The 121,159-nt window shown below is 46.5% G+C and overlaps 1 protein-coding gene across 1 annotated transcript; it reads left to right on the forward strand.

Moving 5' to 3' along the window:
* Positions 1 to 15,060: 15,060 nt before the first annotated feature.
* On the forward strand, positions 15,061 to 113,642 carry LOC137434747 (uncharacterized). The gene is made up of 8 exons (XM_068127868.2): positions 15,061 to 15,136; positions 17,184 to 17,356; positions 37,529 to 37,802; positions 57,160 to 57,288; positions 62,072 to 62,206; positions 75,863 to 75,994; positions 103,098 to 103,190; positions 110,381 to 113,642. The coding sequence occupies exons 2-8, from the start codon at positions 17,198 to 17,200 to the stop codon at positions 110,911 to 110,913; spliced, it is 1,455 nt and encodes a 484-aa protein (XP_067983969.1). The 5' UTR covers positions 15,061 to 15,136; positions 17,184 to 17,197; the 3' UTR covers positions 110,914 to 113,642.
* Positions 113,643 to 121,159: the final 7,517 nt, after the last annotated feature.

Here is a 121,159-nt window from a genome sequence, read left to right on the forward strand (position 1 = left end):
TTCTTCATTGGATGGTGCCCTTTCTCTGGAGACGTTTTCCTTCAGATAGCCTCAAATATAGAAATCTGGTGAGTGTGGGGCCCATGCAACAGCAAGTCTTCCACCGGTGGCTCAGTCAGCAAAATATGTTTTGAGTTAGTTCAGTGAATCATTTGAAGTGTGGGGAGGGAGCACTGATCTCTATACTAACTGGATAGGAAGGGAAGCTCATTTTTTGAAGCCATTTGTCCGCCATCTTTGTTCCCCCACGATTTCCAAAAACGAATGTCATTTACCGATGTAATGTGATTCCTCTTCTTCATTCTAATCGACCGCTGCGGTTTTTATTGTGGCGGGCACAAGGGGCAATAATTCCACGCACCAGTGGGTGGCGCGAGCGCCCAGGCGGGGACCGATGGCACATGCCCCGCCCTTCGACCGATCGGCCACGCCCGGGGACTAGGCATGGCCTTGGCACATATATGCGGGCTCTAAACTCGAGCCCGCCCAGTGCTGCAGTTCGAGCTTTCGAAATAAAGACTCTTTTGGTTTTAACAAACGCGTTGTGGCCTACCTCTTTGGCAAGCAAGTTGTGTGCGCAGCACCACACTTCACTGGTGACCCCGATTGGTTCAGCCATTCCTGACCACCGAATGCGCCATGGCCAACAACACCGTCGCAGTAAAACTCCCAGAGTTTTGGGAAGCACAGGCCGACGTGTGGTTCGTGCAGGCCGAAGCGCAATTTCAGCTTCGAGGCATAACGGCGGACGAGACCCGTTACTACCACGTGGTCGCCGCCCTCGGGCCCGGCACTGCCGCCCGAGTCGTGTCCATCCTGCGGCACCCGCCGGCCGACCACAAGTACAGGGCGCTCAAACATCTCCTCATCGCCATGTTCGTCCTCACGGAGATCGAACGGGCCGACCGCCTCCTGGACCTTCCCGAACTCGGCGACACACGACCATCCGTGCGGATGGATTATATGCTGTCGCTGCTGGGTGACCAAGCCCCGGATTTCTTATTACGGGTGCTTTTACTCTGCCAGCTACCTCTACAGGTACGCCTCGTGCTGGCCGGTTCCGAAATAAGGGAACCCCGCGCCCTGGCCGTAGAGGCCGACAAGTTCTTCGCGGCTTGCGACACGCGGTCGAGTTACGGTGCTGCCGTCGTGGATCCCGGGGCAGAGGCTACAGCGTCCCTTGTGGCCGCTGCCGCGCCCCGCCCACCACCACCGCCGCCGAGAACACCGCGGCCGCCGCCGCCCCCGCCGCTGCAAGCCTGGTGCTATTTCCACGCCAGGTTCGGCCACAAGGCTAAGACGTGTTGACCGTCGTGCTCGTTTGACAAGTCGGGAAACGACCGGGCCGGCGCTCGTTAGCGGCCCTGAGCGTCGGCCATTCCGGCAGCCTCCTATTCATCACGGACACCTTGTCCGGGCGCCGTTTCCTCTGCGATACAGGAGTGCAGGTAAGCGTCATCCCCGCCGCCACGTCCAACAAGCGAACCGCGGGCCGGGGCCCCGCGTTGCTTGCCGCCAACAGTACACCCATCCGCACGTTCGGGAAGCGCTGCCTCTCCGTGCGGTTCGGAGGGCAGCGCTTTCAATGGTCGTTCGTGACCACCAGCGTGCCAATGGCATTGCTTGGTGCGGACTTCCGATGTGCGAATGGGTTGTTGGTCGACGTGAAGCGCAGACGACTCGTCCAGGCCGAAACCTTTAGCTCGCTCGCTTGTTCACTGAGCAGCTCGTTGAGCGGCTCACTGTGCGGCTCACCGAGCGGCTTGCCAAGCGGCTTGCTGGAAGGTTCCGTCCCGGCGAGTTTAGTTTGCACGCTTCCGGCAGCGGACGACTTTACCCGCCTCCTCGCCAGTTTCCCGGCCCTCACGTGGCCCACCTTCTCAGCGGTGGCCGTTAAACACGGGGTGGAGCACCACATCCCCATGGTCGGGCCGCCGGTCTATGCCCGGGCACGCCGGCTCGAGCCCACGAACCTCGCTGTGGCGAAAGCGGAGTTCGCCATGCTGGAGCGGCTGGGGATCGTACGGCGCTCCAACAGCGCTTGGGCTTCTTCGCTGCACGTTGTGCCGAAGCCCGGTGGGGGATGGCGGTCGTGCGGGGACTACCGCCGGCTCAATGATGCCACCACCCCCGACCGCTACCCGGTCCCACACATTCAGGACTTTTCCACCCGGTTGGCCAACACGACCGTGTTTTCTAAGGTGGACCTCATCCGGGGCTACCATCAGGTCCCCGTCCAACCAGACGACATCCCGAAGATGGCCGTCATCACCCCTTTTGGCCTCTTCAAATTCCTAAGGATGCCCTTCGGGTTGAAGAATGCGGCCCAGGCGTTCCAGCGGCTTATGGATAGCGTCTTGTGCGACTTACCTTTCCTGTTTGTCTACCTGGACGACATCCTAGTCGCGAGCGCGTCCCGGGAGGAGCACCTGCTCCACCTCCGCACACTTTTCGAACGCCTGGGCCAGCATGGCCTAATCATCAACCCTGCCAAGTGCCGTTTCGGCGTCGCCAACATCGACTTCTTGGGGCACCGCATCACCGAGCACGGGGCCGTCCCTTTACCGGCCAAGGTGGAGGCGGTCAGGGATTTCCCGCGGCCCCGCACGATCAAGGGGCTCCAGGAGTTCCTGGGCATGGTAAACTTTTACCACCGCTTCATGCCCCACGTTGCCAGGCTCCTCCGCCCCTTGCACGAGGCCCTTCGGGGCAAGCCGGGCAAAGGTGACATGGCATGGTCAGAGCCGATGGCCGCGGCGTTCGCGGGCGCAAAGCTGGCTCTGGCTAACGCCACCACGTTGGCGCACCCGGCGCCCGATGCACCGATCGCCCTCACCACCGACGCGTCGGACTACGCGGTGGGCGCGGTGCACGAGCAATGGGTGCGTGGTGCTTGGCAACCGCTGGCGTTTTTTAGCTGGCAGATTCGCCCGCACGAACGCAGGTACAGCACCTTCGACCGCGAGCTGCTCGGGCTCCACCTGGCGGTCCGACACTTCCGCCACCTGCTGGAGGGCCGCCCGTTCACGGCCTTCGTTGACCACAAGCCCCTTGTGTTCGCGATGGCCAAGGTCGCCGAGCCATGGTCGGCACGGTAGCAGCGCCACCTCTCTGCCGTGTCCGAGTACACGACGGACATCCGTCACGTGGCGGGTAAGGACAACCCGGTGGCGGATTGCCTTTCCCGGTCCGTCGTGCACGCGGTCCACCTCGGCGTCGACTATGCCCGGATGGCGGAGGCCCAGACCGCCGATCCCGGCGTCCAGGCCTTGCGGACCGCCGTCACGGCCTCCGCGTCACCGAGGTGCCGTTCGACGCCGCGGGCACGGCCCTCCTACGCGACGTCTCCCTCGGCCGGCCTCGCCCCATCGTGCCCGCTGGCTGGCAGCGCCCAGTGTTCGACGCCATCCACGGCCTGTCCCACCCTGGCGCGAAGGCATCCCAGAAACTTGTCGGGGCGAAGTTAGTCTGGCATGGCCTCAGGAAGGACGTCCGCGACTGGGCCAGGACGTGCCTCGCGTGTCAGCGTGCAAAGGTCCACCGCCACACCCAGGCATCGTTGGCCCCCGTTTACGGTGCCCGAGCGGCGGTTCGACCACGTGCACGTCGACTTGGTGGGACCTCTGCCCCCCTCGCGAGGGTTCGCCCACCTCCTCACCATGGTCGACCGCACCACGCGGTGGCCGGAGGCCATCCCATTGGCGGCGACGTCTGCGGCTGAGGTGGCGCAAGCCTTTATCGCCACTTGGGTTGCCCGGTTCTGTGCCCCCTCGGACATCTCGTCCGACCGCGGCCCCCAGTTCACCTCGGAGCTCTGGGCCGCGATGGCGCAAGGGCTCAGGGTGAAACTACACCACACCACGGCCTACCACCCCCAGGCCAATGGCCTGTGCGAGCGCTTTCATCGCTCCGTGAAGGCCGCGCTCTGGGCCAGCCTCTGCGACGGCAGCTGGGTCGACAGGCTCCCCTGGGTCCTGCTGGGCCTCAGGACGGCGCCCAAGGATGACCTGCGCGCGTCCTTGGCGGAGCTGATCTTCGGGCAACCACTGCGGGTACCGGGTGAATTTATCCCCGACTCCACGGCTCCTTGGTCCGCGGCGCAACAGCGCTCCGCCCTTCAGGAGACCGCCCCGAGGTTTGCCCCGGTGCCAACGGCACACCACGGTTGCCCGCCTTCCCACGTCGCCCCGGAGCTTCGCACGGCAAAGTACGTGTTCATCCGGCACGACGCCCACCGGGCACCGCAACGGCCCCCGTACGATGGGCCCTTCCGCGTGCTGGAGACCGGTGACAAGTTTTTCATGGTCGACATCGGCGGTGCCCCGGATCGCATTTCCGTGGACCGCCTCAAGCCGACCCACCTCGATCCGGACCACCCCCCGCCGGCAGCGCTGCCTCCGTGTCGAGGCCGCCCCCCGGCGGTCGGACCCCCGGCACCCCCGCCAGCAGCTCTGCCTCCGCGTCGAGGCCGCCCCCCGGCGGTCGGACCCCCGGCACCCCTCAGCCCCACCGGCCCGCTGCCCCCCAGCACTGCACCCATCGCCAGGGGGCGTTTCGGCCGGGTCATCTGGCTTCCCCGCAAACTCACCCTTCAGGTGCGTGGGAATTCTGGGGGGGGCGCGTGTGGCGGGCACAAGGGGCAATAATTCCGCGCACCAGTGGGTGGCGTGAGCGCCCAGGCGGGGACCGATGGCACATGCCCCGCCCTTTGACCGATCGGCCACGCCCGGGGATTAGGCGTGGCCTCGGCATATATACACAAAGAATTAAGTTAAGCACCCCTACACAACGAATTAAGGTAAGCACCCCCTAATATATATTCTTTGTGTATATGTATACATTGGCATATATTCTAAGGTATGTGAGATCAAATAATGATAGGTATGACATTAGCAATTATCCATTGATGAAATTGAGTGATCAAAGTGAAAAAAAGTGATTGGTTGAGTCAGTGATCCGATCACGTGGGTCCTACACACGTTATTGACGCAAAGATCGCTAGAGGTCTTCTCAGAACAATGACTGTACGTTAGAAAACATAAACGTCATCCACACCGTCCGTGATGGACCTATAGCTCCATACTTAAATTGAGGTGAAAATATGCCTAAAATTCCCAAAAAATTTCACCTTAAATTATTCAGAATAAAATATTGAAAACGGCATGATTGTTATGTTTTTATGTGACCATAATATCACTTCTCCAGAAAATATAGCAATATCATGGGTATATTACACTGTTTTGACGACAACAAACTTGTAATGTGCAAGGTTGTAAAAAAACGGGGGGGGTGCTTAACTTAATTCTTTGTGTATATATGCGGGCTCTAAGCTCGAGCCCGCCCAGTGCTGCAGTTCGAGCTTTCGAAATAAAGACTCTTTTGGTTTTAACAAACGCGTTGTGGCCTACCTCTTTGGCAAGCAAGTTGTGTGCGCAGCACCACACTTCATTATAACCATAAGCAGCATTTCATCAATCCTGTAATAATGCTTTTTCAACCCTGGAACGGATTAAAATCAATTCGGAATGGAATAAAATAAAGTGGGAAGGTGGAATTTTCATAGGAAATATGCTGATAATTAAATATTAAATTCTTTAAATTCCCTCTAATTAAATATTAAATAAATTAAATATTCTAATAATAAATTATAATAATAAATATTAAATAATTAATTAATTAAATATAATTAAATTAATTAAGTTAAATATTAAATAATATTAATATTCGTCGCCCCGGAGCGGTGACGCGGAGGCAAGGGCTCGGGGTGAAACTCCATCATTGGCAGTAATTAAATATTCTTTAAAAATTTAAAGAATAGGAAAATAAGACTGCGTTTACTTTTTCATGGCTGATAATATAACATGGATCTGCAAAATAAATTGGTATGTGAATACTTGTATACCATATTTGTGGTCAAGTGTTGGTTTTGTTTTGTTTTTTCATTCCACATGGCACAATATTCTTACTGAAGTGAGTACCATTGAAAATAAATTGCATCCATTTATCAAAGAATCAGAATAGTATAATGAAAACAAACTTCTGAATTATACTTCTGGGCAGAGAAACATGATGGTCATAGTAAATATTTTTGTTATTCTCCTCCAAGACATGTCAGGATATTGCCAAATTATGATAAATTATAATTACAGAATATAAAATAGCAACATGTGTACAGGACGGCATCTTTCCTCACAGCAACTTGCTGTCTAAAGTCAATTTGAATCCAATGTTTTGTTGAAATTTCGATTAAATTATTTTACAAAATATAGCAGCCATTGTCTTTTGATAAAGACAATGAACGGACGCAGATTTTCTGGGGGAACCAATATGGTGACAAATCTACTTCCGGTGACTTCACAGCGAATGGACCGATTAGCGTTGATTTGGCATCGAGCCTCCAATCCAGTTAGTATAGAGATCAGTGGGAGGGAGTGGCTCCATCATGTTGAAACCATTGTTCCTCCCTCAACCCCCACTCCCTCCCCCCCTCCTCACCCCCACTGCATAACATTCTCCGAAACTTCAGAAGAACTTGGATGTAACATTTTGTATTGACAGTCAATGCCTTGCCTATGTTGTCCTCAAATCAGAAAGGGCTGAAGATTCCACGTTTACTGATTGCGACCCAGGCAATGCATTTTTCTGAGTGGAGAGCTTGCTTGAACACTAGATTGGGGGGAGGGGAGGTGTCGTCGTCTATCCCAAATATACACAGTTCCTGGAGTTGACATGCCCATAAATAAGGAAATGGGCCCCATCAGAAAAGTCAGACATTGTTGAGGAAGTTAGGCTTTTCTTCAATCTTTCTGCACACCACTGGCATAATGTCACTCTTTTCTGCATATGGGCTGCAGTCAGGTTTTTTTCTGGTTTTTTTGTATACAAGATCGAGGCTCGTGTAAGAGTTAACATTAATGACAAAAAAAAAATGGACACATAAGACATAATAAAGGGAGCGGGAGACAAGATTGGGAGAGAAGGGGAAGCACACAAGTACAACATTTGAGAGCAGGGACATCGGGAGATCTGTGGGAGGGAGAGGGCTTGGGGGGAGGAGGCGTGGGAAGGGGGTGGGGGTGGGAGAGGTAAAAACCACATGAACACAGCTAGGACTTCTAGGAAAGAAGTCGGTATTTCAGAAAAGTGGTTCGGGGTGAATTAACGGGGGTAGAAAAGATCAAGGTTTCGGCTGGGGGAAGATAAGAGATGGTGGTGAACAGCTGTTTTAAAGACCTGGAGGGAGGAGTGGGATTGAACAGAGTGAGGGAGTTTGTTCCAGAGGCAGGAGAAAAGAGGAATGGAAGAGTGAAGGTGAACAGAGAATCTTGATTTTGGCAGTTTCACCAGAAGAGGGTTTTTTTTTGTTTGTTTGTTTTTTGTATACAAGATCGAGGCTCGTGAAAGAGCGAACATTAATCACAAAAAAAGACAAACCGACACATAAAACATATAACATCGGGAGCGGTAGACAAGATGGGAAGAGAGGGGGAAGGACACAAACACAACATTTGAGAGCAGGGACCGAGAGACATGGAGACATCGAGAGATCTGAGAGAGGGCGAGGGCTTTGGGGGGGGGGGGGCATGGGAAGGGGGCGGTGGGAGAGGTATAAAACATATGGACACTGCCAGGACTTCCAGGAAAGAAGTTGGAATTTCAAACAAGGTGGATCTGGGGTGAATTAGCGGGGGTAGAAAAGATCAAGGTTTTGGATGGGGGAAGATAAGAGATGGTGGTGAACAGCTGTTTTAAAGACCTGGAGGGAGAAGTGGGATTGAAGGGAGTGAGGGAGTTTGTTCCAGAGGCGGGAGAAAAGAGGTATGAAAGAGTGAAGGTGAGCAGAGAGCCGAGATTTCGGCAGTTTAACCATCAGAGGGTTGCTGGCAGATCTTGTGCGACCTGCAGGAATATTTGGGGGACAGAGCACAGAGAGAGCTGGGGGTGCAAGGCCGGAGAGGAGTCGGTAGAAGACAAAAAGACCACCTACCTGCCTGCGGTGAGTGAGCGAAAGGCCCTCAGAGATAGCTTCATCGCGGGAGATTCCAATAATTCTGAAAGCTTTGGTTTCAACAGCGTGAAGCCGAGCTAGGTGTGAGGCAGGAGCACCGGCCCATAGGGGAGAACAGTATTCCATTGAGCTGCGGATTTAAGCCTTGTATGTGGTGAGGAGCTCAGGTGTGCCGAGGAAGGACTTCGCACGATGGAGGATGCCCAGTCGGCGACTGGCTTTGGAGGCCAGCTTGGAAATGTGGTTTTCCCAAGAAAGATCATGGCAGATAGTGAGACCCAAAAGCTTGAGCGACAGAACTTCTTGGAGAGGATTGTTGAGAAAGTAGATGGGAGGGTTGTCCAGTCGATCTTTTCGGAGAGACATAGTAAGAGTGTGAGATTTGTCAGGATTGAAAGACATGTTCCACTTGTTTGACCAGTCTGTGATTTTGTCCAAGTCTTCAGAGAGTGAGGAGGCTGCAGACTGCCGATCTGAGGGAAGAGGAATGGAGCGGCAGAGAGTGGAGTCATCAGCAAAGAGATAGAGAGGATTTTCAAGAGAGTCAGAGAGATCATTGATGAAGACCAGAAAAAGCACGGGGCCCAGATCACTGCCTTGGGGAACTCCAGCCTGAACAGGAAGAGGAGATGAGAGAAACCCATTCAGGGCCACACGTTGACGACGACTAGAGAGGAAGTCCGCCAGTCATGCCTGGAGATTTCCATGGATACCAAAGGGGGAGAGTTTGGTGAGCACAGCGGGGTGCCAGACCGTGTCGAAGGCACATGATATGTCGAGGGAGACAGCTCTAATTTCCTGTTTGGCATTGAGGACCTCCATCCATTGTTGAGACAGCAGAAGCAGCATGTCCAGAGTAGAGTGACCTGGTCTGAAACCAAATTGATGATCAGAGATCAAGCCATTGGAGAAGAGGAAAGATTTCATATCCGAAGCAATGATGGATTCCATGACTTTGCTGATAATTGGGAGAAGGCTGATTGGTCTGTAGTTGCTAGGATCTGTTTTTGCACCTTTTTGTGCATAGCGGTGATGTTGGCTGATTTCCAAGCAGATGGCAGTTGACCTTGAGCAAATGAGAGGGTGAAGAGAACAGAGAGAGGGTGAGATAGAGCGGCAGAGCAGGATTTTAGGACCCGTGGGCTGATGCCGTCGGGTCCAGTTGCAGAATCAGAGTCGAGGGTTGACAGAAACTTTTCCACCTTGTCAGGAGGAAAGGACACGGAGTCCAGGAGCAGCAGGGTACGACTGGGTATGGTGGGTACAGAGAGGGATGGGTTTGGGACACAAGATTTAGAGGCAAACACAGAGTTGAGGCATTCAGCTTATTCACGTGCGGAGTCAGCTGTGTAGCCGTTTGAGGTAAGGGAGGGGATGGAGGGGGAACAAACACCAGAAACAGATTTGACCAGATGCCACCAGGATTTGGAAGAGGGAGACAGATAAGAGAGTTCGGTCTTGAGAACGGAGAGATATTGTTTCCTGGCTCTCCTGAGGGTGGACACACACTTGTTTCGGGCTTTGTGAAAGGAAATGAGATTTCCTTCCGTTGGATTTGCTTTCCAGGAGACGAAGGCAAGTTGTTTCTGGGCAACAGCCTCACCACAAGATTCCGTGTACCATGGACGGGAGGAAGGGTATGACAACTGAAGACGAGATGGGATAAATCTGTGCATGAGAGAGAGCAATTTACTTTGGAAAAATTCCCAGGATGAGTTGATGTCAGAGGTGGTAGAGATGGGAGACCAGTCCAGATGATTGATGGCTGCTTGAAGACCGTGCCAGTTGGCCTGAGTGAAATGCGAGACTCGTCGACGCTGAGCAGGCTCCCTGAGGATGGTCAGAGAGATGTCCACTTTAACAAGGACATGATCAGATGATCCGATTGGAGCAGAAGAAGAGCAGCAGACATTTTCAGGGATGTTAGTCATAACCAAGTCCAGAAGAGAAGATGTTCCGTTGACTGAGATCCGGGTCGGGAAATTGACAGATTGTGTCAGTCCCAGTGAGTCGCAGAAGTCCTTTGCTGAGGAGCCATGGCTGGTGAGAGAGGTACCCACACCCAGCCAACTGGCATGATGACAGTTGAAATCACCACATATGAGGAAGAGAGAGTTGGGATGAGTAGATAGAAGTTGGTCCATATTATCAGACAGCGAGATGTAGATGGAGTCATCACTGTTTGGTGGATGGTACAACACACATATGAACAAGAGGTGGGAGCGAAGGGGAAGCCGTAGCCAGAGGTATTCCTGGGGGTGAGGTGGAGAGAGTGCAGTGCAGGGCGAGTGAGGAAGAGAGTTTTTGATAAAGATAGCAACCCCACCTCCAGGACGAGGCTCAGGTCTATCATACCGGACGGAGGAGGGAGTAGCCCGGGAGAGATACTAAGGAATCAGAGACATCATAAAGGAGGAAAGTTTCTGTTAAGCAGATCACGTCTGGTTTGACAGAAGCAACCTGTATGGAGAGATCAGTTAAGTTTGAACGAAGGGTCCGGATGTTTGAGGTCCATACCGTTAATGAAGAGGAAGGGGGAGCATCAGATACAGAACAGGGGGGAGGAGGGGTAGGGTAAGATGTGGAGGAGGTGGAAGAGGTAGGGAGAGCTGTTGAAGGTGTGTCAGAGATTTCAGAATAGCTCGGAGAAAGGGAAGGATGGGGCAGACAAAAGGTTTGATGGTGATTGGGTGAGGCACAATGAGGTGTTATTTGAGGAGGGGGAAGAGCGAGGCAGAAGGTTGGGGGAGATGGAGGTGAGAGTTGGAAGGGGGAAGAAGCGGGGAGGACGCTTCGAGGAGGGGGAGTGAGAGGGGGGAAATTGAGAAGCAATGAGGGTGGGGAGATTTGAAGGGGAGGGGTGAGGGGGGAGTTTGGGAGGGAAGGGACAAGGGGAGGGATTTGAAAGGGATGGGATATGGGGGAGATTTGGAGGGGAGGGGTGAGGGAGGAGTCTAGGAGGGGAGGGGCGAGGGGGCGTCTTGGCGGGGAGGGGTGAGGGGGTAGTTTAGGAGGGAGGAGGCAAGGGGGGAGATTTGAAAGGGATGGGTGATGGGGAAGATTTGGAGGGGAGGGGTGATGGGGAAGATTTGGAGGGGAGGGGTTATGGGGAAGATTTGGAGGGGAGGGGTGAGATTGGATTTTAGAAAGTGTACGATTTATGGGAAACGAACATTTATTGCAAAATGAGTTTCTTGTGACCTTCGAGTTAAAAATACGTTTAAGGACGCTGGATGGAGGATGGAGTGCAGGAGAGTTTAGGGAATGTAGAAAAAAGGCACTATAGGAGATGGATATTTTTTTTGGGATGAATTGATTTGGTGAGCAAGTCGAAAGCAGCCTTTTAAAGAAGAAGAAGAAAAAGGTGTTATAAAATATGACGGAATACATAACTTGAGGGGAAAGTGTAAACATTGAAGGTTAATAACAGTGAAAACTATCTGGGGAAATGGGGGAGAAACACGTGGTCGAAGAACGAACGAACGAATAAGAATGAATAAACGAATGAGAACAGAGAAGGAAATGTTTGTTTTTTGTTTTTTTTTGAGTTGAGATTTACACAAGGAAGTAGGCGGGTGAAAGACTGGGAATACAGAGAACGAAAGTTATTGGATCACAAACGACGGACCGCTGAGAGAAAAACAAAGCCTCAAGGTTGTACAGTGTACACTGTACAAGGCCTCAAGACACGACCCGAATTAACACGATTTTCAATACAGGTATGAAAGATTTGCACCGAAAAATCTTCGTCGGGACACAATATACGTACAACACCATAAATAAATACAGTTTTAACGAAAATACAAATGGGAACAATCACTTAACTTCGATTTCAAATCGTTCGCGACGCGGCAAAGGCCTTGCTCGCGACACGGCAAACAGACGACGACGATCAATTTATGAAAGATAAACACCGAGAAACAACCAAAGTTGCACACAATAACTTCACACACCGAAAGATAAATACAGTTTCGACAAAATACAATTGTGAACAGACTTAACTTCGAAAAACGTGGAGACCGTGTGGAGCTTAGAAAATCCCTCCCACCGTCTCCGAGATCCCAGGGTTGCTGGCAGATCTTGTGCGACCTGTAGGAGTATTTGGGGGACAGAGCACATACATACAGGGCTGGGAGGCTAGGCCAGAGAGGAGTCAGTAGAAGACAGAAAGACCACCAACCTGCCTGTGGTTAGCTTCATCGCAGGAGATTCCAATGATTCTGAAAGCTTTGGTTTCAACAGCGTGAAGCCGAGCTAGATGTGAGGCAGGAGAACCAGCACCAGAGGGGAGAGCAGTATTCCATTGAGCGGCGGATGAAAGCCTTGTATGTGGTGAGGAGCTCAGGTGTGTCAAGGAAGGACTTCACACGACGGAGGATGCCCAGTCGGTGACTGGCTTTGGAGACCAGCTTGGAAATGTGGTTTTCCCAGGAAAAATCATGGCAGATAGCAAGACCCAAAAGCTTGAGTGACACACCTTCTTGGAGAGGATTGTTGAGAAAGTAGATGGGAAGGTTGTCCAGACGGTCTTTTCGGGTTTCCAGACGGTCTGTCCAGACAGTTTGTGTTTGATATGAATTCTGTATGGATACAGTTTCACATCATGGATTAGAAATACTAGCAACGGTACACGCCCTATGGGCGGGGCTTCAATTGGGAGGCCCAAATGAAAAGGTAAAATATCAGAAATTGAAGGATTTTTTATTTTAAACGATTCATATAAACATCCGTTAAATCATATCACACGCAAATCATCAAAATCTAAACAGCATCTCACTATAATTCACGAAATGTCCCACAGTGATCGATACACTATGATCGTGATGATCGTGATCGTGAATCGTGATCGATAATCGTGTTCACAATCGCTATGTTGTATGTACTCCCGATACGTGTTTACTTCAGTTAAAATGGGTTGGAATTCTCAAGCAGGGATTCAACCCGTGTCCTTATAAAAGGTCTTTGTCCGAGGTCACTGAGTCCGATCGATGCAGCCGTGTGTGCGGCACCCGGGAAAACAACATCGTCACAATGAACGTTATGCGAACGCGAATGTTATGCGGGAGTCCAAACCTGAGAATGCTGGAGACTAAAGCAGAAATTGGGAAAACTAAATAGCCTATTTTACTCCTGGAGATCACAGGATTACCCACCCAAAATATCTTTGCGATCGGTTCAGCAGTTTTTACGGTACCTTCGGACAGACAGACAGACAGACAGACAGACGGACGGACATTTGGTGCATTATAGTAAGATTCTCAAGGATTCACCTGAAATTCCAAGCTCTTGACTCTGACACCCCTGAGATTTCTTAGAATCTCTGCCCACTGAATCACAAACAAGGTCGATGTTCTCAGGAGAACTTACATCTTGAGGACGTCATCAATGTCGGAGTCAATGTGAACCCATAGTTGCCAACTGCATTCTTCTGATCGATGTCCCTGCTCGACCTTGTGAGAACCATCAGCCTACCATTGAGATCTTTGGTCTCTTTTCGGTCAACTGTCTGGTCACAGAACTTGAAAGTTTGTTTTTTGCTGCCAGACATGTATATCATGTTGTTCTGCTTTTTGACTGGTGCCCAGAGACTAACATCTCCATTGATATGTTCAGTGACATAATCTTCATAAAGCTTCTGTCTGATGTCATCAATGTTCAAGATTTGTGGAACATACTCTTGTCGTACATATGCATGTGTAATGATGTGTCAAACTGAGATAGGAAATACGTCTATACGTATGCTGTTGTCACTACCAACAATTTGAGTGTGTATTTTTTCATGAAAATGCAAACATAATTTCACAAACTTCTTCTTTTCTCGGTTTTTGGTGCTCATAATCACTAATTTGACACAAGCCTTGGATTCCCGGGGCATGGAAGCATAGGATTAGCATTTAGAATGAAGTTTATATGTCAATTTAAGGCCGAGATATTCGGAAATTCTTATTTTATGGTGGCCATTTTGAAAATCCAAAATGGCGGCTATGCAGGCATCTGCGCAAATGTAAACATTGATTCTTCAGATTCCTGATGCCATAAGCTTCTCAAAATATACTGGTTTGCTAATTTCCATAAACTTTGAACAAAAATACGTGGTGAACCTGACTATCGGTGGGGTGCATACCTCCGCCAGGCGGAACAGTTTGTTTTGCATCCCACTGATAGGCCGGATTTGGATTTGGATCGAAACCAAATTTGAATTGGCTTGTTCTTGTCGCCGAACCAACTCATCCACCTAGTTTTGTCATAAGTTGTCCACAACTTTTGGAAATATAATGCTATGTATAGTTTTTGGCCCCATCTCTCTCTCACTGGTGAAGAATCACTTATAGTTATAAAATTAAAAAATTATCTGATCCGGATTCGGATCTTCATCAAAATCGAATCAATTTCGCCCTTGTCACACACACAACATGCAGTTCACCAAGTTTCATCCGAGCCCGTACACAACTTATCGATATGTCGTGCTCACTGCTCACAAACAGACCGGCGTGAAAACAGCCAGATGGCGGAGGTAACAATAAGTTGTCATTAGTAGGCCGGAAGATGGGTTCCATTTTTTGGGGTTAACCTGTCTGTTGTGTGGAGGTGTTGCAACGAAATATGAATGTGATTATAAAACCTTGTTTTTTTACAAAACATTCCTGTCAGTATTTAAATGTCTGCCTATAACAATTAGTATTAATTACACTGGAGGAATGAAAATCGTTCACAAACTTTTTTTCCACAAATCTCACTTTGTGTATTAAAAGCGTCGCAAACGTGTCGTTTGTAACAAAGATTTATTCAATCCTCAAACAATAACATTTACTTGTGTTTCGGGTACATCGATTTTTTTTTTGTTAATGTGCTTATTTGAAATGTAAAATGAGTATTCCGGTTAAAATTTATCGTCTTGTTAATTTTTTTTTGATATTAACAGGTTACGTGTCCAATAAACAACAACTTTCTGTAATGTTGTCAGATTCCATTGGTTCGGAGCCACTGTTGTTTGACCAATGAGGAGCGAATTGACCAATGAGGGACGCCTTTCGGAGCTCGCCATTGGCCAATTCAGGGATCTCGTCGGAGCTCCTCCCCCTTGCCGTGTTCTGCACCGGGCCGTGCTCACTGTGCCGGTCTGTCTGCGTAGGTTGGCCTTTTACTTACATCTCCTCATCATCGCAATTACGTACCCGTGCGTTCCTTCCTGCGGCCGTGTAATAGCGGAAGATCACGTGCTTTGTGCTGTGCATGTCGCGACGTACTGTACGTGCCTGTGGCGAGGCTGCTCTACAGGGCCTGCCTTTTGTAAGGCATGTACAGTGTTGTTCGACTGTGTAACAATGCCACATTATTTATTTTGTGTTTGTGTCAAGTTGTGGTTAATTGTGGTTGAGGTCTTGTGCTAGTTTGGAATGGCATTACGCTGAGTGCTTTGCCATTCGGTGCATGAGGTAAGTGTAGTGCATCTAGATTTTCAGAAGCCTTTTTGTCAGGTACCACAAAGGTGGTCGTTACCAAGGTGATGACTTGTGGAGTGGCTGGTCAGGTAGCTACCTGGATTGGAATGCTGTGAGTGGGAGGATGTAAATAGTAGAGTACCTCAGGAATCAGCATTATGACGGTTATTATTATTTATGATTTCCATCTATTGATTTTGACAGTGCGGATACGAGTAGGCTTTCAGAATTTGCAGGTGATACGGAGCTTGGAGGTAAGGTAGATTGGGGGCGGGGTGAGTGTTCAGGTTTGTGTAGAGTCCAGCTCCTTTCATCTATTGGGTGCAAATGCTGCCAGATGCAGTCTCACGTTAGATGTAAAGTGCTGGGTATGGGTGAGAATAATGAAAATAGGGACTTCATGATGCAAGGGGCAGTGTCTTGGAGGGTATAACACAGGAGAAAGGATCGATGGTAGTAGAATCCAGGGGTAAGGAGACAGCACAATGCCAACCAGCTATAGGTAAAACAAACAGGGTTTTAGGTTGTATTCGTAGTGGGGTAAATAATAAATTGAAGGAGGTAGTTTTGGCACTACAGGAAGCTAGTGAGGCCTCATCCAGAACATTGTGTGCAGTTTTGGTCACCATGTCTCAGAAAGGACATGGCTACCAGAGAGAGTATTCAGCGCAGAGCTATTATATTGATTACAGGCCTAGCTAGATTCAGCTATGAGGAGCGGCTGAAGGAGATAAGGCCTTATACATTAGAAAGAAGGTGATTACGAGTTGATATGATCAAGTTGTTAAAGATGAAGGGGACAGATCAAGAAAGGGCAGAAGAGTTCTTCAGCAAAATAGACAGTGATCGGATCAGGTGACATAACCAGAGAGTAAAGAACGTGAATTAAGAGGGTAGTAACTATTAAGCAGGGGTCTTTCACTCGGAGAGTGGTCAATGCATGGTGTGTGGTCTCCCTGGAAAGGTAACAAACAACAGAAACAGTAGATAAGTTTAAATTGGAATTGGATAGGCACCTAGATGCATGGCTGGTTCCATGTCGAGGATTACGGTACTCCTCTTTTCCTTTGATTTCTCAGCAGTAGTCATGGCAGAAATTTGGAAATTGTTTTGGGATGACGGCGATAACTAGCCTAATCTTTGTGAAACGCACCGTGAGATAATTAACGTCGACCAAATAAATCCAAGCAGATGGAAAATCTAGCTTAGTGTCCATCTGAAGTAGTAATTGACTACTTGACCATAGCTTTTTCACACCTTTTCTTTGATTTTAAAGCTCGGTCTGTTTATATGTCTGTCTGCTACCATTAGTTTGTGGACGTAATATATTCCCATGGTATTTTTATTTCATTCATGAAGAGTAGACGAGTTGTCACAACCCCTGAACAAATTTCAAATTTCTGCCATCTTCAGCGAAACGTTATGTCTGGCCAGTCGGTTCGTGAAAGCCTTTGGCCAAAAATGTCTCCCTGCCTACCTCACAAGAAGGTGGGAATAATTTTTGCTGCTGTTGTTGTTGTAGTAGTAGTAGTAGTAGTAGTAGTAGTCGTAGTCGTAGTAGTAGTAGTAGTAGTACTACTACTACTATGACTGTTTTAAAATTGTAATACCACCCTATATATTTCAAAGTGCTTTTTATTGCAAATGTAATAATTTCATTGTACTGCCACCGTTGGTAATGTAATATGGTCAAATTTGAATGTTGGATATATCTCTTTGCGGTTCCCATACAGTCTCAGCCGGAGCCATGAGCTGCGAAGCAGCAGCGCCTGAGCTGGATCCCTACCAAGACTTTTCGGCGTGGTTGAGTGCTCAAGGCATGAAGGCCGGCTTTGCTAGGGCTATGGTGCAGGAACTTGGGATCAGCGGATATGATGAGCTGCTCGCGTGTGCCGATGATGCACAGGTAGGAGCTGGATGGAGCCTGAGGAATTTCACATGTTACTGATAGCTAAGAGTAGAACTGCTATGGATACTAAAGTGAAAATTATAGATAATTATGAGGGTTTGATTTGCATAACCGTTGGCAAGTGAATACGGTAACATTTGCATTTTGTAGTTACCACTTTTTGGGTAAAAAGAATAGCCAGAGTATAGAATAGCCAAAATTTTATTATTTGTATTTATTTCATTGAGGAAAGAGTTTGAGATTAGGAGTAGCAGCCAACTTTGATGGGCCTCAATAAAATGCAAAGGCACTTACACAAACTATCCAGGTATAGTCAATCCTGCAGATTGTAAATGTACATCTATGTTATAATGCAGGAGTGACCGTCCGTCCCCAAACTTCTCCCTCAGTTTTGGGCCTAGCCCGCCAAACCTTCTGTGGAAGCTTTTGGGGTCCCAACAGGTGGCCTAAGGTGGGTGGGAGGTCTTGTAAATTTCTCAATACAACTAGATGGTATTCATAGAATACTTACCCTGCACCGTCAACTTGTTGTGAGCCAACTCTTCTGTTTTTCAACATTTTGTTTCTTTGAACCAATATGGCTGCCAGACCACGTGAGCAATGACATCATAAATTTATATTTTCTAATATAATTGTTGCATAGATCACGCTCAATACATTTCAAACTGATCAGACGAAGCGTTGTCCCTGTCGAATTATGACATCATAATTTTGGCATCAATGACATCATTGTAAACAACACCAATTTCCCATATGGAGTTCTTTACAACGAGCCATGTTTCAATTTTTTCCATGCAGCGGTTTTGGAGATATAGAGGTGCATCATGTTTTGGTTTTTCCACGATGGCGCCTGTACCACATGACCTATGACGTCATGATTATCATTAAAATATTCCACATGAGGAGGTGCTCCTATGGTGAAAACTTAGTGCCCATCAGACCAACAGTTGCTGAGAATTTTTTTTTCACAATGATCGGATAAGTGTTCTACTTGTCGAATTATGACGTCATAACGAAGGCACCAATGACATCCTCATTAACATATCTTATTCCCCAAGGGGAGTACTTGACAATGAACCATGTTTCAATTTTTTCCATGGAGGGGGTTTCGGAGATATAAAGCTGCAACTTTTTTCGATTTTTTTCCCAAGATGGCATCTCTACCACGTGACCTATGACGTTATAATTATCATTAAAGAATTATACAGGAATAGCTGCACATATTCTGAAAATTTTGTGTCCATCGGTCTAACTTTAGAGGTGCACTTGCCTTTCAGACATCTGCTCTGGGGGCTCTGATCCATCAGATGGATGTTAAGCCAGGTGTCCCATCTGCTAGCATTAGCAGGTGATGTTAAAGATCTCACGGTGTCTTTCGCAAAGAGTAGATGAGTTATCCATGGCACCCTGAACAAATGACAAATTCTTGCCCAAATCACCTTCAGCCGAATATCAAGTCTGGCCTGCCATTTCGTGAAGGACTTCAGCAAATCTTAATTGTTTTATGAGCTGCCAACTCCAAAGTAAAATGGGGCATCGCGTAGGATGATGATTGAACTATCCTAACATCAATTGGGTTGGGAGTTGTGGAAACCTACAAACCCAACCCTGGTGTTGGGCTAGCGGCTAGGGTGCCGGCTTAGGATCCTAGGATCCTGGGTTCGAATCCCGGTCAATCGCTGAATTAACGCCAGGGGGGTTGACTCAGCCTGTCATCCTTCCGAGGTCGGCAAATTGAGTACCAGTTCACTGGTAATTCCCTGCTTGTCGTTAAAGGCGGCAAAAAAAGGGTTGGCGTCAGGAAGGGCATCCGGCCGTAAAACATTGCTTCAAAAAGGGGACTGAAAAACAACAACAACCACAGTTCCCGAAAAAGGCCAACCCCCGCTTGCGGGGAAAAATGGCCTCTAAAGGTGGTCTAACAGTTGCAGAGGAATTTTTGTTTTATTCATATTGATCAGATCAAGCATTGTATTTGTCCAATTATGACGTCATCATTAAAGCACCAATGACATCACCATCAATATATCTTATTCCCCATGGTGAGTACTTGACAATGAGCCATGTTTCAATTTTTTCCATTGAGTAGTTTGGGAGATATAGAGGTGTAACGTTTTCCAAGATGGCGTCCGTACCAAGTGACCTATGATGTCATAATTATGAATAAAATAATTCTACAGGCGGAGGCGCTTCTATGGTAAAGTTTCGTGTCAATCGGACCAACGGTTGCCGAGAAAATGAATTTTTAAAATGCAGATGTACGGCACACGGCACACGTACGACACATGGCACACGTATGCAACTGAATACTTCACCCTGCTTTTCGCTTCGTGAGCGCAGGGTAATTATGATTTTGAGTTTCCACAAATAAAAGTGTACGAAGTGTTACGTATCTGCCCTTGCTTGCTGGCAGATTAGTCTGTATTGGTTATCATGTTAGAACTGACAGCCGTGACACTTTCGCGAATTGCCTTCTCGTTTTTAACTCAACTGGACTATGTCCAGTTGAGTTTTTGTCGACACCCAGTGTCCGTCGTCCGTCTGTCGGCTCTGTCTGTCTGTCTGTCTGTCGTCTGTCTGTCGTCTGTAAACAATTTGACGTCTACGCTCTAAAAGTCACAAATATTGATCAAATTTGATGAAACTTGTTATGCAGCATCTTTAAGACATAAGCTAGTTTGGGATTGCATTTGGGCGTTGCACGCCCAAAATGGGCACGGCAGGGCGGCCATATTGAAAAATCCATTTTTGTCAATCTTGTACTTCCTAATGTAGCTAGAAGGCTGAAACTTGGTGTGTAGACAGTATGTAACAAACCTCAACACATATATTACGGGTTTTGACGATGTCCGAAAAATGACCTCGTCGTGACCTATGACATGACTTGACCCATAAACATCAGTTTGGACGACGTCCAAGCTCTAAAAGTCACAAATACTGATCAAATTTGATGAAACTTGTGCCTTTTGCCACTTAAAGATATTTGAAAACACACATATAAACGCACATATAAACATATAAACGCACATATAAACTATATAGTTTGTGGTTCTATTATGCATATTCTAACCATATTGATAAAGATCAGCTGAGTTCAGGTTCCCTGGAACCTCTAGTTTTATGTAACGGACAGTCGACTCGTTCATGCCATAATGCCTGCTCACAGAGGCAGCCATCAGCACCCTCACCTGTGTCCCCTTCATTGCCCTCACCTGCATCCCCTTCAGGGCACAACTCACCTGGGTCCTCTTCAGAGTAGTTCACTCGATTCTAACTCGTCATCATCATCATCATCATCATCACATGAAAAGTTATGTTGTATCTTAAATAAAATTTGGATACAGTACCTGCTGTTTTTTACTATTTGTAAGCACTTTTGATGACACTTTTATCATGTACATCAGTGTTCATAAAATTTTTAACATTTTCCCTTCTGAATCACGAATCACCGGGAACCTATCTCCCTTTTTCCCATTGAAACAATGTCCCGGCATTCACGGATTTGACTTTCGCGGCAATGAACACAAATTTCGGTCTTGCTATCTGCCGCGAATATCGGGCTCTTACTGTATATTTTCCCATATGGGCACATCCGCTGAGCTCTTGAGGTACATACTCAGACCCGTCGCCACTACCAACCCAAAGGCCATCAGGCCACGGATAACTCCGCGGCCCAATGGGTTGTTGAGCAACTGCTGACACCAGCTGGGATATTTGGACAAACAGTGTCCTCTCACCTTTTATGTCATGTTACCTGTTGGTGACTAATGACCTCAACTAAGGCCCGCACGCTCAGCGTTCACCCGTCTTCCAACTACACCACAGCCGAGGGAACCGTAAGGTAAATGCTGTGTTACGGATTCGTCACTTCCGTCTTTGTGGTTGTCATCCACTTGAAGCATTTTTAGTTTCATGTACTATTATTGTTACAGTTTGACTGTGAAATGGAGATAACTGTCTTCAAAGGTAAAAATAATGTCTCAGAAGGAAAACGAGATGGGTGAGGGAGAAACCGGAGGAAGAAGAAGCGGCGGGCGAGTGGATCGAGTGAGATCGGGAAAGGAAGGCCTATCTGCTTCGGGGTGTCGAGCGGACGCTGGTGGACATTGGTCACGAGCGAATATTGGTTTCCCCGGGAAACGGATTCCTGTGACAGTGTCGTTATTGCTGTGGCAAATAAACCTGCGTGACGGGTTTTGCTTTTGGTTCCGAAAGTGAATCATCGCTGGAGAGCAGGTACGCCTCCATTACCGACCCGTCCGCCATTTCACCTCGCACCAGCCTTTCACCTCGCACCAGCCATTCGCCTGGTTCTCGTGTGTGTCGTGGATTTCGCTTGGGAACTCGCGGTTCTTCGCGGTTCTCCGCTTGGGAGCCGCTGATCGTTCATGTCAGCGTCATTGTCTGGTGAAGCGAAGGTGTGAACTCCCAGTCACCTTTTGGGTGAACTTTTACCGGACCGACGTCGGCCCGACACCTCACCAAGCGGCTCGTCTGCAGCGTCGACTATTAGCCGTTCTGGGTTCAGGTCTCAGTAAAACCTTTTCTTGTGATCGCGAGAGCCAAGGGGATCGACTTTGGCCTGGTATCGTGACACAGTGACTTTGGGGGATGTTACCGATTGCTCACGTGGGAATACCGTGAGTTATTGATTCAGGAAATTGGTGGTACCATCATAGAACTTATATGGTGTTGGCTGTGCAAGTGAGGTTTTCTTGTATGTGCGTTACTTGTTGTGTGCAATTGTTGTGCACTTGTTGTGCACAAGCTAGTGCAATTGTGTGGTTTTAATACAATACTTGGTTTTTGTACCAACTGATTGGTGTGGTTTCACTGTTGGTCATTGGCACACATAATAGCACATCTTTCTGCCGTGACTCCTTTCTGGGCTCAGAGGTACACCGTGGCCGGGGTTTGGGGAGGAGCACGTAACAGAAATTGGGGGCTCGTCCGGGATAGAATTCCCGAGCATTCCCAAAATTCCCAAATTTGGAATTTTCTAACATTCCCAAATTTGTATTTCTAAAAATTTGAAATTTTTGTGTGAAGGTTAACAGGTGCTAACTAATAGTCACAATGGTGTTTGAAGTAGAAAAGTTTGTGACGTCCCCTAACGAGGCACAATTCCAGGCGTCAAAAAGATCGGAACTTATGATATTTTGGCCAAATATTATAACTTGGAGGTCCGAGTTAGTATGAAGAAAGCAGAGATTCAGACATTGGTGGTAGAATCTTTAGTGGGACAAGGAACATGGGAAGAGGTAGCCTTGGATTGGTTACCAGAGGAAAAAGGAAATATGGAGCTCTGGAAAATGGAGATGCAACTGCAGAGCCAGGAAAGGTTAAAAGAGTTGGAATGGAAAGCAGAAAAGGAAAGAGCAGAACAGGAGCGAGAACTCGAGGAGAGAAGAGCAGAGGAAAGAGCAGAGGAAAGGAGAGCCGAAAGGGAGTTAAAGGAACGGGACATGGAGTATCAGAGGGAACTTAAACTCAAGGAGCTTGAATTGCTGGGGGAACGGAGAGAAGTAGTATCCATGCCGGCTAGTTCGACAACCAGTCATAACTCTTGGGATGTTGGGAGGCATGTGAGGCTGGTTCCACCCTTTAATGAAAAGGAGGTAGCCAAGTTCTTTCTACATTTTGAGAAGGTGGCTCAAATGTTAAAATGGCCTGTCGGGTCATGGACTATGTTAGTACAAAGTGTTCTGGTGGGTAAAGCTCAAGATATCTATTCGGCTTTACCGATTGACCAATGTGCAGATTATGAGATAGTGAAGAAAGCCATTCTCAAAGCCTATGAATTGGTCCCTGAAGCTTACTGCCAAAAATTTAGGAATGCCAGGAAGAGCGAGAGTGAGACCCATGTGGAGTTTGCCAGAATGAAGGAAACCATGTTTGATCGGTGGTGTGATTCAAAGGAGATTGGGAAAGACTTCAACCGTTTACGACAATTGATCTTGGTGGAGGAATTCAAACAGTGTGTCCACGTTGACATTAAAGTGCATCTGGATGAAAAAAAGGTACCGGAGTTGTATGAGGCAGCAGCAGTGGCAGATGAATATGCCTTGACACACCGGATGGGGTTCCACAAACCTAACTTCCTGCCTAGAGTTAGCCAGGGGAGTTACGGTAAATCAGGTTCGGAGAATAAATTTTCATGGAGGCGGCCTAGAGAGGACTATGGGGAAAAATCTGATACCGCGACTTTTAGGGATCAGAAGACTGCAGTTCCAAGGCATACCTATCTTCCGGGGAGCCCGAGGCAGACCATGGGTTTTTCCTCCAGGCCTACTTGCGCTTTTTGCAAGAAACCTGGGCATTTGATGTCCCAATGTTACGTCATGAAAAGGAAAAATCAGGATCGGAGTCAAGCTAGTGCAACTCCGAATGCGTTGGCCAATGCGAGAAATCGTCTTTGGAGGACAGTGCCTTGTGAAGGCTCCCGTGCCAAAGTTACGGCATCACAGAGCGACCTTGTCCATGAGCGTTACAAGCCTTTTATTTCCGAGGGGTTTGTGTCACTGGATGGGGACTTAACTAGCCAGAGACATGTTAGGGTATTGAGGGACACAGGAGCACATCAATCTTTGATGCTTGAGGGCATTTTACCATTGTCGGAGAAGACGGCAACTGGGGTTGCCAAGATAGAACTCAAGTAGCTTGGATCCTCGATCACAGACAGACAGTGAACCAATTGTTTAACTCCGCTTTTCACTTTGCATACACCGGGGTAAAAATGTAATGTCATGCTGTGCCTTCTATGTTGATCACACCATGAGCTATAATTGTATCCCTCTTCTTAGCAATTTGAAATGCAGCTTATATTGACAAACATGGTGATGGTACCACAATAAAGTAACTCTTGTTAGGTTAGTTAGTGTCGTTTTGCATCTGCAGCTGCATAGAACATTAGAACAATATCAGTTACATTACAATATAATGGGATTTGTTGCACAAACTACACCTCCCAATTAAGATGTCCCAACAAAACAGTTGTTGCCCAACTCAATAAATAACAGGCACATTCCATGAATGTTAACTCCCACAATAAGATATGCCAGCCAATGGTGTTTCATTGGTTTAACATAGTGATATGCATGTCGATGGCACGTCGATTCAGAAAAAGCAGATTACAAGCAGATGCTGCTTCATAGAAAGAAAATGCAAATGTAAGCCTTCGATAAGCCCTGATGCTTCTTCTTTGAGACCTGTTCAGCGGGTTTACTAACTCCAATACGGCACTTTTGAAATGACGTAATCCGTCCTAAATTGCCTGGTGAGCATGCGCAGAAACCCCTAATAACTAAGTCAATCGCGGCAGCGGGACATATTCCAGTACAATTTGGGACGGATTATTTTCAGTTCAGCGGGACATATTCAGCGGGACATATTCAGCACATAGCGGGACATATTCAGGACATATTCAGCGGGATATATTCCATACCTGCCAGATAAGGATTGGAGTATGGAATGACTGAAAACACTTTTAAAGAAGCTGAAAGTACTTGGAAACATACCTGCGAGAAAGTGGTGTGCCTCTGCACCACAAAAAAATTGGAGAACTTCCTGATTAACTTGTCCAAAAAGGTGATATATTGCAGCCCTTACTGCGAAAACTCCCAACAATGTGGGCCTCCCTACAAAACTCCCTACAAATAAGTTGAAATTGACAAAAGTCAAATCCGTGGCCGATGGAGGCCTGCTTTGGATGGATAGCCGGTCGATCTTTACCCCGAGTCGATCAAGCCAAAAATTGGCAGCACTTTTTGGCGCTCGTGGGACAAAAGGCAACAGGGTGCTTACCTGCACGGAGCTCACAGGGCTTATATTTGAAACACAGAAACGCTGCACAACAAATGAAATGTTCAATAACGGATTTAATGAAATTAAATCGTGGAAATAAAATGAATGGTGAGGTAAATATATAATCCTAACTTGAGACATCTCTACTCAGATATGACTGGGGAAAGATTAAATAAAAATAAAACAATGTTCTTTTTATATCGGTCGCCACTCAGCTTGCTCAACGAGACTTTTAGGAGCTTGCTGGTTGCCGAAGCTCAAAGCCCCACAGGCGGGAAGCGCACAAGATGGCCGCTCCTCGGCGCCACGAACGTGAGGTCCTTTTTGAGGGCAGTCCTCCCTAGGGTCCCTCAGCAGTCCAGGAAAGCACAATGTGGACCCACAAACCACCACCAACACCTCCTCATGATCGCATCGGTCCACCCGAGCTCCGAAAGTTCTCCTCACTATCGATCGCACACGAGAAAACATGACCGCCCGCCACGAAGCCAGCACCAGAGAGTGATTTTTCCTCCTCCTGCCTTCGAACCTTCACTCTGATGTCACACCGACGTCATCCCAACCAATCACCGATTTCCACACAATTGCTCCATGGTCGGGCTCGACCAATCATGCCCTTCGGGGCGGGTCCTCACACAAACATTCCCGATTGGACAATTAACCTCACCCACCGATTCTCCGCCTCTACTGAGCAGGGCCTTTTTCCTTGGTCGATTGGTGAATGAATATAATGAATGAATGAATGAATGGTCGTTTTAAGGCCATTTTCCCCACTAGAGCAGGGGTTAGCCTTGCGGGCCACATGACAATCATGGTTCCCTGTTTGAGGCAATGTTTTTATGGCCAGTTGCCCTTCCTGACGCCAACCCTTGGTCACGCTCTTAGGATGCGCAGGGATACGGTGTACCTATTCTAAATCGGGGTACACACCGTGATCATTCATCCCAGCAAGCTGGTACTCAATTTGCCGACCTCGGAAGGATGACAGAGTGAGTCAACCCCCCTGGCTTTAATTCAGCAATCAACCGGGATTCGAACCCAGGATCCTAGGATCCCAAGCCGGCACCCTAACCACTGAGCCAACACCACTGACCCAACACGATTGGTGGGCGGGGTTAATTGTTCGATCGGAAATGTTCGGCCCTGTGGTGGTAGTTGTTGGTTAATGGACAGAACTCGTTACTGTTGTTGTTGTGATTATAAAGATGTGGGTTTTTATGGTCAACTTGTTATAATTGTAAGAACATAGGGGAAATCACAGGAGGCAATCACATACTGGGTGACCTACCCTTAGACCCTACCTAATTAGTATGTCTTCACCCCCTGTGTGAAGAACACATAAGCAACCTTAAGCTCATAGTTTTTCTACTTACATCAAAATTGGCTTTCTACCCACATGTGGTCCTACACAGTTCTATCTCCACTATAGTATTTCATCCCCTACCCTCACAAATGTAACTATTTACTATTAGTCATGCTTGGGAGGGGGAAGGGGGGGGGGGTACGAATTGTACAGTCGTAGCCAAATATATTCTGTTACGTGGTCCTCCCGGTAACTACCTGGTCTTGGTGACCCCCCGGACCGTGGGAGGACCCCGCCAGAAAGATCTCTGATTTATACGCTTTCGCAGCGCAATCAATATGAAAGACACAATAATTCAAGTCAATAAGAAACCCCACACCAAGGATCCGGATTACTCAATAATATATTCCCCAATCAATCAACAACCATCAACAATCAATCACCAATATTACTAAGATGGCCATCTCATATATTTCCCCCCTTTCCCCACTCACGACCCCTCAATGGTCACTGTCCCTCACAATGTCTCTGGGCCCCTCCAGACCAAGGTGAAGGTCGACTTCTCCGCACACGGGCGGTTGAACGAACCCCTGGCTGACGTGCTCCAAACGTGCACGTCGCGTACCGGGAACAGCTGCTGCAGCGCACACCTCCTTGCAAAGCAAAGCGGGCAAAGCAAGGCGCGGCTCGCAAAGCGCGCGAGGCCCAAGGTGTGACCCGTACGCGTCCTTGTAGACGTTGAGGCGAACTGTGCCGGACGCTTGGTTCCGTGCACGAACCCACGGCAACTTGACGCGTAACCGGTAATTACCCCGCGCAGGTAACTCCTCTCGCCAGACGGGCTTTCAAACGCAGCGTTCTCCACGCTGCTCAATATCAACACCGCTCGTGTCGGAGCTGGGCGAGGAAGAAGAAGATCGCCGCTTCTCCCGGACCTCGTGTCTTTTTCTTCTTCCGGTTCACTATCCCGTTTCCGGTCTCATGTTATCCGGAGCCTCTCTAACCCTTTAACCACAACAACCTTTAATAGAATAAACATTAATAAGCAATGACATGAATAGTAACTCCTCTAAATCCGGGATCCGTAACACTCCCCCCCCTTCAAGAAAGAAAGTTTGAACCCCGCGAAAACTTTCTGTGCCGGTCAACTTTGATAAACCAACCCGATACCCCAAATCATCAGTTCCCCCCGGGCACAATTATCGCATCTCAAAAATAAAGCAACAAACTTTCACCAAAACCCCCCAGAGATTCCAAGGTAATTCCCTCTAGACCAAGCGTCAACCACTTCTAGTTGCTCTTGGATGGAGGCCCAGCTGAGTACTCACTACATGGACGCCTTAAGGAATGTGGGGTTCACGGTTAGTCCGGGGAGGAAAGTTCATTACATGGACGCCTTTAAGAACGTGGAGTTCACGGTTAGCCCGTGTAGGAGCCCAGGCTCGGCGGCTCCGTCGTATATAGAGGGCTTCAACTTCTCCGGACTCCTAACAGTTACGGTGGGACCCCTTGTCCCAGCAGTCCCCTGACTGGCGGTCTCCTTCTCGGCCAGTCCTCTGCCAATCATTCTTTCGGGAGATTCCGTAACTCTGGGAGCCTCCATAGTAATATCGGCTGCTGCCAACACCAAAACTACCGCCAAGTGGTCCTCTTCTGTAGACTCCTCGACGCCTACGAAATGCCTTCCCTACTGTTATGGTCCGACCCTCCAAATCCTTACCATTCCAATTCTTCTCTGCCTCCCTGGCGTCTCTTGGGCTTGCAAACATGACAAAGCCGAACCCTCTTGACCGTTGCGTTTCCCTGTCTTTTACCACCCGCACTTCCACCAGCGGCCCATATCTGTTGAAGACAGAGGTCAGAACTTCTTCCTCTGTGTTGAAGTTCAGTCCCCCTACGAATAACTTGGAACTTTTGTCGCCATCCCGAGCTGGGGTGGTGTTATTTCCCCTGCGGTGCTCTTTACCCACCCTCAGGTTACCATAAATTTGCCCCCCGGCCAAATCATTTCCGATAATCACAGATACTCCCTCTAGAGGAAGCGTGGCTTGTAAACCGACGGTGACCGGTCCTGACACCAAATCAGATTCCAAATGGATAACATGAAGTGGGGCACTAACACAGCCACCAATCCCTTGTAACCGAACCCTATCACCAGTTGCGGTACTCTTTGACAATGGCAAAATGCCTTCAAGCATTAAGGATTGATGGGCTCCTGTGTCCCTCAATACCCTAACAGGTCTTGGGTTAGTCAAGTCTCCCTCGAGTGAGACCAACCCCTCATAAATAAATGGTTGGTAACTCTTCTGTGGGCCATTTCTTACGCTTGCCATCGCATTCGGAGTTGTAATAGCCGGACTCCGCTCTGGGTTGTCCCTTTTCATGAGGTAACAACTGGACATCAAGTGTCCAGGTTTTTTGCAAAAGGCGCAAGTAGGCCCGGAGGAAAAACTCGTGGTCTGCCTCGGGCCCCCCGGAAAATAAGTTTGTCTTGGGCCAGTCGCCCTCTGATTTCGAACAGTTCGGGTATCAGCGTTGTCCCCATAATCATCTCGAGGCCACCGCCATGTATTGTCGTTCTCTGCACCTGCTGTTCCACAACTCCCCTGCGGAAATCTAGGCGAGGAGTTAGGTTCGTGGACCCCTATCCGGTGTGTTAAGGCATAATCATCTGCCATGGTGGCTGCGTCCCACAACTTTGGTACTTTCTTTTCCTGCAGATACACTTTGATGTCCTCGTGGACACACTGTTGAAATTCCTCCACCAGGATCAAGTCACGCAATGCTTCGAAGTCGTTCCCGACTCCTTTTGACTCACACCACCGATCAAACATGTTTTCTTTCACTCTGGCAAACTCCACATGGGTCTCACTCTCCCTCTTCCTGGCATTCCTGAATTTTTGCCGGTAAGCTTCAGGAACCAACTCATAGGCTTTGAGGATGTGCTTCTTCAATACCTCATAATCTGCACATTGGTCCATTGGTAGCGCCGAATAAATCTCTTGAGCTTTACCCACCAGCACACTTTGCACTAGTATGGTCCAGGCCTCCTCCGGCCAGTTTAACTGTCGAGCCACTTTCTCAAAGTGTGGAAAAAATTGAGTGACTTCCTTTTCACTGAAGGGTGGAACCAGCCTCACATGTCTGCCCACATTCCAGGTGTTCTGGCTCGGTGTCGACCCCGTCAGCAAGGGTGGTACCTCTCCCCGTTCTCTCATTAAATCCAGCTCCTTGAATTTAATTTCTTGCTGAAGCGCCAGATCACGTTCCTTCAACTCCCTTTCGGCTTTTCTCTCCTCTGCTTCGAGTTCCCTGGCAGCTCTCCTCTCCTCTGCTTTTCTCCCTTCTAACCTTTCCTGGAGTTCTCGTTCCACTCTCCTTTCCTCTGCTTGTTTCTCTTCTCTCCTCTCTTCTGCTTTCCTTTCCTCTTCTGTTCTTTCCTTTTCTGCTTTCCTTTCTTCTTCTTTTAACCTTTCCTGGAGTTCTCGTTCCACTCTCCTTTCCTCTGCTTGTTTCTCTTCTCTCCTCTCTTCTGCTTTCCTTTCCTCTTCTTTGATCCGTTCCTGGCTCCGTAATTGCAACTCCAGTTTCCGGAGCTCAACGTCTTCTGGTTCTTCGGGTAGCCACTGCCAGGCTAACTCGTCCCATGTTCCTAATCCCACCATAGATTGTATCACCGTGGTCTGCAACTCTGCCTTCCTCAAATTAGTTCGGACCTCCAAGTTAAAATGTTTGGCCAATTTCAAGAGGTCCGATTTTAGTAATGCTCGGAACTGTGCCTCACTCGGGGTTACCGCAAAGTTCTGTGCCACAAACGCCATGGTGACTACTGGTAACACCTGTTAACCTTCACCCCAGAAATTTCCAACAAAGAAAAGCAACAGTATTACTATTATTGCTATTGTTTTTTTGTTGTTGTTGTTGTTTTGTCGGCAGAGCAAAACAATTTTGGGAACGTTGGAAAAGTTCCCACTCTTGGGAATTCTTTCCCGGACTAAAATTTAGAAAATTTTATATATCCCGGACGTAGACCCAATTGCAAATCGTAATTTGGACGAGCCCCCAATTCTGTTACGTGGTCCTCCCGGTAACTACCTGGTCTTGGTAACCCCCCGGACCGTGGGAGGACCCCGCCAGAAAGATCTCTGATTTATACGCTTTCGCAGCGCAATCAATATGAAAGACACAATAATTCAAGTCAATAAGAAACCCCACACCAAGGATCCGGATTACTCAATAATATATTCCCCAATCAAACAACAACCATCAACAATCAATCACCAATATTACTAAGATGGCCATCTCATATATTTCCCCCCTTTCCCCACTCACGACCCCTCAATGGTCACTGTCCCTCACAATGTCTCTGGGCCCCTCCAGACCAAGGTGAAGGTCGACTTCTCCGCACACGGGCGGTTGAACGAACCCCTGGCTGACGTGCTCCAAACGTGCACGTCGCGTCCCGGGAACAGCTGCTGCAGCGCACACCTCCTTGCAAAGCAAAGCGGGCAAAGCAAGGCGCGGCTCGCAAAGCGCGCGAGGCCCAAGGTGCGACCCGTACGCGTCCTTGTAGACGTTGAGGCGAACTGTGCCGGACGCTTGGTTCCGTGCACGAACCCACGGCAACTTGACGCGTAACCGGTAATTACCCCGCGCAGGTAACTCCTCTCGCCAGACGGGCTTTCAAACGCAGCGTTCCCCACGCTGCTCAATATCGACACCGCTCGCGTCGGAGCTGGGCGAGGAAGAAGAAGATCGCCGCTTCTCCCGGACCTCGTGTCTTTTTCTTCTTCCGGTTCACTATCCCGTTTCCGGTCTCCTGTTATCCGGAGCCTCTCTAACCCTTTAACCACAACAACCTTTAATAGAATAAACATTAATAAGCAATGACATGAATAGTAACTCCTCTAAATCCGGGATCCGTAACAATTGGGCCCCTTGCACTTTTTTTCAAAAAACTTACAATTTTCTCTAAAGATAAGTTGAAATTGACGAAAGTATTTGGTCTCCACATTTCTTTATTTCACGGTTAATATTACAGAACCTTTATTTTTGATTCAGAACTTAATATATCCTTTTAAATCAGAAAATAAAAAGAAATGGCATTGACAAAATTATTGACACTTGACGTAATATTTGGGAGCACAGCCTTTAGACAAAATAACTGCAGTCAAGCGCTTCCTATAGCCATGAATGAGCTTCCTACACCTCTCTACTGGCAGGTTGGCCCACTCTTGTGCAAACTGCTCCATTTCTCCCAGATTTGAAGGGTTCCTCCTCCCAACTGCTGTTTTCAGATCTCCCCACAGGTGTTCAATGGGATTTAGATCTGGACTCATTGCTGGCCACTTCAGAACAGTCCAGCGTTTTGTCTTGAACCATTCCTGGGTGCTTTTTGAAGTGTGTTTGGGGTCATTGTCCTTCTGCAAGACCCATGACCTTCGACGGAGACTCAGCTTTCTGACACTGGGTTGAATATTGCGCTCCAAAATGCCTTGGTAATTTCCTGATTTCATGATGCCAAGTACACATTCAAGGCACCCAGTGCCAGAGGCAGCACAGCAACTCCAAAACATCACTGAACATCCTCCATATTTGGCTGTAGGGAAGGCGTTCTTTTCTTTGAAGGCTTCATTTTGTTTTCTGTAAACATAGAGATGATGTGCTTTCCCAAAACGCTCTAATTTCATCTCATCTGTCCACAGGACATTCTACCAGAAGGATTTTGGCTTGTTCAGGTGTGTTTTGGCAAACTCTAGTCGGGCTTTCTTATGTCTCTCTCTCAGCAGTGGGGTCCTACCATAGAACCCCCTTTCATTGAGTAGGTGATGGATGATGTGAGTTGAAACTGTCGTACCTTGTGTCTGAAGGTCAGCTTGAATCAGTTTGGCAGTTGATTGAGGTGCTTTCTCCACCATTCGAACAATCCTTCGCTGCAATCTTTGATCAACTTTTCTCTTACAGCCACGTCCAGGGAGGTTGGCAACAGTGCCATGGGCCTTAAACTTCCTGATAACATTGCGTACGGTGGACACAGGAACATCAAGGTCTCTGGAGATGGACTTGTGTCCTTGAGATTGATTGTCCATGCTTGGCTACAATCTTGTCTGACTTCCACAGACAATTTTGTGGTTTTCTTTCTTTTCTCCATGTTCATTGCGGTACACACAGTGACACAAAACAGCAGAATGACTCCTTTTCTCTTTTCAAACTGGTTGAATGAGTGGTTTTTATATTGCAGGCACTTGCAACTCACCACAGGTAAGTTAAATTCCAAAGTAAAGGAGAATCACCTGCTTGAAATCTAGATATTTCTAACTTCTAAAAGGTGCCAATAATATTGTCTGGGCCATTTTAGGATTTCTGTGTGGAATAAGCTCGGATTTAGTCATTTTTTAATCGTTTTTTGTTTTGTTTCACTGCAAACCAAAGAAATGCATTTGTGGATACCAAAATATTTTTTAATTTCAACAATTTTCAGGAAGAAATGGTGCATTGTTTGACAAAAGTGCAAGGGTGTCAATATTTTTGCCCACGACTGTATAATGGCCATAATATATACCTCTGTTTAGTAAAAAAAGAAAAAAAAGAAGGTTAACAGTAGACATTTGTGAATGAAAAAATAAAAGGCAAAAATAATGCCCGTACCTGATTGTGCTTTGCTTTTACGTTTCCGTTTCTAAAATCTCCACTGCCGCCAAACCTTGCCAAATTTTTCAAACAGGGGAGGTAATCAAGTTCTCCTTCCAATGTAAGCATCAAAGCTTAAGCTGCAAGTGCTGTTCCTTCTGCTGTATGTATTACTGATTTTAACTTTTCTCTCAGTTTCAGCATCTTATCTTTGCCTTTACATTGTTTCCCCAAAGCCGCCTTCCATGCCACAAAACCAGAACATGGAAAGGCTAGCTTCTTCTATTTTGGGGGTCAATCAAATCATTATGTAATCGGCTTGTTAGGTGTACACCCAGCTTTGCAATAATGTGCAACCTTAGGAAGTAGAAATGATCGGCTCTACCCACAGCTCCTAATGCTACCCAATGATTACATGAAGGTAATACGTTGCGATGGGAACAAGGTATTGGTGCCCATTTCAAGTCGGTCTGACTCTCATGTGGACTAGTATCACATGTACACAAGACCATGAAAGACAGGCAGGTTGGCCCCTCCTTGAACATCACTAATGATAAAGGTGGGTCTTTACCAAAAAAAATCTTGTCGTAGACATAATTCTGAGACTAATTTGGGGCTGACGAGGGCCGTATAGCTTGAAACAAACGTCGCATGGTCAGGTTGTGGGCGAAAATTAATTAAAAACAAGTCCGGAGACGACGATGGTTCATGAGCGAGCAGTATTCAATGACAAAGGTCAAAACCGACATTGAAAATATATAAATAGGAATGTATTATCTGTTATGAGACTAGTTAGCTACACAATACCGAAAATTCAGTTCGATTCCGACAACTTTGAAAATTTGACCTTTGTGACCTTGAAATGTCAAAACGAAGGTTACTGACCTTGAAATGAGATAGACAATAATGTATAATCAGTTATGAGGTTAGTTAGCTAAACAATACCGAAAATTCGGTTCGATTCCGACAACTTTGAAAATTTGACCTTTGTGACCTTCAAAGGTCAAATGTCGAAGATTCTGAAATTTGTTGGAAAACTTGTATTTCATGATGTATGTGATAATATAAAAACATGTACGACATTTCACCCTATCGGGAAGCGAACAATGTAATAAAACCATCAAAAAAATCGACTTTTCTAAATTTTGTGACCTTGACCTTGGGGCAAAAATGAAAAATCGAGCTCCGTGGGGCTAGAGACTAGACACATGACATTGGCCTAACCAATTACCGAAACCCCTGTCAGATTCCACCAACTCCCTCGGAGAAGATGTTGCTTGAAGATGTAGCTTGAACTCGATTACCCCCTAAAAAGACATCTTTTTGGGCGTGGCTCCGCCCACAATGGGCGCAATACGCCCACTCTACGCAGGACACAACTAGATCATGATATCAACCGCCCACCCAAGTTTCATCAGGATCGGATGATATCATCGGGTAGTTATGTTGCGGACAGACAGACACACACACATGACGAATATAGTGGTCACTTGATAACTCGTGAACCAATACAAAACTAGAATATCTTGGTTGGATAAGTGTCCAAGCCCCTCAGGTAATACTTGGTGGAAGCACCTTTGACAACAATTTCAGCTGTGAGTCTGTTGGGATAGGTCTCTACCAACTTTCAACACCTTGATTGGGCAATATTTGCCCATTCTTCTTTACATTCTTTACCTTTCTTCTGTTCAAGCTCAGTCAAGTTGCTGTTCAGGCTCAACCATAAAGTGGACATTTATCTTTTTGTTCTTTAGCCACTCCAGTATAGATTTGGCTTTGAGCTTCGGGTCGTTGTCATGCTGACAGGTGAACTTCCGTCCCACTTTCAACTTTATTGCAGAGGACAGCAAGTTTTCCTCTGATTTTTCTGTATTTTGCTCCATCAATTTTCCCATCTATGCTTCACAGTAGGGATGGTGTTCTTTGGGTGATGTGCTGTGTTGGGTTTGTGCCAAATGTAATGTTTTGCATTTAGGCCAAAACATTCCATCTTGGTTTTGTCAGACCACAAAACTTTTTGTCACATGGCTTCAGAATCTACGGTGTGTATTTTTGCAAAACGGGACTCAAAGTGGGTTTTTTGAGTAATTGCTTCCTTCTTGCCACCCCACTGTACAGGCTGGACTTGTGGAGTGCTTGGAATATTGTTGTCACCTGCACACTGACCAGTCTTTGCCATAAAGGCCGGTAGCGCTTTCAAAGTCATCATTAGCCTTTTGGTGGCCTCTCTGATAAGTCTCCTCCTTGCTTGCTTATCCAGTTTGGAGGGACGGCCTGATCTAGGCAGGGTCTCAGTGGTACCATACGCCTTCCACTTCTTGATGATTGTCTTGACTGTGCTCTAAGGGATATTTAAGGCCTTTGAAATATTTTTATATCCATCCCCTGATCTGTGCCTTTTCACAACTTTATCCCAGGGATCTTTTGAAAGCTCCTCGGTGCTCATGGTTGAGTCTTTGTTGTGAAATGCACTACTCGGAAGAGGAAACCTACAGGAACAGCTGATTTTATTCCGAAATCATCAGAATCACTGCAATTTAACACAAGTGGAGGCCAATTAACTTGATGTGTGATTTTGAAGGTGATTGGTTACACCTGAGCTAATTTACAATTTATATTATAAGGGGGGTGAACCCTTATTCAACCAAGATATTCTCGTTTTGTATTTTTAATTAATTTTCTGAAATTTATAGAATTTCATTTTCACTTGGAAGTTGTAGGTTACGATGTGTAAATAAAGGTGGGAAAAGTCTGATTTAATGCAATTTAATTCCGGGCTATAAGGCAAAAAAAGATTAAAATGTTGAAAGGGGCGTAGACTTTCTATAGGCACTGTATATATATACATATATATATTTTTATGTATTTTTTTATGTTGAAGGCTCCAGTCATGGACTATATAGTCCTCATCGAGGCCAGGCCTTAAATAAAAGAGAAGCAAAGTGTATGATGTTTGTTTGGAAGAAAGAGAGATTGAAAGACACACACACACACACACACACACACACACACACACACACACACACACACACACACACACACACACACACACATACACATACACACACACACACCACACACACACACACTGCTTATCTGAGACGTTTCAATGTTATAGTCTACAATAATGTCGTGTATTACATTGCATGAAAGGTTTAATTAAAACATTATTATTTAACTAATATTTGAACGAGGTTAACAGTTTCATTATTTTTGTCTCAAATAGACATTGTCCCCTTCATTCCTTTCCAATGACATTTTAAAATGAAAAACACCATTTTTGTGTCTTCATTTCACTTGTAAATTGGAACGCCTGATTTCACAAATTTGAAATGTTTTTGGATGAATGCAATGATTTTTTCAAGAAGAAAGTTTCTTTCTGAATGGCTTTCGTTTAGTATACACAAAGAATTAAGTTAAGCACCCCCTAATCCTGTCCTGAACCTGAACCCCCTCGAGCACGTTTGGGACATGTTGGGACGACAAATTGCGAAGATGGTCCCTCCAATAGCCAATCTGGATGAATTGGAACGTGCATTACATCGGGAATGGAACAACCTGCCACAGCAACGCATACGACGGCTTACAGGGTCTATGAGACGTAGGATTGAGTCAGTGATCCGATCACGTGGGTCCTACACACGTTATTGATGCAAAGATCGCTAGAGGTCTTCTCAGAACAATGACTGTACGTTAGAAAACATAAACGTCATCCACACTGTCCGTGATGGACCTATAGCTCCATACTTAAATTGAGGTGAAAATATGCCTAAAATTCCCAAAAAATTTCACCTTAAATTATTCAGAATAAAATATTGAAAACGGCATGATTGTTATGTTTTTATGTGACCATAATATCACTTCTCCAGAAAATATAGCAATATCATGGGTATATTACACTGTTTTGACGACAACAAACTTGTAATGTGCGAGGTTGTACAAAAACGGGGGGGGGTGCTTAACTTAATTCTTTGTGTATATTTTGAAGTGGAATGACTGCTGAATTCCTCTCATTCACATTTTTTTCCTCCTTCATGGTTTTTCCTTGCCTTGTTTCATTCTTCCATTTCTATTGTAGTCTAGCTGTATGTTGTGGATGATGATGATTCGTTGAATTTTGTTTACTCGTACCATTGAATCTAAAAATATTTTGCACCCGTGTATTTTTTGATCACGGTTGGTTGGGTGCAGCCAATCTATTTATATTATGTATGCATGGGTGTTGGAGATGTGGAGGATAAAGCGAGAGAATAAAATATGGAAAATAGAAGTTAAGAAGGCTTGACAGAGTCATGATTTATTTCAACATTACCTTTTGATTGTATGTAGGATGATTGCATTTTTTTTCTTCTACTTTTTAGATGAAGATTCATCGTGATTGCCAATACATATTATTACCTTCACATTGACTCATTTAGTTTGTGTATTTACAGGTAATGACTGAGCTCCTGAACCTGGTCAAGACACGATTCTCATTTGCCTTCTACGCTGTGCTGCGACGCATCATGCGTGCAATGACGTGGCGGCGAACTGCATCACCCCCTCAGCAGTCCCCTGGCCTCAGCCTCCTGCTTGACGCCATTGTTGCCATGCTGACGAGCCTTAGCCAGGAACTTGTACGTGCAGCCCAGCAACTTGGCTCTCTTGATTCCATACTTTTGTCTGGGACGGAAGCGACGGAGGGTGATCCAGCAAGAGAGCTTGCAGGTGACACACAGTATTGGCCTTTTTTGTATTTATTTATTAACCCATACATGCGAATTGATAATGATGTAATACTCGGTTCTGGTGAGTTCTGGTGATGTAATACATAGCCTGGTGTTGGCTTAGCGGTTAGGGTGCCGGCTTGGGATCCTAGGATCCTGGGTTCGAATCCCGGTCGATCGCTGAATTAACGCCAGGGGGGTTGACTCAGCCTGTCATCCTTCCGAGGTCGGCAAATTGAGTACCAGCTTGCTGGGATGAATGATCACGGTGTGTACCCCGATTTAGAATAGGTACACGGTATCCCTGCGCATTGTAAGAGCGTGACCAAGGGTTGGCGTCAGGAATGGCATCCGGCCATAAAACATTGCCTCAAAAACAGGGAACCATGATTGTCATGGGGCCCGCAAGGCTAACCCCCGCTCTAGCGGGGAAGAATGGCCTTAAAACGATCATTCATTCATTCATTCACTCAGTTCCAGAAAGGGGATAATAAGCTTGTTACATACACGTCAGGTGGGTCGACGACAACCGATGACTACCTGATGGTGCGTAGGCGAGATAGGAGGCACCTCCGGGACACAAAGGTGATCCCGGGGGAGGAGGCTGTTTCACAGCACCACTTGGTTGTCTGCGACATAAGGGTGAAAGGTGCGAGGAGAGCTCGGCGGGTGAAGTACCAACCGAGAATGAAGGTGTGGAGGTTGAAAGAGGTGACAGTAAGGGAGGCATTAAAAGAGAGGCTGAGTAGGGTAGAGGATGATGTGGTTGAGCTTGAACGTGGTTGGATGTCAATGAAAGATAGTCTGTTGGGAGCCGTTGGTGAGGTATGTGGATGGACAAAAGGACCACCGAGGCACTCGGAAACATGGTGGTGGGATGATGAAGTTAGAAAGAGGATTGACGAGAAGAGTAAGAAGTTCAAGGAGTGGCAGAAGGCGAAGGGTACGGGAGCAGAAAAAGCAGAGCATGAAAGTTATAAGGCAGCCAAGAAGGCTGCAAAGAAAGAGGAAGCAAAGGCGCAGGAGGCATGTAGGAAAATGTTCGGAGAACGCTTGGATTCGGAATAGGGTCAGAGAGCGGTATTCAGGATTGCAAAGCAGATAGCGAAAGAGAGGTGTGATGTGATGGGGGTGAGTTGCTTGAAGGATGAAGTGGGACAAATCATTGTGGACCCAGATGGAATTAAAGGAAGATGGAAAAGATATATGGAAATGCTGTTGAATACAGAGAATGAATTGCATGGCAACATAGAGAGTAACCCAGTTTTAGGACCGGCAGAGAAGATAACTGAGAAGGAAGTTGAGGAAGCGATAAAAGCAATGAAGAGCAGAAAAGCGGGAGGGCCGACGGGAGTTGTGGGAGATATGTTGAAGGCAGCAGGAAGTTGGGGTGTGAAGAGAATGACAGAGATCTGTAATCTGGTGGTGAAAGAAGGCCGCATTCCAGTGGATTGGGAACTGAGTACCCTCGTCCCTCTATACAAGGGGAAAGGTGACCCTCTGGAGTGTGGCTCGTACCGAGCGATAAAGTTATTGGAGCATGGAATGAAGGTATTGGAAAGGGTGTTGGAGAGGAGGATAAGGAAGAAGGTGAAGATCGACGAAATGCAGTTTGGATTTATGCCAGGAAGAGGAACAACAGACGCGCTCTTTATTGTGAGGCAGTTGCAGGAGAAGTACATGGAGAAGAGGAAGAAGTTGTTTCTTGGGTTTGTTGATCTTGAGAAAGCATTCGATAGGGTTCCACGCTAAGTATTGACATGGGCATTGAGGAAGTTAGAAGTGTAGGAATGGTTGATCAGAGTAGTGTTGGCAATGTACAAAAGAGCGCGCACAGCTGTAAGGACAAAGGACGGGAACAGTGGTGAGTTTGAGGTGAAGGTGGGAGTGCATCAGGGGTCGGTACTAAGTCCACTACTATTTGTAGCTGTGATGGAGGTGCTGGCTCAGAACGTAAAGGAGGGTTTACCGTGGGAGTTGTTGTATGCAGATGATCTGGTGTTGATTGCGGAAAGTATGAATGGACTGAAGGAAAAGATGAACAAGTGGAAGGAATGTATGGAGACAAAAGGTCAGAAGGTTACTATAGGAAAGACGAAGGTGATGGCAAGTGGTAAAGCATGTGGTGAGGTGGAAAGAACTGGGAAGTGGCCATGTGCTGTGTGCAGGAAGGGTGTCGGAGTGAACTCCATTCAATGTACAATGTGCGCTGAGTGGGTTCATCAAAAATGTCGTGGTCTGAGAGGGTCATTAACCAGTGTGGCAGCTACATTCAAATGTAAGGTGTGCAGAGGGAGCTGCAGATGGAGGAAATGTTGAGTTGGATCTTGGGAGACTGCGTGAAGCTGGAAGGTGTGAAAACATTTTGCTACCTTGGAGACATGCTGAATGGAGAAGGTGAATCAGACTCGGCAACAGTTGCTAGAGTGAGATGTGCATGGAAGAAGTTTCGGGTACTGAGTGGCATGCAGATGATGAGGGGAGTGTCGTTGAAGCTGAAGGGAAAGGTGTGTGCTGCATGTGTGAGAAGTGTAATGATTTATGGGAGTGAGACATGGGTCATGAATGTAGAGCAGCAACGAAGGCTGGAAAGGGTGGAAATGCGAATGGTTCGGTGGATGTGTGGAGTATCATTGAGAGAGAGGAAGACAAATGATGAATTGCGAAAGATGATGGGAATGGAGCCTGTGATTGATGCTGTGAAGAGGAACAGGTTGAGATGGTTTGGTCATGTGTTGAGGAAGGATGAAAGTGACTCGTTGAGAAGAGTGATGGAAATGAATGTAGAAGGAAGTAGAGGACGGGGAAGACCGAGAAAGACTTGGCTAAAGATGGTGGAAGAAGAAATGCGGGCAAGGGGTTAACAAGGAGAGATGCAGAAAATAGGGCAAAATGGAGAAGATTGTCATGGGGACCGCAAGGCTAACCCCCGCTCTAGCAGGGAAAATGGCCTTAAAATGCATGTTGTTGTTGTTGTTGTTGTTGTTGCACGCGAAGTGAAAAGCAGGTTTAAGCAATTGGGACATGCCACTCAATCCATCCGCTTGTCTGTATACATCAGTTTATGATCAATTAACAACTTACTTAAATTGAATGTTAAGTTCTGAACATGAATCAGAACATGGATTGGAAAACAAATCTGCCATTGAACAGTATTTTGTCTCTGAATTTGTCCTGTTCGCACATGCGCAGAAAGGAGTGAGATTTTTTTTTAAGTGGTGAAGCTGCTTCAATATCTGGTTATGTCCTTCCTTCCATCCATCCATCTGTTCTTCAAAATTGAAGAACCTTTCTAACCCACCTTGTTTAATTCTAAAGCAGTGGTTCCCAACCTTTTCTATGCCCCACACCCCTAGGAAATATTTCATCAATGTATGCACCCCCTTCAAAAGTAATATCACATTTGAAGATGAAGAAGTCAAATTTTTGAACCACAAATTGAACCACATGCAATACTGTGGGTGAACAAACTGAACTAAAAAATAAGACTTTAACTCAGTGCATGAAATGCAAATATAAATTGAGCAATTCGATTTTAATTTACACAGAAAAAATTTGAAACAATAAAATCAATCCCAATTGTGAACATAAAATTCAATGACTTCTTTGTTCCTGCTTCTCTTTCATGATTTTGTCAAAACGTGGAACTTTCTTGCTGACTGCGATCCGCAGGTCTGCCTGTGGATTCAGGCGATTCCTAGATTTTGTCTTGATTGACAAAAGAGAACTGAATCCAGATTCACACAAGTATGTTGTTGCAAATGGAATGAGGACACTGAGTGCTTTTCCACCAAGTCTTGGTAACATATCCAGTGCTGTACACCAAAACTCCTCCAAAGTCTTGCTTTGAAATTGCATTTCAAGAGCTTGATTTGTCTGCAAATCAATAAGGTCTTCCTTCAGTTCTTCATCATTTGACATTTTCTCCATATTGTAGGAATATGGATTCATGATCCATTCTTCTGAAATCTTCATGTCTCCAGCAGCAAAATATCCATCAAACGATTCTGACAGCATTTCCAAATGAGCCACAATTTCTTCACGCACAGTAGGAGTTATGGATCCAGCATCATCAACCATCTCTTCAAGTGAAGGAAAATTTGAGAGATTGCCTCTTTCCATGCTTTGACGCCAAAGACGTAACTTTTCTTTGAAGGCATTCAACTTTTCACAAGCCTTCAATATGTTTATCCCTTTTCCTTGAAGAGAAACACCATAAGCCTGGTGTTGGCTTAGCGGTTAGGGTGCCGGCTCTTAGGATCCTAGGATCCTGGGTTTGAATCCCGGTCGATCGCTGAATTAACGCCAGGGGGGTTGACTCAGCCTGTCATCCTTCCGAGGTCGGCAAATTGAGTACCAGCTTGCTGGGATGAATGATCCCGGTGTGTACCCCGGTTTAGAATAGGTACACTCGCACTGTATCCCTGCGCATCGTAAGAGCATGACCAAGGGTTGGCGTCAGGAAGGGCATCCGGCCATAAAAACATTGCCTCAAACAGGGAACCATGATTGTCATGGGGCCCGCAAGGCTAACCCCCGCTCTAGCGGGGAAAATGGCCTTAAAACAATCATTCATTTCATTCTTGAAGAGGAAACACTCAGGTCATTCATACCAGTGAAAATGTCAGCTAAGTAAGCCAGCATTTGGGCGAATTGCTGTGATTCCAATGCCCCAACCAGATCACATTCACGCTCTTCCAGAAAATTTTTGATTTCTTCCCGCAGTTCAAAGAAGCAAATATAAATTGAGCAATTCGATTTTAATTTACACAGAAAAAATTTGAAACAATAAAATCAATCCCAATTGTGAACATAAAATTCAATGACTTCTTTGTTCCTGCTTCTCTTTCATGATTTTGTCAAAACGTGGAACTTTCTTGCTGACTGCGATCCGCAGGTCTGCCTGTGGATTCAGGCGATTCCTAGATTTTGTCTTGGGTTTGAATTGTCCTTGTCCCCTTAAAGCTTGTCCTCGTGACAACCAACGGACTTCTGTGTGGAAAAGCAAAACTGAATGCTCACTTCCCAGATCTTCACAAAATGATTTGCAGATGCGATGGTTCAAAGCTCACCCCCTGATCCAGTTGATGATCTTCACACAAGTATCAAGGACTTTCTTCAAATTTGGAGGCAATGTTTTTGATGCCAAAGCATGAAGAAAACAATGGGTAACTTGCAAGTCTGGAATCTCCTTTTTCATCAATGCAGAAAAGCCAGATTTATTTCCAAGCATTGCAAGTGCCCCATCAGTGCACACAGAACCAATGACTTTGATATCTAAATCATGTTTGGCAAAGAAGTCTTTCACCAGCTGCATCACATCCTTTGCAGTTGTGCTTGTTTTCAAATCTTCACAAAACAGGAAATCTTCCTTCACAGCACCATCATTGACATACCTCACTAATGTGATGAGTTGACAACAACTGGAGACATCAGTTGACTCATCCAACTGAATAGAGATTTTAAGAGGACTAGCTCTGATATCTGAGATGACTTGGTCCAAAATATCTTCAATCAAATCACTGATTCGGTTGTGAATGACATTATTTGATAGGGGCACGTGTTCAAATTTTTTTCTTGCTTCTTTGCCCAGGATAGTTGTTGCCATTTCCAGTGCACATGGCTTGATGAGATCTTCTGCAATTGTTTGGGGCTTCTTGGATTTGGCCACTGCATATGCCACTTGATATGAAGCAAGAAGTAGTGGTTTTTCAACAGAAACGAAACCCAACTTTGGAAGAGTTCCTACAGAATCAAAACGAGCTCTTTTGATTTTCAATGACGCCAACATCATGTCCTTCAACATCAGCTCTGCCATGCTTGTTCTTGAAGTGCTCTTGAAGCTTGGATGGTTCCAGATTTGAGTTGGAAAACACAACGCTACAAAGAGTGCACTGGGTTTTTTGCAAGCCAACATTTCCCGTTATGCAAGTGAAACCAAAGCGCACATAGTCATCATTCCATTTCCTTCTTTTTGACATGATGAAGGGTTAATCTGCAAAACAGAAAGAGAAAAATATGAGCTAATATGAGAAAAATATAAAAATATGTAAAAAGTATACAATGGTGTATACAGGTTACAACAAGTTGCTACACGATAAGACTTTGTGCTGAAAAAAGACAAAAAAAATGAATAAAGTATACGGAGTGGAACATGTTTGACTTGGTTTGAGACGTTGTTTGCAGTGGCGTGCGGTAATTTTTCGTCATGGGGAAGCAATTTAAGCTGCACATAAAAAATTATATAAATACACTAGACGACCCGTGAACCCGTTGGGTTCCCGTTGTGACCGGTTGATGGGAAAAAAAAAAATACACACAATTTTAATATTATTGAGTGGTCAAACTTTAATTTGAAGAAAATTTGAGCATTTACTCATGAGCTCATGAGTCACCGTTCAATGAAACACGCGTTTAATGACAACATTCTTGGTTGATCTCCCATCCTTCTTTTCTTTTTTTCCTTGGAGCATGAGAGAGAGAGAGAGAGAGAGAGAGAGGGAGAGAGAGAGAGAGAGAGAGAGAGAGAGAGAGAAGAGAGAGAAGAGAGAGAAGAGAGAGAAGAGAGAGAAGAGAGAGAAGAGAGAGAAGAGAGAAAAAAAAAAGAAGAAAAAAAAAGAAAGAAAGACTGAAATGTTTTATGTCATGTTCAAAAGGCACACTGGCAGATGGCTGAGTGATGACCCGTGACACACGACGACAAGGACACAAGCCACTCTTTGTCGCACCCCCAGATATTCCATCTCGCACCCCGGGTTGGGAACCCCTATTCTAAAGGGTTATTAAATGTAATTCTATGGGGTTCTAAAGGGTAATTATAATGGGTTCTAAAGGCTCATTCTAATGGCTTCTAAAGGGTAATTCTAAAGGGGTTTAAAGGGTAATTCGAGTGGGTTCTAATGGGTAATTCTAAGCGGTTCGAAATGGTAATTCTACAGGGTAATTCCAAAGGGTTCTAAAGGGTAATTCTAGTGGGTTGTAAAGGGTAATTCTAAGGGGTTCTGAAGGGTAATTCTAAAGGTTTTAGTTCGTTTCTAGGCTTTGCCTATTTCTTATTAAAAATGCGAAACTGAACGGCTTCCTTCCGACACGGGTGCGATTTTTCACTGTTTGTCTGTCTGGCAGTTAAACAAAATTCAAAAACATTCCAAACAGGAAACTTGCTGTTTTTAAGGATGACTTACAGGACACAAACAGACACGAATAACTATTGTAACATGTGATATAGGGTGGTGTAATAGACACTGCAAAACGGCAATAAAAGGGCAGTAAATTTTGGAAATTTTTTTTATAATGACTTTTACCATCTTTATATCATTTAAATTGAATTATATACAGTCAGTCGTACCCCGACATTTGCCGGGTATACATTCCTGAAAAATTCCGCGAATGTCGAATACACTAATGTGGGGACATTATTTGAATGGGAGGAGGGGGGGGGGGGGGGGGGTATATATATATATATATTTTTTTTTTTAACGTAGTCTAGGCGCATGGAAGAGCTATGCCACAAAACAAACCAAGATACAACATAACAAAGGGAACAGCAGGAAAAAAGCGAAACGCCAACAGCAGGGCAGAGTGAGAAAATAATTGGTGAAGGACAAACAAGGCATGCAACTAACGATGAGGGTCATCCACCGTTTGCCCTTCACGTGACTCGTGGTGGTCCCTCTCGGCTCTCCCCCCGTTGGTATTTTTGTGCACATAAGATTGTTCATGGTTCTGTTTAAATATTATTTAAATATGTATAACCTTTCCCCTTCAGTGTTTTACTCAGTGGTATTTTACAACACGCTGTTTTTCTTCCTATTTAAAAGGCTTTTCTCAATTTCCTCTCCAACTCATTCCACCTCAAAAAAAAGAAATTCAATATCTTATACGTCTCCCTCACTACATGGTCTAAATTCACATTCATTCCATCCCTCCTCCATCATTCTGAACCGGATTGCTAACTTGAAAATCACAACAAACCCAATTTGTTTTCAATGTTCGTCTTTCATTAATCATCCACTTTCTAAACTCCCCTCTTGCCCCTCCCATCCAAATCCCTCCCCTTGCACCTACACTCCTAAACTCCCCCCTTGCCCCGCCACTCTTAAACTCCCCCCCTGCCCCTCCACTCCAGAACTCCCCCCTTGCCCTTCCACTCCTGAACTCCCCCCTTGCCCTTCCCCTCCTAAACTCCCCCCTCACTCCTCCCCTTCAAAACTACCCCCCAACCCCTCCCATTCAAATCTCCCCCCATACCATTCCTCTCCAATTCTCCCTCCTCCCCCCTCCTCCTCAAAGCTGCCTCCTCCCCACTTCGTCTCCCTTCTATCTCATACCTCCACCCCCCCCAACCTTCTTCTTTCCTCTGCCCCCCCTCAAACAACCCCTCACTGTGCCTCATCCCTTCACCTTCAAACCTTTCATCCTCCTCATCCTTCCCTTTCTTGGAACTCTTCTGCAATCGCTGACACACTAACAACTGCTCTCCCTACCTCCCCCTCTCATCCTTCATCTTACCCTACTCCTCCCCTCCCCTGTCCTGTACCCGATGCTCCCCCTCTCTCTTCATTAACGGTATGGACCTCAAACATCCGGGGCCTTCGCTCAAACCTGACTGATCTCTCCATACAGGTTGCTTCTGACAATCCAGACTTGATCTGCTTAACAGAGACTTTCCTCCTTCAAGATGTCTCTGATTCCTTAATATCTCTTCCTGGTTACTCCCTCCTCCGGTATGATAGACCTGAGCCTCGGCCTGGTGGTGGGGTGGCTATCTTTATCAAAAACTCTCTTCCTCACTCTCCTTGCATTGCCCTCTCTCATCCTCACCCACAGGAGTACCTCTGGCTACGGCTTCCTCTCCGCTCCCACCTTTTGTTCATATGTGTTCTGTACCGTCCCCCAAACAGTGATGACTCCATCTACATTTCACTGTCTGACAACATGGACCAACTTCTATCCACTCATCCCAACTCTCTCTTCCTCATATGTGGTGATTTCAACTGTCATCATGCCAGTTGGCTGGGTGTGGGTACCTCTCTCACCAGCCATGGCTCCTCAGCAAAGGACTTCTGCGACTCACTGGGACTGACACAATCTGTCAATTTCCCGACCCGGATCTCAGTCAACGGAACATCTTCTCTTCTGGACTTGGTTATGACTAACTTCCCTGAAAATGTCTGCTGCTCTTCTTCTGCTCCAATCGGATCATCTGATCATGTCCTTGTTAAAGTGGACATCTCTCTGACCATCCTCAGGGAGCCTGCTCAGCGTCGACGAGTCTGGCATTTCACTCAGGCCGACTGGCACGGTCTTCAAGCAGCCATCAATCATCTGGACTGGTCTCCCATCTCCACTGCCTCTGACATCAACTCATCCTGGGAATTCTTCCAAAGTAAATTGCTCTCTCTCATGCACAGATTTATCCCATCTCGTCTTCAGTTGTCATACCCTTCCTCCCGTCCATGGTACACTGAATCTTGTGGTGAGGCAGTTGCCCTGAAACAACTTGCCTTTGCCTCTTGGAAGGCTAATCCAACTGAAGGAAATCTCATTTCCTTTCACAAAGCCCGAAACAAGTGTGTGTCCACCCTCAGGAGAGCCAGGAAACAATATCTCTCCATGCTCAAGACCGAACTCTCTTATCTGTCTCCCTCTTCCAAATCCTGGTGGCGTCTGGTCAAATCCGTTTCTGGTGTTTGTTCCCCCTCCATCCCCTCCCTTACCTCAAACGGCTACACAGCTGACTCCGCACGTGAAAAAGCTGAATGCCTCAACTCTGTGTTTGCCTCTAAATCTTGTGTCCCAAACCCATCCCTCTCTGTACCCACCATACCCAGTCGTACCCTGCTGCTCCTGGACTCCGTGTCCTTTCCTCCTGACAAGGTGGAAAAGTTTCTGTCAACCCTCGACTCTGATTCTGCAACTGGACCCGACGGCATCAGCCCACGGGTCCTAAAATCCTGCTCTGCCGCTCTATCTCACCCTCTCTCTGTTCTCTTCACCCTATCTTTTGCTCAAGGTCATCTGCCAGCATCCTGGAAATCAGCAAACATTACCGCTTTACACAAAAAGGGTGCAAAAACAGATCCTTGCAACTACAGACCAATCAGCCTTCTCCCAATTATCAGCAAAGTCATGGAATCCATCATTGCTTCGGATATGAAATCTTTCCTCTTCTCCAATGGCTTGATCTCTGATCATCAATTTGGTTTCAGACCAGGTCACTCTACTCTGGACATGCTGCTTCTGCTGTCTCAACAATGGATGGAGGTCCTCAATGCCAAACAGGAAATTAGAGCTGTCTCCCTTGACATATCACGTGCCTTCGACACGGTCTGGCACCCCGCTCTGCTCACCAAACTCTCCTCCTTTGGTATCCATGGAAATCTCCACGCATGGCTGGTGGACTTCCTCTCTAGTCGTCGTCAACGTGTGGCCCTGAATGGGTTTCTCTCATCTCCTCTTCCTGTTCAGGCTGGAGTTCCCCAAGGCAGTGTTCTGGGCCCCGTGCTTTTTCTGGTCTTCATCAATGATCTCTCTGACTCTCTTGAAAATCCTCTCTATCTCTTTGCTGATGACTCCACTCTCTGCCGCTCCATTCCTCTTCCCTCAGATCGGCAGTCTGCAGCCTCCTCACTCTCTGAAGACCTGGACAAAATCACAGACTGGTCAAACAAGTGGAACATGTCTTTCAATCCTGACAAATCTCACACTCTTACTATGTCTCTCCGAAAAGATCGACTGGACAACCCTCCCATCTACTTTCTCAACAATCCTCTCCAAGAAGTTCTGTCGCTCAAGCTTTTGGGTCTCACTATCTGCCATGATCTTTCTTGGGAAAACCACATTTCCAAGCTGGCCTCCAAAGCCAGTCGCCGACTGGGCATCCTCCGTCGTGCGAAGTCCTTCCTCGGCACACCTGAGCTCCTCACCACATACAAGGCTTTCATCCGCAGCTCAATGGAATACTGTTCTCCCCTATGGGCCGGTGCTCCTGCCTCACACCTAGCTCGGCTTCACGCTGTTGAAACCAAAGCTTTCAGAATTATTGGAATCTCCCGCGATGAAGCTATCTCTGAGGGCCTTTCACTCACTCACCGCAGGCAGGTAGGTGGTCTTTCTGTCTTCTACCGACTCCTCTCCGGCCTTGCACCCCCAGCTCTCTCTGTGCTCTGTCCCCCAAATATTCCTACAGGTCGCACAAGATCTGCCAGCAACCCTCTGATGGTTAAACTGCCGAAATCTCGGCTCTCTGCTCACCTTCACTCTTTCATTCCTCTTTTCTCCCGCCTCTGGAACAAACTCCCTCACTCCCTTCAATCCCACTCCTCCCTCCAGGTCTTTAAAACAGCTGTTCACCACCATCTCTTATCTTCCCCCATCCAAAACCTTGATCTTTTCTACCCCCGCTAATTCACCCCAGATCCACCTTGTTTGAAATTCCAACTTCTTTCCTGGAAGTCCTGGCAGTGTCCATATGTTTTATGCCTCTCCCACCGCCCCCTTCCCATGCCCCCCCCCCCCCCCCCAAAGCCCTCGCCCTCTCTCAGATTTCTCGATGTCTCTATGTCTCTCGGTCCCTGCTCTCAAATGTTGTGTTTGTGTCCTTCCCCCTCTCTCCCCATCTTGTCTACCGCTCCCGATGTTATATGTTTTATGTGTCGGTTTGTCTTTCTGTGTGATTAATGTTCGCTCTTTCACGAGCCTCGATCTTGTATACAAAAAAAAAATAAAAAAAATAAAAAAAATTGAGTGTAGATTAATGAGGGAAAAAAATGAATTTCAACGATTTCAGCATAAGGCTGCAACATAACAAGATGTGAAAAAAGTGAAGGGGTCTGAATACTTTCTGAATGCACTGTACCTGAAGGGGACAAAGTAAGGAGAGGGCAGAGGGTGCAAGTCTTGAAAAGGAACCATCAGGTTTTAGAGGAAGTAGACAAGTTTGAAAGCTCATTCTTGAGAGTGGACAGATGTTGTTTTCTGGCTCTCCAGAGAGTAGACACACTGGTTGCGAGCTTTGTGGAATGATCTGACGTTGTCTTCAGGTGGATTTGCCTTCCAGGAGGAGAATGCAAGTTGTTTTAAAGCAATTGCCTCACCACAGGATTCAGAGTACCAAGAGCAGGAGGATGGGTAGGAGAATTGAAGAGATGGGATAAATCTGTGCATGAGAGAGAGCAAGTTTCTGTGGAAGAATTCCCATACTGAATTGATATCAGCAGCAGTGGATATAGGAGACCAGTCCTGATGTAAAAAAAAAATTTTTAATCACTCTTAGAGCGACACTTGGCAAAAGAGAACAAAGTAGAATGGTACTCAGTAGAGCATCCTTTTGACCTCACAAATAATTGGTGGTTGAATTATGTGACTTGATATGCAAATCGTCTTCAAATTAAGTTAATCGGATGAAAATTGACAATTTTAGAAATTCGGCCTATGTTGATCTTGTGACCTATGTTGGCCTCAAAAATAGTTGCTGGTTGAATCCAGTTAACTGATATGAAAATCCTATTCAGATTTCAAGTCAATCGGACAAAAATTGAGGATTTTAGAAATTTGAAGAAAAGTGGTTGACCATGGCCTATGCTGACCTTTTGACCGAAAAAAAAATATATGGGATTATGTCAGACCACCAACTCGACCATTTGCTGAAGTTTCGTGAAGATCGGTTTAAAATTGTGACCTGTAGGCAAGTATAAGTGAGTGGACAGACAAACACACAAACCGGAGTGATCAACATACTCGTTAAAAATATATTGTTGCGGATCTCGAGCCCGTCGACGTACTGAGGGGGTTCTAAGCCCTGCTCCCCCTCGAGCTTCGAGTCCACGAGGCCGCCCCCACGCTATACTCGTGGTGGACGGATTGCTGGGCAATTCCAGCTGCCGAGCCCGCAGCTAACGCGTGGAAGGGTTAACGGTCACGACCCGAGTACCAGCGACATCCCCATGACACATGCAGCCGTGAGAACAGTCACGCTGGTCTTTAACGCCCAAGCGGTTGTGCGTCGCGTAACTCGTGCCGTTAGCACTATGAACCCGATCGAGCGGTTTTAACTTGTGCAATGCTAGGCCAATGGTGAAAGGACGAAGATGGCCAGGTTGGAAACAAACCACAGGATTTATTCACAAATGTACAATAGTTATAGAAAAGAGGGACACAGTGGAGAACCTTAACAGCCTTATTTACGTTCCCGGACAAGGGCCCTCAGACTCGTTCGGGGAAGGGGAGGAAGAGGGGCACGCACACAAAGCGTGGCTGTTTGGTGCAGTTCGCCTGGACGCCGCGTTTGGCGGATCCCCTCAAGGATGTTCGCGGCAGGGAGGTCGACCACAGTCATGCACGTAATGGGAATCCGAGGAGCGTATCCCAAAGTCAGCGAGGCAAAGCGCACGTGCATGGAGTCCAGGCAGAGGTCGTCAGGGCAGAGAGCGCATTCAGAGTGCGAATCCAGAGAGAGACCAAATCGAATCCAGAGCCAGAGAGATCGTCCTGCCAGAGAGAGAGTTCGGGGGTCCGGGCCAGGTTTTATATCCTCCGGAGCCCCACCAGAATGTTCCACGGGCCTCCACTGGCCGCCCGGGGTCACGTGTCGTGACAGCCCCTCATTAGTCACTCCCCTAAGCTCTCATTGGCCGCCGTTATTGGCCACTCCCCTTAGCTCTCATTGGCCGCCGTTATTGGCCACTCCCTTTAGCTCCCATTGGCTGTTCGCTACTTACCAGCCACGCCCTCCAGCTCCTCCCCCGGGCCCCCTAGACTTGTCATAGGCCCATGACATGGCATTCCAGGCTTCAATGAGGCCTACCCTTTCTCTACCTGCCTCAACGCATACTAACACTGGGAAGGGGACTATACTTCACATTTAATAAGAAATAACTGACGAAGCGAGGCTACATGTTGTGGTGCAACTAACTATAGGGGGGTTGCCTTTATTTACAAAACCACAACAATATATTTTTGCCAAGTAATAAATATATATTGCTTTAACCGTGAATGTAAAAGCAGGTCACATGTTATGAACTGTGAATGTTGGGACCGCAATTGTCAGTCCGACTGTACTTGAACACTGTAGAACAGAAATTACCTTCTTGTCCCTTCCAAAAAGCTCCAGTTTTGCAATACATGGACATGTTAAATAGGGCTGTGTATAAGGGTGGTTGGTATATAAAGTTGTTTCAATAGCACTAAACTTATGGAATTTTTAAAATGATCTTTTATGTCATTTCATTAGGATTGAACTATATCTATCTATAATTCCAGTAATCTCTGTATGTCTGTATGTTTGTCTGTGACCGCTGTTTCTCGACAACCACGGGTCCGATATACTTTAAACTTGCCAGGTATATTGCTGGGGACCCGAGGATGTGCCTTTTCAAGGTTTCATATTAATCGGACAAGTAGTTACCGAGCTATGGCGATTTCTTTACCAAACTCCGCAAGCCGTTCGCTTTGGACCAAACCATTTCATGTAAATAGAGGGGGGGGGGGGGATTGTCACCGTACTCGCAAGCCGTTCGGTTTGGCTTTGCGAATGGACCAAACCATTTCATGTAAATAGAGGGGGGGGATTGTCACCGTACTCGCAAGCCGTTCGCTTTGGACCATTCGCATGGACCAAACCATTTGCGAATGGACCAAACCATTTCATGTAAATAGAGGGGGGGGATATAATTTTAGATATATATATAGTACGGGCACGCCCTAGTACTTAACAATGCACAGAGTATCGTGTTCTATGAACTCTCTAGTTTATTATGAAATTGGTCCAGGTTGCCAGCAAGAAGTCACCTACCATTTTCAAAAGACAGCATGGGATATTTAAGGTCCACCAATATTTTATTTCATTTGTTTATGTCCTTATGGAAACTTGCCAATGTTTTCTAAGAATTATCTTGGTGCATTGCTATTTTGTAATAAGGGAAACAAAACTTAAATTTCGAAATTGAGAATTCCAGATCTGATCATTTATCAGAACTCGTGTCTTTATTTGAAAAGATGCAATATTAAACGGCCATTGGAGCTTGGTGAATTCCACAGACGATGCATGTGCACAATGTCAGCACATGCACACCAGTCTTCCAGTATGACCTCATTTGTGTATCAGATGTCCTGAGGGGGGCAATGAAAGTTTGTGACAAATTGCTTGTGACTAATACAAGTTTACTCCAAATTAAGTTTTCTTTGCACACTGCATTCACTTAAAAGGTTGACCAATAGTTATTTTTAATAGGGTAAAAGTACAGTACTATGATAGAAAATAACATGAAAAATTGCAAAGAAAAAAAAGACAAATAGTCGAGCCAATTTTTTTTTTCTTTACAGGAACGAGGCTCATGGAAGAAAGGTATATGTTTCAGTGGGACAAACATCAATGGAATGAACGAACAGTATAAGACAAAAGGGAGGAACGGAGAAAACTGAAATGATCCTGTGCAATAGGTGGGTTAGGAAAGATTAATAACGGGTTAAAAATATGATAGGATAGAATTGGGAATGACAAGAGGTGGTGGGGCACTGCTTGTTTGAAGTGCTGGAGGGAAGAGTAAGGCAGAACTGCGAATGGAAGGTGGTTCCACAGATGGAAGAAGCAAGTAATAAAACGTTTGAGGTGTGCAGTCAGACTATATTTTGAAAGTTCAAGCAGGAGGCGGTTCCTGGAAGAATGCATGCATCGTTGAGTACATTGGGAGTAGTGAAGGGCTGAGAGAGCAGAGGAAGCAATATCACAGAATAGGCAGTGGAAAACTGAGAGACCACCAACCTGCCTGCAATGTGAGAGCAACAGACCTTGTGCTTCAGCCTCATCACGGGAGACTGAAATAATTTTGAGAGCTTTAGATTCCACAGGATCCAAGAGAGAGAAGTGTGGTGCTGTGGCACTAGCCCATAGTGCATAGCAGTACACAATTGAACTAAGGACGATCACCTTGTGGACTGTGAATAGTTCAAATTTTCCAAGGAAAGACCTGGAGCAACGGGGAATGCACAATCTGGAGCTTGCTTTGGAGGCCGGGTTTTTTTTTTTTTTTTGTATACTGAATCGAGGCTCGTGAAAGAGCTGACATTTACTTCACAAACAAATCAACCAGACAAACAAAATATATAAAAAGAGGGAGCGGAAGACAAGAGAAGGGGAAGCACACAAACACTTGAGGGCACACAACATTTAAGAGCAGGGAGATGTGTGGGAGGGAGAGGGCTTGGGGGGAGGGGGGTGGCAGAAGTATCAAACACAAGGACACCAAGGACTTCCAGGACAGAAGTTGGTATTTCAAAAAAGTGGAATTGGGGTGAAATTAGCGGGGATAGAAAAGATCAATGTTTTGGATGGGGGAAGATAAGAGATGGTGGTGAACAGCTGTTTTAAAGACCTGGAGGGTGGAGAGGGATTGAAGAGAGTGAGGGAGTTTGTTCCAGAGGTGGGAGAAAAGAGGAATGAAGGAGTGAAGGTGAGCAGAGAGTCTTGATTTTGGCAGTTTGCTATGTGATCAGTCCAGGAAAAGTCATGGCTGATGGTGAGGCCTATAAGTTCAAGAGACTGAACCTCTTCCAGTGGATGACTGTGAAAATATAGATAGGTGGGTTTATTTGACGATCATTTCAGAGTGAGATTGTGAGATTTTATGGGATTGAAGGTAGTGCTGTTAGCTAGATTCAAAATCCCGTCTCGGAACCGTCTCGATAAATTTTCAATTTTCATAACGGGATCTCGGATCGGCTCGGTTCCCGGCAAAGTAAAAAAAAAAAAAAAAAATAAATAAATAAATAAATAAATAATAAGGCTTCAAAAATAATGGAATTTCATTACAATATATAAACAACAATGAAAAAAATTCATTTCTGATGTTGAGTACTTAAATTCCGACTTAGCTTCCATTTACCGGGATGAAATAAAATACACCGCCTACATGCAGATGATCGGCCACCGACGGGACCGGGTTATCTCATTACAGTTTGTATTGTCGTGTAATTTCTTGCTCGGAATGTCAGAGGGAGAAAATGTTTCTGCCCAGGCATATTCGAGTCCCGGTTGGAGTTTCATTATCATTTTGTGAGTTGTGATCGCCAAGGGGCTCGCTCCCCCCCCCCCCCCCCCCCCCCGTTCCCATCCCCTCCCCCGCCCGGGTACTTCTGCTAGTAAATTATAAAGCAGGCGGTGTAGTGATCACCCCCCCCCCCTCCTTATTTTGACTCTGTGACTAAAGTAAACGTAATCAACTTATCAGGCCTAAAGTGGAGATAAGATAACCAAAATACTTTCACATTCAAACCGTCAAACCAAACCCCGAGGGATTCTTACAATTTATAGTTACTAGGGCATGCCCATACTATATATAAGCTAGGACGTGCCCGTACGTGGGTGCCCGTTCCTTGCCAAAAAAAAAAAAAAAAAAAAATTTTGTCTAGGGGTGTGTGTGTGTAAACATCCTAGGGCGTGCCCGTACGTGGGTGCAAAAAAACATGCGTGCAAACAACAACAACAAAAAAAAACTTTGAAACCACGTGGCAGTAACGACCACAGAAACCCCCCCCCCCTCTATTTACATGAATGGTTTGGTCCATTCGCAACGACCACAGAACCCCCCCCCCCTCTATTTACATGCAATGGTTTGGTCCATTCGCAACGCCAAAGCGAACGGCGAACGGCTAAATCGCCATAGCTCGGTAAGTACTTGTCCGATTAATTTCAAACCTTGAAAAGGCACATCCTCGGGTCCCCAGCAATATACCTGGCAAGTTTCAAGTATATCGGACCGGTAGTTGTCGAGAAACAGCGGTCACAGACAAACATACACACATACACACATACAAACACACATACAAACACACATACACACAGAGATTAATGGAATTATAGATAGATAGCGTTGCAATTAAACATAAACGTTCATCAAAAACTCATTTCATAAAACTACATAATGTATTGTACTTGTATTAATACATTGTGTGTAGAATAATCCGTTATAAACGTGTTTTTTATCTGAATAAACATCGTCCCTCCATTCTCGGGGCCTCGAGCGAGTCCCTCGATATTAATGTGCAAAAGACCATAGCAACCACATTCCGTAACTCGTCTCCAAGGACGGACACGTGACCGCAGCGTAAGGCGGGGCGAGGCGGTGTGATACAGCGGAAGGATTCAACGGTTTAAATAAAGTCGTGATGAGGCGGATTTTCATTGGGACCTTTATCCTGATTTCGTTACCTGCGCCACCAAAGGTCGATGGAGATGATGTTTTCACTCCTGTCTGTTTGTCCGTTTGTTTGTGAACACAATATCTCAAAAAGTTGTGGACGGATTCGGACGAAATTTTGTGGAGATGCAGCGTGTGTGACAAGGACGACATGATTAGATGTTGGTGAAGATCCGGATTCGGAATTCGGATTCGTTTGCAGTGCATTGTTTGTTGACAAGGGGAAAATCCTGGAACAGTGAGTTTACTTTATCTATCATCGTTTGTGTCAGTTCAGCTGCACTTGCGAAAAATGATGCTTGTGCAGAAGCAGAGTAATGAAAGCAAGGCTCAATAAATGCCTCTATTATGGAAAATATCTGCAAGAAGTTGGAATTTTAACCGGGATTTTTTTACCGAGAAATTGCGTCAGTCAATTTATCTCGGGACCGTCCCGAGACCGTCTCGAAAGCCGAAACCGCCGGGATTTCGTCCCGGTCTCGGCTCGGTTGACAGCCCTAATTGAAGGACATGTTCCATTTATCAAACCAGTGTCTAATCATTTTCAGATCAGCAGAGTGATGCAGCTGCTGCCTGCCTAGCAGAGGGATGAGGTATTGTAAGAGGCAATGTGGAGTCTATGCTTTCTCGCATGTGTTTAAATCTGAATGCAGCTATAAACTGTCTCATCCCTGCATTTCATGATTCTTCAATGTGTGTGCCGTCCCTTGGATAGACATTAAACTGGGCATCCCATCTGCCAACATTAGTTGGTGGATGTTAAAGATCCCATGGTGTTGTTCACGAAGAGTGGGCGAGCTATCATCGGCATCCTGGCCACAGTCCATACTCCCTACCCTAACTACTTCTGTGAAGGCAATGACAAACCGCCCTTGATAATAAACTGCTTCAGCAGCACTGATGTTCTGTAACAGAGTGTGCTATGAGAATCAGAGAATCAATCCCAAAGACAATGCCCCTTTATGAGAATTTGCTGTATTTTTTTAAGCCTTGACTTTCTCTATTCTGGTGTTACTGTCTCAGCCACAAAGCACAAGTGATTTTGTGAATTGGTCATCATGTTATCTATGTATACATTTCTCCATGACCCTTGGCCACTTGAAATAAAAGTGATGACAACTCCTCCAGCATAGCACTCCAACTGGTGGATATTTTGTGCAGATTTCCAAGAGCACGGTGAAGAGGAGCCCATTGCCGGAGATCTACACCAGGAGGAGTGGCGGGAAGGATCGGTGGACAGCCAAGTTCAGGATACATCGTGGGAGTCAGCGGAGGACAAGGCAACTAAGAGTAAGGCTCACAGGACCTAGAATTTATGCATTTGAAATGTTGTTTGAATTTTGTAATAGTATTTCTTCACAAAACAGGGATGCTTTCTGCAAAATATTTTCTGCGGTGGTCCTGGAAATCTAGCTTTGGCTCGCCATAATAAAAAAGCAGGTTCTCTTTGAACTCCATGTGCATTGTCATGTGTGCCATTTCTTTGTTTTTTCCTTTGTCCCAACTTTCCCAAAAAAATAAATCAGAATAGTTCACCTAGCTTCTTGTCAACCTCACCCAACCTAATGTTTCACAATATATTATTACCTCTGCCACCTAAGGTGGACGGGGCTTAGGTTTTCACCCCTGTCTGTCTGTCTGACTGTTTGTCTATGGGAAGGCAATGACAAACCACCCTTGCTAATAAACTGAGTATATCTCAAAATGTTGTGGACGGATTAGACAAATTTTGGTGGAGAGGTTGGGTGCGTGGCAAGGATGAAATTATTAGGTTTTGGTGAAGATCCGGATCCAATATCCGGATCCAATAATTTTTAAGTGATTCTTCACCATTTAAAAATAGGTACCAAACGATAATTAACATGATATCTCAAAATGTTGTGAATGGATTCAGATGAAACATGGTAGACAGGTTGGGTGTGTGACGAGGAATAATTTATTGAATTTTGGTGAAGATCCGAATCCGGATCTGAGAATTTTTAAAGTGATTCTTCACCATTAATTGATACGGCTAAAAATGATATACAGTGGGACCCCGCTATTCACGGGGGATACGATACGTTCCTGGGAAATGCCATGAATTGTGAAACTGCGAATCGTGGGGCATTGTTTCAATGGAAAAACGGGGGATTGGTTCCTGAGTCGCGAAAATCTGCGAATGGCGAGACAAAACCCGCGAATGTCGGCGATAATCCCGCAAATGGCGAGGCAAATCCCGCGAATGTTGGCGATAATCCCGCAAATGGCAAGGCAAATCCTGCGAATGTCGACGATAATCTGCGAAAGCCATGAAAACGCGAAGCACACAGCAGCGAATGTAGAAGCAGGTCATGCTCGCAGGTTGTAGAAGATGTTTTTTTGCTTATGTCCTGCTGCTCTGTGCATGGCTTGTGAAATATGGGTTTAATAAATGTGTCAAGCTAGTGGTTTGTGAAAAGAAATAAAACCCGTGAATTCGCGGGACACGGTCGCGAATAGAAAAAAACCCGTGAATTTGCGGGACACGGCTGCGAATAGAAAAAAAACCCACGAATTTGCGGGACACGGCCACGAATAGAAAAAAACCCGCGAATTTGCGGGACACTGCCGTGAATAGAAAGAAAACCCGTGAATTTGTGGGACACTTTCCGCGAATAGAGGAACCCGCGAATAGCAGAACCACAAATAGCGGGGTCCGGCTGTATAGCACGATATCTCAAAAAGTTTTTGACAAGTTATGACAAAACTAGTTGGATGAGTTGGTTATGTGACTAAAATAAACCGATTCCATTTTGGTTCAGGTCCGGATCCAGATCCCGCTATCAGTAGTTTACCATAACGTTGACTTTTCAGCGTGGCAGAGGTATGAGCTCTACCTCATGTATTTCTAGTTATAAGTGCAATAGTTTAGCTGTAAGTAAACAAGTTCCAGGCAGAAGCATACTGGAAGTGCATCATTTTGAGTGCACTGTATTAGTTTATTTATTGCCTATATTCGAATAACCTGTCTTTCAAAGGCCCACCAGTAACTTTGTATTTTGGTGATGGTGTTCAGGAATAGCTAATGGAGACCTTGTTGTTCCAGATACTGTATTATTATGCTACTACTGATGAAATACTCAGACATGTTTGAGAAGATAAATACTACTTTTTCAAACCATGCCAATTTAATTATATCTTTGAAAAAACAAAAAAGCCAATTTTCAAATCTGAGCTTCCTTGTACAGATCTCACCACTGAGCCACCAGACTTTGGTGTAGGATATCCCCACCAGACTGTGTATTGTTTTGCCTTTGTTCCAAACATAGTACATTTCTCGTTATAAACATATTCTGTGTTTCATTGCTTTGGTTTCAGTGCTTTAAGAAAGAAAATCTTTGCATCTTTGCTCTTGTGTTGCAGAATATTAGATGTTGTTGTTGTTGTTGTTGTTGTCGCCATAGAGCTTCCTCTGATCCTTACAGTGAGATTACTCCATTTGATCCATGAATTTACTCCAAGATTATAACATGCCATGAACTCACCAGATATTGCAGTTCCATTTTCACTGGTCTGTGTAACACTAGAGGGAATTAAATTTTCTCATCTTTGATCATTTGTTGTGGGAAACAAAAACGCTGCATTGTTTTTGTCGCTACACTTTCTTCTTCTTCTTCTTGGATTTCAGTACTCTCTTTACTTCAAGCCAAAATGGAAAAAAACCTTGCCCGAGATTGGAAGAGGAAGAAGCCTAATGGTCAAATCAAAATAGCGATGTCTTCCCTTCCGCGATATGACCGAAAATAGCGATATGACCAGAAATTGGAATAATTTTTTTTTTTAAATAACCACATTTAGAGGCCATTTTTCCCCGCGAAGCGGGGGTTGGCCTTTTTTGGGGACCGTGGTGGTTGTTGTTTTTTGGTCCCCTTTTTGAAGCAATGTTTTACGGCCGGATGCCCTTCCTGCCGCCAACCCTTTTTGTCGCCTTTTACGACAAGCAGGGAATTACCAGTGAACTGGTACTCAATTAGCCGACCTCGGAAGGATGACAGGCTGAGTCAACCCCCCTGGCGTTAATTCAGCAATCGACCGGGATTCGAACCCAGGATCCTGGGATCCTAAGTTGGCACCCTAGCCGCTAGCCCAACACCAGGATTATGACCAGAAATTGGAATAGAGTACTTTATTAGCCCCCGTTGGACTTAGTTTGAAACGCTTATGGAATTGGTCTCGTTCGTCTGTACATCTGTCCGTCCGTGCATTTGCAACCATATCCCGGAGATGTATGGACCGATTTTGTTCATACTTCGCACAAAGACAATACATGACAGTATACATCTGCATATCATTTTGTTTCACGAAGCGATCAAAGATGGCTGACTGTTGGCCATTTTAGTTATAAAAAAAACCCGATGTTGAACACGTCCTCAACCATTTCTCAGAAATGCATTTGGCAATGTTGTTCAAACTTGGCACACAGATAATGAATAATGGCTTGCACATGCACGTCATTTATTGTCGAGATCAGATCCAAGATGGCCGACTGCCGTCCATTTTGTTACTTAAACGTGTCTCCAACAACTTCTCGGGCATGCATGATCAGATTTTGTCCAAACGTGGCGCAAGCACAGTACATGATGGCATACACGTGCACCTTACTTCATTTTGTGATCTGATCAAAGATTGCTGACTAGCAGACTGGCGGCCATTTTAGTTGTAGAAAACCCAATATTGAACACATCCTCAACCTTTTCTCAGACATGCATTTACCAATGTTGTTCAAACCTTGCACACATATAAGGAATGATGGCTTACATATGCACGTAATTTCTTTTTGAGAGCAAATGCAAGATGACCAACTGGTGGCCATTTTGTTACTTAAACGTGTGCCCATCCATTTCTCGGGACATGTATAGACCAATTTTGTTCAAACTTGGCACAAAGACGATACATGAGTCTGTCCGTGCATCCGCAACCATATCCCAAAGATGTATGGACCGATTTTGTTCATACTTGGCACAAAGACAATACATGACGGTATACATATGCACATCATTTTGTTTCGCAATGCGATCAAAGATGGCTGACTGGTGGCCATTTTATTTGTAAATAACCCAATGTTGAACATGTCCTCGACCATTTATCAGACATGCATTTGTCGATGTTGGTCAAATACGTATGCAGAAGATTTTGTTTTGTCATCCGACCAAGATGGCCAACTGACAGCTTTTAACTCCGTACAGAAAATTACTAAAACCACTTTGTTGGCTATGACATTTTATGTCTTTTTCTTCTTGTTTCCTACAGTACTGAATCCCAATAAGTGAATACTCTAAATTCTGCTCATATCTGTCATGACAATCGAGAAGGACGTCGCATCGTGAAACACCCTGTTTTGCCTGGCCCATATTAGTTACCTGGGCGTTCTCTGAATAGTTTACCAAATTTTGCATTAGCAGCAATATCTGCTTGATTGACCAAGACCTTCGAGGCACACAGTTTTCTGGCTCTGTTTCTAAGGGAAAATGCAATGCAAGGGTGTCATTGCCACAAAGTGTAGCATTTGGAATGAAGAAGAGCAAATATGTACACTGCTGAGGGATAATGTCTCATGGCGATATAATTAGTGCACAGCTCACAGCAATAGAAAACTAGAAAAAGACTTTCCTTTGAGACGAGACAGATTACCTCAACGAGACTGCAGTTTGTAACCAAAAGCAAAATTAATGTCGGTTAAAATTTCGGAGCTTGACAGCTCGATGAAGGGCAATAATATTATAATGGGAGTTTCTTTACAAGGAACTTCAATACAGGCGTAGGCCATTAGGCCCATTAAAAGCCTGCACAATGGTTGCCAACCTATGGTTGTTTGTCTGTGCTCTATCCTTTTTAAACACTGAACTTCAAGCAAGGAAGCAGCATGCACCGTTTTAGTCTTTGGTATGACTTTGCCAGAGTTCGAACCACCAACCTACCAGACTCAGAGCGGACGCTCTAACCATTACACCACCGAGTCTGGTCAAGTCATTTTATCACCTGAAATAATAAAACAAATGTTTCCTCACAATGTAATGAATCGGTAAAGCCATTCTTTGCCTTATTATTACATCAGGTCCAGTACCAGAGGGTGCAGACAAACGTAGCCCGTGCCAAGTGGGTTCCACTCCATACCATGGATCCTGGGACGAGGGTCAAGATGATTCAGCTTGGGGTGCTGTTCAAGTGAAAAAGGAGAGTGCTGTTGATGGTAAATGCATTGCATGCCATGACTGATTCACTGCAGTTTTGACCTCATCCCTACCCCCACACCACCTTGCTTCCACTTTTCTTCTTCTCACTCTGCTTCACTCCCACTCCACTTTCCTCTTACTAGACTCACCCACTCACACCCGCTCTCTTAATCCTTCTTCCCACCAATGCTTTCCTTTGAAATCCCTTAATTTACCTCCCACATCTTCCCACCCAAGCACTTTCTTCTCTTTGCTTTGATCTTACCTTGTATGGCTTGTTTATACATTTCACATGTTTCAATTTGTTGTGGTTTTTGCATCCATTTTCATTGACCATGTAAAGCCAGGCGGGACCATAATCCTTGATTTAATATGTCTTCCTTTTTCGATACAAATTAATTTACTTTGCATGCCTTTCATGCGTTACAGTATTTTGTTACGAACACACAATTGGGTAATGCTATCATGATTGCTGTTTATTTGAACGCGTGCATAAATGGCACTGCATGGCAGTGGACTTATAACCTTGATTTGTAGCTTTCTGGACACAATGCTATTTTGGGACTTCAACATCTGAGATTGGTAGCATCCCCACAAGCTTTTAACAAAGGGTGGAAGACTCATATAATTATTCTCGGCCCGTCTGACCGTACTAGATGTCACTGCCTTTTGTGCACAATCTGGGTGTGCATTCTGCTCTTTGTTATCTCCATCCATTCACTGCAGCTCTATTTATTAAGCATCTTAAACCAGGATGATCCTTCTGTACTATGTCCATCATCAATTTTGCACTTCCTCTGCCTGTAACTAGCTGTACAGTTTCTGTCCATCTTCTTCCCTCTTCTTCCTCTTCGTCCTGCTTAGCTTCATTTTACACACTTTAAAATTAACGTCTATTTTAAACTTGGTATACAGTCGTGGCCAAAAATATTGGCACCCTTGAACCTTTTTCAAAAAACTCACAATTTTCTCAAAAAATAAGTTGAAATCGACAAAAGTATTTGGTCTCCACAATTCTTTTTTTCACTGTTAATATTACATTTTTAATACAATTTTCATTTTTAACTGTTAATACAATTTTCAGAATCATTGGAATCTCCCGGGATGAAGCTAACTCCAAGGGCCTTTCACTCACTCACCACAGGCAGGTTGGTGGTCTTTCCGTCTTCTATCCTTCCGTCCGTCTCCTCTCTGGCCTTTCCCCCCCAGCTCTCACTGGGCTCTGTCCCCCAAATATTCCTACAGGTCGCACAAGATCTGCCTGCAACCCTCTTATGGTTAAACTGCCAAAATCAAGACTCTCTGCTCACCTTCATTCCGGTTTTCTCCCGCCTCTGGAACAAACTCCTTCACTCTCTTCAATCCCACTCCACCCTCCAGGTCTTTAAAACAGCTGTTCACCACCATCTCTTATCTTCCCTCATCCAAAACCTTGATCTTTTCTACCCCTGCTAATTTCACCCCAAATCCACTTTTTTGAAATACCAACTTCTGTCTTGGAAGTCCTTGGTGTCCTTGTGTTTTATACTTCTCCCACCCCCTTCCCACGCCTCCTCCCCCCAAGCCCTCTCCCTCCCACACATCTCCCTGCTCTCAAATGTTGTGTTTGTGTGCTTCCCCTTCTCTCCCCATCTTGTCTTCCGCTCCCTCTTTTTATATATTTTGTTTGTCTGTTTGATTTGTTTGTGAAATAAATGCTAGCTCTTTCACGAGCCTCGATTCTGTATACAAAAAAAACAAAAAAACAACCAGAACCTTTGTTTTTGATTCAGAACTTAATATATCCTTTTAAATCAGAAAATATAAATAAATGGCATTGACAAAATCATTGACACCCTAGACTTAATATTCGGTAGCACAGCCTTTGGACAAAATAACTGCAGTTAAGCACTTCCTATAGCCATGCATGAGCTTCCTACACCTCTCTACTGGCAGTTTGGCCCACTCTTCTTGTGCAAACTGCTCCAATTCTCCCAGATTTGAAGGGTGCCTTCTCCCAACTGCTGTTTTCAGATCTCCCAACATGTGTTCAATGGGATTTAGATCTGGACTCATTGCTGGCCACTTCAGAACAGTCCAGCGTTTTGTCTTGAACCATTCCTGGGTGCTTTTTGAAGTGTGTTTGGGGTCATTGTCCTGCTGCAAGACCCATGACCTTCGACAGAGACCCAGCTTTCTGACACTGGGTTGAACATTGCACTCCAAAATGCCTTGGTAATCTCCTGATTTCATGATGCCATGCACACATTCAAGGCACCCTAAGCCAGAGGCAGCACAGCAATCCCAAAACATCACTGAACCTCCTCCATGTTTGACTGTAAGCAAGGTGTTCTTTTCTTTGAAGGCCTCATTCTGTTTTCTGTAAACATAGAGATGATATGCTTTTCCAAAAAGCTTTCATTTGGTCTCGTCTGTCCATAGGACATTCTCCCAGAAGGATTTTGGCTTGTTCAGGTGTGTTTTGGGAAACTCCAGTCGGGCTTTCTTATGTCTCTCTCTCTCAGCAGTGGGGTCCTCCTGGGTCTCCTACCATAGAATCCCCTTTCTTTCATTGAGTTGGTGATGGATGGTGCGAGTTGAAACTGCCGTACCTTGTGTCTGAAGGTCAGCTTGAATCTGTTTGACAGTTGATGGAGGTGCTTTCTCCACTATTCAAACAATCCTTTGCTGCAATCTTCGATCAAGTTTTCTCTTGCGACCACGTCCAGGGAGGTTGGCTACAGTGCCATGGGCCTTAAACTTCCTGATAACATTGCGTACGGTGGACACAGGATCATCAAGGTCTCTGGAGAAGGACCTGTAGCCTTGCGATTGTCCATGCTTGGCTAAAATCTTGTGTCTGACCTCCTCAGACAATTCTCTGGTTTTCTTTCTTCTCCCCATGCTCATTGCGGTACACACAGTGACAGAAAACAGCAGAATGGCTCCTTTTCTCTTTTCAAACTGGTTGAATGAGTGATTTTTATATTGCAGGCACCTGCAACTCACCACAGGTGAGTTCAATTCCAAAGCAAAGGAGAATCACCTGCTTGAAATCTAATTATTCGTAACAACTTCTAAAAGGTGCCAATAATATTGTCCGGACCATTTTAGGATTTCTGTGTGGAATAAGCTAAGATTTAGTGATTTATTTCAGCTTTTTTGTTTTGTTCCACTGCAAACAAAAGAAATACATATGTGGATACTAAAATATTTTTTAATTTCAACAATTTTCTGGAAGAAATTGTGCATTATTTGAAGAAAGTGTAAGGGTGCAATTTTTTGGCCATGACACTATGACAGTGTAGCTTACTGTCTTACTTGCAACTGTTCTTTTACTTATTGTTTGCTTTTTATTTATAATCTAGTTAAGCCCCCCCCCCCCCCCCCCTTATAGGATCGGAGGAGGCTTATACCTGTTGCAGGGTTTGTTTCTACAATTACTGCCCCCAGTTTTTAATGGTACCACAGAGTTTCTTAGACCCCCTAGGATACTATCCCACCATTTGGGGGGGTTTTCTGCCCTTTTTTCTGCCAATGTCCTAGCTGTATCTCAGAGCTGGCTGGGACTTTCTGAATGAAAATTTGCATCAATAATGGGAATAAAAAGTATACAAGGTTGAAGTTTTTGACCTTGACCTAATTTTTAAGGTCATGACATAATTATAGAAAAATTGCCCTCTAAATGCCTAGAGTAAGGCATAAATACAACAACATGCATTTTAAAGCCATTTTCCCTGCTAGAGCGGGGGTTAGCCTTGCGGTCCCCATGACAATCATTCTAGTAACCCCAGTAAGGCATAAATACATGAACACTTAATTTACATTATACTTCTCTGAGGTCAAGGTCAAATGGTGGTCTGAAAAAAAAATGCATTTTTTTGTCATCGCTCAATTTTGCCAATGTGGCATCTCAGACTGCTTGGCTTTCCAAGATGTTCTTGCATCATAATAGTGTACCGGCGTTGAAGTTGTGTACCTCTTATTCGATTAGTGGCCTTGACCTACTTTTTTTGAATTGGGAACTAATTGACAAAATCTTTTTTTTGTTGTTCGACACCTTTTTGTTCATAACCTGAATAATGTTTCTCCGATTTTTATGATGTTGAGTTTTATGGATATATTGTAAATGTGGACACGCTGTCTTAATTTTCTTCATTTAAATGTTGAAGGTCAAGGGCATATAGCAGTCCGAAAAAAAATATGTCCACCATTTGATCGCAGGCGCTTACCTATCGCAGGCGCTCAGGCGCTCAGGAGGCGCTCAGGATCAATCAGGCGCTCAGGAGGCTTACCTATGGTGATCGCTTACCTCTGGCTTTTATTCGCTGCTCTTACCATTAATGTGTTTTTTTTTTTTAGTCTCATAATTTTATTCTTTGAGTCTCTTATTATTTGTAATAAGAGATTATTCTTATTTGTTACTTATTATTTGAAAGATGATGGGAATAGAGCTTGTGATGGATGCTGTGAAGAGAAACAGGTTGAGATGGTTTGGTCATGTGTTGAGGAAGGATGAAAGCGATTGGTTGAGAAGAGTGATGGAAATGAATGTAGATGAAAGTAGAGGACGGGGAAGACCGAGAAAGACTTGGCTAAAGATGGTGGAAGAAGAAATGCGGGCAAGGGGGTTAACAAGGGGAGATGTAGAAAATAGGGCAAAATGGAGAACATTGTCATGGGGACCGCAAGGCTAACCCCTGCTCTAGCAGGGAAAATGGCCTTATAATGCCTGTTGTTGTGTTTGTAGTCTCTTATTATTATTATTATTATTATTATTATTATTAGTGATTTTCTCGATTTCTAATTTTTATTCTATTATTCTTGTCCTCCCATGCTCAGGTAATTTTACCAGGACGTGTTTGTATCACCAGTGAGACACTTGGTATTTTGGATGTTTACCATCATGATAAATATTGCAAACAACAACATTTGATCTGTTTTCCATTCTATAATCCTTCTACCCCTTCAAACAATACAATTCCAACTATTGTCAGGAATCGGTTGTGAGACGAAGCACCTTGGCCATTCCACACTCAATTGGGTCAATGCAAGCCTCACAATTATTGACCCATAAAGCGCGTCGGGCCACGATTGCGGCCGACATGAATACGTTGACCGACAATGATTGTGGCCCTACCAAATATGGTCATTATATGGGTGTGTTCTTGCCACTATTTATATGCAAATGAGCTTAAACTGACATCAACCCAAATAACGAATCATGACCTTTCTTACAATGTACAATACGGGGGTAACTCATGAAAGCTTGCTTCTAATTGGTGGAGAAAAGCCAATGACAAAAAAAGCATTTCTGGGTTTACTAACCAGTAAATCCAGCACTTTATGTGTTCAATCACATTTAATGGCATCTGGTTGCAGGCTTCTTCTCTTATCTAAGTGGCTCTTTTTAATCACACTTTCTCTTACCACTGATAGTGCCTTCAGAAAGCATTCACACCCCTTGACGTTTTTCACATTTTGTTTTGTTACATCTTGAACTTAAAATGGATTAAATTGAGTTTTTCTTTTGTCATAATGTCATAATGTCAGTGGAATAATTTTATTTTATTGTAATTTTTGCAATTTAATTAAAAATGAAAAGCTGAAATGTCTTCGAGTCAATAAGTATTCAACCCATTTGCTACGACACTCCAAATTGAGCTCAGATGCATCCAATTTCCTTTGATCAATCTTGAGATGTCTCCACAACTTGATTGGAGTTTACATGTGGCCAATTCAATTGATAGGACATGATTTAGAAAGAAACACACCTTTCTATGCAAGGTCACACAGTTGACAGTGCATGTCAGAGCAGAAACTCCACAATTAAGTCCAAGGATCTGTTCGTCGAACTCCGAGATAGAATTGTAAGGAGAAATAGATCTGTGGAAGTTTATAAAACAATTTGTAGAGTGTTGAAAGTTCCCAAGAGCACAGTGAGCTCCATCATTAAGATATGGAAAGAATATGGAACTACACAGACTCTTCCTAGAGCTGGCCGTCCGACCAAACTGAGCAACCGGGTAAGAAGAACCTTGGTCAGGGAGGTGACCAAGAAACAAATGACGATTCTGACAGAACTACAGAGTTCCTTGGCTGAGATGGGAGTACCTGCCGGAAGGACAACAGTCTCTGCGGCCCTTCACAAATCCAGGCTTTATGGGAGAGTGACCAGACAGAAGCCACTCCTGTGAAAAAGGCACATGACAACACGCCTGGAGTTTGCAAAAAGCACGTGAATGACTGAGAGCATGAGGCAAAATATTCTGTGGTCTGATGAGATAAAAATTGAAGTCTTTGGCCTGAATGGAAAGCGCTAAGTTCAAGTGGCTTCAGTAGTAGCTTATTTTAGCAAGAAATTCTTGAGATGTCTTCACAACTTGATTGGAGCTGTTCGGGTTACGATTAGTTACGAGTCCTAACTAGTTGAGTGCGAGTCAGAGTCCTCCAAATAGTGGACTTGAGTCCTTCGTACATCACTGGTATATAGGACTACGTGTGTACATCCAAGTGGAGTCTTTCAAGTCACGCTGACTCCATGAATTCACATTCATCTTTCGAAAACATTTGCATATCTTTTGGTTCACCTACAAAATTGAAAATTATTTACCATAGGCCATCATGGTCTGTTGTGCCATTTCAGCGTCGGTTGATCATACAACCATTCTGCCCTGAATGACGTGGTTAAACGTGCCCTCCACGTAGGGGCTCCATCAGTTCTGGAACTCCTTGGTTTGGAGTTTAGACCATGGTGAAAACACGCGACCGAACGGCTTGAGCACCGTCCCATATAAGAATGGGGAAAGTCGAACCTGGGACTGCACCTGTGTAGACACGTTCGCTGATTCACGTGTCTATAATACAGCCATTAAGGCTGTAGTGGTTCCCACTGATTCAAAAGATATAAAGTGCCAAAAATATGCCTGCCTTAGCCAAACTTACATGTTTGAGCCCAACGTCATTGAAACGACTGGAGTTTATGGCCAATCGATGTCCCACATCATAAGCGATATCGGCAAAAGGCTTGCTGTGGCATACGCGACATCGGCAGACCCACTGGCGACAAAAGAGAACTGGCATGGTTTAAGCAACGACTGTGCTTGGCTGTCCAGCGAGGAAACACCATTAGCATTTTGGCCCCGGCATAGGAAACGTAATCACCTTGCATTACACAGTGAATTCTGTTGTTGTTTTTTGTTGTTTTTTCATTTTAAAAAGTTTAATACAATTGTTTCATCATTTTTTAAAAACTTGTGTTCGATTGGTATGTACATAAACATCATTTTAAATATTTAACTTATTTTAATTAGTGCACTCTTAAGCCGTTAATCCAGAATTCCGAATCAAAAAGGTAATCATTTGCACAGCCCCTCAACTGCATGCTCCGTTTGTTGATGATTTCTCAGAGTTTTTGTCAGCTTTGCTTATCTCTCATGACCTCCACATGATCTATTTGCAGAAACATTTCATTGATTGGTGGATATTTTGTTCATTGTGTATAATCTCTCCCATGTTCATGGTCATACACTAGATCTTGTTTCATCCCACACCATTGATCCAGTGGCTGGCATTGATTTTAAGATGCTCCTTTTTTCTTACCACTCATATACCAATTTTATCCTTCCTTTGCTGACATCTTCACATCTATTGCAGCCTAAGACATACCATAACATAATATCATTAAACTAGGAAGAGTACCCATCCCAAGTGACAGGAAAAGCTAGCAAAAGTATCCACCTTCCCTCTCTCCATCCTCTTCTCCCCCTCCCCCCTCTCTCCTCTCAATCCCCCATTCCCTTGTCCCTCTCCTCTCTCCCCCACTCCTCTCTCTCTCCCCTACTCCTCTCTCTCTCCCCCACTCCTCTCTCTCTCTCCCCCACTCCTCTCTCTCTCTCCCCCACTCCTCTCTCTCTCTCCGCCACTCCTCTCTCTCTCCGCCACTCCTCTCTCTCTCCCTCACTCCTCTCTCCCCCCACTCCTCTCTCTCCCCCCCCCCCCCCACTCCTCTCCTCCCCCCACTCCCCTGTCCCTTCCCCACTCTCCTGTCCCTTCCCCACTCCCCTCTCTTAACCACTCCCCTCCCCGATGCTCCCTGTCTTCCCCACTCCCTCTCTTTCTACTCCCCTGCCTCTCACCCACTCCCCGCCTCTCTCTACATGTCCGTGCTCTATCCTTTTTAAACGGCTTGAATTTCCTTTGTTTTTTTTTAGCTTTCGCTGTTCAGTTATTAATTTTATTTGACATCTGATATACCATACTCATTACAGAGCATCTGTGCTGTAAAAGCAGCTTCCTGAGCAATGGTTATACTGGGTGGTTTGCCATTGCCTTCCCAGCTGTAGTTCGGACAGGAATTTGGCCAGGGTGCCGGGGTTAGCTCGCCCACTCTTCGTGAAGGACACCGTGGGGGATCTTTAAGGTCCAACAACTAATGTCGAAAGACAAAACGCCAGTTTAACAATCATTGGAGGGACGGAACACATTCATGATTTACCAAGTCTGTGAAACACCAAGATGATAGTTTATAGCTGGGTCAGGATTCAAACCCAGGCTAGACAACTTAGAGGAGTGTGGGTACCTCAAGGGTCGTCCTGTTAGCCGAGGTCATAACTTAACGCACTGTTAATAATCAAACTGTGATTCCATGTTGTATGTATTACTATACGTAGAAAATGTGTAATAAAGTAGAATCCAAGTCCAAAAGGATCAGGTCCGATGTCCCTGGACGGTGTAAAATATAATATTTTTATAGTGATTGGCTAGATCATCATAGGGCTGTCCATGTGCGTGCGGGAACGGTAACTGAGTAGTCATTCGAGGTTAGAAGAGTGTTTTTAATTTCTGGTTAATTGCCAAAAGTGAGGTCTGTATACAGTTTAAACATAGATTGGTATGATGTTCGTGTTGGTCTGTCAGTGCGAGCTCTGTGCCTGCATTTTTTCGTGCGGCGTGGCGAGTGCAATACAAAGGAAGTGATCCGGCCCTTGGGCCGTCGGTTGCCTACCACTGATGTAGACAATGAGGTTCATGCCGATCTGGCCAATAGGTGCTCTGAAGAGTTGAGAGCATACTTGACAGGTCCATGGCATGACACGTAGGTACCTTCGGTATCGATGGGTGATTGTGCACATCTGTGAAGTCCTTGAGCTGGTCCTGTCAAAAAGTGAATGTGCTGTTGATGTTTGTCTATCCCTCACGTTAAAACTCTCTTCATCCAAACTCGACTTCCGCTTCCGGTCCGGTCTGGAGAGGACGCTGGCGTTACTTGTTCGCCGCTTCTCCGACTGGGCCATTGTACATAGTTTGCTTTTCTGGTGGTCGTGGCGGATTTTTGACCGTTGGGTCTGCCCTCTGCTCGGTCCCGGCTCTGCTCCTGGCTTCGCCTGCCCGGCTCCTCCACTGTTTCCTCAGGCCCGCTCCCGTTGTTTGCGGCGGTGGCTGTTTGCCGCTGTGGTCTTGATTAGCGGCTGCAGTCGTTTGCCGCTGCGTTTGCCGCTTTGCCTCCTCGACCTTGGCCTCGTACTCGTCCCTTCGCTCCTGCCTGGCATGGCTCTGAGGTACTCCGCCGCAAGGCTTCTTCTGCTCAATACCTGCTCCACCCCATCATGCATCTCTGCCATCAAATCAAATGGACTCCTCCGACGACCCAGGTACATTCACCGTGGCTCCGGTCGTAAGTTTGTTTATTTGCAATCAGGTCACTCCATCCCCGTCCTCTGGTCGGCTCAGCGCACTCTCATTCTTCGTCCCAGCGCACCTGGTCACAGCAACGCACACGATCGCACCTCCTGCCTACGAACCCTGGCTAAATCACCTGAATTCATCCCTGCTGTTCAAAACAACATCAAGCTCACCCTGTTCAACACCCGGTCCCTCAACAACAAATGCCTCATCCTGAACGAATACATCCTGGATAACAAACTGGACTTTCTCTGTCTCACCGAAACCTGGCAACAACCTCTGGACTACTACACACTTAACCTCACCACACCCAATGGATATTCCTACGTCAATAAACCACGCTCGGAGGGCCGAGGTGGTGGAATTGCCGTTATCCACTGTCAAGACATCAAGACCAACCTCATCTCCATCTCATCTGCTCCATCATTTGAACACCTGGCTTTAAAACTCTCTGGTCGCACGCAGTCAGTCATGGCTGTCGTCTACCGCCCTCCCAAACCACACCCATCATTCCTGTCTGACTTCTCCTACTTTCTGACCCAGCTATGTTCCCTCCCCCTCAATCCTCCTCCTTGGTGATTTCAATATCCACATGGACTCCACTGACTCCACAATAACCACTGACTTCACTGATTTACTCACCTGCTTTAACCTCACTCAACATGTCGACTTTCCTACCCATATCCGTGGTCACATTTTGGACCTTGTCTGCTCCACTGGATTAAATTTGCACCATCTCTATGGCTCCGACCTCACCCTCTCTGACCACTTAGCCATCACTCTGACCATCAACATCCCCGCCCCAACACCAAGGCATTATCGCACAATCAACTTCCGTAAGCTAAACGCTCTTTCACCTACCTCATTCTCATCCACCCTCTCTGAAAAAATGTCCACTTCTCCCTTCATTGACCTCCACACCCCTTCCGACCTCACTGACTACTACAACCACACTCTCTCCTCCTGCCTTGACCAGCTTGCGCCTGTAAAAACCAAAACAGTTTCTTTCACCCATTCTGCTCCCTGGTTTACCCCTGAACTCCACCTGATGAAAACTCGTGCTCGCCAACTTGAAAGACTCCGCAATAAAACGGGTCTCACAGTTCACTCCCAAGCCTACAACACTACAAAGATGCCCTCTCCCGCACCCGCTCTGCCTACTACTCTCAAATTATCCACTCTGGCTCCGGAAACCCAAAAGCACTCTTCTCGACAATAAACAAACTCCTCCGCCCCCTGAACACCACCACCCAGTCATTCACAGTAGACAACTGCATCTCCTTCCTCTCTTTCTTCCAACGCAAAATTGACAACATCTACAACAGCTTGACCACCGCCGCACCCGCTCCCCCTCCAACCACCTGCCCCCCCTTGTCCTGCCATCCCCTGTCTCGGTTCTCCCCAATCTCCCCTACTGACCTCTCTGAACTCCTCATAGGAATGAAAACTGCCACCTGCACTCTTGACCCCATCCCCTCCAGCTTTGTCAAAGCCTCCCTCCCTGCTCTCTCTCCACTTATCATTGCAACAATAAACTCCTCCCTGTCTACAGGCATCGTCCCACCTTCCCTCAAAATTGCTGCTGTTACCCCCATTCTAAAAAAACCTGGTCTAAACCCTGACACCCTAAACAACTTCAGACCCATCTCCAACCTACCCTTTCTGTCAAAAGTTTTGGAACGCGCTGTAGCCACTCAACTCAAACATCATCTCTCTGCCAATAACCTGTATGAAACATTCCAATCCGGATTCCGGTCCAACCACAGTACTGAAACTGCTCTCCTCAAAATCACCAACGACCTTCTCCTCTCCTCTGACGCTGGCAACCTCAACATTCTCGTCCTCCTCGACCTCAGCGCTGCCTTTGACACCATCGATCACACTATCCTCCTCACCCGACTTGAATCCACCTTTAACGTTACCGGCACTGCCCTCTCTTGGATTAAATCATACCTCTCTGACAGATGCCAGTTCATCTCCATCAATAACTGCAAATCCCCCACTGCTCCCCTCCCCCAAGGTGTCCCCCAAGGTTCAGTTCTTGGCCCCCTCCTCTTCATCCTTTACCTGTCCCCGCTCGGTCACTTAATCCGCCGTCATGGTCTCCAATTCCACTGCTTCGCCGATGACATCCAGCTTTTCATCTCCACCAAGTCCATCTCCACCGACACCCACTCTATCCTGACAAACTGCATCACTGAAATAAAATCCTGGCTTCAAATCAACTTCCTCAAGCTTAACTGTGATAAATCTGAAATAATCATCATTGGCCCAAAAACGCTCACAAAATCCACCCATAACTTTGCCCTCAACATCGACGGTATCCCAGTATCCACCTCCCCTCACATCCGGAATCTTGGCGTCATCTTTGACCAAACCCTTTCCTTCGACAAATACACTAAACAGATCACAAAGTCAGCCTTCTTTCACCTGAAAAACATTGCCCGTCTCCGCTCATCCCTCTCCTCCACGGCTGCAGAAACCCTCATCCACGCCTTCATCACCTCCCGTCTGGACTACTGCAATAGCCTCCTCTATGGTTCACCCTCAAAAATCACCAATAAACTCCAATACATTCAGAACTCCGCTGCCCGTCTACTCACCCATTCCCGGACCCGTGACCACATCACCCCCGTCCTTTACAAGCTTCACTGGCTCCCCATCCCCCAGAGAATCCAGTACAAAATCCTCCTCTTGACATACAAAGCCCTCCATAACCTGGCCCCATCCTACCTGGCTGACCTCCTCTCCAGACACACTCCCACCCGCAACCTCCGCTCTGCTGGTACCAACCTCCTGACCCCCTCCATCCGGACCAAATTCAGATCCTGGGGGGACAGGGCCTTCTCCATCGCTGCTCCCACCCTCTGGAACTCACTACCTCACACCATCAGAGACTCCTCCTCACTCACCACATTCAAAACATCACTAAAGACCCACCTGTTCAACACTGCATTCAACATTCAACCCACAGCTTTTAACCCCTGACTATCTCTTCTCCTTCTCCCTCCTTTTGCTTTAAATATTTCCCTATTGATTCTTGTCTTTTTGCAATTGTTGTTTTCATGTATTGTTATGCATTATGTTTGCCACTCTGTCAAAGCGCCTTTGGGCTTCTGGAAAAGCGCTATACAAAATAAATGAATTATTATTATTATTATTATAAAAAACACCCCAGTCATGGGGATGTCGCTGTGCCTAATCCATTGTTTTACACCACATTCCTCCTACTCCTCCCCATTATCCCCCCCCCCCCCCTTCACCCCGCCCACCCATGAAATTAAGTAAATAAACTGATTGATTAAATGCCTGATGCGTACATAAAGCACATGCATGATTGGCCAAATAGCCTTCCCGCATCCAGGCTCCTTGTATTCCTTGTGGCGATGATGGCGGGCCAATGATTGTCTCGTCATTTTTTCTCCTATCTGTGGAACTGTCTTGCTAAGCTATTTTAGCCTGCTCTTCCCTCAAGGACTAAGTATGTGGTGCACTCCCATCTCATACCCCTCTATCCCCTTCCCATAATGTTTTCTATCCCCATTAACCCTTACCTACTTAGCCCGATGCTATTACTCTCAGGTTACAGTGTTTCCTCACCACCTCTCTTTCTCCCTCCCTCTCTCTTTCTCTCCTCTTTTGCTGTTTGTTTATTCCCTTACCTATTGTGTCCAACCGTTGCCCCACTGTCCCCACTGTGAAATCATACCCCACATCACCTCACTGTCGCATGACCATAAATCTTGTAAAGGGAAATTTTTTTTTTAAAACATTATCAGCCGTTAGATGAAGCCAGTCGGTGCTATGAACCTTGGCTCGTCCTTTCCGCTATTCTTACATCTTTGGCCTTGGGGGGTCTTCCACCTTTGTTGCCTACTTTTTTACATTTTTAACTTCTTCTTTGTAAAGTGCTTTCAGATTTTGCTTCTAAATGAAAAGCCCTGTATAATAAATAAATTGATTGATTATTTTCCTCCTTCCCTTTTTCTTCCTGCCTTGCTGGCCTAAAGAGCCAGAGGAAACAGAGGTGCTTATGCCAGGGGATGTGGAGGTCGAAGTTGAGCCCACTTGCACCCTTGAGGAGGCACCGGGGCTAATTGCTGGCCCAGCATGGTGGCGTCCAGGAGTGAACAAGCACTGCGGTAAGTTTGCACTCGTGTCACCTCCACTTTCTTATCTCATTCCCTTTTTCTGCCCCCACACCCTTCCTTGTCCTAGGACTCAGAAGCAAAATCTCGGTTTGGATCTGGCTCGGTAACTTTGGCCCTAATTTTACGGGTCCTGGAATGGCTTTGGACAAGTTTGCATTTTTTAAAAACATGATTGAGGCTTGTTGAAGAGCCAGAATCAAGCGTGCGTAAATTGACAAGTGGTAAGCGAGCGGAGCAGCAACGAAGGCTGGAAAGGGTGGAAATGCGAATGGTTCGGTGGATGTGTGGAGTATCGTTGAGAGAGAGGAAGACAAATGATGAATTGCGAAAGATGATAGGAATAGAGCCTGTGATGGATGCTGTGAAGAGAAACAGGTTGAGATGGTTTGGTCATGTGTTGAGGAAGGATGAAAGTGACTGGTTGAAAAGAGTGATGGAAATGAATGTAGAAGGAAGTAGAGGACGGGGAAGACCGAGAAAGACTTGGCTAAAGATGGTCGAAGAAGAAATGCGGGCAAGGGGGTTAACAAGGGGAGATGCAGAAAATAGGGCAAAATGGAGAACATTGTCATGGGGACCGCAAGGCTAACCCCCGCTCTTGCAGGGAAAATGGCCTTAAAATGCCTGTTGTTGTTGTTGTTTGTAAGCGAGCCGCTTCCTAATGGAACATGCCCCTGTGCTCATATCTAACAGGGTTCATGGCTTACAGTTAGACTTGGTGCCCGATTACAGTCACATTTTGTTTTGAAACTTGCAAAGAGAAACAACATGACCATTCAAAGCACATCACATTCATACGTATACTAAAGCACATTTCTACCGTGAAGATGGGTTCACATGTCTGCGCTGAACATACAGACGTCATAAGCACTAAAACCTGCCTTTATGTTCCCACCTGTTTTAAGTGGCCATTATTGCTTGGCAAAAATAATGGTGGCATTAAGCAGATTTTACTGTGTTAGTACTTATTGGAGGTGGGTTACTTCTAACACTGCATGTTAATACTGTACAATTATTCCCATGTATATTATCTACTGTATTGAAGCCTGGTGTTGGCTTAGCAGTTGGGGTGCCAGCTTGGGATCCTAGGATCCTGGGTTCGAATCCCGGTTGATCGCTGAATTAACACCAGGGAGGTTGACTCAGCCTGTCATCCTTTCGGGGTCGGCAAATTGAGAACCAGTTCACTGGTAATTCCCTGCGTGTCGCAAGAGATGACTAACAGGGTTGGCGGCAGGAAGGGCATCCGGCAATAAAACATTGCTTCAAAAAGGGGACGACGGTGCCCAAAAAAGGCCAACCCCCACTCTGCGGGGAAAAATGGCCTCTAAAGGTGGTTCATATTATCCACTGTATTGCATTGAACAATGTGGGTATGGGAGGCCTCTTATTTTTGCAGGCAAACCACATTCCAACTGTGTTTTCCCACAATACCACAGCATTCTCTCAAATTGACATCGATTGCAGTGAACAGAAAATAGTTGCGAGCAAAAATCTAAAATATTCTGCTTAAATGGAAGGCAGATTATTCACAGCATTGATTATAAAAAATAAAAATAAAACACATTTAGAGGCCATTTTTCCCCGCAAAGCGGGGGTTGGCCTTTTTCGGGGACTGTGGTTGTTGTTGTTTTTCGGTCCCCTTTTTGAAGCAATTTTTTACGGCCGGATGCCCTTCCTGCCGCCAACCCTTTTTGTCGCCTTTTACGACAAGCAGGGAATTACCAGTGAACTGGTACTCAATTAGCCGACCTCGGAAGGATGACAGGCTGAGTCAACCCCCCTGGCGTTAATTCAGCGATCGACCGGGATTCGAACCCAGGATCCTGGGATCCTAAGCTGGCACCCTAGCCGCTAGCCCAACACCAGGCTTGTCAACACCAATTCACAGCATTGATTACAAAACAGAAATTGAGATCATGATGATGAAGGCTTGTATGTGCCTTTAGTGTGTGTGAATGTTATGCTATTTTCAGCTTGTATTGGAGTTTGAGGATTATAACTGTGGTCGTTTTAAAACTTTTTTAAAAACTGAAAACTGCATTTAATAGCGATTATTTATTATTGCATTCTGTAGCCTTACGGACAGGTTAATTCCCCCTGTTTTTATGTATGTGGCATATTTTATTTTGAATTGTAATACCAGCTTCCACCAGGTGGTGCTATACTATATACATTTATATGTAGAGAATTTTAATTACCCCCTTCATCCCACCAACCCACATACCTTGAACCCCTGCCTGGGACTATGACATTTTTCTATTGCCCAAAACCTCCCCATGCACCATGTGTACAACCAGAACTTTTCAACTCATTCTGCCCAACGGTTTAGGAATGCAAAAACGTCAAACAAACAAACACACAAATAAACTAGAGAGTTCATAGAACACCGTACCCCACGCAGTCGTGTGGAACAAGGAGGAGCGGGATCTGGTTGTGGCAAATTTGATTGGTTGAGATGAAGTGCACGCGAGTTCTTGTGCAAGTTCTTTATAACGATCCTCTTCCACGCTAGTCCGGTGTTCAACAGCTTTCACCGCTCATCAAGTCCTCAAGTTCATCAACTGCCACGAGTCCTTTTATCAACCCTTTTCAACGCGAGTCCTCTAACGCTCTCCACTTGCGAGTCCTGCCGAGGGCTTTGCGCAGCGGGTCTTATTGCTACGCCCCTCGAACCTTCTGGAACACTCTCGATCCTTCTCACCACGCCCTGTGATGCAACGCCACCGTCACCACCTCTGAGCTCTGATTGGCGGATCGTGCTTACCGTCAGCGCTTCTGCCGCTCCGCCTGGAGCCTCGCCCTCCTGACCTTCCAAACCTGCCTCGTGTTAACTCGCCCAAAATGAACTAACGTTGGCGCAAAAGGGATTGAGGCTACGGACGTAGGATGATCGGTGACAGTAGGGCCTATTCTCTTGGCTCTACTCAACGCAGAACTAACAAAGGAAAAGGACTAAGCTTACAAATACTAAGACATAACTATACTATCGCGAGGCTACATGTTGCTTGTGTGACTAACTATGGGGGGGAAAATTTAACCTTTATTAGACTCGCTGTACAACCTCAAAACCGCAACACTGCCCCCCCTCCCTCGTCAGACTCGTCCCTGAGTCGAACCTACAAAAACTGGAACGACCGGTTTTGAGAAAGATTTGGGACTAACTTTTAATTACGTGTGACACTTAGATGTGGTTCCCCCTAACATTTAATCTAACCCCGTGTATGCGACAGTTTTACAACACTAGATATGTCCCACCTACTGCGTTGTGCAACTAACAGACTCACACCCACAACTAACCGAATTGCGGAATTATTCTCAAACTAAACATTAAGCCGGTGGGCAGCATCTTTTATTTACAAGCACAAATCTAACTTATTTACATGTCTATAACCCAGGACCTGTTCTTTGTGGAAAGAAGATTGGAGGGGAGAAAAAGGACATCATAGCACCAAGACACATAACACAGTTCAAAAAGTTCACAGTTCAACATTTGCTGCTGGGCCGCATCTTCTTCTTGTTTCATCTTCTGTGTGCAATAAAAACTTAAAGTTCTTCTTTTCTGGCACACCAAGAATAAAATGTACAAAAACCCGTGTTCGTTTTTATTTAATTCCTGGCCAGGCAGGGCCAACCTTATGTGGTCCAACTGCGTGACATTGATGCCACTTAAAACCAGTGGTCCGAAGACGCAAGGTGAGCTTGCAGCAAAGTACTGCTCAGCAAAGTGTAAGGCCACAAAACGTGTGGTCCATGTGTAATGTGGTGCAGCAAATGCTGTACATGTGCAGCAAAGTTCTAATAAAGAGTACGGCAGCAAAGTGCCGCGTCGTTCATCTGCACGGGTGTAGCAATGTGCAGCAGGGGTGCAGCAAGGTGCAGGTGCACAGGAGTAGCAAGTGCAGCTGCACAGTTCGTTGTTGCTGCACAACTCCAAAGTGGGTCCATGGGTGGGGAGGAGAGACAAAGCACAGTCAGCAAACGGAAAGGGCGCAAAGGTACACCAAAACACAAGGTAATGCAGCATGAGGGGCGCGTAAGAGCGAGCAGAGCAAGCTCGTCCCTAACCGTTCGTAACCCCCCATGTCAGCTTACACTACCCTTGCTCTTCCCTGTATTTACTAATTCGTCACTACGTCCTGTCTCCCATATCCCCCTCTACTCCAAATTCGTCTTCCAATCCCTCCCAAGAAGGAAGAGATGGAATAACACACAATGTCTCATCACGTCGAGATGCGTCTCACTTACTCAAATCAGTCACTTGGTGCTGGTGTGGAACCTTGTCACCTTGGTGAATGAATGTGGATGGCGCGAAGGGAATTCTCTTCCTAACTACTCTAATGATATTAACTCACTTACACTACCTGGGGTCATGCCCTGCCAATTGGCATCTTTAAACTATGCAGTTCTAAAAACCTGATTCCCATTGACCACCTGGTGCCTTCCAAATTTGGGTCTCACTCCCCAATTTTTCCTACTGTGCCTTTGCACAATTTCGGGGCTGGGTCATGTGGCTCCACTAGCAGGTCCAACTACCTGCGCACCTCCGCCACTGAAGTCACCACCCGAGCTTACCATGCTCCTTGCGACTACCTAAATTGGGGAAGGCCCCTCCTGGCTCTCTCACCCCCTGATGCCCTCCTCGGCATTGGGCTACCCGGGTCCTCTCCTGGGATCCTCGGGCCCCACTGAACACTATTCATAACTCTAACTGGCTCCCAGAGCCTACCTGCGGCCTCACCTCGCCGGCAAACTACCAGTGGCGGAGTGTTCCAATAACCATACGCACCAACAAAGCCCACACGCCCAGCCATTCCACAGACTCATGCACCCAACCAAGCACTTCTGGCTACTTCCTGCACCATAGGTGTCAATATCCAACAATTTACCTAAACCCTCTACCTAACTTTAAACTACCTACCCCGGGTATTCGTGAAGGGGTCCATCTCCCCCCATTCACTCCTTCACACCATGCACTCCACACCAATCATTCCACACCACTTATCTCGCACACCATTTATCTCACACATCACTTATTTCCACACACCTTTTGTTCTCACTCCACAATTCCTCACACACTACAACACAACTCCTCAAACACACAGCATCATCTAACTAACTACTTTCCCCTAAAACTCGTGCTTCCCCGTCGTCCCTTTAAACTACGCACACCCTGTTCTTTATCAACCACCTAACCTCTCTACGTCCCCTCTATAGGTCAGGTGTCACTACTTAAATCTTGTGTCTCTAAAGTCTTCTAGTTCCCTATCATTATCCTAGCCCTCCCTCGGATAGCTTCGGTGCCCCACGGAGGCAACCATTGCTGGCACCCCCATGTGCCTATCACTGCCATCCCCCTAAACTAATGCTCATGCCCGCCCCCCTCCCCCCCATGTGAGGAATGGTGACACTACCATTCCCCCACGTGGGGGTACACTACTTCCATCAGGCCGCTACACTCTGAGCCTCTCCATGTGGATGTTCGTTGTCGCTGCTTGGCCTCGAAGGGCCGATCGATCCATGCGGGTCATTAGTCGCCTGGATGGGGTGTCCGTCCGGCATTTTCGATCCAAGGGGGGAGGGATTGATGGGCCGAGGTGCAGGGCTCCATCCCTGCGCGGGGCCTCGCAGTCCCACGCACGGTGACCCAACCGGCTACGGTCGGAGCACCGCACCCAACAGGGTGCATGGCTCCGAAATCTCCTACCTCCCCTTGAACCCGGCTGATCGCCCTTGCCGCCACAGCACGGCACCAACCATACGAGGTGTGTTCAAAAAGTACCCGACCTTTGTTCATAAAAAATACTCGTATCCAGATACAACAAACTTACACTAATCTCCTTCAAAGTAGTCCCCTTGGGCTGCCACACACTTCTCCCAACGGTTCTGCCACTGTCGGAAGCAGCGCTGGAACGCCTCTTTTGGGATGGCGCGCAGCTGGTCCGTCGCATTCCGCATGATGTCTTCTCTGGACTGAAATCTGGTCCCTTTCAGGGGCATTTTCAGCTTTGAGAAAAGCCAGAAGTCACCACGGAGCCATGTCGGGAGAGTAGGGAGCCTGACGAAGCACAGGTGTGTTGTGTTTGGCCAAGAAACTCTATCAAATGTGAAGAATGGGCGGGTGCGTTATCGTGATGGAGCTGCCAATTGCCCGCTGCCCACAGGTCCGGCCGTTTGCATCGCACATCGTCACAAAGGCGACGCAGAACCTCTTGGTAATACTCCTTGGTGATGGTTGTGCCGTGTGGTGCGTACTCGTGATGAACCACGCCACTGGAGTCGAAGAAGACGGTCAGCATGACTTTGACATTGCTGCGGACCTGCCTTGCTTCTTTTGGCCTCGGGGATGTTGGATGCTTCCATTGTGATGACTGCAACTTGGTTTCTGGGTCATACCCATAAACCCAGGACTCATTGCCAGTGATCACTGTGTTGAGGAAGCTGGGATCGCTGTTCACAGTCTCCAGCATGTCCTGTGCGATCTCCAAACGGAGTTGCTTCTGCTCAATCATTAGCAGCTTTGGTACGAACTTCGCTGAGATTCTCCTGAAGCCCAAATCCTCCTTCATAATGGAATGAACGGATCCAATGCTGACGCCCACCTCGTCTGCAAGTTCTCTGATCGTGATTCGATGATCCTGCATCACCAGGGTCCTCAATTGGTCAATGACGATCTCATTTCGGGATGTTGAGGGCCTACCCGAACGTGCTTCACTCTCCACTGATGTGCGGCCATCTTTGAAGCGGTTGTACCACTCCTTTATCTGTGTGGTGCTCATTGCTTCGTCCCCGAAGGCCTGTTGAATCTTGCGGATCGTTTCCACTTGGGAATCGCCAAGCTTTACACAAAATTTGATGCAGTAGCGTTGTTCAAGTTTTTCCGTCATTTTGTCAAAAGCGAAAATCCGACGGCGCTCACTTACACTTCCTCACTCATCGGCGGTCTGCCGTCGAATGACAGCTTCTGCAGGTGGGAAAAAATTCACGCGTGCGCATTAGGATCGCCTACATACGTGCACCAATCAACGCCTCCCTAGCTTCATTTGTTTACGCACGACAAATTAAGGTCGCATACTTTTTGAACACACCTCGTACAGTGCGGGGGCCGGTATGAATCGTGCACGCCGGTCCTTGTGAGACCGACGCAGCATGGATTCCCTCCGGTCCCTGCAGCACACAACTTACCGGGGGCTCACGTCTGCTACCCGTCCCGCTAGGCGCTACCCCGGTCGGTGTCGATGCTTGAGCCGCGTCCTCACCACTCGCGACCCACTCCGCACTCGCACACCCAGGCGCGCACGCTCCTCCCAAATACTCCGTTACACACTCTTCCCGCACACAGTCCGGTGTGCATTCTCCCTCACACTCTGTAACACACTCGGCCATCGCACACTCTTTTTCCACACCCCCAGGTGCGCACTCACGCTCCGGCGCACACTCTCTCTCGTACTTCGTAACACACTCTCTCGTACACCGCACAATGGGCCTTCCGCGAACGACTGGGTCTCGCCTCTGTCCCAAGCGCACCGAACACCCGTTCGCGCCAAACACATTCGCGCCATTATTACTCACCGCGGGGCCCTCCTTCTCCGCCAGCACCTGCAAACTTTTTATTTCGTTAGCAAGCACGGCATCACGGTGCAAACACAGACTTTGTTCAGGCTCCATTTCTTCCTTCCGTGACTTGTTCACTTTCTCTCCCGTCTCTTCAGCCCCAATTGTTTCTTTTTCTATCACGACCCTCGCCGGCGCCCCCAAAATTTTATTTTCCAATGCGACGATCGTCGGCCCCTCTACACCCCGCGTCGCGACCCCCATAGCCCTGGTCAACTTGGCTGTCCTTCGCTCAAGCTCGCTCCCCGCGCGTTCCCCGCATCGCTTCACCCCGTCGCGTACCACCGCGACCTTCCCGCTCAGCTTGCGCCCAATGTCCTCCCCCATGGTGTCCACCCGAGTACTCATTTTATTCTTCTCACATCTCGCCTCCTCCCTCCTATTCAATTGATCAAACATTTCGTTCATTTCCCTGATGGGTTTGTCCCCCTGGGTATCCTTTTTGATTTCTTCATCCCACTTGATCAGAAATGTCCTCATTTGTGCCATAAATAGGTCCAAGTCCCCTGACACCGCGGGCTCGGCTTCCGCCACGACGTGCGAGGCGCCGCCATTTCCTTTACCAACTGCCGCACCCTCATCTGCTTCCTCCACTACCAACTGTCCCTATTGGTCCTGGGTCATTAATTCTTCCTTCACTACCCCCACCGGCATTTGACCGCCTTGGCCAGCCATGGTACGAATTTAATTTGGCTTTTAAAACTAAATTTCGTTCGCTCGTAATTTTGAGCATGTGAAGCGCACTCTAGGTCCAATTATCCCACTCCAAGACAGCACTTTGTTGCGGCCAATTTGTCCAAATTGGTGTCCATATTTTTTTTTTCCAGGGTTCAAATCCCACTCCTGACACCAATTTGTTGCGGATCTCCCGAAGCCCGTTCCACATTACAAAGGGGGGATTAAACCCCTTTTTCCCCCTGGGTCTCCGTGTCCACGAGGCCGAATCGCCACTTCCGCAGCAAGCGTGAAAAAGGGTATCGGGTCGACGCCGCACATACCTTTAACCCACGCTGCCACGAAAGCGGGGACCGAACCTCGCACAAGCCATGCTGAATCGAGTACGCCCGAGCGGTATGCGTATCATGTGACTTGTGCCGTTACTTTTATGGAACCCGATTCGAGCGGTTCTAGTCGTACCATGCGAGGCCAATCAATGGAAGGGACGGGAATGGTCAAATAAGAGGAATAACACAATTTATTTACAATGTACAATAATCAGGATGAAGGAAAGGGGACACAGAGCAGAAGCTTAACCAATTTAACTTATTCCCAGACACAGGGCCCACTCACGCACATGGGGAGAAGAAGAGAAGAAGTCCGCGCGCCAAACGCGCTTTGCCGTCGGTCGCTCCGGGACAGCTCGCCCGGCGTGGCCCTCTGGCGGTCAAGGCACGTATGCAGGAAAAGGCAGGCAGGAGGAGATCGCGCGTCTGTGGCCCGGAATGGGTCGTCTTCCCAAGCGCGATTAATACAGCGTAGAGCGTAGAGCGCAGGGCACGGGGAAAGTTCGTGTACAATTGATGATAATAAGCAATTGTTCAATTCCCTCGTTCTGCAGCTCCACTCGCGTTCTCAAGCTCAACTTAACTCCACTGCATGTGCACGCGACTCCGATCCAGAACTCAAACTCACAACTCTGACTCGGGCAAACTCCGAACTCTCAACTCATGCTCAACTCTGACTCATGCCTCGACCCGAACTCGATTCCAACGCGAACTCAACTCTCACAGGGGCTCCGACTCAACTCAACTCAGACTCAATTGGAGCTCCGACTCAACTCCAACTCTCAGGGCTGCGCGATTCTCAACTCATGGGCTGCGCGACTCTCACCTCATGGGCTGCGTGACTCTCACCTCATGGGCTGCGCGACTCTCACCTCATGGGCTGCGCGACTCTCACCTCATGGGCTGCGCGACTCTCACCTCATGGGCTGCGCGACTCTCAACTGAGGTGGGGGGGCTCGGAGCAGGGTTTTATGGCTCAGCCCCGGCCTTACTCGAATGTTCCAAGCCCCACCTCTCATCGCCGTGGTTAGCCACTCCCCTCGAGCCCTGATCGGCGGCTCGTTGCTTACCGGCCACTCCCCCTGCAGCTCCTTCCTTCGGCCTTGCAGACTTGTTCAGGCCTGCCACGTGGCATGCTAGCGCCAAAAGACCGCCCTACTCACGGGCCTGCTCAATGCAAAACTAACACAGGAAAGGACTACGCTTACATTCACTAAGAAATAACTGAACTATCGCAAGGCTTCATGTTGTGGTGCGTCTACCTACGAGGGGGATTATCCTTTATTCCAAAACCACAACAATATATTTGTGTGTGTGTGTGTGTGTGTGTGACTGTGTGTGACTGTGTGTGACTGTGTGTATGTGTGTGTGTGTGTGTGTGTGTGTGTGTGTGTGTGTGTGTGTGTGTGTGTGTGTGTGTACATACAGTGCCTATAGAAAGTCTACACCCCATTTCAAAATTATCACCTTTTGGTGCCTTATAGCCTGGAATTAAATTGCATTAAATCAGACTTTTTCCATCTTTATTTACACATCGTAACCCACAGTTTCCATGTGAAAAACAAATTCTACAAATTTCAGAAAATTCATTGAAAATACACAACTAGAATATCTTGTTTGGATAAGTATCCACCCCCCTGAGTTAATACTTGGTGAAAGCACCTTTGACAGCAATTACAGCTGTGAGTCTGTTGGGATAGGTCTCTACCAACATTGCACACATTGATTGGGCAATATTTGGCCATTCTTCTGTACAAAACTGTTCAAGTTCAGTCAAGTTGTGTGGGGAGCGTTGATGGACAGCAATCTTCAAGTCAGGCTTCAGATTTTTGATTGAATTTATGTCGGGGTTCTGCCTGGGCCACTCAAGGAGATTTATCTTTTTGTTCCTTTACTTAGCCACTACTTAGCCACTACTTAGCCACTTAGCTACTCCAGCACTTAACTACTTAGCCACTACTTAGTTTACTTAGCCACTCCATTGTAGCTTTGGCTGTGTACGTCGGATCGTTTTTATGCTGAAAGGTGAACTTCCGTCCCAATTTCAGCTTTCTTGCAGAGGGCAGCAGGTTTTCCTCTCAGATTTTCTGTATTTTGCTCCATCCAGTTTCCCTTCTATCCTGATAAGTGCCCCAGTCCCTGCTGATGAGAAACATCCCCATAACATGCTGCCATCACCATGCTTCACAGTAGGGATGGTGTTCTTTGGGTGATGTGTTGTGTTGGGTTTGTGCCAAATGTAACATTTTGCATTGAGGCCAAAAAGTTCCATCTTGGTTTTGTCAGACCATAAAACGTTTTGCCACATGGCTTCAGAATCTCCAGAGTGTTTTTCGCATACCTCAAACGGGACTCAAGGTGGGTTTCTTTGAATAATGGCTTCGTTCTTTCCACCCTACCGTACAGGCCAGACTTGTGGAGTACTTGGGATATTGTTGTACATGCACACAGTGACCAGTCTTTGCCATAAAGGCCTGTAGCTCTTTCAAAGTTTCCATTGTCCTCGTGGTGGCCTCTCTGATCAGTCTCCTCCTTGCTTGGTCATCCAGTTTGGAGGGACAGCCTGATCTAGGCAGGGTCTTGGTGGTACCATACACCCACTTCTTAACGATTGGCTTGACTGTGCTCCAAGGGATATTCAAGGCCTATGAAATATTTTTATACCCATCCCCTGATCTGTGCCTTTCCACAACTTTATCCCGGAGGTCTTTTGAAAGCTCCTTGGTGCTCATGATTGAGTCTTTGTTGTGAAATGCACTACCCAGCAGAGGAAACCTACAGGAACAGCTGATTTTATTCTGAAATATTCAGAATCCCTACAATTTAACACAGGTGGAGGCCAATTAACTTGGTGTGTGATTTTCAAGGTGATTGGTTACACCTGAGCTAATTTACAATTGCTTTATAAGAGGGGTGGACACTTAAATCCATCCAAGGTATTCTAATTTTGTATTTTTAATTATTTTTCTGAAATTTGTAAAATTTGTTTTTTACTTGGAAGTTGCAGGTTACGATGTGCAAATAAAGATGTAAAAAGCCTGATTTTTTTTCTGCATTTTTATTCCAGGCTATATGTCAGCAAAAGGTGAAAATATATATATGTATGTATGTATATATACAGTTACGTGAAAAAGTAAGTGCACCCCATGTAAAGTTTTGACTTTTTCAACATATTTCAGCATACAGCTATTTGATCTTCATTTCAACAATATTGATAGATAAAGGTGATATAATATAACAAATATAATAATAATAATAATAATACATTTATTTTATATAGCGCTTTTCAAGAAGCCCAAAGGTGCTTTGACAGAGTACAAAAAACAAGTGCAAAAAGACAAAAATCAATAGGGAAATAATCAAAGCAAAAGGAAGGAGAAGGAGAAGAGATAGTCGGGGGTTAAATGCTGTGGGTTAAATGTTGAATGCAGTGTTGAATAGGTGGGTCTTGAGTGATGTTTTGAATGTGGTGAGTGAGGAGGACTCTCTGATGGTGTGAGGTAGTGAGTTCCAGAGGGTGGGAGCAGCGATGGAGAAGGCCCTGTCCCCCCAGGATCTGAATTTGGTCCAGATGGGGGGGGGGGGGGTCAGGAGGTTGGTACCAGCAGAGCGGAGGTTGCGGGTGGGAGTGTGTCTGGAGAGGAGGTCAGTCAGGTAGGAAGGGGGCCAGGTTATGGAGGGCTTTGTAGGTCAAGAGGAGGATTTTGTACTGGATTCTCTGGGGGATGGGGAGCCAGTGAAGCTTATAAAGGACGGGGGTGATGTGGTCACGGGTCCGGGAATGGGTGAGTAGACGGGCAGCGGAGTTCTGAATGTATTGGAGTTTATTGGTGATTATTGAGGGTGAACCATAGAGGAGGCTGTTGCAGTAGTCCAGACGGGAGGTGATGAAGGCGTGGATGAGGGTTTCTGCAGCCGTGGAGGAGAGGGATGGACGGAGACGGGCGATGTTTTTCAGGTGAAAGAAGGCTGTATTTGTCGAAGGAGAGGGTTTGGTCAAAGATGATACCAAGATTCCGGATGTGAGGGGAGGTGGATACTGGGAAACCGTCGATGTTGAGGGCAAAGTTATGGGTGGATTTGGTGAGCGTTTTTGGGCCAATGATGATTATTTCAGATTTATCATAGTTAAGTTGGAGGAAGTTGATTTGAAGCCAGGATTTTATTTCAGTGATGCAGTTTGTTAGGATAGAGTGGGTGGCGGTGGAGATGAAAAGCTGGATGTCATCGGCGAAGCAGTGGAATTTGAGACCATGACGGCGGATTAAGTGACCAAGGGGGGACAGGTACAGGATGAAGAGGAGGGGGCCAAGAACTGAACCTTGGGGGAGGGGAGCAGTGGGGGATTTGCAGTTATTGATAGAGATGAACTGGCGTCTGTCAGAGAGGTATGATTTGATCCAAGAGAGGGCAGTGCCGGTAATGTTAAAGGTGGTTTCAAGTCGGGTGAGGAGGATGGTGTGATTGATGGTGTCAAAGGCGGCGCTGAGGTCGAGGAGGATGAGAATGTTGAGGTTGCCGGCGTCAGAGGAGAGGAGAAGGTCGTTGGTGATTTTGAGGAGAGCAGTTTCAGTACTGTGGTTGGAGCGGAATCCGGACTGGAATGTTTCATACAGGTTATTGGCAGAGAGGTGATGTTTGAGTTGAGTGGCTACAGCGCGTTCCAAAACTTTTGACAGAAAGGGTAGGTTGGAGATGGGTCTGAAGTTGTTTAGGGTGTCAGGGTTTAGTCCAGGTTTTTTCAGAATGGGGGTAACAGCAGCAATTTTGAGGGATGGTGGGACGATGCCTGTAGACAGGGAGGAGTTTATTGTTGCAGTGATAAGTGGAGAGAGAGCAGGAAGGGAGGCCTTGACAAAGCTGGAGGGGATGGGGTCAAGAGTGCAGGTGGCAGTTTTCATTCCTATGAGGAGTTCAGAGAGGTCAGTAGGGGAGACTGGGGAGAACTGAGACACAGGTTGGCAGGATAAGGGGGGGCAGGTGGTTTGAGGGTGGTGGTTAAGCTGTTGTAGATGTTGTCAATTTTGCTTTGGAAGAATGAAAGGAGGGAGATGCAGTTTTCTACTGTGAATGACTGGGTGGTGGTGTTCAGGGGGCTGAGGAGTTTGTTTATTGTAGAGAAGAGTGCTTTTGGGTTTCCAGAGCCAGAGTGGATAATTTGAGAGTAGTAGGCGGAGCGGGCGCGGGAGAGGGCATCTTTGTAGTGCTGTAGGTGGTCCTTGTAGGCTTGGGAGTGAATTGTGAGACCTGTTTTATTCCGGAGTCTTTCAAGTTGGCGAGCACGAGTTTTCATCAGGCGGAGTTCAGGGGTAAACCAGGGAGCAGAATGGGTGAAAGAAACTGATTTGGTTTTTATAGGCGCAAGCTGGTCAAGGCAGGAGGAGAGAGTGTGGTTGTAGTAGTCAGTGAGGTCAGAAGGGGTGTGGAGGTCAACGAAGGGAGAAGTGGACATTTTTTCAGAGAGGGTGGATGAGAATGAGGTAGGTGAAAGAGCGTTTAGCTTACGGAAGTTGATAGTGCGATAATGCCTTGGTGCTGGGGTGGGGATGTTGATAGTCATAGTGATGGCTAAGTGGTCAGAGAGGGTGAGGTCGGAGCCAGAGAGATGGTGCAAAATTAATCCAGTAGAGCAGACAAGGTCCAGAATGTCCCCACGGTTATGGGTAGGAAAGTTGACATGTTGAGTGAGGTTAAAGCAGGTGAGTAAATCGGTGAAGTCGGTGGTTATTGTGGAGTCAGTGGAGTCCATGTGGATATTGAAATCACCGAGGAGGAGGATTGAGGGGGAGAGGGAACAGAGCTGGGTCAGAAAGTAGGAGAAGTCAGACAGGAATGATGGGTGTGGTTTGGGAGGGCAGTAGACGACAGCCATGACTGACTGCGTGTGACCAGAGAGTTTAAAAGCCAGGTGTTCAAATGATGGAGCAGATGAGATGGAGATGAGGCTGGTCTTGATGTCCTGTCGGTGTATTACGGCAATTCCACCACCTCGGCCCTCCGAGCGTGGTTTATTGATTTATGAATATACATTGGGTGTAGTGAGGTTGAGTGAGAAGTCGTCCAGAGGTTGTTGCCAGGTTTCAGTGAGACAGAGAAAGTCCAGTTTATTATCCAGAATGTAGTCGTTCAGGATGAGGCTTTTGTTGTTGAGGGACCAGGTATTGAACAGAGTGAGCTTCATGTTTGTTTGTATGGTGGGGATGAACTCAGGTGATTTAGCCAGGGTTTGCAAACAGGAGGTGCGATCGTGTGCGTTGCTGTGACCAGGTGCGCTGGGACGACGAGTGGGAGTGCGCTGAGCCGACCAGAGTACGGGAATGAAGTGACCTGATTGTAAGTAAACAAACTTACGACCAGAGCCTCTATGAATATATGTGGGTCGTCGCAGGAGTCCGTGGTATTTGATTGCAGAGATGCATGATGGGGTGGAGTAAGTGTTGAGCAGAAGTAGCCTTGCAGCGGAGTACCTTAGAGCCATGTCAGGCAGGAGCGAAGGGGACGAGGACAAGGCCAAGGTCGAGGAGGACGAGTAGGCCTTGCCAGTGGAAGCGGCTTGCCAGAAGCGGCGAGCAAGACAGTCAAGGCCGAAGCGGCAGACGAGGCGCAGGACAGTTCGGGAGCGGGCCTGAGGCAACGGTGGAAGAGCCGGGCAGGCGAAGCCAGGAGCAGAGCCATGAAAATATCATGAAACATTTACATTTTGTAGTCCATTGTATAATTTAAATAAACATAAATGCAAATTTCGCATGTGGAAAAAGTAAGTACACCCTTGGCTCTAATAGGTGGTATTGCCCCCTTTGGCAGAAACAACCTCAAGTAGGCGTTTCTTATAACTGTCTAGTGTCTACCAGTCTCTGACATCGACTTGGAGAAATTTTTGCCCACTCCTCCATGCAGAATTCTTTCAGCTGTGTGATGTTTGAGGGGTTTCTTGCATGCACAGCTCATTTCAAATCCCCCCACAACATCTCGATGGGATTTAGATCCGGGCTTTGACTTGGCCATTCCAGAACCCTCCATTTCTTTCTTTTCAGCCATTCCTTGGTGGATTTACTGGTATGTTTAGGGTCATTGTCATGTTGCAAGGTCCACCTTCGGTTGAGCTTCAACTTTCCGACAGATGGCCTCACATTATCCTCAAGCACCCTCTGGAACAATGAAGAATTCATAGTGGATTCTATGATGGTGAGCTGCCCAGGCCCTGATGCAGCAAAGCTGCCCCAAACCATAATATTTCCACCACCATGCTTTACATTTGGTATCAGGTTTTTGTGGTCAAATGCTGTCTTTGGTTTTCGCTAAATATGTCTTCTGGTACTGTGGCCAAATAGCTCTACCTTTGACTCATCTGTCCAGAGCACATTGTTCCAGAAGTGCTGGTCTTTGCCTAGGTGTTCATTAGCAAACTTTAGTCTTGCCCTGATGTTCTTTCTGGACAGCAAAGGTTTCCTCCTGGCACACCTCCCATGTAGATCAAATTTGTGCATCCTCTTTCTAATGGTAGACTCATGCACTTTGACATCAACAGTGGCAAGAGCTACCTGTAGGTCCCGTGATTACATTCTGGGGTTCTTAGAGACTTCTTTCAGCAACTTGCGGTCTGCTCTCGGGCTGACCTTGCTGGGGCAGCCTGGCCTGAACACGTTGGCAGTTGTTTGGAATCTTCTCCACTTGTAGATGATCTTCCGGACATTCGAATGATTGACTTCAAATTGTTTGGAGATCTTTTTAAATCCCTTCCCAGACTCGGAGGCATCTATAACCTTGTTTCTGAAGGCCTCAGAGAGCTCTTTTGATCTCAGCATGGTAATGCCACACACTTCAACAACCAAGAGCAAACCAAACTAAATGTCAGGTTTAAATAAGACAGGTTCCTCCAAGATCCTCTCTAACGATGTTCTAATCATTTGCACCTGAGCTGGTGCACCTGATTCTAATTTTAGGTATTTGAAGTAGTGATAAATGTAGGGGTGTACTTACTTTTTCCACATGCGAAATTTGCATTTATGTTTATTATATTATACAATGGACTACAAAATGTAAATGTTTCATGATATTTGTTATATTGTATCACCTTTATCTCTCAATATTGTTGAAATGAAGATCAAATAGCTCCATGTTGAAATATGTTGAAAAAGTCAAAACTTTACATGGGGTGTACTTACTTTTTCACGTGACTGTGTATATATATATATATATATATATATATATATATATATATATATATATATATATATATATATATATATATATATATATATATATATACATATATATATATATATATATATATATTGTTGTGGATATGAGAATGTTTTTTTATTTTGTTGTTGTGGTAAAATGTTGTTGTAAAAGGTTGTTGTAAAATATCACCCCTCCTCCCTCCGTTTGTGGTTGTATAAAGGTCAAAGGGCGTTTCCGTAGTTAGTCCATAAAACATACATGCAGGACACGATATATCCTTTCTTTTGACAGTTATATCTTATTCTGTGTATTAGTGTAAGGCTGTGTCTTCCATTAATTGAAATACTCCATTGCACCAGTGAAAGAGATAGATTCCCTTCATTCCCATTCCCAAAACCTCCATTCCCCCTCTCGTCACTGCTGAGCCCTCGATTACCAATTACCTCCGATCCAATTGCCGCCATTAACCACGAGGCATTGAGTCGGAGAAGAAAGGCGTGTCGCACCTCGTCAGAGGGGAGGAGGGGCGCGCCCGCCCGTCGTCATCCAGGGCGGAGCCCGAGGGTCGCGCGACCAACCAGGGCCGAGGTGAGCACCCCCGATGGGCGTGTCCAAAGCGCCGGGGGCGTGATCGCTGGGGGCGCTATAAAAAGCGCAACCGGAAGTGAGTAGAGAGAGATGCACTCTGGGTTGGACTGAGTCGGTCGCAAAAGAGAGAGAAGGGTTGTTGAGGGAGAAGAGTTGGTTGAGGAGTTGGTTGCAAGGTTGTTGGTTGCGGTGAGGAGTCGGTGGTGAGGAGTGAAAGAAGCAAGGAAGAGTTGGGGGTTTGGACCAGACAAGTCCTGAGAACGTAGCGGACAGAGGCCGCAGCCGCAAGACCACCCAACCGCCAAAGGGGGCCTGAACGGCGGTTTGGAGCAGGGCCAAAGAGGAACGGCGGCTGCTGAACGCGCCGGTTGTGCTGCGGGACCCCCCCTTGGACCTCTCCCTCTCCCTCCAGCCATCCACCTTCTGCCATTCCTGGCATCCCCCGCGTGAGTCAGCGTTCTGTTTGTTCTGTCCTGGGATAAGTTAAGCCTGTAGGTAAGCTAAATTTGCACTGTGTCACCTGCGTCTTATGACTATGTGTTGTAAATAAAACTTGATTGCCCCTTTTTGCTTGTGTGTGTAAATAATAAAACCCATTACTCGTCTGTACGTCTTCTCGTTTTATTCCTTTTCCTCTTTGCATTCGTCGTTTTTGTCTTTTCCCCTCATTGAGCAGCTGCGGTGCGATCCGGCCAAAGTCTGGGTGAATCGGGTGAGTTTTTGTTAGGTCGCGGTTTTAAACCACCGCTCGGTCTATAACATCATAACCGCGATCTGTAACAATTGGTGTCTGGGAGTGGAATTCGGGTCCCGAACCAAATTTTTAAAACATCTAAAAAAAAATTTTGGTCAAAATTACGAGCTGCCGAAATTTGGTTTTTTTTTTAAGCAAAACCCGAATTTTGAAATCGCGCCATGGCTGTTCAAGGCGACGGGATGCCGGTGGGAGAGATAGACGGGGTAGAATCGACCCAGGACCCCAGGGAAGAAGTGGGAAAAGTGGTGGAGGAGAGTAAAGAAGGTGTGGTTGAGGGTGTATCAGGTGCACAAAATGGCGCTCTCACGCACGAGGTATCAGGCGCGCAAAAAGGCGCCTCGTACGAGCGCGCGGCAGCCGAGCCCGCGGTGCCAACGGCCTGGGATCCATTTCTTGCAAATATGTTGAAATTTTTGACCCAGTGGGATGAAGAAAACAAAATGTATGCCCAGGGGCTCATATCCAACAGGGAAATTAACAACATGGGTGTTCAAATGACTAAGGAACTAAAAGAAACAACGAACGGAATGAGGGCCGATAGGGAGGCAAGGGAGCAGAGGGACAGAGACCGCAAGTTGGGCGAAAGGGTCCCAGGGGTGCACGGGGAGGTAACGCGTGTCGAAAAGCGCTGGTTGAGCGAAGCGGAGGAAAGCACGGGTACAATGACGGGGGTAGAAATCGCGACACGGGGTTTGGAAAAGCCGGCGACCGATGAAGTAGAGGGAATTTTATTAAAGCCAACAGTCGCCGAGGTTAATAAAGAAAAAGCAGTAGCGGGAATTAAAATTGAAGAGATGACGGAGGTAACCCGGGAATTGCAGGGAGAAATGGATTATGTACAAAGTCCCTGCTCAAATCATGATGCTGTACTCGCTAACCCGAATGGAAGTTTGCAGGTTCGCGTGGAGAAAAGGATCCCCCAGGTGAGTCGTGCTGTATATTGTGCGGGTAGATTTTGCAGGAGGATGTTTAGCGACAAAAGAATTTTCGCGCGCTTGGGATCGAGGAAGCATCCGGGCGTTGGTGAAGGGTCCCGTGTGAGTGGAAATGGCACGCGTGGGAGGAAAAAGTGTGCGTCGGCGAGTGGGTGTGTTATAAAGTGTGGGAGTGAAACCGAGTGCGAGCGAGAATGCACGTCGGGGTGTACGGCGAGTGACACGAATAGTGAGTTGGTGGTGGCGCAGGTGCGAGAGGGCACATCGGAGCGCGAGTGTGAAACCGAGTGCGAGCGAGAATGCACGTCGGGGTGTACGAAGTGTGACACGAATAGTGAGTTGGTGGTGGCGCAGGTGCGAGAGGGCACATCGGAGCGCGAGTGTGAAACCGAGTGCGAGCGAGAATGCACGTCGGGGTGTACGGAGTGTGACACGAATAGTGAGTTGGTGATGGCGCAGGTGCGAGAGGGCACATCGGAGCGCGAGTGTGAAACCGAGTGCGAGCGAGAATGCACGTCGGGGTGTACGAAGTGTGACACGGAGAGTAAGGTGGTGGTGGAACGTGTGCGAGAAAGCACACCTGAATTGGTCATGGCGCGGGTGTGGGAGAGCCCATGTGAGCGCGTTAGTGGGTGGATGCAAGAGTGCACGCCCATGGTGAGTGTTACGGAGGACGTAACGGAGGAGAGGTGTGGACCGAAGTGTGCGCAAGAGGTGTGGTGTGTAACAGAGAGAGCGTTGGTGGAATGTACGGACGGCGTTGGAACGCCAGGTTTTGTGAGGGTGAAAGGGGTAGCGTATGCTTGTAAGCATGCAAGTGAAGCATCGATGGTAACCGGTTTAGTGGTTAGAGCGACGGATAGCCGATGCGAGCACTCGGTGCGAGGGGTGCTTGGTTGGGTGCGAGGCCCGGCGTCGATCGAAGCTGCGTCGTTTCTCTTCGAAGCGTCGTTGCCGATTCGGGCTTGGCCCCGCCCCGCACGGTCGAGTCCGGGCTTTGTCGGGCGAGGCGACCGGTCCGGTTCGAGGGCGAGTGGGAGGAAGCGGAACGGTGCCCCCTCGTGGGGACGGGGTTCCGACCGGGGGAGATGGAGCCATCGGGCCCGGGACCGCAAGGTGCCGCGCCGAGATGGTGCGTGGAATCTCGGTCCAACCAAACCACCTCCCTTGAACCGAAAGCCGGACGGATTCAACCTGCAGGCAACCAAACCACCCGAATTCATTGCTCGGCTTTACGAAGCCAAGTTTAATGATGTCATGACGCACCGAGGCTAGGATATAGACGGACTGTGATGATGATAGTAGTGATTTGGTACGAAATTTATAAAAGTGAATAGAATTGGCAGTAAATGGAAAATTTTTGATTTGTGGAAGTTGGATGTGCAAAATTGGTAGTGAGCGATGCCCCAGGTGATGGGATGGCCAATCCACCATCCCTCACGGTGGGGGCAAATGCGCAATAGCTTATGGGGTTGATGGCAGTGAAAACTAGCCCGGGTGGGTTAGGATATATCATGTGTAGGGATCTAGCGAAGATGACATTAGGTAACGTTAAGGTTTAGTTAGTGACTGATACCTGTAGTGGGGACGCAGGTAGATTAGTGTGGATTGTAATGACGAGGGAGCGCAATAGTTTAAAGGGACGACTGGGAAGCGCAAGTTTCAGAAGGGAGTAGTTAGCTGAGATGATGCCGTGTGTGTGAGGATTGAACAGGTGTGATTGCACAGGTGTGCAACTGGACAGGTGTGTGGAGCAGTGTATGAGTAGTGAGTGTGTGGATCAGCGCGAATGCGCTTGGGGAGAGAAGGGTGCAGGTGGCACCAGGTGTGAGAGCACAGGTGTGCAGGTACAGGTGTGTGGAGAGAGTTGGAGTGAGTGGTACGGAGTGGAGTGGATGGTGCAAAGGTGTGAATGGGGGAAGAGTGGACCCCCGTCACGGATACCCGGGGCGGGTAGTGTAAGTGTTAGGTAGAGGGTACAGGTAAATTGTAGTTGGATATTGGCATCTGTGGTGCGGGTGACAGAATGGTAAGTGGATGGGTGCGTTGGTGTTGTGGAAATGGCTGGGCGTGTAGCCTGTTAGTGTGTGTAGTTGGTTGGGCGCTCCACCACTGTGAGGATGTCGGCCAGGTGAGGCCGCAGGTGGGCTCTGGGAGCCGGTAGTAGTTGTTGTGGATGGGGCCCGAGGATCCGGAGGACGGACCCGGGTAGCCCAGTGCCAGAGGGCACCGAGTGGGGTGACAGAGCCAGGAGGGGCCTGCCCCAGTTAGATAGGTTAGGGTGAGGAGCTAGGTAAGCTCGGGTGGCAACTGCAGTGGTGGAGGTGTGCAGGTGGGTAGACCCACTGGGAGAGGTACACGTCGCAGCCCAGAAATTGTGCTAGAGCACCGGGAGATGAATCGGGGGAGTGAGACCCCAAATTGAGAAGCACCACAGTTTGGCCAATGGGAATTGGTTTTTAGAACCCATAGTGTAAGAGGGCCAATGGTTTGGCCGGAGAAAGAACCCGGGTAGTGTAAAGTGTGTTAAAATCATTTAGAGGATAGTTAGGATGAAGGATCTCCTCGCACCATCTGCATCCACTCACCTGAGGTGACAGGTACTCCACACCATGCCATGTTTAATTATTTTTACTGTGCAAATGTTTGGAATGTGAGACGCATCATGACGTGGGTGTGACATTGTGCGTAATTCCATCTCTTCCTCCTTATGAGGATTGATGATGAATTGATGATGGCAAATTTTTGAAGTAGAGGGATTGTGGTGACGAATTTGGTATAGGGGAAATATGGGGAAGACGTGACAGTAGTGACGAATTGGTAATGTGTAGATTTTGTACATATGGCGTAAGGGCAAGGGTAGGCTAGGTGACAGGGGGGTGACGTACGGTAGGGACGAGCTTTCTCACTTCGCCCTCCGTACGCATTTTGCCTTGCATTGCCTTTTTGACGTGTACCCTTGAGACCTTACCCCTCGCTCATCTGTCTTGTCCCCCCTTTTTGTCTCCCACATGAGGACCTGAGCGCCGTTGGGCGCCGAGGGGAGCGTGCGTGGGTCGGCCATTGTGCGCCCGAAATTCCCAGAACCAGCTGTCTGCATCGATGCACCACGTTATGGACCACATGTCAGTGGCCGAGCACCACTTATGGACCCCATGGGTTGGGGCAAGGCCCCTCTGCTGGAACCGGCCATGAGGGCCCGAAATCTTGCTGGCGGACCTTGGCCACAGGGCACCGATGCCCCACAGGTGAACCACACTAGTCGGCCCTGTGGGCCATAAATAAAATCAAATAAAAAAAGGACACATTGGGCACACTTTATTGAAAATAGGCCGCCAGTAAGCAAAGCAAAAGAATGACAACATCTGGAAGAACAAATAATAACCAGCAGAGGGAGCCGAAGAGCAAGAGATCACCTGCAGGGTTTGGGTTTGTTGGATTTATTTTATTGATGAACAGTGGTGACTGCACTGATTGGTGCTTGAGGGTGTGTTGGTGCGTTATAGGTGCTTTCATGGTGCATTGATGCAGAGCAGACTGTCCTCCCCCCAGAAAGAACAATTACAGGTCCTGGGTTAGTTTTGTAAATAAAAATAGCGTCAATTGTAAATAATGCTTCCCACCGTCAGTGTGTAGTTTGAAGACCATTCCGCAATTCGGTTAACTGTGGGCGTAAGTCTGTTAGGCAGGGTGCAATGGAGCAGCGGGACACATTTATTTATGTTTTAAAACTGTCGCACTCAGGGTCAGGCTAAAAGTAGAGGGAACTACACCTACATGCCACACTAAGGTAAAAGTAATAGGCCCGGGACGTGCCTAAGGGGAGGAGGGTGCAGTGTTGTGGATATGAGAATGTTTTTTTATTTTGTTGTTGTGGTAAAATGTTGTTGTAAAAGGTTGTTGTAAAATATCACCCCTCCTCCCTCCGTTTGTGGTTGTATAAAGGTCAAAGGGCGTTTCCGTAGTTAGTCCATAAAACATACATGCAGGACACGATATATCCTTTCTTTTGACAGTTATATCTTATTCTGTGTATTAGTGTAAGGCTGTGTCTTCCATTAATTGAAATACTCCATTGCACCAGTGAAAGAGATAGATTCCCTTCATTCCCATTCCCAAAACCTCCATTCCCCCTCTCGTCACTGCTGAGCCCTCGATTACCAATTACCTCCGATCCAATTGCCGCCATTAACCACGAGGCATTGAGTCGGAGAAGAAAGGCGTGTCGCACCTCGTCAGAGGGGAGGAGGGGCGCGCCCGCCCGTCGTCATCCAGGGCGGAGCCCGAGGGTCGCGCGACCAACCAGGGCCGAGGTGAGCACCCCCGATGGGCGTGTCCAAAGCGCCGGGGGCGTGATCGCTGGGGGCGCTATAAAAAGCGCAACCGGAAGTGAGTAGAGAGAGATGCACTCTGGGTTGGACTGAGTCGGTCGCAAAAGAGAGAGAAGGGTTGTTGAGGGAGAAGAGTTGGTTGAGGAGTTGGTTGCAAGGTTGTTGGTTGCGGTGAGGAGTCGGTGGTGAGGAGTGAAAGAAGCAAGGAAGAGTTGGGGGTTTGGACCAGACAAGTCCTGAGAACGTAGCGGACAGAGGCCGCAGCCGCAAGACCACCCAACCGCCAAAGGGGGCCTGAACGGCGGTTTGGAGCAGGGCCAAAGAGGAACGGCGGCTGCTGAACGCGCCGGTTGTGCTGCGGGACCCCCCCTTGGACCTCTCCCTCTCCCTCCAGCCATCCACCTTCTGCCATTCCTGGCATCCCCCGCGTGAGTCAGCGTTCTGTTTGTTCTGTCCTGGGATAAGTTAAGCCTGTAGGTAAGCTAAATTTGCACTGTGTCACCTGCGTCTTATGACTATGTGTTGTAAATAAAACTTGATTGCCCCTTTTTGCTTGTGTGTGTAAATAATAAAACCCATTACTCGTCTGTACGTCTTCTCGTTTTATTCCTTTTCCTCTTTGCATTCGTCGTTTTTGTCTTTTCCCCTCATTGAGCAGCTGCGGTGCGATCCGGCCAAAGTCTGGGTGAATCGGGTGAGTTTTTGTTAGGTCGCGGTTTTAAACCACCGCTCGGTCTATAACATCATAACCGCGATCTGTAACAATATATATATATATATATATATATATATATATATATATATATATATATATATATATATATATATATATATATATATATATATATATATATATATATATATATATATATATATATATATATATATATATACATACATATACATATATATATATATATATATATCCACCGAGGCTATATGTCAGCAAAATGTCCACGTGACACTATATGTCGACGTGAGTCAACCCCACCATATATGTATAAGTATAGTATCTGCAGGGGAAGAAAATACATATCGATATAGATATATGCAGGTATATAAAAATTTCCTTCAGTGCCAAGACATGATGCTGTAGCTGTCACGCTGATGAAGTTCTTTGAAGAGAATTGATCTGTTACGAAGATGGACAGGGATTGAAAATGAGCCCACAGTTTATTCCCAGGCATCCACAGAATTGCCTCTGCATTGTAGCTGGTAAGTAACATTAAAAATGAATGAAAAATATGCACCTACTTAGCTGAGGGTAGTTTTTGACCAATCTGAATTTGTAGATGTAATTCTTTGCAGAAGCAATTCCTAGTGGATGGCACAGATGTAATTCTTTGCAGAAGCAATTCCTAGTGGATGGCACCCATGATAACTGCACTTGCAAGCAGCATGCAAATTTGCCTACATTGATTTTGGCAGCATTGACAAAAATATTTTTATGTCAAAATTATTCATCTTTTTTTTTAATGCAATTGTTGCTTTCCTTCCCGTAGGGGGCGAACCGATTGCTGTCAGCTGTCAAGAAACACTCTTCCAACGAAGCCCGTCGCACACTGACTGCGGTAGCTCAACGAGGAATGGTCATCAACGAATCTCTCCAAGCCTGGCACGGGCAGCCATGTTGCCACTCCTTGGCTGTGCTGCGACTTGGGGCCTTGTCAAGCCTGAGGAAGCCAGCATTTTACTCGGAAGTGGCTCAGACAGCGAACAGGCAAGCGCACTTCCTGCCACCCCACCGCGGGTGTATCACTGTGATGAATGCGGGCTCAGCTTCCGCTACCGGACACATTGGAGTCTTCATCGACGCAGTCATACGGGCCAACGATCATTTGGATGTGAGATGTGTGGAAAGCGTTTTCTGACAGCATTTGATGTGACACGCCACCGGCGAACACACACGGGCGAAAAGCCGTACGCATGCGATGAATGTGGCATCAAGTTTACTCAGGCATGCAGCTTGGCACGACACAAACGCACACGAGTTCACCAACGTGGGTCCTGTCCCAGTTCGTGTCATGGTTCTTTTCCCACATCCTGAGTTGAAAGACGATTTTTGGTTTTGACTGATGGTTGATATCGAATCCAACATCAATTCCCTTTCAATCTTGCATTGAAATGGATAGCAAAGTGGACTGCCTTTTTGTACCTTTGATCTTCACCGCACTCTTTTTTTTTCAAACTCTTTTGCCAACGACTCTAGGCTTCTTGGAGGATGATTAAAATAGGTAAGCTGTACTGAAATGTGCATTATTTTTAATGTTCTTTCATTGTTGGTAAGACACCTTCATGATGCTCGATTTGCCTTGCCTGGTGCAATACTTTTTTGTTGTCTCTGCTTAAACTTCTCTGAGGAACTCAAGCAAGAATTGCACACTTTGAATCCGTAATGCTGACCTTGTAAAGTGACGTACACTGCCTCGTAATCATGGTGGTCAGAGTAACAGAGATCAATAACATCAATAACAGAGACCATGCCTGCAGATCATCATATGATCTACATGCATCTGTCGACGATCGGCTGCTTGAAGGAAACAGTAAATTTATCTTGGCTAAGACAACAATCTTGGTCATGATTTAGGTTTGCTGTGACATGGTTTGCTTTTCATTCTGAACATTATTAAACAGACAGGTGTAGTAAGTATAAGGTTTACCTTTATTTTTCTCAAGTTTGTTGTGATCAAGCTGACCTCCTTACACTAATTTTATGTCATTGCCCTTCAAGGCCTGAAATGAATGAATGAGTGAATGAATGAAATGAAAATGAAATGAAATGCCTGAAAAGGAGAGAGAAAAAAGACATTTCAGCAAACTACTTGTAAAACTGCACTTTTCATTTTTGGTGTAATTTTCTCCCATTGTTTCCTGTTTGTTTTTTGTTTTTTTTATGGAAGACTTTTGCACACCGTGACCAAAGTGAATTTTTCAAAATGGTTTTGATTGCTGTTTTTTTCTGGTTTATCGCATTGTTGACCAAAATTTAAATTCTTTATGTGATTGAATTTTTCGCAGTTGGGCGTCTGAGAACGACTTTTGGGGCGGTCACTAGAAATGGACATCGATATCGCATATCTGCTTCAAACCATAGCGTTTGTTCGTAGCATTTTGTCGTCTTTTGTCAGAGTTTTTTGAGGTATTGTTGTTAATGTGCGAGCAGCTGGCAGTTTGGAAATTGTGGTGAGATACTTTCTCGTGTATGTGACAGACATATATTGATAATAACCAATGTTGTCCTCGGACGTGCTCTTGTTAGGTTTTATGGTTGAAGACAATAAAGAACCTGATTTTACCATTGTTGTGATTTGTCCTTTGTGTTGTCCACTTCACCAGCCAGTGTTTATAAATGTCTTAAGTGAACTTTGTTCTTCTGGTAACTTCTGACGCCCCCCCCTTCCCCCCCCCCCCCCCCCCCCAACTCTTCATCTTCTTCCCACCCACTCTCGACAATAGGTATTTTAATGTAAAGCGCAATATTTTGATGAACTAATCATTACGTCTTGTACACGAAACCTGGTAAGTAGTTCTCTTTTCAATATCTGGAAGTTAGCAATTGACCTCGTTGTATTAAGCCTGATATTCTTAAAAGCTCGGTGCTGTGTTTGATTGTTTGAAAGCAGCCAAGAACCGTTTTGTCACGTGGTACATTTAACTACAGGTCATGTTTCCAATTTGCAGAAGCTACAACAGATGGAATGAAGTGGAATTCTGAGTTACCCAAAGATCTTTCTTACAACATAGCACTGGCAACTTCTCCCTACAACGCCGGAGGTATGGAAAGAAGCGAACATGCTTCTGATACAATGCATTTTGAGCAATTTGGAAGGTAAAAAACAACTTTTACAATTTCTTAAGTTGGCTTTAAATTTTCCTGATTTAGCATGTATTTCACTAACTTGAGGTAAATAAAATGATCAATATACATTGTCTTTTATTCACGCATGTAAAAAAGATTCTGACATCATGAGGTCGGTATATGACATTGATCGAGGTAAACCAGTTCAGAAGGTATTGATATAATCTGTAGTGGCAGATTACCAAATATAATTAGGCGGTAACAATTTACACAATAGACGGTTATAAAAAACAACTAGTTAGCAGCTTTTAACAAGAATCCAACCTTCGTAAAGAAACCAGTGCATGTTGATAGTCATTGCTGCATCTTCTCTGTATTGCTTTGCCCAACCATTCTCATGAAATGTTGGCTTTGTGCATGTTGTTGAAAACCTGACTTTGGTGGGTCATATTGCATCTTGGTTTTATCCAGAATGCAGACCTGTACGCAAGATTCGCTACTGAACAATTGCGTGCTAATCTGGAAAAAAAAAATTATACGCCAAAGGATTACAGCAGAATAAAAACAAGAACGGCACTCGGTAGAGGACATGCCTCCACCGGGCTGACCAGTTTGCGTTTTGTAATCCACTGATAGGCCGGAACTGGATCCGGACCGAAACGAAAATCTAATCGACTTGGTCATGTCACCTACCCAACTCATCTACCGAGTTTTGTCATAACTTGTTCACAACTTTTTGAAATAATATGCTTCTCTGTCGTTTTTGGCCCCATCTCTAAATGATGAAGAATCGCTTCAAAAATTCAAAATGTCTGGAATCTGGATCCGGATTTGGATCTTCAACAAAATCGAATCGATTCGTCGTTGTCACACACCCAACCTGTCCAAGTTTCATCCGAATCTGTCCATAACATTTTGAGATATTGTGGTAGATATCGGTTTTAGCCCTATCACTCGATGGTGAAGAATCACTAAAAATTCTCGGATTCGGATCTGCACCAAAATCGAATCAATTCTTCATTATCACACATCCAACCTGTTCACCAAGTTTCGTCCGAATCCATCCACAACTTTTTCAGATATCCTGTTCACAGACAAACAGACAGACAGGGGTGAAAACATAACCTCCTTCCATCTTCGGTGGTGGAGGTAACTCGAACGGCATTCAGTAGAGCGCATACTTTTGCCAGGCTGAACAGTTTATGTTTTGTATCCCACTGATGGCCGGATCTGGATTCAGACCTGAACCAAAATGTAATCTGCTTGTTCTTGTCAACTAACCGACTCATCCACCAAGTTTTGTCATAATCTGTCCACAACGTTGTGAATGTATTATGCTATATATCGTTTTTAGCCCCATCAATCACTTAAAATTAATGAAACCCTATGTCCGGATCCAAATCTCCATCTTCACCGAAATCAAATCCATTTGTCCCTGTGACAGTGTGACAACTGTGACATGCCCAACCTGTCCACCAAGTTTTGGCTGAATCCATCCACAACCTCTTGACATATCGTGCTCACAGATGAACACTGAACAGGGGTGAAAAATAAAACCTCTGATCACCTTTGGTGGTGGAGGTAATTGTGTTTTGTGTATTTTCCTCAGTTTTGTGTCCACATTTGGCTTTTGCGTGCATTCGACTCACTTCTGTCATTGGCATCTGGTTCATCACACCCTCATCTGAGGAGATGCACCCAGACAACAAACGAGGCTCAGCAGCATGTGTGGCCTGTCTATTGCCACCACTACACAGCAGCACAAATATAGGCAACTCTTTCGAGTGTTTGACCTTGGGCCTTATTTATTGGCAATGGCTAATGCTAGTCAAATTGGGATCTGGTGAGGACATAGCTGAATTGGTATATTCTTTATTTTTGGAAACAGTTTTGAGATGATGTAACTACGCAGCAAATGACGCATCAAAATATACTGACCATAAAGTTACTCGTCAAATGAACGCACAATATACGGTTGAAAGTGATGAATTTTATTGTTTTTTATCTGAATATTTGTCAAGGGTCAGCGCTCATGCAGTTATAGTAAATAAATATTTGTATGCATAAAACAGACACTGATATAGCAAGACGGCACGCAGCAGGATCACTCAATGATCTTTAAATAAGAAGATAATATATAGGAAGTTGGGTGCCCAATAATAAATAAGCACAGTCATAAATACATGTCCATGTGTGAAAAATTGTTGTGAAGCTTACGTGGTGGATTTATGTCGATGACGGATATACATCGGGACGCCTATGTTTCAAGTGAGGTGTGCATAATACTACATGGTACTCGCTCAGGTCACTGAAAGTTGCTGTATTTGATCTTTTTATAACAATTTGATCAATAATTGCAAGTTTGTATTGTGAAAGGGTCCTTCCTCATGTGGGAAAAACAAAAATGCACAGCATGCACATGCACAGACTTTTGGCATGATAGAATAATGCAGGAGCTGTCAATCATTTCAGTGTTATCAATGTATGCATCATTAAACGTCAAGGTTGGCATATGTTGACTTAAATATTGTTAAGGTTGGCCACACGTCCTTTTATTACCCTCACCAAAGGAGAGGGTATTGCATTTGTGTCCGTTTGTTTGCTTGTCTGTCTATTTGTCTGTTTGTCCACAAAGAATGTCCTAATGTAGGCCACAGACGCCACATAGTGGTAGCCAGTAGTACACGTTCTCTTTTTTTTGTTTGTTTATTTAGTCGAGGTTCATATAAGAGCTAACACATAGAACATATAATAAAGGAAGCAGAAGAAAAGAGGGGGGGGGGGGGGGAGAGGGAAGCACAACAACAGAAGGGAAGAGAGACATCGGGAGATCTGTACATGGGATAAACAAGATGCAACATTACAGGGACTTTCAGGAATGAAAACGGAATTTGAAGAAAGTGGATCTGGGGTGGTTTAACCAGGGTAGAAAAGATCAAGGTTTTAGATGGGGGAAGATAAGAGATGGTGGTGAACAGCTGTTTTGAAGACCTGGAGGGAGGAGTGGGATTGAAGAGAGTGTCGGAGTTTGTTCAAGAGGCGGGAGAAAAAGGAATGAGAGTGAAGGTGAACAGAGAGTCTTGATTTTGGCAGTTTCACCAGAGAGGGTTGCTGGCAGATCTTGTGCGTCCTGCAGGAATATTTGGGGGACAGAGCACAGACAGAGCAGGGGGAGCTAGGCCGAAGAGGAGTCTGTAGAAGATAGAAAGACCACCAAACCTGCCTGCGGTGGGAGTGAAATGCCCTCAGAATCAGCTTTATCGAGGAAGATACCAATGATTCTAAAAGCCTAGGTTTCTACAACGGAAGGACTTCGCACGACGGAGGATGCCCAGTCGGCGACTGGCTTTGGAGGCCAGCTTGGAAATGTGGTTTTCCCAGGAAAGATCATGGCAGATAGTGAGACCCAAAAGCTTGAGCGACAGAATTTCTTCAAGAGGATTGTTGAGAAAGTAGATTGGAGGGTTTTCCAGACGGTCTTTTCGGAGAGACATAGTGAGAGTGTGAGATTTGTCAGGATTGAAAGACATTTTCCACGTGTTTGATCAGCTTGTGATTTTATCCAGGTCTGCAGAGAGTGAAACCAAGTACCTCTATAAAGTATGTAGAATTAGAAAGTGAGTCCGTCTATCAAGTATTATTTATTAGAATGTGTGTACGTTTATAAAGTATGTATGCATAGTAGGATACAATACCTGTGTGCAAAAATTGTACACAATTAATTTGCAGGACTCGTGTCAAAATTTTCCATTTAATGGATGTAATTACCCTCGCCAAAGGAGAGGGTATTGCATCTGAGTGTTTGTTGCTTGTGAAAATCGAAGATTTCGAAGAAATCGAAGAAGAAGACACAAAATCGAATATTTATTGGTTGGTCTTGTGCGTTACTCTGTCTGTTTGTCTGTCTGTCTGTCTGTATGTCAGTCGCCTACAGGTCACAATTTTCAACCGATCGACTTGAAATTTGAAGAGGATTTGCATATCTGGTCACTGAATTCAACCACCAATTATATTTCAGGTCAACATAGGCCAAAAGGTCAACATAGGCCACATTTCTAAAATCCTCAATTTTCATCCGGTTGACTTGAAATTTTAAGAATATTTGCATATATGGTCACTGAATTCAACCACCAATTCTTTTTGAGGTCATAATCGGCCAACAACTTATTTTAGGGATTTCGCCAGTCTTGTGCTATGCACGACATAATTCTTGTTTGTTTGTCTGTCTGTCTGTTTGTCCGCACAGAATAAATATGAATTCCTCTGCAAGCATTGGTCCGATTGACATGAAATTTTCACCATAGGTGCACCTCCTCCTATATAATTTTCTAATGATAATTATGATGTCATAGGTCACGTGGTACTGGCGCCATCTTGGAAAAACCAAAAAACTTTGCACCTCTATCTCCGAAAGTGCTGCATAGAAATAAATTCTGACTCTCCATGGGGAATAACATATGTTAATGATGATGTCATAGGTGCCTCCATTATGATGTCATAATTCGACTGGTACAAAACTTCATCCGATCAAGATGAAATTTATTGAGCGTCATCTAAGGATAAATTGGTAGTGGGAAAAAAAAAGATGGTCATCAGTCACGTGGTTCGGCCGCCATGTTTGTTTTAACACAAAAGCCTTACAAACCACTGAAAAACACGTCCTGGTGAGGGTCTGCAATCTCTGATTGCTCTTTCTTGTTCTTGTTTCAAGTTGCAAAATGCTTCAACTTTATTCCCATTTGTCATTACATTATAGTGATTGTAAACTAACAGAATACAGAGAAACAGTGTGAACAAAGAATTAGTGCTTATTCCTCTTCTTCAAAGCATGATGGAGAAACTCAGCTACTCTTGAAATTGCCAAAACATCAACATTAAAATAAAAAAAATAAAAAATAATTATTTTGGCAACATGCACCAACCACCCAGATCGTCTTCAAACTCAACGAGAAACTTTTTATTCAAACTCGGAAAACATTATGGAGAAATTATCTGCTTCTGATCATTCTTCTTCTTCAAACTTTCCCCCCACCTGCATGCGTTTGGGCCTGCAGTATCATGTGGTGCCTCACCTGTTAAAAATGTTGCCATTTTATTTTCCCCCTTTTTGTGCCATCTGCTTTCAATGTACGTCCCTGTTACGTGCTCCTCCCCAAACCCCGGTCACGGTGTACCTCCGAGCCCCGAAAGGAGTCACGGCAGAAAGATGTGCTATTATGTGTGCCAATGACCAATGGTGAAACCACACCAATCAATCGATACAAAACCCAAGTATTGTATTAAAATCACACAATAATAACAACTTGCGCAAGTACAAGAAAACCTCAATTGCACAGCAAACACCATATTATTCCTGTGATGGTACCACCAGTTTCTTAACTCAATAACTCACGGTACTCCACATGAGCGAACTGTAACACCCCCAAAGTCACTATCACGACACCAGGCCAAAGTCGATCCACACTCCGGTGATCACAAGAAAAAAGGTCGCACTGAGACCTGAACCCAGGACGGCTGACAGTCTACGCTGCAGAAGAGCCGCTGGGTGAGGGGCCGGGCCGACGTCGGTCAGGTAAAAGTTCACCCAAAGAGCGACTGGGAATTCACACCTTCGGTTCACCAGACAATGACGCTGACATGAACGAGCAGCAGTTCCCAAGCGGAGAACCGCGAAGAACCGCGAGTTTCCAAGCGAAATCCACGACACACACGGGAACCAGGCGAATGGCTGGTGCGAGGTGAAATGGCGGACGGGCCCGTAATGGAGGCGTACCTGCTCTCCAGCGATGATTCACTTTCGGAACCAACAGCAAAACCCGTCTCACAGGTTTATTTGCCACAGCAATAACGACACTGTCACACAGGAATCCCTTTCCCGGGGAAACCAATATTCGCTCGTGACCAATGTTCACCAGCGTCCGCTCGACACCTCGAAGCAGATCGGCCTTCCTTTCCCCTTTCCCGATCTCACTCGATCCGCTCCAGCCTCTTCTTCCTCCTCTTCTGGTTTCCCCCGATCCATTTTGTTTTCTTTTGAAACACTAATTTTACCTTTGAAGACAGTTATCTCCATTTCACACCGAAACTGTAACAATAATAGTACATGAAACTAAAAATGCTTCAAGTGGATGACAACCACAAAGACGGAAGTGACGAATCCGTAACAGTCCCACATAAATAGATATATATAAAAAATAACATCCATCGACCTCGTGTAGGAGTTCCGGCATGTTGGTTCGAGCTGTGAATTTCAAACTCAACGATAATTTTTTTTAATTCAAACTCGAAAAACATTACGGAGAAACAATCTGCTTCTGATAATTCTTATTGTTCTTAAACCTTGCCCCCCACTCCTCACAGGCCTGCATTTGGGCCTGCAGTGTCGTGTGGTGCCTCGCCTGCTAAAAATTGTTTTTTCCCACTCTTTTTGTGCGATCAACTCATTCTATCCAACGGTTTAGGAGAGCATGCAAGTCAAACAAGCAGACACTTCTTAAATTTTATATCAACTAGGGCATTGCCCGTACTATATCTATATCTAAAATTATATCCCCCCCCTCTATTTACATGAAATGGTTTGGTCCAAAGCGAACGGCTTGCGAGTACGGTGACAATCCCCCCCCTCTATTTACATGAAATGGTTTGGTCCAAAGCGAACGGCTTCCGGAGTTTGGTAAAGAAATCGCCATCGCGTGCTTGGTAAAGAAATCGCCATCGCGTGCACAAACGCGCAGGAAAGCGAATGAATCGCAAATTCGTTTTTATTAGTTTTAAAACATAGTTTAACGCCAACATAGTTTGCAAACGTGAAATAAATGAATACGCTCTCAAATGTGCCATCCGAGGCAGAGTGTGTCCGCCACGTTCGGCACACGCGATAGTTCGCTGCTCTCTGATTGGTTGAATCGTTTTTTGGACATAGCTCGGTAAGTAATTGTCCGATTAATATGAAACCTTGAAAAGGCACATCCTCGGGTCCCCAGCAATATACCTGGCAAGTTAAAAGTATATCGGACCCGTGGTTGTCGAGAAACAGCGGTCACAGACAAACAAACGTACAAACGTACAAACAGAGATTACTGGAATTATAGATAGATACTATTCTCAAATCTTTACTCATGGTATGTCATTGTTAAATGCTAATAGCCATGCTTGCATCCTACAGATGCGGAAGGGACGAGCATCGGTACATATGACGCTTCTTCGCGCTTCAAGCCAAACTCTAGTGGTGGTGTACTTTTGCCTCGCTTATCAAATGAAGATGGCTCTTTACATGTCGCGTCTTTCTCAGATGCCTCAGATCAAATGATGCTCACAGAAAGTTCACTGATAAACAACGCGGCGATATTGGCAACAGCAGGAACTCGACAGCGATCCTCAAGAGGAAAAGGTCGCTCTCCATCTGGCCATGCAAATGTATGTTGGTGCGCAGAATGCGGTGTACTGGTACCGAGTGGGCGGCAGCTCCGCGCACATATCGCAACTGTCCATGCAGGTGCCGGCTCCCGGGTCTTCACATGCGAAGTCTGCGGCAAGACCTTTGCGCAGGCTTGGATGCTAGGTCGACACCGACGCTCACATACGGGTGAACGACCCTTTTCATGCCAGGAGTGTGGAAAACGATTTTCACAGGGGTGGATTCTGGAGCGACACAAACGTACACGCAGACATATGAACCAATGCAATTTGAATGGATGATGTATTGTTTCCACAACCAATACCAATTCATTACGTTCCACTGTCGAACTGTTTAAATTGCGTGGTTTGAATTCAAATATGTTTGGCATTTTCTGTGAATGCTACTACTTTTCTCATTTAGAAATGCTTGTTTGATGAATTATTTTGCTGAATTAGTTTTTCCAGGAAATACTCTTGTTTTGTATTTATGTCCTTCCATGCCAACTCGGTTAACTTTTCAACCTCGCTTTATCAAAAATTTTATGGGTAACGCAACACAACAAAAAGTTGATTCCCTATTTCAACAAAAATTGGGTGTGATGTATTTTTTTTCGCTTGTAAATCCCATCCACGTTATATCACCATCGTTGAGGGCTCATATATTGTCACTAAATAATATATTAATCCCAAGCTTTAAATTTTTGGTAATCTTGACCCAGGTCTTTCATAATCTGCCAATCAAATGTGCGTTTTGCCATTTCCAAGTTGCAGGCACATTCTAAGAATTCTACCTTACATTGTTTGATTTTAGGTGAAAAGGTTTTTATTGCTAGTTTGTTAACTTAAACTAATATATGAATTCAAAGTAAAAATTTGCTATTTATTTGACTATTGTATCTCGTTCTGAGAACATTTTGTACTAAGAGTATGTACCATCATTAAAAAAAACACATCTTGATTTAGGAGGAACTGAGCCACGAAGATGAAAATTGGTGAGGTTGTAGATTGGATACATGTTTCTTAAGTGTGAGTTTCCATTTTCTAGGTAGTTGCCCACATAGTTAACTAATCACTACAATGAGGTGTGGTTTAGCTTGTAGTTTAGCATTTTTACCCCATGTGCATACCACAAAGCAAGGTTAAGCAATTGGTTCACTCTGCCTGTCTGTCAATTTCTATGATTGAGGAACTATTTTATTTCAATTTAATATTACATTTAGAACTCTGTAGAACACAAATTGGAACATCGACCTGCAGTTTAGCAGTACTTTGGTTCGGAATTTGACAAATTGTACGGCATCTCGTCTCGAGCGCGCATGCACACAACGCTCTTGGTAAAGCAGTTGCTTCAGTCTGTCTGCCTGCCTGGCAGTGTTTAGGGACATCATAAAGGACACACACATCAGGCATGAATAACGAATATAATGTGTTAAATAAGGTGGTGTGAATGACGATGCATTAACGGTGATAAACTTCTGAATACATGCTTTGTTTTTTTTTTTCTACAGCCTTTAAAACTTGTATTTTATTTCAATTTAATTATTTATTTGAACATTGTGGAACACAAAGTGCCTTGTTTGCACTTCTAGAAACCTTCAGTTTAGCAGTGCTTGGCCAAAATTGTATGCTGTCTCGACCAAACAAATTTCCCGCACGCTCTGCGGGCAGAGCTAGCAGAAGGTGCAACTCTGAACTGTTTCGTGTGACCCATCAGCTTTGTATGGTTGCCATTGTGCTTGTTATTGCAAGTTCAGGAACAAAGCTCATATAGACCATGCTTGGAAATGCAAAGCAAGAGTTGAAAAGACCGTTCCCATGTCCTTTTCTCAAGACTGTACGTGGTAAGGTATTCCGATGAACTAGTTGTTTTTTTTCTTATGAATAGGTCTGTTGACCCCAGTCCTGCACATATAAAGTATTTAATTGATTATTGCTTATTGGGGAGGTACCTATACCTAAATGTTATATGTCAATGATTTGAAATTTCTCCACTAATGTGGCTACTAGTTGAACCCTCCAACCCACCCACTAAATCCATAAAATCCAATCATGCATGATAAAATGTGTTTTGAGATTCATGTAACTTGAAAATGGCAAAACGTACAATGCTTTTGAGGGTAAAATTTCAAAAGTTGGGTCAATATTAACTACCCATGGTTGAAACTTTTAACTTGATAAAGCCCAAACTTTAAATACAATGCAGATTGCAGATGCAATCTGTGAATACAAATAATGGGCTTGGCCCCATATTTTTAGTGGGCTATAACTCGAAACTCCTTGGAGTTTGGAGCTGAAATTGTTGGGAGGGTCATTTTGCCCATAAAGGTTTTTTTTAAAAGAAAGTAACTACTCATCTGCATGCCCAGCCAAGGGGCGTAGCGACCTCTTTGGGTGGTTGACCCTTTTGCACTTCTTTACCTTCGAACAGGGGAAACGCAAGGTTAGGGCAGGAACGTTGGAATTTCTCACGTACTCTTCGTGAGGGACACCATGGGATCTTTAACGTCAAATGACTATTTGGCTGGGATTCGAACCCAGGCTAGACATCTTAGAGGTGAGTGTGCATCCCTCTAGGTCATCCTGCCAGCCCAATAAAGTAACATATTTAGAAAATTTCAATCAAAACGTATAAATGGTTACTTGGGAATAACTGTGTGATTTGACATGGAATGACTCATTTAAGATATTTTAAGGATGTGATATCTAGAAAAAGTGAAACAAGTTCCCAAAAACCTGTACGTTGAACATTTGCTTTGTTCCAAATTGAACTGTCACAAACATTGTTCCCTGAAGACAATGGCAAGTGGCATGTCTTGTTTTTACCTATTACTTATGTATGTGGCATTTCATTTCATGAGGAAGCTGAACAAAGGAGATATTTGTCACATCATTCATTATTTTAGGACTGATGGAAAACCGAATGCTGTTGACCTCACTTTTGTAAAATTTATTAAGACACAAGTGGATGATGAAACTTTTTACCAAAGCAGTGATTTTTTTGCCACACATTAAACTGTTACAAGTGTGAATTTCATAAGTGGTTTATTTTTTCAGATCAAATGGGATACATTGTAGCAATGTAATTAACGTTAATTCAATTACACACCATGTTTAATTATTCACAGATACATGGATAAAATGTGTAAGGTGTGGGATACCTGTCGAGAGCTGAGATCTCAAGTCTCAATTCAGCCTGCCCCTCCAAAGCCCCCAATCCCTATTTTTTTTTTTGGTATACAGGATCGAGGTTCGTGAAAGAGCTAACATTTATCACACGAAAAAATCAAACACACACAAAACATATAATAAGGGTAGCGGTAGACAAGATGGGGAGAGAAGGGGAAGCACAAACACAACATTTGAGAGCAGGGATATCGGGAGATCTGTGGGAGGGAGAGGGCTTGGGGGGAGGAGGCGTGGGAAGGGGGAGAGGTGGGAGAAGTATAAAACACAAGGACACTGCAAGGACTTCCAGGAAAGAAGTTGGTATTTCAAAAAAGTGGATCTGGGGTGAAAATTAGTGGGGGTAGAAAAGATGAAGGTTTTGGATGGGGGAAGATAAGAGATGGTGGTGAACAGCTGTTTTAAAGACCTGGAGGGAGGAGTGGGATTGAAGGGAGTGGGGGAGTTTGTTCCAGAGGCAGGAGAAAAGGGGAATGAAAGAGTGAAGGTGAGCAGAGAACCTAGATTTTGGCAGTTTAACCATAAGAGGGTTGCTGGCAGATCTTGTGCGACCTGAAGGAATATTTGCGGGACAGAGCCCAGAGAGAGCAGGGGGAGCAAGGCCGGAGAGGAGTCGGTAGAAGACAAAGACCACCAACCTGCCTGCGGTGAGTAAGTGAAAGGCCCTCGGAGGTAGCTTCATCGTGGGAGATTCCAATGATTCTGAACGCTTTTATGGCAGTTTGCAGATTGCAGATGCAATCTGTGCAACGATTCTAACAACCTTTATGGCAGTGTGTGTGTGCCATGTTGGTGTTGTCTGCTTGTCATTTTTCCTCCTTTCCGTTCCATCCCATTCTGAACACATTTATAAGCAGATTGTGTTGTGTTGGTTTCATGTTCTTCACTACAAGAGAACTGTCAATGTTTGAATGAGGCTTTAATACGGTATCACCTCTGCCACAGCACGTCAATCCACCATTTGCCTTCTTCCTGCTGCTTGCTCCTTCCTGCTAACTTTGCTCCTCCTCCTCATTCCTTCACACATCATCCCTGTAAGGCTTAAGTGTTCTCCATAATACCAAAACACCATAGTTAGAACATCATTGTTTTCATTGGTTAATCCACCTCCTTGGCCTTTACATACCAAGCTTCAAGCAAATAAGGCCAACAGTCTCCAGTACAATATGCGGTCTGGGCATGTGCTCCCTGGAATTTTAAAAGTGATGACATTTTTCATTTGGTGGACAAAATTTGGGCAGTTCTGCCTTTGGTGTCAATGTCGACTGTACCTCAACACTAACTATCAACGGCATTGGTATCACGTTAGACCACGCCAGTCAGACCAATTCATTCTCAATGAAAGTCATGAATGACCCAGATCCAGATCCATTATCATTGGAATCTCCTGCGATGAAGCCAACTCCAAGGGCCTTTCACGCTCTCACCGCAGGCAGGTTGGTGGTCTTTGTCTTCTACCGACTCCTCTCCGGCCTTGCTCCCCCAGCTCTCTCTGTGCTTTGTCCCCCTAATATTCCTACAGGTCGCACAAGATCTGCCTGCAACCCTCTTATGGTGAAACTGCCAAAATCTCGGCTCTCTGCTCACCTTCACTCCTTCATTCCTCTTTTCTCCCGCCTCTGGAACAAACTCCCTCACTCTCTTCAATCGCACTCCTCCCTCCAGCTCTTTAAAACAGCTGTTCACCACCATCTCTTATCTTCCCCCATCCAAAACCTTGATCTTTTCTACCCCCGCTAATTCACCCCAGATCCACTTTTTTGAAATTCCAACTTCTTTCCTGGAATTCCTTGCAGTGTCCATGTGTTTTGTACCTCTCCCACCCCCCCCCCTTCCTTCCCACGCCTCCCCCCCCCAAGCCCTCTCCCTCCCACAGATCTCCCGATGTCCCTGCTCTCAAATGTTGTACTTGTGTGCCTCCCTCTCTCTCCCCATCTTGTCTCCCGCTCCCTTTATCTTATGTTTTATGTGTCAGTTTGTCTTTTTATGATTGATGTTAGCTCTTACACGAGCCTCGATCTTGTATACAAAAAAAAATACTTCTTACAAACGAGGATCTGGTGCCATCGACTCGACAGTGTTTAATTAGTTATTGGAAAGTATGTTGAGATTGTTTACTTGAAAGAGAGTTTTATCAGACTATGTTGGGTAGGGAGTTGCCCTTTCTTCCATTCCATTGTACTGTATTGTATTACTTATTTATAGCAATTATAACAACAGGTTTGCAAGAACCACTTGACAGACCTATTTATTTATTTATTTTGTGTGATTTTGCTCGTTCTATTTTTGAGATTGTCATCATTTTTCATTACGTAACATCAATAATGGTTTTAACTAATTGTTGACAAAAACAGCAAAATTGACCTGAATAGGTTAACAACAACAATTATTTGGCCCCAAAGAAGAACAATTTCATTTGTAAACTAAAACGGCACTCAGTAGAGAGCATACCTCCACCAGATGAACAGTTTACGTTTTGTATCCTGGAGTAGACCAGAAAATCACAATACAGAATCACATTTAATCAAAATCATCCGTCCGCAACCTTTTGAGATATCCTACTTTGTGTTGGTTTTGTTTCTTTGTGTTTGTGTTTCACTTTGTTTGTGTTTTTGTTTCACTTTGTGTGTCGCAAGAGGCGACTAACAAGGTTAGCGGCAGGAAGAGCATCCTGCCATTAAATATTGCTTCAAAAAAGGGGACTATGGTGCCCGAAAAAGGCCAACCTAGTCAAGTTCACTATGTTAACAAATATAATTTCGTTCAAAATTTTTGGAGATTAGCAAAACTATACATTTTTGTAATATTCAGGGCATGAGGAATCCAAAAATTAATGTTTGCATTTGCATAGACACCTTTGCGAAAATGACACTCAGGACAGTGATGAAGAGTCAGGTTCACGATGTTAACAAATATAATTTCGTTCAAAATTTTGGGAGATTAGCAAACCTGTACATTTTTGGAATCATCAGAGCATGGAGAATCCGAAAATCAATGTTGGCATTTGCACAGACACCTGCATGGCCGCCATAAAATACATATTTTCCGCGATCTCGGCTTCTAGTCAACCTGGAAACTTAATTAAATATGCTAATCCTATGTTTTCTGGGTCAAGGAATCCAATAAAGGCCTCAAAATAGTGCTCAGGATTATAGAAAAGCAACAAACAAAGGTAATTGAAAACCATTGTCTTGTAGCGACCCATGGGTCCCCCAAAGCTCGAGACCAGCAACATAATCTCCTTGCCCCAGCCGGTGACGTAACCGGCGGACAAACCGCGGCGCCGAGGTTATAATTGCTTGCACCTGTCGGTCACATGACCACCAAAGCGTGCCTCGCCTGAGAGGCGTGGCTTTGGTTCTGACGTATGCTTTTTGGCTTGGATTATATGTATGCGAACCCGATAAACGGGCTTTCAGAGTTCCCGAGTTGATTATACATTAAACATCTTCTCGGACGAGTTTGTCTTGTCCGTCACTTCATCCGTCTCAAGCAGGAGCACTGCTCCTTCACTGGTGACCCCGAGTTTACGACACGCGATGGACACGGCAGTGTCCCTCAAATTGCCCACTTTCTAGGAAGCACATGCCGCCGTCTGGTTCGCTCAGGCGGACTCCCAGTTCGCCCTGCGTGGCATTACGGAGGACACCACTAAATACCATTACGTGGTTGCCGCGCTCGGCTCCGTGACCGCCGCCCGCTGCCTGAGCCTCCTCCAGAGCCCGCCCGCTCACGGCAAGTACGACGCCATCAAGGCACTTCTTCTGGGCGCTTTCGCCCTCTCCCCGGCTGAATGCGCACGACGCCTGCTCTCGACCTTCCTGAGCTCGGCGATACGCGCCCGTCCGAACGTATGGACTACATGCTCGCGTTGCTCGGCGAGCACCCCTCGGATTTCCTTTTCCGAGAGCTTTTTCTCCGCCAGCTCCCGGCCCAGGTACGGGTCGCCCTGGCAAGCACGACCATCGCGAACCCCCGCGACCTTGCCAGGGAGGCCGACAAGATCTATTCGGCAAGCCAGCTCGTCGGGGTGGCTGCCGGGAGCCCGCCCGCCACCCAGTCAGCGCCCGCGGCGCAGTTTCCCGCCCGACGCCCGCGACGCAGCTTCCTTCCCGGAGGCCGGCGCGACTGGCAGCGGCGTCGCCGCGTCGCCCGGTCCCGACGCGTCGACCGGAGCCCCCGCCAGACCCGGCCTGGTGTTATTTCCACGCCAGGTTCGGGTGGCGGGCCCGATCATTTCGACCCCTGTGCACGTTCGGCAAGTCGGGAAACGGTCGGGCCGGCGCTCACTACCAGCCATGAGCGCCGGCCGTTCCCGAAGCCTGCTATTCATCGCGGATCAAGCGTCGGGGCGGCGTTTTCTCTGCGACACCGGCGCTCAGCTGAGCGTAATTCCCGCTTCGGCGGAGGACAGGCGGGCCGCCATTTGCGGCCCCTCCTTAATCGCGGCCAACGGCTCCGCCATCCGCACCTTCGGCCCACGCACCGTCGCCCTCCGCTTCGGCAGCCAGCTCTTTCGCTGGGAGTTCATGACGGCGGACGTCCTCATGGCTTTGCTCGGTGCCGATTTCCTTTGCGCCCATGGGCTGCTGGTCGACGTTAAACGCCGGCGTCTCATCAACGCCGAAACTTTCAGCTCGCTGGCGTGTGCCTTGAGCCGTTCCGCGCCCACCGAGCTTTCCTGCGTCCTCCTGTTGGCAGACGACTTCGCGCGTCTCCTCGCGGAGTTCCCGGCCCTCACGCGACCGACGTTTTCGGCCGTCGCGGTGCGTCACGGCATCGAGCATCATATTCCCACTACGGGCCCACCGGTGTACGCCCGAGCTCGCCGTCTCGACCCAGCCAAACTCACCGTTGCCAAGGTCGAGTTCGCTGCGCTGGAGCGCCTCGGCATCGTGCGGCGCTCCGACAGCGCCTGGGCCTCGCCACTGCACATCGTCCCGAAGCCGGGGGGCGGATGGCGGCCATGCGGCGACTACCGCCGCCTCAACGACGCCACTACCCCCGACAGGTACCCCGTCCCGCACATCCAGGATTTTTCCGCCCGGTTGGCGGGGCGGACCATTTTTTCAAAGGTGGACCTGATTCAGGGGTACCACCAGGTGCCCGTCCGCCCGGCCGACATCCCGAAGACGGCCGTTATTACACCCTTCAGCCTCTTCGAATTCTTCCTGATGCCCTCCGGCCTCAAAAACGCGGCACAGGCGTTCCAGCGCCTGATGGACGGCGTGCTGCGCGACTTGCCGTTCCTCTTTACCTACCTGGACGACATCCTCGTCGCCAGCACGTCCAGAGCCGAGCACCTCCACCTCCGGACGCTGTTCGGCCGCCTCAGCGAGCACGACTTGATCGTCAACCCGGCCAAATGTCACTTTGCTGCGGCGACGATCGACTTTTTGGGCCACCGCATCACCCGGAACGGCGCCGTGCCGCTACCGGCCAAAGTCGAGGCCATCGCCGCTTTCCGTCAAGGCGCTGCAGGAGTTCCTCGGGATGGTGAACTTTTATCACCGCTTAGTGCCCCGAGCTGCGCAACTCATGCGGCCCTTGTACACCGCCCTCCGCGGCCAGCCGGCGAAGCGCGACGTCGTCTGGTCCACGGACATGGACGCTGCTTTCACCGGCGCGAAACGGGCCCTCGCCAACGCCACTGGCCCACCCGGTACCCCATGCTCCCATCGCCCTCACCACGGACGCCGTGGGCGCGGTTCATGAACAATGGGTAAACGGGGCCTGGCAGCCGCTCGCGTTCTTCAGCCGGCAACTCCTGCCCAACGAGTTGAAGTACAGCACTTTCGACCGCGAGCTCCTCGGGCTGTACCTGGCCGTCCGCCATTTTCGCCACCTCCTGGAGGGCCGCCCATTCACGGCCTTTGTCGACCACAAGCCATTGATTTTCGCCATGGCCAAGGTCACGGAGCCGTGGTCGGCCCGCCAGCAGCGCCACCTCTCCGCCGTGTCGGAATGCACCACGGACATCCGGCACGTCGCCGGAAAGGACAACGCCGTGGCCGACTGCCTTTCTCGAGCCGGCGCCAACGCCGTCCACCTCGGCGTCGATTTCGCCCTGATAGCGACGGACCAGGCCACCGACGGAACGGTGCAGGCGCTCTGGGTGGCAGACACGGGCCTCCGCTTGGCTGACGTCCCCTTCGCGGACACGGTCCTGCTTTGTGACGTCCCCCAAGGCCGACCTCGCCCCGTTGTGCCGGTCACCTGGCGGCGTCGCATTTTTGCTTCGCTCCACGGCCTCTCTCACCCGGGCCGGAAGGCGTCCTAGAGGTTGGTGTCGGCACGTTTCGTCTGGCACGGGTTGCGACGGGACGTCCGCGACTGGGCCAACGCCTGCACACCCTGCCAGCGGGCCAAGGTCCACCGTCACACCCAGGCTCCGCTGGCTCCTTTCGCCGTGCCCGAGCGACGTTTCGACCACGTCCACGTGGACCTGGTGGGTCCCCTTCCCCCATCGCAGGGGTTCACCCACCTGCTTACCATGGTGGACAGGACCACCAGGTGGCTGGAGGCCGTGCCCCTCACCTCCACCACCACCGCCGACGTGGCCCAGGCGTTTATCGCCACCCGGGTCGCGCGTTTCGGCGCACCGGCGGACATCTCATCGGACCGCGGCCCACAGTTCACGTCCGTACTGTGGGGTGCGGTCGCCCGCACGTTGGGCGTTACCCTGCACCGCACCACGGCCTACCACCCCCAGGCCAACGGGTTGTGCGAGCGGTTCCACTGCTCCATGAAGGCCACACATGGCCGGCCTCCAGGACGACGGCTGGGCCGACCGGCTCCCGTGGGTCCTTTTGGGCCTCCGCACGGCTCCAAAGGAGGACCTCCAGGCGTCCACCGCCGAGCTGGTGTACGGCCAGGCCCTCCGCGTCCCGGGCGAGTTCGTGCCCGACGCCACCAGCCCCTGGTCCGACGCGCGCCAGCGCACGGACTTCCAGGAGGCCGCCCAACGTTTCGCCCCGGTGCCCACGTCCCGCCACGGCGACCCCCAATCCTACGTCCCCCCAGCACTCTGCACGGCGGAGTACGTCTTTGTGCGCCACGACGCGCACCGGGGGCCGCTCCGGCAACCATACGACGGACCCTTCTGGGTCCTACGACGGGACATCAAGTCCTTCGTCGTTCAGCATCGGCGGCCGGGCGGACCGGATTTCGGTGGACCGCCTCAAGCCGGCCCACATGGACGTCGGCCAGCCACCACGGCTGGCTCTCCCACCCGCGGCCGCCCCCTGTCCACTGCACCCCCCGCCTGGCCACCCGCCACCACACCGGACCCCCCCCCCCCCCCCCCCCCCCGCGACCAGCCAGGGGTTGTTTCAGTCGGGTCATCCGGACCCCCCTCAGGCTG

This window comes from Myxine glutinosa, chromosome 1, assembly GCF_964187855.1.
Source record: "Myxine glutinosa chromosome 1, kmMyxGlut1.1, whole genome shotgun sequence".
Classification (NCBI taxonomy): domain Eukaryota; kingdom Metazoa; phylum Chordata; class Myxini; order Myxiniformes; family Myxinidae; genus Myxine; species Myxine glutinosa.

What these genes read in the sequence shown, in the direction of transcription:
- LOC137434747 (XM_068127868.2), top strand. Translation starts at nt 17,198, where the DNA reads ATGAGCTGCGAAGCAGCAGCGCCTGAGCTGGATCCCTACCAAGACTTT. An exon ending in TCCAGCAAGAGAGCTTGCAG is followed by an intron (nt 37,803 to 57,159) that starts GTGACACACAGT and finishes TATTTTGTGCAG; the next exon opens with ATTTCCAAGAGCACGGTGAA. An exon ending in AAAGGAGAGTGCTGTTGATG is followed by an intron (nt 62,207 to 75,862) that starts GTAAATGCATTG and finishes GCTGGCCTAAAG; the next exon opens with AGCCAGAGGAAACAGAGGTG.